Raw genomic sequence first — 105,949 nt, forward strand, 5'->3', positions numbered from 1 at the left:
CTGAGAGCACCAGGCAGATATTTCCAGCTAAAAGGCCCTGATAAACCCACTGTACACTCCCAATCCAATATCAAAGAGCTGACAGAAAAATTTGGCAACTAGCTTGAGAATATAGTGGAGCGTTTATTACCTATAGAGACACAATCTTTTCTCAAGAGCTGATAAAAAAAGACAATATTGGAGTTACATTCCTCAGGCCATCCGAGACCTGCCTCAAAATAATGATAATGTAGCTCAGTGTCTGAGATGTGAAGAGACAAAGATTTGCTAACACGCATGATATTACAGGTTTTGTAGTATGGCAAAGTTGTGTTTTCAGCTTGTCTTGCTGCCCCAAGTAGCCCAAAAATCAATTAATGCCTCTTTAAGATCCAAGTAGTGAAAATTTGGACTGAAATTTCCAGCCATTTAGAATGCATCTGCACAAGCAGTTGAACAATTTGGTGAACAGATTTGAGTAGGTAAAGTCAATAGAAATGAAGCCTGAAATGTTTTGTCTTCAATAAATAGTGCCTATTTTTTTCTGGTGTAGTGATGACTGTCCCCTGTCCTAACTGTTAACTTCTGATTTAGATACATACAGTCAATCTTATCCAGATACTACAGTCTTGTAGCTGGATATGCCACCCAAGACGGCTGCCATGGAATGTAACATAATGTTACTGGGACTCAAGAGAGATGATATTAGGCCTACCAAGGTATTGTCCCTCACTCAGTCATTGTGGTTCAATGCTGTTTGATTGACAACATATTTACTGTAGCCATGGCAAAACTGACATCTATATACATATATACAAGGCATGCAGCTTCTGTCTAAAAATATTGATATCGGTCTGAAAAACTGTATCAAATTAAGCCTTTACACAGGACAATGTTTTCGGGAAATCCCATTACCTGCCTTTCAGACAGCCATTGTCTTAAAGAAATAGTTTGGATGTTTTGATGTGGGGTTGTAAGAGGTCCTACCGCCGTCTTGTGTAGGTAGTAACACACTGACTAGGAATAAATTCCTAATACAACACCACCTCAAAACACCCAAACTATAATTAATCTCAGAATAATATAAAATAATTCAATCATTTAATAGAAATCTGCCAAAATATAAGCAGACAAGAATTTCACTCACAGGAAAAAACTAAAGTGAACGAAAATGAACGGTTACCTGGAAAAACACAAACTATTTAAAAGTCTTCATGTCCCCCTCATGTTCATTTCAATGCCAGCCATCCAAGGTGCACCACAAGAAGTTGTTCTGATCCACCAGAAAGTGTCCTTTTCTTTGTATTCCACTATTGTGCTTCTAACACCATGGGGATCTGCTGTACATGACTCATCCATATAGATATATCCTGTATAGATACAGTACGTATGTATGTTTGTATAGGAGTTATAATTGTATGCTGTTGGTTTGACCAAAACCTGGGTGTAACACCGCATGATATCGATGTTGTAAATTGAAGACACAGAAGATGCACAGACTGGTGATAATGATGGTGGTTATTCTTGTCAATAAATCACATTTACAACTGCACTTAGAATACATGTTCTTCAGTAGGAGCCAAAGGACCTTATTTTTAGAGAACAGAAGTCATTACGTTAACCACATTTTTATAAATAAATTTAAACTGGATTTTAGCCATACATGACTTTGATGGAGGGCTAAACTTGAGCTTCTACAGTTGTAGCTCACTTTTTTCAGAGATTCAAAGATTTATTTGTCACTTACTCATCAGTGGTTTAAAGTAGTTACAACAGGCCCCAGTGCATACTAATATGAAGAGCCCTGGTTACTTACTGCTGCTTTTAAGTCTAAAAGGCATGACTGCTCACTCAGTTTGCAGATGTGCTCAGCTTGTTAGTGTTGCGGCTAAACTAGTGACCGTTTGTCATATCGACTCGTCTCATGATCAAATAGAGACTTTGCATTGTATAGAACAAAAATATCAATGAAAATAAGAAATTATTAATTTAATTGACTAGTTTGTTTTATATTGTATGCGGTATAAAGATAACATTTTGTTATAGACTCTTAATGACTTTTATAAAAAATGAATAAATAAACACCATAATGGAGATGGGTTTCCCTTTTCTAGGGTTTATGTAGCATATGGCATTTCAGTGTATAAAAATGATTTCTTCGTTTGCACACGGGCATAGTCCTGGAGTGGCAGACTATAATACTTGGAAAGGCCTGTTCAGCCTTTTCTTCATCCAATACATATTTCTTAAACCCACTCTATTTCAAACTGTAGAGACTTAATTTAGAGGAAACAAGACTTGTTTAACAAGGTGCACAATAAAGCGAAAAGGCCCAAATGTGACTTGGTATATTTAGATGGTTGGGAGATGCCACGGTTTGATTGGGAATATCTCCCCTGGAGTCGAGACACGGTTGGTGGGTGTGAATAAAGTTGGATCTGAACAATGGGATGTGAAGAAGGACAGAGTACTGGTATAATGGGGACTAGAGGTGCATCTGTTCATCTACAATGGCAACTGATGCAGCAGAGAGAAGAACAGTTTTAAAGTTTGACAATAACGATATTAATGACTGAGGGACATTGTGCCAAGGTCTGATTATTGGCAGCTCTGTTGTGAGAAATGTGAAATAGCATAAACTAGGGGCCATAGTCACATGTATTTTTGGGGACAGAGCAGGCGACATTGACTCCTATTTTTAACCCCAAACCTGACCCGCATGTCATCATTCCGGCACTGGGCTATGTATATAATTAGCAAACTTTCTAGGTAAGACCTGGTCTGATTAGGAGAGACGGCATTCATCCCACTTTAGATGGAGCGGATCTAATGTCTAGAAATCTGACCCAGCTTGTTAGTGGACCTAATCCATGACAACCCAGAGTTCAGACTAGGAAGCAGAGTTGCAGTCTTACACACTTCTCTGCGCTTCCATTAGAGCAGTTTAGCACCCAAAACCCTATAGAGACTAAATTAATGAAATCAAAAGTCAATACAAGACGAATTATACAAAATAACCTAATAACAATTAATACGCAACAGTGCAACAAAACAGCAAGATTAAATGGGGACTCTTAAATATCAGACTCTGTCATCTAAGGGTGTACTTGTAAATGATTTAATATCAGATAATCATATTGATTTATTTTGTCTTACTGAAACCTGGCTGTGTCATGAAGAATATGTTAGCCTAAATGAATCAACTCCTCCAAGTCATATTAATACTCATATTCCTCGAGGCACAGGCCGAGGAGGTGGAGTAGCAGCCATCTTTGACTCAAGCCTACTAATAAACCCTAAACCTAAATTAAATTATAACTCATTTGAAAGCCTTGTTCTTAGTCTTTCACACCTAACCTGGAAAACTATACAGTCAATTATATTTGTTATAGGGTACCGCGCACCAGGTAATCTGGCGAGATAGTCTTAAAACATATAAGAAGGGCCTCAGAACCGCTATTACTCATCATCATTAAAGGCACAATGTGTAAGATTTAGTGGCATCTAGTAGTGTGTTGCAGATTGCAAACCGACTAAACCGACTAGACTTTCCCAGCGTGTAGGCGAACTCAGGTGGCCTTGAGCTAAGGAGAGTTATCTCTCCCTACCTGAGTTATCTAGTTTAGGATTTTAGTAAGACGAGGAGCTACTCTTATCAATACTCTGCTTTTCTAATTGACAAAATAATTTATTTTGAAAACATATTGAGTTTTAGAAACAATTAAACTCTGAACATTTATATTTAAAAATATATCTAAATATTGTTTATAGAGCAGCAACAGTTAGGTTTACAACAGCAAAGTCACTTTATAATGTCATTAATATCTAACTGGAGCACAAATCTAAAATGTTAATAAAATAAATACCACTTCTAATAATGTAGATGTGGGAGTGGGCATGGTCTCAGTTGCATGGTGCTCTGGTGGTTGGGGACACACACACACAAGGAAGACAGTGGGACGGGAAATACGAACCCGTCAGAGACTTGGCGCTGGACTGCGTGCGCTCCGAGAAGCCGGGCAGCGTGGGAGAGCGCACGGCAGTCCGTATTTGCTTTTGATTTAATCGAATAAAGAACCTTTGTTGCACATTACCTGCTGAAGCATTTGTTTGTGTTGAGGAGAACTCACAAGTAGCAGCAAGACGGCTACAGTAGAATACCAACATCGTCAGCATGTCATTCCTCCTGTCCTCTGCACTCCTTTCCTGTGTCCTCCTATCCTCTGTCCTCCTGTCCTCTGCCCTCCTGTCCTCTGCCCTCCTGACCTTTGTCCTCCTATCCTCTGTCTTCCTCCTGTCCTCTGTCCTCCTCCTGTCCGCTGCCCTCCTGTCCTGTGTCCTCTTGTCGTCTGCCCTCCTGTCCTCCTTTCCTGTGTCCTCTGCCCTCCTGTCCTGTGTCTTCCTGTCCTCTGCCCGCAGATGGTGAAAAAAAGTTGTTATCTGGGAGACGTACTTAGGAGGGGGTCAATATCATAGTCATGCAAGCAATGTGGCGGCAACAAGGTGGCCATGGCTTTGTTAAAAACCTCCTTCAGATCTAGGTAATCCTTGGGAATAATAGAGAGATCTGGCCTGTCAATGTGTGGATTATGTCTGCTAAACCAAGGATAGTGAGTATTTCATTGTGATTACCTTACATAGTCATTTGAAAGTGAGTCGAAGGAAGTGTGAGCCTGCAGAGGAGACATCCATCTAGAGCTGTAGCGTGGATGGGCTTCCCCAGAACCCCCCAAGCTGAGCGGCAAGAGTCATGTCCAAAAGGTTGGCATCTGCACCCGAGTCAATGAAGGCTGAGACGGTGTGATTATTCCTAGAGCAAAACAGCTGAGCAACAATCATAACCAAGAGGGCATTTCCAAGTTCATGATCTGGCTCACCAGCGCCCTCTGGATGACTGTAAGCCATGTCCTTCACTGGACATGAGGCGACAAAATGGCTGTCCTGGCTGCAGTACAAACACATGTTTTCAGGTCACTAGTACAAGCAAACTTGAACCCAAAAGTTTGAAAAAGTTCATCAAGACGCTATTAGTGAGTGAGACTATATGAATACACAGCTCAACAGAGCGGACTCTCTGTCAGCCTAGTTACAGTGCTGAAGAGAAACCTGGGGTTGTTCTTATTTTTCTCTATTTACGCTGAATAATAGGCTGCTCTGGCATCACAGAGAGCCTTCTTATTTGTTTTCAGACTATCTCGACATATTAGTCAAGATTCTTCCAGAGCGCCAATTTCTTTCAAGTTTTCTTGTTGTTAGTTAATTTACGGGTTTGACGGCCATAGCATAGCCATAGCAGTATTAATGGTAGTAGAAGTAGAAGTAGCAGGAACTGTAGTAGTAGTAGTAGTAGTAGTAAGAACATACAGTGAGTGTTTGGGACTTTTATTTACTCAAAAAGCCTCATTTTGAGGTCGCTTTGAGTACATATATGTACTAATATACAGGGTATAAAGAGGCTTCTCCAACATGACAACAAGCGAATATCAGGTAAAATTGTAAATACTTAGAAATTGAGTATAAACTGGGGTAATACTGTTGATATTCAAATTAGTTATACTACTCATCACTAGCTAAATAAATATCATTACTGCCAACCAATACAAACATTCTGTTTGGTAAGATTACAGTAAAATTCAAAACGACCTGCACGCCAGAGGAGTAGCGAGTCACATGATCACCTGCACATCATTAGGACCACGCAACACATAGAGAATAATACGTAGCATCAACAGTCAATCTAGAGTGCATGCATGGGTACTCTAATGTGGACTCATGTCACTTTTCTGGACATCAACGCTGGACATAAAGCACACGGTCGCAGGGTGGAACGTTTGCTTGCACCGCTGCGTGCCGATCCACTACATGTGTGGGTTTACAAAACAAATAAAGGCCATGAAAGTTTTGACTTGTAGCATGCAGCCACAGTGTGTTTCCAACTTAAGATGGAATAAGACGTGTCACAGACTGGTGGAAGATTAGAGGTCAGTTTTCAGAGGAGTCGGTCTCTTCCGTGGAACCATCGCTTTCCACCTCCATCTTCCTCCTGTGGTGGATGTTCCTCCTGGGGAGGCCCTCCTCTGCACCTCCTTCAGCCCCCCCACCGCACTGCCGCTGCTGTTGCTGCCGGGACTCACTGAGATCTGGGCGATTCTGGACAGCACCGGAAAAGTAACGAGTTATTAAGTGAAGAAAGGAAGGTAGGATAAGTGAGAAAAAAAATACAGCAGCAAGAGGACAGGAGGTAAAGGCCCAACAAAGGAAATGAGGACAACAAAATGAGAAAACAGCAAAAGGAATGAAAGAAAAGCATGTCTGTTATAAAATGTGAGAAAAAATAATGTAAAAAAAGCTAAAGGTGTTTACAGTCATCAGTATACAGTTTACAGTACACTGCATGTGCTCTCACAGTTTGTCCAGTTCTTGGTCCATCTCTGGATCAATGAGAAACTCTGCCATGCTGGGTAATGCTCCTGCAGAGAGAGGGATGAAAGAGAACATCCACCTTTTTAAAGCAGACAAACTAAATTAGCTGCTGGCTGGTGAACACAGTGGAGGATTTAGCATCTAAAGAGAAAGATAGTTTTTTGAGTTAGTTTTTTTCAGGAGAGACCAAAATAGAACTAAAAGAGAGTGAATACTGGACTTACAATCATGAAATCAGAACACTTTTATAATTAGGCAGAACAGTGTATGCAGGATCAGAGAAACTTTTACTAGAGAAGAAATAAGCATCACTGGAAGTCAAGCTTAACTAGGAGTTCTTGTCTGTATAAATCAACAGTTGTTGAGTGAACTTAATCTCAAGTATGTCTAGTTAAATTCAGTTCAATTGACCCACTACCATATGTTTACCATTGTAACTAATGGACTAATTGAACAAACTCACAATATTGCACTTTACAACATTCATGAGTCACCAAGTCAACTCTCCTCAGCTTTTTGCCATCAGGACAAGTCACAAACAAGTTAAGTCTTTACAGCAGTCAACATTCTACTCTGGTATGTATTAATGTACTGTGTGTAAGTCATGACATCTGTATGAGGGTGGATCTATTCCAAAAGCAAATTGTGTACTCTTACACACAAATCACACAATTGTACACTTAATAACATATGTTGTTTAAACAACATTTTGTATGTAGTGGTAGTAGCAGTTGTAATACTACTACTGTGTAATGTTAGACCTACCAATAGTTTGGTTGATGGTCTCGTGTTTAGCCAGGCTCATTAGGAAGCTGTAGTAGGAGACTTTGTTGGTCTGTGCCAGTACTTCCCTCATACAGGACCTGGGAGGATGACTTCACACAGGAACAAAGAGCCAAGTCACTGCAGGGTTAGATCGGTCTCATTATGAATGAATGCAAGCTGAAGGACTCACTATTGTAATTTGTGATTTAGAAATACAAATGACTCTGTCCACTTAAATATTGTTCAATACACAAAGAAATAATTATCCTTTTGAATAAATGAAAATAAAATCCACACATAAAAAATCTAATTCCCAAATATATATCTGATGCACATAATGCATACAATAGAAATCCAAAAATATATGTATTTAAAAGGATTTGATATTTCCATCAAAAACATATTTGCATGTTGTTTATTATAAACAGACTGTTAAACCTGCGTTTACCAACTGCTTGTCAGGTGCCAGGAAGATGGTCAGGCTTTGAAACAAATATTTTATAGTGGCCAAAAAGCGGAATTACAATGTCCGTGTCTGTCACATGATGTAGGCCCAAAAACATTTTTCCCCATAGATTTACAGCGTGAAAGAGTCTGTTACAACTCAGCAGAATATACTAACCCTTTTTTTTTGGCAAATCAACTTCCCAGTAGGAAATGTCCCTTATTTAAATCATTAGGTCCTAACAGATGTACAATGCACAAATAGTGATATTCCTTCATCCAGTCATGAATACAAACACTAACAAGGCTGGACTGAGGGCCTGTAGGTGGGGCTAAAAGCAAAAGCTACTGTGCTGGCGCTTTGGAGCCCATGGATGCAAAAGATCTCCAGAAGATCCGGGCATTTTCATCCTTATTCTATACTCAGAAGTCAAACTTGTTTTGCTAATTGTGCCACTGAGTCACTTTCATAGGAATGAACGTGGAGCCTCCTCCGACACTGTATCCAGTTCTCTTCATGCACTCTTGCAGCTAATGTTAGCTTTTAAGGTCCAAATATTTGAGTGTTAAAACAATAAAACATGGGCGGATGAGTCTGTAAAGATCCCAAACAAAGGGATACAGCCACTGGATTGAGGGTAACATCCACGATGTCAAAGAAATACACCAGCACCCGGCGTGTTACTATTTGAAATTAGCTTAGTTACGTTGGCAAGGAACTTACCTACTATAAGTTGTCTTAAGGAAACAAAGCATTGGCTTGCAGTGTCGATGTTACAGTTGTCTATTTTGATTGTTAACCTGTTGTTTACACATTCTTATTGTGTTGTCAACACGTCCAGTTTTCACATGTTACAAAATAATGAACAGGATGTTGACAACATGTTGACAACATGTGACTTAAGATATCAATTGCACATGTTTTTGGCCTCTCTGAACATCCATGTGTTATCTTGTAAATACTATGTACACTGTATCAAAGTGCCAGTTTCTAGAGGGTGTCTGGTCCCAGATAGTGAGGTCTTGGATGTGTATTTATGTTTTACCTGTGTTTGAACCTGTCACAGAGAGCATCAATACACTGAGCCAGAGTGGACGGTTCCACTCCATCATCCTGCTGCTGCTTCTCCTTGTCGTTCTCCTCTGTGGCCACAAAGGGGAGCTGCTCGATGGAGGTGGATGTGGGGACGATGACGGTGTTAGGACTCTTCCCTGCTAACAGATCCTGGTAGATCACCACCACGCTGTCCAGGAACTCTACAAACACAGGGGATTCAATTCTGTTTCATTCAGCTTTTGTATGAATGATGAATTAGATAAACATTTGATATGACATAAATCGTTCATATAATCCATATGGAGATATGGATTATATGAATAATTTATGTCATATACATTGAATGTGTTGTATCTCTGTTATGTTGTTCATTCTGTACACATGACATCTATTGCATTCTGTCCATCCTGGGAGAAGGATCCCTCCTCTGTCGTTCTCCCATAGGTTTCTTCCTTTTTTCTCCCTGTTAAAGGTTTTTGTAGGGGAGTTTTTCCTGTGCCGATGTGAGGGAAGGACAGAGGATGTCACATGTGTACAGATTGTAAAGCCCTCTGAGGCAAATTTGTAATTTGTGATTTTGGGCTATACAAAATAAACTGAACTGAATTGAATTGAATATAGCTCACACACTAATGATAGATAATGGCTAACTATTACATTACATTACATTACAGTCATTTGGCAGACGCTTTTATCCAAAGCGACTTACAATAAGTGTATTCAACATAGGTATTCAAGAGAACTACTCGTCACCAGAAGTCATAAGTGCATCTCCTTTCTTAAACAAGCATCTTAAAGCATAAACCAGAGCAAAGGTAAAGTGCAGAGGCAAATTACTACGAAAACAATAATTGCAACAGACTAATACGAATACAATAAGTGCTACAAACTACTACGAATAGGATAAGTGCAGTAAACGAATACGAATACAATAAGTGCAGCGAACTGATACGAATACAATAAGTGCAGCGAACTGATACGAATACAATAGTGCAACAACTAATACGAATGCAATAAGTGCTACGAGGAAGGCTCAGGGTAGTACTTCTTGAAGAGGTGAGTTTTCAGCCTGCGCTGAAAGATGGGTAGGAAAGATGGGAATTACTCTCATATCAGATATCTGAACTTAGAATCCTTCCAATGTACAAGAGTTTTCTCTCTGTCAGACAGTTTTACCCCATAATGGAATAAACTAAAATCAATCCATAATGAAAATATTAAACATTTATCACTTACTTTAGAGTATCAAATACAAAGGGTTTGAATTATATTCCATTGAGTGAGAATTTAAACAAAAGAAAATCATTAAAGGGACAGTCAAAACAACATATTTTCCCCTTACCTGTAGTGCTATTTATCAATCTAGATTGTTTTGGTCAAAGCTAGACGCAGGGTTTTATAATACCAAGCTGAGCCTACCAGGGGGGTTCTGGGACATGCCCCCATGAAGAATGTTAATTTCCCTTAAGTATAAATATGTGCACTTTAAGATGTTTGGAGAACAATAGCAATAGCTTCAATACCATGTCATTGGGCAGTAGAATAAATGATCTGTCTAAAATATACAGTGGTTATAAAAAGTCTACACACCCCTGTTAAAATGCCATGTTTTTGTGATGTAAATAAATGAGACCAAGTTAAATCATGTCGGAACTTTTTCCACCATTAATGTGACCTATAACGTGAACAATTCAATTGAAAAACAAACTGAAATCTTTTAGGGGAAAAAATAAAAAATAAAAAAGTAAAATAATGTGGTTGCATAAGTGTGCACACCCTCTTATAACTGGGGATGTGGATGTGTTCAGAATTAACCAATCACATTCAAACGCATGTTAAATAGTAGTCAGTACACACCTGCCATCATTTAAAGTGACTCTGATTAATCCCAAATAAAGTTCAGCTGTTCTAGTAGGATTTTCCTGACATTTTCTTAGTTGCATCTTACAGCAAAAGCCATGGTCCGCAGAGAGCTTCCAAAGCATCAGAGGTACCTCATTGTTGAAAGGTATCAGTCAGGAGAAGGGTACAAAATAATTTCCAAGGCATTAGATATACCATGGAACACAGTGAAGACAGTCATCATCAAGTGGAGAAAATATGGCACAACAGTGACATTACCAAGAACTGGACGTCCCTCCAAAATTGATGAAAAGACGAGAAGAAAACTGGTCAGGGAGGCTTCCAAGAGGCCTACAGCAACATTAAAGGAGCTGCAGGAATTTCTGGCAAGTACTGGCTGTGTACTACATGTGACAACAATCTCCCGTATTCTTCATATGTTTGGGCTATGGGGTAGGGTGGCAAGACGGAAGCCTTTTCTTACGAAGAAAAATATCCAAGCCCGGATACATTTTGCCAAAACTTACATGAAGTCTCCCAAAAGCATGTGGGAAAATGTGCTATGGTCTGATGAAACCAAGGTTGAACTTTTTGGCCATAATTCCAAAAGGTATGTTTGGCGCAAAAACAACACTGCACATCACCCAAAGAACACCATACCCACAGTGAAGCATGGTGGTGGCAGCATCATGCTTCGGGGCTGCTTTTCTTCAGCTGGAACCGGGGCCTTAGTCAGGGTGGAGGGAATTATGATCAGTTCCAAATACCAGTCAATTTTGGCACAAAACCTTCAGGCTTCCGTTAGAAAGCTGAAGATGAAGAGGAATTTCACCTTTCAGCACGACAACCAAGGAGCTCAGAGACAGAATTGTGGCAAGGCACAGATCTGGCCAAGGTTACAAAAGAATTTCTGAGCACTCAAGGTTCCTAAGAGCACAGTGGCCTCCATAATCCTTAAATGGAAGAAGTATGGGATGACCAGAACTCTTCCTAGACCTGGCCGTCCAGCCAAACTGAGCAATCGTGGGAGAAGAGCCTTGGTGAGAGAGGTAAAGAAGAACCCAAAGATCACTGTGGCTGAGCTCCAGAGATGCAGTAGGGAGATGGGAGAAAGTTCCACAAAGTCAACTATCACTGCAGCCCTCCACCAGTCGGGGCTTTATGGCAGAGTGGCCCTGACAATCGTGGGGAAGCCTCTCCTCAGTGCAAGACATATGAAAGCCCGCAGCCCTCCACCAGTCGGGGCTTTATGGCAGAGCTAGTGCAAGACATATGAAAGTTTGCCAAAAAACACATGGAGGACTCCCAAACTATGAGAAATAAGATTCTCTGGTCTGATGAGACCAAGATTGAACTTTTTGGCGTTAATTCTAAGCGGTATGTGTGGAGAAAACCAGGCACTGCTCATCACCTGCCCAATACAATCCCAACAGTGAAACATGGTGGTGGCAGCATCATGCTATGGGGGTGTTTTTCAGCTGCAGGGACAGGACGACTGGTTGCAATTGAAGGAAAGATGAATGCGGCCAAGTAGAGATATCCTGGAAGAAAACCTCCTCCAGAGTGCTCAGGACCTCAGACTGGGCCGAAGGTTCACCTTCCAACAAGACAATGACCCGAAGCACACAGCTAAAATAACAAAGGAGTGGCTTCGGAACAAGTCTGTAACCATTCTTGACTGGCCCAGCCAGAGCCCTGACCTAAACCCAATTGAGCATCTCTGGAGAGACCTGAAAATGGCTGTCCACCAACGTTCACCATCCAACCTGACAGAACTGGAGAGGATCTGCAAGGAAGAATGGCAGAGGATCCCCAAATCCAGGTGTGAGAAACTTGTTGCATCATTCCCAAGAAGACTCATGGCTGTACTAGCTCAAAAGGGTGCTTCTACTCAATACTGAGCAAAGGGTCTGAATACTTATGACCATGTGATATTTCAGTTTTTCTTTTTTAATAAATTTGCAAAAATTTCTACATTTCTGTTTTTTTCTGTCAAGATGGGTTGCTGAGTGTACATTTTTTTTAGCAAATGGCTGCAATGAAACAAAGGGTGAAAAATGTAAAGGGGTCTGAATACTTTCCGTACCCACTGTATTCTCTCTCAGCCTCTGTATTCACTGTCTGTCCCTTTCTCTGTGACTCCTCAGTTATCTCTCGTGTCAAAGTCTATTAAAATAATTTACTAAAACGATATATTGCGTCGTCATCATTTAACCTTTGTGTTTGAGTCTGTATCATTTTGGCTTTGAATAGAATAGATAGCTCGGTGTTATTTGAGCCGATAGGTTCCACTGACCAAACAATATCTCAGCAGTACCTGCTCTTCCTCTCTCATCTCCATCACCTTCTCTCAGTCTCCTCAGCTGAGCTTTGACTGACAGTGGTCTCATTGAACATTGTAAACACATGTAGGCTATACAGCCTGAAAGTAGGACCTCGTGACCTAAATGAGGGGTACGGCCATGGTTTTGGTGTGCATTGCCAAGTGTTGGAGATATCAGCCATTGAGACGTCTCCCTTCTCTCCTATATAATGGGACTACATGACCCTCGGCTGGTGGTGCTCAAAGCGCCAAAAAAATACATTTGAAAAACTCAGCAGCATGACCCAGTTACTCAAAACAATCCACTGACCTTGTTGGGAGCAGCTTCATGTAGGAACTATAGTGAACTGTTGGAGAGAGTTTGAGAGTCTGTTGGATATTGAGGAAAAGGGAGACATCTCAACAGATGATATCTCTAACACTTGGCAACTCACACCAACACTATCTAGATTGATAAAGAGCACTGCACTTATGAGGCGTAATATGTAGTTTGGATTTTGGGGTGAACTGTCCCTTTAACACTCCCACATTAGTTCCGTTTACAGCCAAACTGAATGTATAAGCCCAGAGGCATATAAAACAGTAGCTTTTATTGTACCTGGGTAGTAGAACTGCAGCTGGAGGGCATAAAGGAAATCAGAAAAAGACATCAGACAGTCCATGGCATCGTCCATCAGAATAATTCTACAGGACAAGAGAAGAAAAGCAGATGACAACCGTTTATACGTGTCTTCTGTCTAGCACATAAGTCCTGCGGTGAACTGGTCATTAAGAGCCCAAATATCCCAAAAATAAGTATGCGCATAAAGACAAAAGATCTGAGTGCTATGCAACACAATAGAATGTATAACATAGAAGAGAATATTCTGCACACAATGACTAATTCTATTTTCTTTTTAGGTCTGTTGTAATATATAGCATTGGCATGTGCTGTATACACAATATACACTGAACAAAAATATCAACACTTTTGAGTTGAAATAAAAGATCTGCGACTTTCTCTGATGGTGTTCTCTTCAGGGATGTGACTCAAAGATGCATATCTGTCTCCCCAGTCATGTAAAATCCACAACAGATGCTGTGTTAAGATTAAACTGCTCATTTTAGAGTGGCCTTTTATTGGGACCAGCCCTAGACACACCTGTGTAAAAATCATGCAGTCAAATCAGCATCTCACTAACACGGAAGTAAACTGATTTGTGCAGAAAATTTGAAAGGAACATGCCCTTCTGTGCATTGAAAAGTCTTAGATCTTTAAGTTGAACTGATACTGAAGTATTGCATTTATATTTTTGATAAGTGTAACTACATAATGACTACACTGTACTCTAATACAAAATGTAGTAGCCACCCTATTTGCTCAAAAGCATGCACCTCATACTAATTGTTATATTAAACTGAAAAAGCACATTTTCAAAGCATTAAAAGTGAATGTCGTGGTAACCAAACAAACAAGGGTGTGACCTCTTTGGTCACACCCTTGTTTGTACAGCAGTACAAAGAAATAATAAGAATGTATGTGTGCTGTCTAAGGTGTGTCTGTGTACTGACCTGGCTGCACTCTGCACCATCTCCAAAGGGAAGTCTGGACACAATAACTGCAGCAGCGACCTGTACTCCAGCATGGACAGTAAGTCTGGAATACAACTCATTATAGTTACTGAATAGACAACAGTGAAGCACTGATTTCAATAACTAGGACTTCCTTATGTTATGACATAAACATAGCCTTATATAGAGAAAGGGGCAATTATTTAATGACTATTAATTATTTCTGTCTCTCACCCACCTCCGCTCTTGCCGATCTGTCTGTAGCATCTCCAGAAGACTCTGATGAACGAGGCTCTGTTGTGGGGAGTGGCCCTGATGTAGTTATACTCTCTGAAGAGTACGTGGTTACTGTTCTTTACACTGCTGAAACTACAAACATGCACACACACAGAAAAAAAGAAAAAGAAGAAGTCCATCTTAAAATTCATGAAATCAGTTAGATAAAAAATAAAACACAAGATGCACTAAATTGTGTTTACTTCCACCCACTCTCTCAGCTAGGGTGACAGTCTTGCTAAAATGTGAATCTAGTTTTGTAAAGACTCCTCACAGTTTGGATCATATTTGCTACATTCTGTGCATTTAACAAAACAGCGGGAAAGACGAGTCTGTCAGCAACTACAATGGTAATTGAATGATTGTGATATATTGTACACCTAATAATAGATTAAAAGTATTGGGGAAACTTGCAAATTGTAGGGAGTTTCCTTATATTCTGTACTTTTCCAATATTATCTTTGAGGTGATTTGCAATTTAAAATGTTTTTTATTACCCTCCCAAACCCTACATCAGTACACTACAGCTATTAACTGTGTAATGAGTGTGACATACTATTCAGCAAAGTAGCGGATCACTCCAAACTGGGTGTATTCCTCTTTATGTTCCAGCAGCTGGGTCACTGCATCACTCAGGTAGAACATCACATTACTGTCCGCTGTGACGAAATGACACACACAATCAAACACGCGCGGATACAAAGACTTAGAATCCACTGACGATATGCTGACGAGACAGAGCCATGAATAGATAGCTCACAGAAAATGGAAGTATACACCAAAAAAAAAAGCAGTAAGCTAAAGAGCTCAGCTGTTAGCACCGCAAAGCTAACACAGAACCTACCGAGGTACTCGTCATCTGGGACGGTGGAACTAAAACGGTTCATTCTGGTCATCCTTTCAGGAGATAACGTAGAAATTAACATTAATAAACTCGAGTTGAACGTAGCGAACTATCTAGATATCTATTCATACAGTTAAATAAATGGGATTTCTGTAGCATTAGGATAGCGACACCATAGCACCCACCGTCCTAAGCATGGATGTGTTCCTAATATGGTGGGATGAGGCTACCATGGAAACAGCAGAAGGTTGTGAGTTACATTAAATACCTGCCCCGAACAACATAGCACACAAAGGTTCCATTACTATTATGCAAAGTAACAAGGTATTTATTTGTCATTGTACGACAGTGTTGCACAACAAAATTTAGTTTGTAGTCACAATTTGCTACATAGGAAAGAAAACAAACAGCAACAAAACAAAAAGGATGAGTTAAGGAGTCTCACAGCCAGAAGAAAGAAGCTGTTCTGAAGTCTGGTGGTTTGGTAGCTGATACTTCAGTTTATCTTTCCAGGCGGCAGCAGGGTGAACAGGTTGTGGCTGGGTGTGTTTTGTCTTTTCATTTCTCTTAAGCTCTTCGCAGGCTCCTCTTCTCACCAATAGATGTGTACCGATGATGTTCTGGGCGCTTTTAATCACCAGCTGTAGAGCCCTCCTGTCCCATCCCAATTTGCAATGTTTCCATTCAGGATGCTATCTATTAATCCTCTGTCAAAGTTAACAATAACTTGGCACAGGAATTTTGCCTTACTTAAGTTTTCTTAAGAAATACAGCCGTTTGATACCTTTCTTAACCAGGATGGAGATTTGTGAGGACCATGTCAGGTGTGATGCTGATTCCCAGGAACTTAAAATCTCACTTGCTCCACCTCAGCTCTATTAATGTAGACAGGGGTGTGTGTCTTTGCCTCCTTTTTTCTTAAGTCAACAATCAGAGGAGGTTTGGCTGCCAATCTGTACTCTTCAACATAAAATAAAAATAATAATAATAATAATAAATCCAAGGACGTCCCAACATCTGGTTGAAATGTCAGCCAAAATGACGCAGACATATCGAACCAGACAAAAGTAGTAAACCTACTGTGAGGGATTTATGCTGCAGGAAATCCAGTAGCATCTCCATTTTTTGGAGGGAAGCTTACTGCTAAATTACCGCAACTTCATCATCATTATCATCGCAGCATGCAGGTTTTGGTACCTAGTAACGGCAGGCGGGATGGTAGCTGATCAGCTGTCTTCTGTTCTCAGAGACATTTTCACTGGAAACAGGCCATGTACCAGCCTGCTTCAAAGCCTCCATCATAAACCCTGTCGCCAAAAAACAAGGATCTCAGGGCGTAACGACTACAGGACAGTCCCCCTGACCCCTGGGGTAATGAAGTCTTTTGAGTGCCTTTTCCTGTCCCACCTCAAATCCATCAGCGACCCACTACTGGACCCCTGCAGTTCACCTACAGAGCTAATAGGTCTGTAGATGATGCAGTCAACATGGCCCTCCACTTTGTCCTCCAGCATCTGGACTCCTCAGGAACCTACGCCAGGATCGTGATTGTGGACTTCAGCTCTGCATTCAACACGGAGAGATAGAGAAACACCTCAAGGCAGCCTTGTAACTACGTTTGAAAAATACAACTTTATTTCCATTAGAGTGTGTGTGGGGAACAAGAGAGGAAGATCTTGAGTATCAAACAAGGCCTTTTATTTTAGTAAGTACAATAAGACTCTGTTGTATTTTCTGTTACTTAGCAACAAACATTACAATCTGCTTCTCTTCACAGGCAAGCCCATGCCCAGACCGCCGTTTTAAATGAAAATGTGTTAGGACAATAATTTACACATTCCTGCACAACTGTGTACTTTAAATACAGACACTAACTAACAGACATATTTTAACATACTCTCGGAATTGGTTTATTACTTTTCATATTCTATTGATTATTGTCATATTCTTATTTTTAATTTATCTTTATACTAGTCAAATTCCATGTTTGTGTAATCATACTTGGCAATAAAAGTTTGATTATTTGTCCTTTATATACTATCCTAATACTGTGTTTGTGTTTCTATGGTTATCACTCGATAACATGCCTGTTATACAGCCTCTGTTATATCTAATATTCCCCTATACTTATTTTTTAGGCTAGTTGTTCCTGGACTTCCGAGAGGATTAGAGTAAGGTTACATTTAACAACAAGTAATTCCTCTCATAGTGATTTTGGTTTGCTTGCAAGATTTTATGTATTTCTTATATCAAATATTGCAGTAGCTTTCCTTGAAGCAAATCCGTACTTGATACTGTTTTGCAGGGAGTCCAATCATCATTAACAGTAAATCACTGTTTAATACCTCTCGATTCTTTGAGCTTTCAAAATATCTCTCTTTGGTACTGCCCTCACTTTTAGTTCTGTTCTCCTGCATGCTTACCACTCTACTTGAGTACAGTAAGAGACATTCGACGTTGAAAACACAGCAGATTAGAGTGCTAAATGCCAACGTGCTAAGTGCTAAAGTGCTTATATATGTATTGCATATTACTCACAAATGATGTAAATGAAAAGACAATGCATGACATTAGAATTTCGTAGTTACAGGAAGTGCTTTATTTCAGAGCCGCCAATCAAATCTCTGCCAAGGATAAGAACGTGTGATGGTCCAATCAGCGAAGGAATGTCATACCTTGGGGGCGAGCCGTGATTCAAATGCAACCAATCAATGGCTCTGCCCAGTGACGAATAAGAAAGCCACTTATGACTAAAATGTAAATGTGTAAGCACTGAATCCAGCATTACGTGGGGTAGACAGGGGTTTTCTATTCTGTACTTTATTCTTCATGTAGTGAGACTGTACACCAAATCTGGATTAAAGATTAAATAGAAAAGGATGTAATATTAGTCCGTCAGGGTGGTGCCCCTGTCTCCGCCCCTCTCACGTCTCTCCGCCCGTGAAGGCGTTTCAAATAGCTGCAACAAGTTGGACATAGGCAGCAGTGACAGAACCGGAAATAGGTGTTGTTTTTTATTTAAAATAAGAGCGCAAAATGTCTCAGTTGCACAGAAAGACATAATCAAATGAAACTGTTTTCCTTAATATTGATTTACTTAAGACGCTAACTACTACGAAATATATGCAAATAAATGAGGTACTTTGTATTGAGCAAGAAACGCTGTCTGTCCGTTTTATTTAGAACCGGATGTGGTCTGTCTTCTGGGTGGCACTGGCAAAGCTTGCATAAAGCTCGACTACTGGGCTTCTCTCTAGCGAAACCATTATCACCATCACTAAACTGGACAGCCAGCATCTCATTGTCCCCTAGAGACATACCAGGTATTTCAGCAATGCACAATTATTTTCTTATTTCGGTTAAAACGCGGCTTTTGCTCTGAGCTAGAATGCTAGGTTGTTGTGTCCAGCAGCTCTCGTTGTGAACTGCGTTGTTAGGCCTGGCTGTGCTGGCGGTTGTGGAAGGTTAACGTTAGCTCATAGCCTTGTTTCTAAGCAGCTACTGGAGGCTACCAACCGCTAGAAAAACAATACAGTCTCACTATGAACATCTACTAGACCTAATGCATGTATACCAAATATGCTAACAAGCTACACACTGGTCGACAATGTGCGCCGCTTGTATCCTTTTTTCTGTAGAGGCGTTATCCAGAGTGAGCGGGTTGACGCGCTAACCAACGTAGCAACTGTCACAGTCGTTGCTAATTCAATGGCGCTCATCTATCGGACTTGCTAGTAATAAACGACAGCTAGATAAGCTAGTGACCACTCCTAGGCTGAGCAAACTGAGCGTAGCATTGGTGAAAACTAGTTCATTGGTCAACTAGATACTAGCACAGGTTGCCAACGGTTGCTAACCTAATTGGTTATGACTGGCTGTATTTGATGCTACAGTCTGGCATCGGAGCGACGTCTGTTGGTTCTGGTATGCGGTTCAACATTTCAGACATAATTCTGGCGGTTTGCTGCTAACGTTATCTCCCTCGTGCACACGCTCATACCTGTCGAAGCACTTTGTTTATAGAGTATATTTTTGATATATTAGCCTAGTCATCTCTGGCAAATGGTCATCTGTGCTTTGGGTTACATTGTTATCATAAATGTGGTCTTTTTATTAGCTTTTTTTCTTTTCTTTTATAGTTCAGTTTTGAACAACTCCTGATCTCCTGACTGTGAAATATGAAATGGACGTTGAATGCTTGGACATCATATCGACATTACTAATTGGATGTCTTTGATTGTATAAACCCACCAGTGGTTTAGATTATGTATGCAAGCAACAGTACCATGTTGCTATAGCAAAATGTCACCACACTGTTGGTATCAGTGTTTATTTTTACCAGAACTTTCAGATGTGTGTTAGTGGGCCATGGGGGGTGACAATAAGAAGCATTTTTTAAAATCGATTGTTTTGAAAGGATGTGCTGTTTAGTTGTATGTGTGCAACAGTCTTTAATTGTGCCTAAATTAGTCTTGGAAGGGTATCAATTCACGTTACTTAATAGCCAATGCTCAAATTAAACTAGCACTGTTTAGTAGTGGGATTAGGTGCTCTTTCCACCCAGAGGACTGCTATAATTTTAGTGACACACATTATTAGCCATTGTTATGAGCTTTTAAGGATAACAGCTAAATATGCCCCAAAAATATTTTTGAAAAACAAATCGCTACGTTTGTGTTGGACTGGCTCGAGTTGACCGTATTTTGCCAAGGTGTTGATGTTGTCTTTGGCCTGTTTACCAGAAAGGGGTTGGATCAATATGAAATATGAACCCATAGCGCTCCCGAATGTGCATTAGACCATCACATTCTAATGCGTTTAGTGCGGAAGTTAGTGCACATCAGTAGGTGAGTGACACTGCAACTGAGGAAATTACTTTGAGTCTATTTTATTGACATGTGGATTATCTGTATTAAACTACACCCACTTGCAATTTGGAAATTGTAGTTTATGCAGAGCCAGTTGATTCTACACACGACAGTCCTAATTATTAGAGTTTAATGGCTTCTCTGCAGCCCTAGTGTTGTTGAGCATCAAGCAGAGGTGAGCGAGGCAGCTTAAAGGCCAATTTTTCTAGTGAATTTGGGTTTTTGTTTTCAAGCAGTGGTCTGCTGTCACCAAGATTGTGATGCATTTTAGGGTTCACTCCCCCCCCCCCCATCAGCAAACCACAGATGAAGTACACCAAATGTAATTTTAATTAAATAATTCTGTTGTTTTCCAGTTGAGTAACTTTGGGGAAGCCCACCCCCGAGTGGCCACCATGGGGGACGATAGCGAGTGGATAAAGCTTCCCACCGATCAGAAATGTGAACACAAGGTGACTGATTCATTGAATAATGTTTGTCCTCAGTGATATTCTCTGCAGTTGACCTCAATCTTTCTTACAGACTTGCTTGGGTTGTTTAGTTTGATCCTTATCCCCTAAAGTCTTAAATTCTGGATTAAATTACCTGTAATACACAAATCTAATCCAAGTCAGGAACTCAACCTGCAGCAAGTGCAAGACCTCTGTGACCAGAAGGGCAGTGCTTGGTGGTATATAGTTTCAGACGGTATTACGGTTATAATTTCGTTGCGATATTAATTTTCATATACCGTTTATATGAAAACTGTCTGTGAAGAGCGCTACGGCCTGGAACCCTTTTGGTGTATGGGTAACGCATTAGTGGTGAACCCATCTCACTTATGGTTAGAACTTTAAAACCCAACTAATAATGACCCACAGCTAATCTCTTTAACACTATATTTGTATAACTAAGAAGTGTACATTTACAAATTTACATTCCTGAACGGCAGTCTAGGTAATGTTCTATCTGCTAACTAGTAGCTTAACAATCTCTTAACAGCTTGGAGAGGCCCCCTCACTACTGTACATACAAGAAGGTTGATAAACTGGAGATGCACAAGAAGAAATTGTGTCCAAAAGAGTAGATGTCTGTTGTTTTGGGGTTCTAAATGTTCCAACATAGCCAACAAATCAGGTTACCAGTGCCTCGGTTTAGCATGGATGCCTTACAAGTTATAAGCAGGAGTGAGATGGGTATGTACGTCATAGTGATCCCTCCGAATGTACTCAAAACTTTTCTGGTAGCGCTCTTCACAACTATACTACGGTTGGTATATAAAAATGAATATCCTTCAAGAAATAAAAACTGTAATACCATCCAGCACTACATGCATGCATGCATGCATACATACATACAAACCAAACACTGGCTCTAGAGAGACGAACCAAACACTGGCTCTAGAGAGACGAATCAAACACTGGCTCTAAAGAGACAAACCAAACTCTTGCTTGAAGCACTGGCTATAGCGAGACAAGCCAAACACTGGCTCTGAACACTGGATCAGTACAGGCAAACAAAACACTGGGTCTAGAGAGACAAACCAAACACTGGCTCTGGTTCGTCCTCTGTGCCATAGAGCTTCTTTGTTGCCCAACAACTGTTATATGCTACACATAATTTCTAGTTTATCAAAACTAATGCAGTATCTACAATATGTACAATTCCTGATGGTTGGAATTGGAACTGAAATGATGAATTGATTGATCGACAGAAAATTATATGGCAACTATTTTGATAATTGGCTGATTGCCAAGCATTCGGAAAAAGGTAACTTCTTATGTGTGATGTCCTTAAACTGAATATTTGTAGGTTTTGGACAGTTGGTCGGATCAATGAGAAAATTGATCCAGCCTTGGTATTTAAATATAAATTTAGAAATTAAATAATATCATGTGAGGTGTATAGACTTTCGAAGTGGGAGTAACTCTTTTTTTCATTGCTGATCCTGAGGTGGAAGTCCCGGTGTGGATTAAATATTAGAAATACAATTTAACATCACCCAAGACTAAAGATTACAAAATTACCTTAAAGTTAAACACCTCTCTAAAGCAGTTTCTGTCTTTTCTACTACAAGTGTATCGAAATATTTATTTTGCCAGATGAAAAAAAAAAAAAAAAAAGTTATTCCCAGGAGGTATTGTTTTTACTGTTGATTAGCACAAGGGTTCATTTAAGACTCTTTAGTGTTGAAGCAGAGCCATAGCAAGAATAACTAGCACACTGACCACAGACTCAATTTCCTTACTGAATATTCTTCCTATGTTCCAAATAACGCCTTTTTTGGTCAGCCCATCATCACCACAACTTAACTCAATCTCATGAGGCCCCAAACTCTTTTGCCATTAAGTTCACAAATAAGCCAGGAATTAAAGCTAGCAAACAATTTGCCTACCGTACACTTGGAGGCAAAATGCAGAAGATGTGTTGTAACATGTTCGGAATCTAGGTCACAGCCCCTGTTCGTTATACTGTCCTCCATATTCCCACCAGAAAACGTAAAGATGTTTTGTTTGTTTAACCGTGCTTCTCTTTCTGCTTTTAAAGAAAGATGAACCTATTCATGTACATCTGGTTTTGCCTTGACAAATCCTGGCTGAACTTTGTATTTCTCTTTCTGTCCTTCACCTTTTCTCTGTGACTCTTGCTCTTCTTCAGGTGTGGAAAGCTCGTCTAAGTGGTTATGAAGAAGCTCTGAAGTTGTTCCAGAGGATAAAGGATGAGAAGAGTCCAGAGTGGGGGAAGTACCTGGGACTGATCAAGAAGTTTGTCACTGACTCCAATGCTGTGGCTCAGCTTAAAGGCTTGGAGGCTGCCTTGGCCTTCATTGAGAATGCCCATGTAGCTGGCAAGTAAGTGATATTTGACAGAAGGATTTTATCTGGGAGCTGTCTTGTTTAAGCTACTGGAGAGACAATCATATACAGTATGGATTTCAGACAGCAAAATACTGCAGTTTGTAACATGCCAGGCATCTAGAAAACTGAAAAGTTATCATGGCTTTAACTATTTAAACACTTGTTGTGGTGATTGTGAGGTAAATAGTAGAAATTCAGTGTTCAGGTTCCAAGCAAAGTAATCGCTCAAAATGTGCATTTGCATGTATTTGAGTGGCCGACACAGTGCCTTGATGGATAATGTTGAATTGTTGCAAAAGTTGAATTTTCCAGACAACTCTGCGTTGTTTTGCCAGTTGGGGGGGGGGGGGGGGCAGGCAGCATTTTTTCACACAGGGCTTAAGAAGGTCTGAACTTGGCCTTACAGGAAATCTCCACTGTAAGCGAGACTTAGGCAAGCAGCGTGTAAGTGTCCGTCATCCAATCCACAGTGATTGGGTCTTCTGTAAACATCTCTGCCTGTCTGTCAGCAGCAGCTCCCGGGGAGCTTAGTGGCAGCGGCTTTTTTACCTGCCTTCAACAGGCTGAATGACAGCAGACAACATGTCAGGTCCTTGGGAAGAAACCAACAGCTACATTGATTAATTGGTTTCGTTTCCCTGCCCACTGTAGCGTGTGAGGGGCATCTGCCTTGACAAATCCTGGCTGTATGTATGTTTTTTAATCTAGCAACCGAACCTTCATTTTCAGTTGATTCATCGGTTGCTTCATCAATAATGAATGAAAGTACAGTTATAACTACAGGCTCATGACTCAGGGGTTCTTGAGGTAGTTTGGGTGTTTTTGAAGTGGGGTTGTAGTAGAACAAAGTGATGTAAACGGAGGAAGCTGCAAAAAACATTTCGACACCTAAAAGAAAAAAATCATATATAGTTGTGAAAATATTATAAATATAGCTGACATTAAATAGACACTGAAAAAGATTTATAAATTATTTTTTTTATTATAGGTGGGCCTTTCTGTTAGGTGTTATATGTTTTAGATGCGGCCTCCATTCACAGCAGTACATTACTTAGATCTTGTGTCCGTACTCCTGTAGGTAATACTCTGACTATGGATAAATACCTCGTACAACACAACCTCAATACACCCAAACTATCCCTTTAACTCTTGTGCTCAAACTCTGATCTCTCTTTGAAAACCAAAAATGAGAGCTGACCATAATCTCGCAAAGTGATTGGCCATGCTAAGCAATGAGTTTATAGATTTTTTTTTTTTTTTTTTTTTTTTTTTTTTTCCACTGACATGTCCTCAAACAATCTTTCTTGTACACTTGTTCAATTCAAGTTTCATGTTTTGTAAGTCAATCAATCAACTTGCAAAGACCGAAAATTGACCAAGAATTTAAAAGATCCATCACATTGTGTCTGCTTTTGTGCCGTAAAAGCTGCCAATGTACTTTGGATTCACGTGAAAACTCTGAACCGCTCCGTTACAACCTAACTCTCTCAGACAAAGTTAGCTCTCTGTTTGTAAATTAATGGACACCAATGACTGCCTGGAATGGTTGACAGAGGTGTGATGTAAACATGTTTAATAGTAAAGATTCAACAATTCAAGGATCATTTATTGTCATTATGCAACACAGGGATGGACAACCAAATTCAACTGTAGTCCATTTGTAACACAACAAGCACATGACAAACAAACAAAAACAAACAATAGTACATTCCAGTATTGCATTTTCTCAATTAGCACCATAAGAAATGTAAACGGCAGCAACAAAAACAATTTTCTGGTCAGATAATATGGCCAACATCTTCACATTTAAAAAAAAAAAATCAACAGGCGTAAAAACATTGTCCATCAACTTTGACTGTGCTTGATCACCAAGCATCATGATGTAAACACAGAGTCCAGCTCCTCTGGTCCCATCCGAGTCCTGCTCTCTGTCCTGCTGTCTGCTCGTCAAGTGCAGCTTGATCCGAGATGAATGATGGATCCAACAGTTACCGACCTCCCGCTGCTTTCATCAATCTTATTTTCCTGCCACTGAATAGCAGACAGACAGCCAGCCGGAGCTGGGTAGTGGAGCAGCCTCAGGTCCTAGCTCAGTTAGCCTAACTTCCATCTTGGCTCTCCTCCCTCTCCTCCCTGGGGCAGTTTGGTTGTGTTTGGTCTGGCTTGTTGGTCGGCCGGGGGCATTGATTGTCACAAAGTCTGTTGCACTTAATCCAATCCCAACACTTTCTTTTCAAATTTGTTGATGAATGTATTCTTTAGCAAAATTCATGGGAGCTACCAGCCGCAGTATGTACATGTAAAAACAAACTTGCATCAGATTAGATCCAGACATATGATGCTGTTAGGCAACCTGTTCATAAGTTTGTCCAGCGTGATCTGACACTGACTTCGTATCAATGAATGGATGTCCTCTGCTACAGGACGGCGGGCGAGGTTGTGTCGGGCGTGGTGACCAAAGTGTTCAACCAGCCAAAGGCCCGTGCTAAGGAGCTGGGCTCGGAAATATGTCTGATATACATGGAGATAGAGAAGGCGGAGGTGGTTCAAGAAGAGCTGCTCAAAGGACTGGACAACAAGAACCCAAAGATAGTGGTGGCCTGCATCGAGACACTCAGGAAGGCTCTCAGGTCAGTGCTACTTTCTTAATGTCAATGCATTGAAGACGGTTTTCCTATTTAGAACACATATCTCTTTATTTAACAGTCCTAACTGTCTTTCTCATTGATAAAGGCACGCTTCTATTTATTTTGACTCGTGTTACTCATGCAATCTAATACAGATGTAAAACGAGCATCCCCAATGTTATTACCCAGGGTTCATACTGGATGCAGGAAGCACAATAATAATGAAGGGTGGGGGGAAAGAAAACCCCATAAAAATTTTAAGAAAGTTTTTTTTCTACAAAATAAACTAGATATTGCATTCAAATATGAATATAAATAAATTGGGGGGGGAAGCAGCACTACTGCAGCTGTCTGCCTCGAGTGCACTGTATAAGCTGCATGACGGGAGTCACACAACGTCACTTTCATTGATTTGAAATAACATGTAACGTTAGTTCAAGATTAACAGAATAATTCAATAACAAACGATATGATGGCGGAGAACTCTGCCGCCGTTCCTCTTGGCTGTGAGCTCCAGATCAGACTGGAGACGTAACCACTCACCAGATCAGAGTGAGGGGATTGCTATCTTTTGACATTCATACTTTTTAAACAGAAACCACGTTTAGAGTTGTGATATTACCAGAAATGACATACAATATAGTCAACAGTAGGGATTCAGTGGTTTTATTGTTACCCTGGTTATATAAGTCCCAGTTTCAAACCCTAAGAATGTAAGAAGCTATGATTGCTATCCTGTCCTGATTTCTGCATTGTTGCCCTGTGAAAACAAGTCTTGCGAGACACAATGTTTGTGCGCCACTCACCTGAAGTGATGTAAGGAAGAGCTGTTAAAATGTACTCCAGCCTTATGTCTGCAAAAAGAGAGGCTTAAATTGCAGTGTGGAATCATTTTGGACATAAAAAATGATCAGGGAGTTAAGTGAACTGCAGACTAATTAGAGTTTAACCGTCATAGTGTGAAGTTTTACTGCTGATTGTCATCAGGCTTTGTTCAAAATTATGCTATCTGGAGATCAGCAGTAATGCTTCATAGTGGCGGGTCTGATTTTGAGCTGTCAAAAGAGTGCTGGTAATTAAAATGGCAGTCTTCTATCTCTTGTCAATGACACTAACCATTTGTCCCTTCTCGGTCTCTTATCATCTTCCTCCAGTGAGTTTGGATCGAAGATAGTGACGTTGAAACCAGTAGTGAAGGTCTTATCCAAGCTGTTTGAGTCCAGAGAGAAGGCGGTGAGAGATGAAGTCAAGCTTCTTGCTGTGGAGATCTACAAATGGATCAGAGATGCTCTGAGACCACCACTGCAAAATATTAACTCCGTTCAGGTGGGACACGCTCATCATTGCACATACTTGCCTTCCTTTTATTGTTCAGCTTTGAAAATCAAGTTTAACAAATGAATGCTTGTTCGCTCTCTGTCCCTGCAGCTGAAGGATCTGGAGGAGGAGTGGGTGAAGCTGCCCTCATCTCCTCCCAAACAGACCAGGTTCCTGCGCTCACAGCAGGACCTGAAGGCAAAGTTTGAACAGCAACAAGCCCAGGGAGGAGAACAGTCTGATGGTAGGTTTAAGTAGGTAGCTAACTGCTAACAGATTTCTGCATACAAACTGTTGCTTTGATGTTGATGGGTTGTAGAGTGACGGTCTGGTGCCATTCCCTTTTTCTGTTCCTCTTTCAGAAGACGATGAAGCGGAAACAATTGCAGCAGTGGATCCCTATGAACTGCTGGAAGCAGTGGAGATTCTTTCCAAGATGCCCAAAGACTTCTATGACAAAATAGTACGTTTGTCTAACTACGTAGATTACTCAAAAATTCCTTCATAGCATGAAGTCTGTGTAAACTTTGAGTGGTCGGAAGACTAGAAAAGCGCTATACAAGTACAGTCCATTGACCATTTAGTTGATTAAGATTCTACTACTGAAACACTCTTAAATGGAAAATGATAATGACACAGTATATACTTTTTTTAATTAAGCCTTTCTATGTGATAAAACCCAACATGTTGTAATTTGTGTCCTTGCTCTGTCTGTTACTGCAGGAAGCTAAAAAGTGGCAGGAGAGGAAAGAAGCTCTGGAGGCTGTAGAGGCTCTGACAAAGAACCCCAAGCTAGAGAATGGAGACTATGGAGACCTTGTCCGAGCTCTGAAGAAGGTAAGGACGGAGTGCTTTTCATGTTTTCAGTAAGGCGGTATGGTCTTATCTGGAATTAGGTTAAAGAGAAACATTTCTTATCATAAATATGGTTTATTCTAACAAGGACTTAGGATCTGGTGACATTGTACTCTTACTTGGGTTACAGGTTGTGGGGAAAGACGCCAATGTGATGCTGGTTACAGTGGCAGCTAAATGTCTTGCTGCACTGGCCTCTGGTCTCAGGAAGAAGTTTGGAACGTATGCAGGACAAGTAAGTGAAGCAATCTCTTTCTACTATTGACAGTCTTTTTTAGTTTTTTTCCCTCCAATGGAGTGTCTCAAAATGACCAGGGAAAATGTTTTTGTTAGCACCTAAAAGATGGGGTTTGTTTTCATTCCAGTGAAACCGTTGGGTATAATTGGCACAAAGTACTCATTAGCATTGCTATTTTCATTTGACAAAAAATGGCTCCTGGCATTTTCACAACCTTTTTTTGGTTTGAACGTGGAGGTTTATTATTAAGAGGGACTAGTTATTTCCTTACATTATCAAACAAACCGTACGCAAACAGAATGCTGGTGCTGCATTCATGTGGGTGGGAAAAAATGGGTGTAGTCATTAGGTACATTTATATTGGATAATACCAATACCATTCAGGATATAAAAACTACATGGGAATTAAAGATTGGCTATTCATACAATTTTTGTCTTACCAACACATTTAACTGGTCACGTGAAAGAACAAATGACAGTTCCATTCCATGTTTCCAAATCATTAGTAACTGCTAAATTAGATCCCTGTGTGTGTTTAGGTGGTTCCAACTATTCTGGAGAAGTTCAAGGAAAAGAAGCCTCAGGTGGTCCAGGCCCTGCAGGAGGCTATTGATGCCATCTTCCTCACTGTAAGTTTAGTCCTTAATTTGACTAAATATTCTGTAAGCAGTTATTCTTGAATCATCCAATAAAATGTTGAAGAGCGTTTTAATGGAAAAATTAGGTACAATGACAAAAACAAGCTCACGAAAGGTATTCTGTGGTACACTCCACAATCTCTTTCTACAACTATGTTTAACAAGCCTGAACATTGACGTTTGAAAATCTCTACTCCTTGTTATCTGTCATTTCAAATGCGTCCATGATTTATTTTTCTCCATTTTCACTTTGGTTGGTTGTTCTTATCACTTGCATTTTCCTAGTTTGACCTATTCTCTGCATTGTCATGACTCATGACTTAGTACTCCCACATTGATCATATTGCTTTCAGGCAATCTAGTCTAGTGAAAAAAACAAACATATTTTACAGCTCTCTCTCTCTCTCTCTCGATAGATAGATAGATAGATAGATAGATATGAATATATATATATGAGAGAGAGAAATACATTATTCCTCCTTTTTGCCTTTTCTAGGGGATTTTCTCATCCTCAATTACACAGATATCGTGATGTATAATAGATGATTGTCTTGCAATGTATCACAGAGGTGCTGTATGACCATACCATCTCTATTATCACCACAAAATTGTATCATTAGTTACTTTGTGATTCACATCCCTGATGATGATACAGTGTTTAAAGATGCGATGAGTGTTGGAGCTTCTGTTGTTTTACAGCACAATTGAGCTTAAGCCTGAACATGTGCAGAGTTTGATCAGCTTAGTGATAAACTGCACTACACTGAACGGTGTCGGTGCTGCTTGGTTCTTCTTGCCAGTACAGCTGAAAAGTTAAATCCATTACTCGGATCACAAAACGCAAAAATAGTGGGCGACTGTGGCTGGGTGGTGGAGCGGGTCGTCCTTCAATCAGAGGATCGGCGTTTCAATCCCTGGCTCCGCTAGTCCATGTCCATGTGTCCTTGGGCAAGCCACACACCCCAAATTGCTCCCTTTAGCTGTGCTGCTTTTCTTTTCTTCATTTAATGCAATACTGTAATACACTGAATATTTTCAAGAGTTGGACTGTTGGTCAGAGGGATAAAAGTCATCGCCTTGAGCTTCCGGACTGTGCAATTGACATTTTTTTAAACTATTATCTGAAATTTTATAGACTAAATGACTCTCCATAGATTGGAAAAAATAGATTGTCAGACTAATCGATAATGAAAATAATCATTAGTCGCCAGTATGCTTTGGTGTTAATGTTCACTAAAGTTTAAAATGTTTTGTTCAGTTGGTTTGGCCTGACTCTACAGGTCTGCTGTAAACCTTGTGTGTTTGTTATAGAGCACTCTACTGACTCTCCAGAGTTCTCTCCAAGCTTGTAAGACTTCAGAAGACACCCTAATATAAGTTGGATTCATTGTAATTTTATATAATTTAATATTTAAGATGACTGTCTTTGTTTCCAGACCACTCTTCAGAACCTGTCGGAGGACATTCTGGGTGTGATGGACAATAAGAACCCTTCCATTAAGCAACAGGCCTCTCTGTTTCTGGCCCGCTCCTTCAGACACTGCACACAGGCCACACTGCCCAAGAGCATCCTCAAACCACTCTGTGCTGCTCTCATCAAGGTATCGTCTGCTGGGTGGAAATGACAAAATGTTTTTTTTCCTGTTGCTAATGCTCTACATGATGATGAACAGTGTTGTCCCCTTTTATAGTATGCTGTCTTAATATCAGACTGAATTGAAAATACAGTACTGCTGCCAGGGAATAGATTATACAATCATTGACAATACAAACAGTACTGGGCCATAGGAGATGATAAAAGCAGTTCAAATAAAAAAGGTGGAAAGCCACTGGGCTCTCATTTCACTTGCCGTCTTTGAAAAGCGTACCTGTGTTTTTCTCTTTGACCATCTCAGCAAGTGAACGACTCTGCTCCAGAGGTGCGTGACGCCGCCTTTGAAGCTTTGGGGACGGCCATGAAAGTGGTGGGAGAGAAAGCTGTGAACCCTTTCCTGTCTGATTTGGATAAACTCAAACTGGATAAGGTCAGGATCAGTAGAAGGGTGAATAAATTCAAACCAGGAAAAGGCTCCCATTTTAATTGTAATCAATTGCTTACCACTGTCCTTTTAACTCCGGATGTGAACAGATAAAGGAGTCTGCTGATAAAGTGGAGCTCCCAGGAGGGAAAAAGGGTGCAGGAGGGGGGGGAGAAAAGAAAGCAGCAGCTAAAGCTCCCCCTCCTGCTGGAGCTCCACCCAAATCATCTGCCCCACCCAAGAAGACCCAAACAGGTGCTGCCAGCAAGGTATGCTCAGAGTGTACATATAGAAAACTGAAATGAATGAAGAACCAATCACCTGGTTCTACCCCAATGTTGCTGTGTTATGGACATTATGACTTGAAAACGTGGTAGCATTTAGTGTCTACAGTTGTACTAGAAGTGTTTTGTGTCTCTTTTCTGCAGGCTTCAGCAGGCCCATCCAAGAAAGGCAAACCGACCTCTTCAGTTGGTGGAAAAACAAAGAAGAACCCCGACAGTAAAGAATTCATTGAGAGTGAACTCTCAGTAAGTCTGTGTGCATGCATTTTCCTTTCTGTTGAAGCTTCTGTGATGGTCAGGGTCCCCGCAGTTCCTCAAAAGTCAAAAGCCAATATTTAATGTCTAAAAATGTCTTTAGAATGTCTGGAGGTGTAGAAGGGGAAGCATTAATCTGGATCTCTAAGGTCTGTATTGTTCGCTGCCCGGTTGTCCTCCTGCCGTTCAGAATTTGAATTCAAAGATGGTTTGAATACGATTCAAAGTGTTGTTGTGTCTGTTTAAAATCTAGGTGTGATACTACGACTACATCAAGGTTTCTGGTTCAGTTTAAGAGTCCAGAATTTCATTTAGTTTGTAAAAGCAGGAAAAGCAAAGGTGAAATTGATAATAATGATGATGGCTGCATTCCTCTTAAGTCACAGGGCTCTGGTATTGTGCATGATCCCTCACTAACGTGGCCTGCTGGGATATTAATGGAATGGAGCCGTCGTTAGTGTTATTATTTACAGCTTTGTGCCTCTCCTGTGTTTTTAACATCAATGTCTGCAGTGAAAAGGGTCTATTATGATGAGCTCCAGTGCGCCTGGGGCTTAGAGGTTTTGCCGGTCCTTCAATCTAAAGATTGGCAGTTCGATCCCTGGCTCCTCCCGTCCTTGTCGATTTCATTTTTTATTTATTTAATTATTTATTTTTGCTCCTGTAGGCTGTGTCCCCGGTGTATGAATAAAATAAGATAATCCTATGGGTGTGAATGTTAGTCTGATAGGCAGATGGCACCTTTCATGGTAGCCCCTGTGATACACATTGAGACAATGGATGTTAATGGGTGAATGGCATGTAGTGTTAAAGCACTTTAAAGGTCCATTTACCACCAACTTTAAGCATTATCAGTATATTTTGGTTGGAAGTCCTAATGACTTAAATGTGTTTGTCATGTCAGATTGAGGCGTGTGAGGAGCGGGCTGCAGGTGTACTTCCTGCTTCCTGTTTACAGCTGCTGGACTCAGCCAACTGGAAGGAGAGACTTGCCAGTATGGAGGAGTTCCAGAGGGTGAGGTCTTCTCTTCCTTGACAACTGCGTTAATTTATGACCAATTATTTCATACATTTTTATCTGTTTGCATGAAAATAATGGTGCCTGTCATTCTCCATAATTCTCCTCAGATGCAAGAATCTGATGGCTTTTCTTGTCCTATTAAAGTAAACTAAATATCAATTTGAATGCACCAAAACAGACTGTCGGACATTGTAATGGGCATTTCCACAGTTTTGAGGAACTTGATAGACAAAATGATGAAGCAAGAAAATAATCTGCATATTAACAGATATTGACAATAAGCCCTATAGCATGGGTCACTAATAGGCAGACCGTGGTCCAGTTCCCGACCTTGATGCCATTGTATCCTGACCTGGACCTTTTAACTGATAGATAATTGAAAATGACTCCATTTCAACAGAGCACTTCTATTTCAACCGGCGCAGCTTTTTTAATGTTTAAGGCACTCATTCAGTGGTCCAAGAAACACACCGACCAATTACATGCATTGCTAATCATATCACGTGATCCTACTCGGCCAATCAAATATGTGTATTCCGGTAAGCGTTGCCTACGACTCGAGTGGGATAAGCACACAAGGGAGAGACAAAATAGTCTGAGAAGTATAGGAAGTCAAAGAAGTTATTTCACATGGCATTCTCCTTAAAGAGAAAATTGGACAGCCAGACCAGAGTCTTTGACCAAGAATGTACAGACTCTTATATGTTCATTCTTCCCATGGACAGTTCAAAACCAGTGTGACTCTAATTTTCAGAGACCGTGACAGCATTAAAAGCAGCAATGTGAAGCGTCACTAAGAGACAAATGACAACTCCTTTGAGTACATGTACCCACTCACATCAGAAAGGAATTCACAGAGAAATAAACCTAAGAGCCCAAAATGATCAGAATCTAAACGCATGAATTCATTGCCTAGCAATGATGTTAACAGAGAGAGAAATAGAGATGAAACAAGTGGTTTCTATAACCAAAGATAAAGTCCCTGCACACATTTTTCTCTTTTTAGAAGATGAGAATAATATAATATCGTGGCTTCTTTGGTTGAAATCAATTAACACCTGAATGATCTGAATTTAAAGCGGCTTTACAATTCAGTTATAGTTTAAGATGCCCTCTTCTTGAAAGCCTTCTGTTCTGTATTTTATTTTTTAATCCAGCCCTGATTTTACTTGAAACAAGGAAAGAACATTTATTAAGTATTGAGTATGTCTTATTTATAATCCATCCAGTTCAATTTGAAAACTAACAAATATTATTTGGATATTTTTCAATAGAACTTTCTTTGTTTGATTTTGATCAGTTGTTCATTACATACAGACGTTGATACAACTGTAAGGCTACTTCAATATGGCACTAAATCAAAGCGCAAGTTAAACATTATTGTGATGTTCCGGACCTTTGCATTCACCTTTGCTGAATTATTATTATTGAATACCCCTGCCCTACAGGGTACTAAAGTAAATATTGAAGTGCAGTTTTTAATGATATCAAAGTATCAATTGGTGAAGAAACACGCATTGATTGAAGACGTGCTACTATGAAATTGTCTGTTTTGAAATGCTTCTACGTTGCATATTGCAGTCTGTTGGAGCCGTGGAAAAGGCTGTAATGTCCCCTACCTTTTTTATACAATAATATGCAGAAATATTAATCTATGGATTGGTGTATGCTTCTAGGCTGTTGAGACCATGGATAAGGTGGAGATGCCCTGCCAGGCCTTAGTCAGGATGCTGGCCAAGAAGCCAGGCTGGAAGGAGACCAACTTCCAGGTAAGCATCTCTGTTTACAGACTGTTTTTTGCTGAACCCATGTGTATGTATTTTGGCTGGGTTTGACTGTCACTCTTATTGTGAGGGAGCACGTTTTTAGAGAAAGGAGATCCTCTCCCCTGAAGCATCATTACTTTCTGATTACGAGCTGATCAGCTATCAGATATCCTTAACATGTCTGTATGGGCAAATACTAAGTCCAAACCGTGATGCTGTAAGGCCGTCCCGTCTGGTTCATGATCATCCAACGTAAACTTATAAAAAGGTGGCCAAATAACTACATAATGACCCCCGTTTGCAAAAAGACGACGCGCAAACATGTTAAATGCTTGTTTTTTAATGTTTTGGGTCGATCAGGTTTTTGCTAACATTGTAGCTGCTCCATCATCTGAGCATAAATAGGCAGCATTGTTATTGTTTATACCATAGACTGGTTAATGCACACACATTTGTTTAGTCCGGTCTCATATTTACAAACGTTAGGTAGGGCCTGTTCTGAATTTATACTGTGTACTGTCAAACCACAGTTTATACATTCGTTTTTTTGTCTTCATAATTCTGTTTATAAATTTCTAACCTGTAAAGGCAACAAACTTTTCTTTTCAAGACTCACATTATAGTCCCTTATTGTAGGAATTTGGATTAGGCTTCCACCCTTACTGTCACCATAACACTCATTCCTCATGCATAAAGGATGATGGTAAGAGGGAACAAGAAACCTATCTAAGAACATCATAATAACATGGTGCAAAACTTGAAAATAGTATCAGTAAAACTGAAACCAACACAGCATTATTTTTTCTTAACGATTTCATCCTTTTTTGATCTATTGCCATTTAAAGATTTTCTTGAAGTGGGGATAAAATAATTTTGAGATCTATTCAGTAGTCAATGTTGTACTGTGAACCTCCACCCTGATGGCAGCAGCTGGTGCTCAGTGTGATAGTTGGAGAGGGGGGAATCCTCACTGACTTCAAGTTTCTATTAGATTACGATTCTCAGTGCATCTCAATGCTTCTCAATGTGTCGAATCCTCGATCTTCTAGACTATTGCACATGGCTACCGCTTAAAGAATTAATACAAGCGGTCAGAAACTCAACTCGCTTTTATTTATTTTTTTTTTTTTTTTGAAAAGTGCTCAAAAGGATTATAATATAAAAGGTTACAACTTTCAAATACCTAGCGGACTGCAGTGTCGTCTCAGCTCCGCACACAAGGAGTGTATCTAGGCTCCGCCCATTGGCGAAACAGGAAAGGAAACGAGCGCCACAGCAAAACGCAGTAAAGGCTCACACTTAGCTGAAATTCAGATTGTGTCACTGCAGCAATAGTTAGTTGTTCACGTCCGCTTAGCGAATGTGTCTTAGAATAGAGACATTACCACAACTCTAATGGGTTGGTTATTATCTTGTTGGCCTGCTCTTGAACTGCCTGTTTGAAGGTCGACTACAGAGATGGATGCTGGAATGATCAATTAGGGATTGGTATTAAACCAATTCTGATGCTGTCTGCCCTGTGTAGGTGATGCAGATGAAGCTGCACATCGTGGCTCTAATCGCTCAGAGAGGACAGTTTTCAAAGATGTCAGCCTCCGTTGTTATGGATGGCTTGGTGGACAAGGTCGGAGACGTCAAATGTGGTGGAAACGCCAAAGAGGGATTAAATGCTATTGGAGAGGCCTGCTCTCTGCCATGGACTGCAGAACAGGTTTGTAGACAGTTTCTCTTTACTAGAGATGGTATACTCTCAACAGAAGCAAAGTTCATTTTGCACAAATAAAACGTTCTGTGTAAAAGCCATCAATGGGACAGTAATGTTGATCATGATGGATATACTGTATTTGCTTGCATTGTATTTTTCAGGTTGTGTCTATGGCATTTGCACAGAAGAACCCCAAAAACCAGGCAGAGACTCTCAACTGGCTGGCTAATGCCATGAAGGAGTTTGGCTTTGCTGGGTAATTTACATTCCTTATTTTAGTGTTCATTATTATACTAAATCAATGTAATAAGTACAATAACTTGGTCAATTTCTTCAAAATTATTCCAACTTTTAAAGTGTTTTTGCTTAAGAAGACAGAAAAATATGTTCCAGCCCCTGAACCCCCCCTCTCTCCAGTATCAATGTGAAAGGTTTCATCAACAACGTGAAGACCGCTCTGGGAGCCACTAACCCTGCTATCCGGACAGCCGCCATCGCCCTGCTGGGAGTCATGTTCCTCTACATGGGAGCTCGCCTTCGCATGTTCTTTGAAGACGAGAAGCCTGCTCTGCTCACACAGATAGATGCTGAGTTTGAGAAGGTATGGACGAGGGATGGGCATTTCAAGCACAAAATACTATTCCCCCCCTTTGTAGCTGCTCTGTGGGAAGGATTTCTGACAAGGAACTGAAGGGAAAGAGAAACTTTTCTATCTGTATCGATCTATCGAAATGGTACATGAAAACGAAAATAAGATCCATTTGTATGTGCTTCTCCCTCACAGATGCAAGGCCAGTCTCCACCAGCACCAATCAGATTCACCAAGAAGTCAGCAGCAGAGGAAGAGGGTGATGATGGAGAGGAGCAGGAAGAAGATGGAGGAGGAGGAGCAGCACCGGACATTATGGACCTGCTGCCTAGAACAGATATCAGGTAAACAAACACTGACAGTGTGAAGTTTATATCAAACATTCAAAGTTTTGCCTTATGTTACTTGTGCAGAGAGGAGGGGCTTACCTCCATCCGAACCAACCTGTAAGCTCAGTTCTCTTTCATAGCCTACGGCGTGGCATCCTCAGAAGCTCCTATTGCATTCTGCCAACCAGGATTGACTGGAACTAAGCATGTCAGTGTCAAGGAGGGTGGAGGCCCTCCCCCTATGAAAGGGCTTGACACTACGCTGCCAGTCATTCAAAAACCTCTTCTCGCTACGAGCAGAAGTACCAACCTCAATGTCTCGAACTAACTGTGTTACCAGGACCTAGTTTAACTGTCTATCGTCACGACCGAAAACTCAGTTACCGGGTGCTTTGTTCACGGTTTGCTCAGTTACTAGAGAGTTAGCGCTCATACTAGTCTGTCACCAAACAGAAGTCTGAGCTGCTAACTGTGGAGAGTAGCAATACTTTCAGCAGCTAGTCAAACAGAGTGGCAACACTCCACAGTAGCAATACCCCACAAAAGTAGAAACACTTTCCTCAAACAGTTAGCTTCACTTGGCTAAGGTAACACAGAGTAGCAATACTCCCGCTGTATAACCCGCCTGGGAGTCGCAATGCTCCCAGTCGGCTCCCGCTATCCCCTAGCCAAGCCAGGCTAACAATAGCACACAGCATAACTTTTGCTTCACAGCTAATAATCTCTGCTTGTGACCATGGCTGACCAAGGCCCTCATTGATATCCTTAATAAAGCAAGTGAGAAAACCCAGGCACATTTCAAAAAACCATCTCTCTCTTTTGATGTTTGAGGGCCAGTCGGAAGGAGTTTTACGTCACTTCTGTAACATTATGTCCCCATAAAGTTACGAAAGTGAAGGAGATAATTCAATGGAGGTGTTTCAGGCAGCTCAGGAGCAGTGACTCTGAGGGGGAGGGTAACTCCTTTTAGGCGTTGACTTCAGGTTTTACACTCTACAGACCTTTTACATGTAAAAATATATATAACACTAAAGAAGAAGGAAAAAGTGGGAAAAGCATAATAGGGCCACTTTAAAGGAATAAAATATCAAGCTGGGATACTCACCAGATGTGTGTGATGTGTCTTGGCCTAAAACATGCCCAAGCGGCCTTTGAGTCCATGGAGGAGTGCACACACAGTGCCCGATTCTCCATCAAGGTGCTACGTCGCCGTCTGGCTCGTCAGACGAATATGTCCGGCGGAGACCCGATCATGGCTTCCACCACAGCCGCTCAAGAACTAATGGAGCTAGCTAAGTTGATCGCCCCTGAAGCTGAGACTGGACCGAGCTGGGGGGATCAACATGGCATTGCTGACCCGCTGCCCCAAGAATTAGCCAAATAGCTGGGCGCAGCCTCGCGGCATGACCGCTGGATTATTTGGTTGAAGCGGCGGATGACTCGGATGGTGTGTCGGATCTCATGACCGACTAGGATGACGATGACTACTCCGGCGGGTGATGGGGACTCATCTTTCCCCATATTGGACTTGGAGTCACCACTCTGTCTACCAAAGAGAAGGGAAGACCTCCTCGACACTCCCATAACACCACAGGGCTTCTTCGGCACAGCGTTCACATCGATTCAGAAGAGGTGCAAGGTAAGTAAGAGGGAGGGTGAAGCCCTAAAGATCTGCCTGCCTCCTGTCGCCCCTTCAAAAGTCTTTCCCTGAAGAAGGGACCCGGTCTGACCAACCTCCCCACGCCTACGCTCACGGAGGAAGATACGGCTAGTCGTTTAGCCACCCTGGATGTGATGAGCAAGTCAGCTCTCATCCGCCCTCTGGCTTCGCTCACTCCAGCGGCCCCGTTCACGAGCAGTTTCACAGAGCTCGGTTCTATTCGACGTTTGGAAGACGGGATGTTCGACAGGGACAGAGTTCAACAGTTTGGAACCCTCAGTGGTCCCAAAGCATGTCTCATAAGCACTTTTCACTCTTTAACAAAATTTAAGTTGTCCCAACTGTCACTTCCAGGCAATGGGCTGAGGGCGCAGTTAATCAAAAAAAACGTATCTTGACATAGACGAACCCTCCGTCAGCATCCCGTCTCACGCATGCCTAGTACCGAAAAAGCGGTGCTACTTCCCTATGCCACTAGAGAGCGCTCTAACTCCTTGTATGGCATGTCATTCCTCGCTGAGAACAGCGAGCTGGTCACAGACAGAGTTCGCAGAGGTCTGTTCAAGATATTTCATGGTGCCCAAGAAAGGGGGCACGGCATTCGTCCATGCAATATTAGAACTCCGAGATCAAAACAAGCACCTCAGGAAATACAAATTCAGGATGTAAACGCATGCGCCATTGCTGCGTTTTCTGCGCCCGGGCGATTGGTTCACCTAAATCGACCTCAAGGGTGCTTTTTTTTCACACAGTACAAGTATCTAGTCCTCCCCTTTGGTCTCTCACTGAGCCCGAGAGTGTTTGTGAAATGCACCGAGGCGGCTGTGGGACCGCTCAGGAGGCGGGGCGTCCGATTAGCCAAGTACATCGACAACTGGCTTATTGAGTCGTCCTCCCGCCAGGGGGCAGCAGATCACACAAAGTTACTCATGGAACATTTGGTGAATCTAGGCTTCAAAATAAACCAAGAAAAGAGTTTTCTTTTTCCTTGTCAGACCATCTTCTTTATAGGCCCATTTATAGACTCAGCTCTAGAGACTGTTTAATTATTTTTCACTGGGGCAAATTTGTGTCTCCCAGGCTTTACCAAAGTTTGTTGGGGCTGATGGCATCAGCTCTAGTAGTGGTTCCGATGGGACTTGTGCACATGAAGGGAATGCAGCGTTGGGTGGCTTCTCACAGGCTAGACCCAAGTAGTCATGGCTCTCACAAGGTGAGAGTCAACGTGGCTTCATCAGCAGCACTAATCCCATGGAGGAGCGAGGGCTTCCTGACTCAGGGAGTGCCTATGGGGGTTATGCTGAACTGTGGAGCAGATCATCTGTCCACTTCTATCCATTATGTAGAATGGAGACTTCACCCAGGCATAGTGAGCCAGGTTTGGGATCGTTAGGGGCAACCGATCGTGGACCTTTTTTGCAACGAAGAACAATCAACTACTTTGCTCTCCACTACGCCACAGCCGCCCATACACTCACTCATTCTACTCAGGTTACTTAGGTAACCCCGGTTCAGGTTACTTAGGTAACCCCGGTTCTCTAACGCTTTTGTACCTTGGTATTTCTTAAAACCTGCGTACACCGATGGCTAAAAAACGTGCACTGGCCCTTTGTAAGTAAATGGGACAGATTCCAACGACGCAATCCAACAAACCACACCTCAGGACCTCTAAGTCATTATTAATAATGATTTTAAAAATCTGATTTTTTTTTTCCTGCTCCATTTTATCGGCCTTTTGAAATGCATCGGCCAACCTCTGGTAGATAAATATCTAGATGATATAATGTGACATCACTGTTGCTAAAGTTGCATTGACTAAAATATTGTGCCTATTTCCTCTTCCTATTGTGCATCTCTCTTTTCCCTCCCGTCTCACAGTGACAAGATAACATCTGATCTGCTGTCTAAAATTGGGGATAAGAACTGGAAGATCAGGAAGGAGGGTCTGGACGAGACGGCAGCCATCATCTTAGAGGCCAAGTTCATCACAGCCAACCTCGGAGACCTTCCTCTGGCCCTGAAAGCACGACTCTGCGATTCCAACAAGATCCTGGTTAGTAAGAGAGCAGACCGTCACCACAGCAGCACAGCTCTGTTGAGAATGAAACAACATCAAATGTAGATGTTATGAAAGGCATTAATTCATCATACTGTCCCCAGTCTTATTTGATTTTTTATCAATTAATCTGTGCAGATAGAGTTCCAAGGTTATTTTATTGTCATTGTACAACAGGGTTTCCTAACCTCTAGTGGTTAAGAGGGACTCTTTTTGTGTCAGTCTATACACAGCTTTTTCATCAAAATTATGCAGATATTTACCTTTTTTTGATAACTGCTTTTCACAGTAATGGGAAGTTAAAATGACAATGATGTTTGTGGTCTCCAGGTCCAGCAGACTCTTATCATCCTGCAGCAGGTGTCTACAGCCATGGGACCTGCACTCAAGCAGCATGTTAAAGCACTGGGATTCCCTGTTATCACCGTACTGGGAGACAGCAAGGTAAAGCAGTGTTTTCACGTTCAACAACAATGGCAATGTGGTGTTTGCATTCAAATGGACCTCACAGGGTTTATTGGTTATTTGCGTCATACATTTCATGAAGTAACAGGAAAGTTTAAAGTTTTCACTGAAACGATAAGATCCATCAAAACAGAATATAATGTTAATGTAAATACGAGACAAACAAAGTGGAGGGCATCAAATATAGAGTTCAATATTAAATTAAAGAAGTTTACAATGTAGCACTAAAGATGAGAAATATCCAGCAAAGGTAGAGCATACTGATATGAAATAAACAGATGGAAGATGTCTACTTTAGAATGATGTATGATTAAAAAGAGAAAATAAATCTGAAGGGGCTTGTCGATCTTCGGACTGTTGCATCCTGACTGTGGTGATGATGGACATGTCCTCTGTTTCTCTGCAGTCTAATGTAAGGGCAGCTGCCATGACCACCCTGCAGGCCTGGGTGGAGCAGACGGGGATGAAGGAGTGGCTGGAAGGAGAAGATATGTCAGAGGAGCTAAAAAGGGAGAATCCCTCCCTACGACAGGAGGTATACATTCTTTCATTCATTCATTCATTTTCCGTAACCTGCTTATCCAGTCAAGGGTCGCAGGGAGGAGGTATACAGTGAAACATAGTCTTAACTGGCTTGTCTGTGAAGGAAATCCTGCATTCCACTTATTCTGAGAAGAGAAATTCCATTTTCTTGTACCTTCTGGACTAGTAGTGTAACGGACCACTGTCAATCGGTGATCCATACTGATCTCCCCTCTGGGTTCTTTACACATGTGAACCGCGTATTAATAACAGAGTTTAGTGTTAACCATCACAGTGTGAAATAAAGTTTTACTGATGATCGTTATCTGCCAGTATTGAGTAAAATATGTGATAAGGACATCACAAACAAGATTTGTTTTAACCCATGAGAATACAATCTTTAATTTCCTTATCATTTGAATTGTGTGTTTTTATGAAGAAAAAAACACCATAGATGACTATATAAAAGGATAACATTTAGAATTTTGATGGTTTACTGATTTCAGAGCAGTTGAATTGATTTTTGGGACAGTGACAAAAAATGACATCTTTGTAGACCAGCTGCTATAATCAAACAACAAAGAGATCTGTATCTGCCAATATGGATTATCATGATCGGCAATTGGTAAAAAAAACGTTATCAGGGATCTCTTAACGTTCTATTTGATCCCTTATTTCTGTTGTGTTGATCACATCTGTGATCTGATTGTGATACGATCCGAACTGTGAGTTTTATGATCCGTTCCACCACTATTCTGGACCCTAAATGAAATTTCAGGCACACATTTTTCCAGAGAAACTTCCACACAACGCAGATGAGAAACTGATTTGCCATGAACCTGTCTTCATTACCCAGGTGCTAGGCTGGTTAGCAGAGAAGCTGCCGACCCTGAGGACGGTACCCGGGGACCTGATGCTGTGTGTCCCTCAGCTCTATGCCTGCCTGGAGGACAGAAATGGAGACGTGAGGAAGAAGGCTCAGGACGCCCTGCCTACCTTCATGATGCACCTCGGCTATGAAAAAATGGACAAGGCTGCTGGGAAACTCAAAGTAATCAACACATGTATTGTGGTGTGGCTAGCAAATGCAATTTTAGAGCCTGACCCAAGGAAGTGAATCAGATCCATCTTGTCTGCAATAATGAATGTCTCCCACCTCATCTGCCTGCAGACTGCCTCCAAAGATCAGGTGCTAGGCATGTTGGAGAAGGCCAGAGCGGTGATGCCAGCTAAACTTGCCGCCCCTGCCAAAGCTGTAGGGGGAAGAGGCTCTGCAGAGCCAAGCAGAGCTGCTTCAGGTTTGTGTCACATTACAGCGAATCATTAACACAACTCGGGCTCACAGTGAGCACACATTCTCAATTTCAAACCAAATCTATGCTACTGTGTGGTAGTATACACAGAATGTGAAGTAGGGTTGGGTTTGATAGCTAATACATTTGGGGTCTGGTTTCCATTTGGAAGAATAAACTACAAACAAGGTGTGGAAGGTATAAAAGCTAAAGGAAGTATAGCAGTATGGATTTGCCCTACAGTATTTTGACCATACCGTGCTGACCGGTAGAACCAGAGATTCACCGATCGGCTGCTGATCGAAACAGGCCGGTTTCATATTTCTATTTTTTTTTGCTCCTCACATTTACACATCTGTGTCACCGCATGCTAGTTTGACATCGGTATGCAGCGGCACAGAGACGTCATAGCCACACACACGCACAACATGTGTCGGTGAGTAAAGAAGACAGAAAGTTCTCAATTTGTCACAACTGTAAGTCCAAAATAAGGCATAGAGGAACAACATATCTGGAACAACTAACTCAATCGGACACTATTTTTATTGCTATTAATTAATATCAAACTGTCCAGAGTATCGCAGAGACAGAGTCTCTGTCTCTGTCTCATTCTCTCTCTCTATCTCTCTGTCTCCTTCTCCATCTCTGTCTCTCTCTCTCTCTCTGTCTGTCTGTCTCTCTCTGTCTCCCTCGCTCTGTCTGACTCTCCATCTCTCTCTCTTTCTCTCTCTCTCTCTCTCTCTCTCTCTCTCTCTCTCTCTCTCTCTCTCTCTCTGTATATCTCTCTCTCTGTCTCTCTTGGTCTCCCCCTCTCTGTCTCCATCTCTCTCTCTCTATGTCTCCGTCTGTCTCTCCATCTCTCTGTCTCTCTCACTGTCTTGGTCTGTCTCAGTTGTTTGAAATTTTTAATAGCAATATAAAATAGATATTACAGAGTGCATGGTGAGCTGTTAAACTTCCTAACACTAGCTCTAAGCAGCTTATCAAAACCTCATCAAAACTGAAAAAAATAAAAATGTTATCTTTTAAAAAATATTCCGATTAATATTCGTGAGTCCATGATATTTTCTCTGACTATAATTGTTCTATCCAAATTTCCTACGGTGAAATCCCTCGTTCTCAACTCTCCAATCATCTAGGCTTTGTGGTTGAGGAATGATTTTCTTTTTGTTATGAAAGCACCATATGAAAGCAGCCCATTTACGATGCAAAATGGGTAGAAAATTGCAAACACAGTAAGTGTCTTAATGGTCTGCTTAATATTTGTTTGATTGCATTGTATTCACTAACTTGTTCCTCTTCTTCAGCTTCCGGGCAGCCAGCCAGTGAGGACTTTGTGGACAGTAAACCTGAAGTCAAGAAGGTCCGAGGAGGAGTTGCCGGGAAGAAGGTTCGGTTTTAGATTTTTCAGTGTGCACATAGGAACAGATGAATGTAGAATTGGTTTCAGGGGGATTTCTGACCAGATTTTGTCCTCCCATTTATATCAATACTGAAAGAAGAGATATGTTCTTTTCAAGTCCAGTCCGACCCTTCCAATTGTATGGTTTTACTTTTTTAGAGATGATCTGTACCTTTTTTGTAAATATTCACACATTGATATCTCTCCTGTTAGTGGTTGTGCATTTCACGCATGAACATTTGACATGATTTAATTTTTGTTGAAGCGCACCATTTCATTTAATGACAGCGAAGTGTAAATATGATGTGGTTTCTCTACTCACCCAGCCTCCCTCCCCTCCAGAGGAACCTGTCCCTCCTCCTTCCAAGGACAAGGACAGTAATGCTAGTAAAAAGCCACCCAGCAAAGGGAAGGCTGCTGCTAGCAGTCAACAGGTAGTCCTTGTGATGAAATGTTTTTAACACTTCATCTACCTGCTGCTCTGTATTAAAGCCGCGTAGAAGACGTGGGCCCAGTTTTTACAGTGGACAGATGTTAACCCCTGTCTTCTCTCTGCCTTGATCAGTGGATGGATCATACTAACCCTGTGTCTCTCTAATCACTAATACTGCCAGGGAATACACACATCTGTATAATCAGAAGCACATGGACACACAGTTGTCAGGTGGAATGAGCTCAACACACATGTGTATTAACCTTTTAACATGTAAAAATCTGCTGACATGAGATGAATCGAACAGTGCAGCGCGTCAGACACAGTGCAGCGCGTCAGACACAGTGCAGCGCATGCATGCTTACAGAAATGAGGCACAAACCGGGAGAGCTCACTTTTCAGGTTTCAGGTCACCCCACTGCATGAGTGTGTGTTTCAAAACATTTTGGAATAGTATCACATCAGTGTATCTGCACTTCTCTTTATGTGTTAACCTGCACTGAGATCTGTTTGGGATAACATTTTGTCTCCTGTTTTTACTGTTTGCCACCTACACACACCTCCGTCATCCACATCAAAACATGATTACGCACTCACTGCAAAGAACAGTTCCACAGGCGGAGCACATTGGTCCACTCGCTGTCCCTCACTCTGTGATGCTGCCTCTCCTCTCAGGGTGCAGCTGGCAAGAAGCCTGCGGCCAAAAACCAGAAGGATGACGAAGATAGGTCCGGGCCAATCTTCATCCTCATCCCCAACGCTAAGGAGCAGAGGATCAAGGAAGAGAAACAACTAAAGGTATCTGATTAGCTGAAAAACACGCCCTGATCCCAGTGGGAGATCAGTCCTATTCTATGTCTGAGAGTGGAAGTGTCAGCTGATCGATAGTAAGCAGAGCAAAGCTCATTGCAGCACTAAGCAGTGAAATATAGATCAAATCAAAAGAAGCGGCTTGTATTACTAAACTTGCACATACAAGGCACTGTCATACACATTACACATTATTTCATTATTGTGCTCCTGATTAAAATCACAGTAATGTATACACTCAGTTGCCGGTGTATTAGGTCTACTCACCATACCAAGTACAACAGTCCCATCATCATGAAGTTGTTTGTTGAATCCGTTTGAGATCTGATGCTCATTTTGGAGGCTGTGGTGCTGCTGAATGTTATGTGCAGTGAGAGTTGTTCCTACTATTTAGTTTACCTTAGTGAAGGGACATTTTGTGCATTTTTTTTTATGCACATTGGCTACAATGCCAATATGCGTAGAACATTTAAGTCGAGACACCCCCCTATAGATGGGAGTGAAAGTAGAATGTTTTAACCTGAAATCTCCACTATAGTAGCAGTTACATTAACCAGAGTCAGAGAACTAACACATTTGGAGAAAACGGCCTGTATTGTAAAATTCAATGCATTTAGCCACTCACTATGGGTGAAAAGGGTAAAAAAATGTAACTAGTAGACTAACAACCTCCCAAGTTGATTGCTTACATTAAGACTATTATTTATATTGTATTACAAGTTTTCTAAGTGTCATGTTATGCATTTCTGACTTTGGGTGTATTTCGGAGAATTCTACAGATGCAAATAGACAAAGTAGTAAAATAAACACCTAAATGTGTATTTTGGGCTAGCCTACTGAAAGTCAGCTTTAGTGAGAGGCATCTGCTCTGCAGGTGGATGGACTGTAACTGGGATGGGATTCCATGAATAATGCATTGACTATAAATGTTGGTGAGATATATTGAAGTCCAACAGGCGGCCTAAAGTGGCGACTCAGCGTTTTTTCCAAATAACTGAAATATTGCTAACAAAATGTTTCCCTTGTAGATTTTGAAATGGAACTTCACCACTCCCCGAGATGAATATTTGGAACAGCTGAAAACGCAGATGTCTACCTGCTTTGCCAGGTGGCTACAGGACGAGCTCTTTCACTTAGACTTCCAGAGACACGTCAAGGCTATAGGAGTCATGATTGAGGTAGTGGTTGGTCTTAATCTACAAATCGCACATTAGGAGTAGGCTAGTTTTGGTAATAAAGTCCGCATGTGTGTTTGTGTATGCCAGAGGTTGGAAAATGAGAGCGAAGCCACAATCGGCTGTCTGGACCTGATCCTGAAGTGGTTCACCCTGCGGTTCTTTGACACCAACACCACAGTCCTAATGAAGGTGCTGGAGTATCTGAAGCTGTTGTTTGCCATGCTGAACAGCGAGAACTACCACCTGACTGAGTACGAGGCCAACTCCTTCATCCCCTACCTCATACTCAAGGTGAGCACACGTCACGTTCGGATCGATAGAAGCCAACGCAGAGCTTTTTCTGCTCACACGTTCTCCTCTTCTTCAGGTGGGAGAGTCAAAGGATGTCGTTCGCAAAGATGTTCGGGCCATACTGGGCATGCTGTGTAAGGTCTACCCAGCATCCAAGGTCTTCCTTTCCTCATGGATGGAACAAAGTCCAAGAACTCCAAACAGAGAGCTGGTGAGTTTCAACAGACAGAAGTAACTGTCCAAACCTGTTACTGTTCCATTATAGGCCTCTTTAATGGCGACCTAGGGGGGAAACATATTGAAGAGATGTATTCTAACAACATTGTTTCTGTGGTTTCTTCCCCGTCCTCAGAATGTCTGGAGGAGTTGGGTTGTTTGATAGAGGGCTACGGGATGAATGTATGCCAGCCGACACCAGCAAAGTCTCTAAAGGAGATAGCCGTGCACATAGGCGACCGAGACACATCTGTTCGCAACGCTGCCCTGAACACTGTGGTGGCCGTCTACAACGTCTGTGGGGACCAAGTCTACAAACTAATAGGAAATGTAAGATAGAGGTTACCATTGTCGTAGGTTCGATCCTAAAACATACTCCGTACAATTACACATGACTCTTTTCCCCATCCTTTCCAGTTATCAGAGAAAGACCTGAGCATGCTGGAAGAGAGAATCAAGCGTTCAGCCAAGAAGACGCAGGCAGCTCCCGCCAAGCCGAATGCGACGGAGAGGTCTCAGAGAGAGCACCCTACCAACCCCAATGCCACCTTCCTCCGCAAGCCTGCACAAGAAGACCCCAACAAACTAAAGTAGGTCCCCTCTGGCTCAGGGCTGTGTGTTAAAGTTAGCCGAATGAAAACCATCAAAGTAAATGGACTGTATTTGTACAGCACTTTTCTAGTCTTCAGACAACTCAAAGCGCTTCAACACTACATGTTATCATTCACCCAGTCACACCATTCATACACTGATGACAGGGGCTATCGGGACTACCTAACATTCATACAACATTCAAACACCATAGGCAAAGCTATGGGAGCTACTAGGGGACTCACTCGCTTTGCAGGGGATTATTGTTGGTAAAAGGCAATTAACAAGAACATTGAGAGTTTGTGGATTATACGGTAAACTATAGTCTGACTTGGAAATTGAAATGGTAACATTGACTTAATAGGAATTTGGAAGGCCCTGGAAGGCTTCTTGGTTACCACTAGATGATGAACTTGAAGCAGCTGCACTTGGAAGAGAAAGTGACCAAATCTTTTTCCAAACAATCATTCTGAACAGCCATCCCTGGTGCTAAAGTGCCTATATATTAAAAGCTATTCACTTAGTTTGTTATACAACTATTCAATCACAGTGGGCATAAGTAGGCTTTTAGACAATGATCAAGATTCCACAAAGGGCAAAGCAGTTTGTTAGATTCAGCTGTTTAAAGTTAGCTGCTCTCTGAACAGAATTGTATAAATAAATCCTTTAATATATTTTAGGGCTTTAATGCTTAACAGTTACCTTCTTGCCCATGTAAAACAAGACATCAAATCAATACTGATATTTCCAGAAGTGGTTTAAGTTTTAACTTTCATAATACAAGACTCTAAAGCGATCGAGAAGACTACATTTCGCTACAATTTATTTTATATAGCCCAAAATCACAAATTAGCCCCAGAGGGCTTTACAATCTGTACACATGCGACATCCTCTGTGTCGCATGTGGAAAACTCCCCTAAAAAAACCTTTAACAGGGAGAAAAAAGGAAGAAACCTATGGGAGAGCGACAGAGGAGGGATCCTTCTCCCAGGATGGACAGAATGCAATAGATGTCATGTGTACAGAATGAACAACATAACAGAGTTACAACACATTAAATGTATATGACATACATTATTTATATAATCACAGTAGTAAGCAGAGTAACAAAGGAAAAAATTAAGACTACTAACAATGACTATAAGGAATAGTATTAGTAATGTGACTAATAATAACAATCGAATTAGCAGAGGGTGTCAGCCGGGTCATGGCAGGAGGCACAACCAAGATTGTGGCAGGAGTAAGGCTAAATACAAAGCCTTACTGTTGATCAAATGTTACAAACATCAAATGGTATAAAGCAGGTAGAATTCTGGATTTTCTGTCTTGAATAATTTGATGTAACTATCTATGCCTTTTGACACACACACACACACACACACACACACACACACACACACACACACACACACACACACACACACACACACACACACACACACACACACACACACACAACGTCTGTTTCAACATTACCACTGATGTTGGTCAGTAAAGGAAACTTTCATTCAATCATTTGACAGGTAGAAGACAAAAGGCATGCTTTTAAATTAGTGCAGTTAGAAAGTCTCGCCTTTGGACATGAATTGTCTTGAACCACTAAAACCCAACTCTTACAGCTGATTTTCATAGGCATGTCCTCCATTCTGTCAGAAACATAACATCAATCTAAAAGCTGAGGACTGTGGTTAGATGCATGCTCTAAATCTTTTGAATGTTTGTGTTTTGCTCGCAACTAATCTCTCCTCTTCTTGTCGTGTTTTAGTCATTGCATGTTGGGTTGCTCTCACAGATACTTGTTTTAAAGGAAAATTGGCACATAAAATCCTATCCACTGTGTCTGTGAAAGCGGCCTGCTGTCTTCTTCCCGTCTGTCTCTTAACCCTTCATTATTTCTTCCTGTGTGATTTCCTCCTTTTTCTGCTCCGCTTACGTTCTCTTCTGGAGCAGAATAATGTATCGCACGTATAGGATGTGAGTACCTCTTTCTCCTCGCCCCTCTTTTCTACATGTTATCATTGTAGGAACCCTCCCCTGAATGCAATCATCTAACTCATCTAACTGTAATTTCTCATTGTTCAAAAGACTAATGAACTAAAATGCATGCTGTGACGTTGATGTTTAGTCATGCTTCTTCACATGGTAGGTAAAGCAGCAGACTAATGGTCATGATGTCCAGCTGTCACTTCCACTTCCCTCTTCATCCCTTCGTCCCTTATGTATGTTTATACCGTACCAGGAAATGAGACCTACTGTCCTTTGCTTTTGCTGCCAGCTAGCAATATAGGGACACTTTGTATTCTCAAACATTTGCTTTTTGACATTTGCAAAAAAAAACATTGAAGGCACCCATTGAAGGCCACTTCTTATTTTTATGTTTTTTACCTTTTTTATAATTAACAACAATTTTGGTTGGTTCTTTAGTTTTGAAAGCTGAATTTATGAAACGCAACAACTATACGTAACGACACTGATAATGAGATTGTTTTTATGTGGTTGTCATAGTGTATTGTTGTGCTCCAAATTTGATGTGTTGTGAACAAAAAACACCTAGTTGTGTGTGCACAATTTTTAAGTAAGGTCCATGGTAGAGATGTGCCTGTATACTTACTATAGTGTATAAACTAGTGCAGCATTTTAATGGTAACAACACCTGACACACTGTCACTTTAGGACCAGAAGACTATGATCATTGTCTGTCTAGCTCTATAAACCTTGGCCATGACTTGCTATGCTAACGTTAGCTAATTAACCCACTGAAGCATGGCTAGTTTATCTGTGTCGGCAGAGAGCAGGCATTTATTAACAAACTGCGTTTAAATTGCACACATTCACGTTCTTCCTCAGGGTCAGCCTCAACCCTGGCTATGGTATTTGTTGGCAGCCCCAGATTTAGGAGTCACTGTTCGTTTCCTACACAGGTTCAGGAGGAACGGTTCAGCTCGTACCCAGGGTTAGGAGTCACTGTTCGATGCACTTCTTGTGTGAACAGCAAGGCTTTTTCCTCATCCTGGGTGATGCTGATAGCAGTGGGATGGATTTTTATTCATAACAGCAAGTAGCAACAATTGTATTCATTAATGGGGCAAAGAATCATTGAAACAAAATGCTTTTGTTTATTACAAATCTAAAGTTAGTTTTTCAGTGTTTTCCCCTCATTTTTAAAGGATACAGATGCTTAATGTTGGTTTTAGATCAGTTCTGATCAGCTCCAGTCCTGAAAGTCCAACTATAATTTGGAAAAGATTAGGCCAGTCACTCGGGCCCTGTAATATTGGGTCTTTTTAAACAGATTATTTTTATGCAAAGAGCAGGGATGCACTGGAGGGTAAAGCCACAAAAGCTATTAACTCATTTAAACATTTGACTATTGTCTGACTGTTAAAGGCTGTTAAACGCATTGGAATTGGATATTGATGGTTTTCGAAGCCAAAAAGGGGAAATTATGCTTCTTAAAAATGGAATTGATTCTCAATAAAAGTATTATGCAATATGAGGATCCAAAACTTTTTATCCTTGTTTTTAACTGACCTCCTTGCACTGAATACACTGACATTAGACTGAGAGCTGTCGGATAAACCCTCATACTGTCATAGATTCTCAAACTAATATGTAAAAGCTTGTGTCAGTCAGGACTGAAGCTTAAAGGCACTGATCGATAATAGACTGGACTAAATATACTGTCCCTCCCATCTACACATCTATCCTATCCATCTAGCCAAGCCCGTCAGAACGCCCAGCACAGTGAGTCCTCCCACCCCTCCATCCCTAAGGAGTTCCAGCTAGACCTGGACATGATTGAGATGGACCAGAGCAGAGTGTGTGAGCTGCCGGACCTCGTCCAACACAAGCTGGACGAGCTGCTGGAGCCCATCATGATCCCTGAACCCAAGTAAGCGCACCCTGAAACACAACCTGACTGACAGACACTGAAGCAAATACGCAGATCAGATAGAAAGTAAAGCTACAGTGGAAAAAAAAAAACTTGATTAATATTGTAAGTGTTCATGTGTTCAAAGGATGCGTTCAGTCTCTCCACACTTTGATGACCTCCACAACAGCACAGCCTCCACCATCAACTTTGTCATCTCTCAGGTGGCCAGCGGTGACATTAACAACAGCATACAAGCACTGGCACAGGTATGAAAATATGAAGATGGCATTTTTGGCATCACTGATGAAGGGATGTTTTGAAGCTTGGGTTTGTGTTTGATGTCTGCTGCCATTATTGCAATTACTAGAGCTAGAAAACATCCAACGGTCCTGTAGAGCAGCTGTAGCTTCATCTGTCCACACTTTAACAGATTTTTTCTGATGGTTGGCCCATTTAATCAGCTGGGCTTATGTAGGCAGCAGGAGCAGGGAAAGATGATCTAATGGTCAGCGTATTGTTTCCCCTGGTGGAGATGTACACATCCTGGCCGAAATTAGGTAAAACAGATCTGAGGTTTGTTTGATTACAATCATCAGCTAAAACAAAAATACCATCCGGTTGTTGAATTTGCATCGGGGGGGAATGTAAAGGGCGTCAGAATGCTGCCAAATGCTCCACTTTGTTCACCAGTTACTTATTGTGTCTGTTTGGTGCTGAACCGGTAATGTCCACTATGTTTTTAGAGCCTTTTTTGGTTTTCTGAAAACAGCTGCCTGCTGCTACTGTAAAGCTGTAGGCCAGATGGCTAAACAATGAGCTGAAAATCCGCTCCATAAAGCAGAGGGACCCCTTTGATATTGTCACATGATGCATTGTTGCATTTGAAATATCCATCACAGATGCTTCGAGGTGGCATCAAAAGTGTGGTTTGTCCCCGTAGATCGACGAGGTGTTGCGGCAGGAGGACAAAGCAGAAGTCATGTCGGGACACATTGATCAGTTCCTTATTGCGACCTTCATGCAGTTGAGGCTCATCTACAGCACACACATGGCTGATGAGCGGCTGGACAAGAAGGACATCATCAAACTGTACAGCTGCATCATAGGAAACATGCTCTCTGTGAGTCAATATGCTAACGTGATGCGTCAGTAACTGCATGGGTGAGGTTGTATGATGATGCCGATGCTGAGGAGACATTCTCTTTGTATTAGTTGTTCTCTATGGAGTCCTTGGCCCGAGAGGCATCTATGGGTGTGTTGAAGGACCTGATGCACGGTGTGATAACGCTGATGCTGGATGGCAGAGTGGAGGACATAGAAGATGGACAGCAGGTCATCAGATCAGTCAACCTGCTGGTGACTCGGGTTCTGGAGAAGTCTGACCAGACCAACATGATCAGGTTAGTGTGAAGAAACAGAAACATTATTCCAAACCACCCAGTACTTCATTCATTCATTCATTAAATAAATACACAAGTAATAGACCTCTGAGTCTTACCTGACTCAGTGAGGGAAGAGAGAATTCGTCTGAACTAAATCCTTGCTTTCCTGTGTCTCTGCAGTGCTCTGCTGGTTTTGCTTCAGGACAGTTTGGTCACGACAGCCCCTCCTATGTTCTCTGAGCTGGTCATGAAGGTAAGGAGTGTCTCCACGTCCCCATACTGACCCCGCTGTCCGTTTACTGACTGCTCGGTTTGTGTCTGTTCAGTGTCTGTGGAGGATTATCCGCTTTCTCCCAGAGACCATCAACAACATCAACCTGGACCGGATCTTACTGGACGTTCACAACTTCATGAAGATTTTCCCCAAAGAGAAACTCAAGCAGCTCAAGAGTGACGTTCCACACAGAACCCTCAAGACTCTGTTACACACACTCTGCAAGCTCACAGGGGCCAAGGTAACGCACGCAAAATCTATCCCATCATATTATTAGAGTTATTGTTCTGCTATGATAACTATATCTATTTCTGAACAGATCCTGGACCACCTCTCAATGATAGAGAATCGTAATGAGTCGGAGTTGGAGGCCCATCTGAGGCGGGTGGTCAAACACTCTGGAAACCTCTCAGGACTCAAGAGTGACCGTGGCAACGAGAAGACTGGTCTGCGTACGGTGAGCAACACATACAAAATACACAACACACACTTTAGTGGCCGTTGTTTTGGTCAAGAATTTACACAAACTCTGTATTGTCGTTTTTGGGATGACAGTGTTTCCAAATGAATTCTGATGTAACGGGAATCTGTCCTTTTGTGTTTTCCCCCCAGGAGGATCGGATGTCAAAGGCAAAGGTCAGCGACATTCTGTCTGAAATCTTCAAGAAGATCGGCTCCAAGGAGAACACCAAAGAGGTCAGCTCCGCTCCATTCTTCAAATCATTCCAAGTGTACTAGTTGTTGCAATTTCAAGCTTAAAGGCAATGTTTTCTATTACAGTTATCTTTTTAAAAACTTCACAGAGAAAACAAATGATTATTATGACGGATGGATTGGAGAACATTCAGTAATGTATCCGATCTTCTTCTCAGGGTTTGACGGAGTTGTACGAGTACAAACAGAAGTACTCGGACGCAGACCTGGAGCCCTTCCTTAAAAACACTTCCCAGTTCTTCCAGAGCTACGTGGAGCGAGGCCTCCGTATGATCGAGTCTGAGAGGGAGGGTAAGACTCGCATCCAGACCTCAGCAGGTAAAACTGTGAGCTGGCACCGGTTCTTTGGTCACACTGAAGCCGGCACTGTATAGTAACGCGTCCGTGTCTCTGCAGTGATCCCTCAGCATGGCGTGGACTTCAGTCTGAGCAGCAACAATGAAGAGCTGAAACCAGCCGTTTACTATGAGAGACTCAAGATCCTCAGACAGAGACAAGGACTGGAAAACAACTCCAAGGTACTCGCACCCGTCCCAGTACCTCTGTCTTCATGAGGACACTCATTGACGTTATGCGTTCCCTGGTCTCTTACCCTGAACCATCACAACTAAACACCTGAACCATAACCTAAACCATCACAACTAACTTTTAGGGGGGTGCCGCATGAACTCCGCTTACCGGAGAAATAAAAATGTAAAGGATCTCCTGGTCCACACAAATTTAAAAAAATAAAAAGGGAGTGCTTCGAGATTCGGAAATTGAGTTAATTCATCACCCCCAAATTTTTAATCCTTACACAAGGACTGGTTTTAACTTGAACACTAATTTTAAACCCACAACTAGAAATCTGGTATATGCGGTGAAATGTGGAGCTTGCCAGAAGCTATACATGGGGGAGACGAAGAATGAACTAAACAGCAGAATAAAACGACACATTTATATCATGAACAGCGGTAATGGTATTTTAAATAGATGGTCCCTGTGTGCCCGTGCCCCTCGTGGTATTCAATCCGAATGCCACGTTTTAACCCAAAACCTAACCCATCACAACTAAACACCTGAACCATCACAACTAAACACCTGAACCATCACAACTAAACACCTGAACCATCACAACTAAACACCTGAACCATCACAACTAAACACCTGAACCATCACAATTAAACACCTGAACCATCACAACCAAACACCTGACCCTAACCTGAACCATCACACCAGAGAGCACTGACTAACTTCCTGTTTTCAGTTTTGATGGTTTTTAAAACTGTAACACGTGAAGCTGGTTTATTGTGAACTTACTGGTGAAACATCAGTATCAGTCCAATGTCAGTACACAGTTGGAGCATAACTCTGTTAGCTTTTTGGATTAAACCATGTGAATCCGTGAATCAATAAATGCAGTGTAACAGCACTTTGGAATGTGATGGTTAAGTTGACTGTATATTCCTAATAGAAGCTGACTCATGTCTCCGTGTCTCTACCTGCAGCAGGGTGTTGGTGGCAGCGAGGACGAGCCTCAGCAGCGACCTCCCATGTCCTCCCTGCTGTCCTCCAAGCCGCCGGTGGCCTCGTCCACCGACATGCTCCACAGTAAGCTGTCTCAGCTCAAGGAGTCCCGAGAGCTGTACCAGCAGGAACATAACACACACTCGCCGACGCACACACACACCCGCTCTGCTTCACCGGCAGCCAACCTGGACGACCTGAAGAAACGTCTGGAGAGGATAAAGAGCAACCGGCAGTAATGAGCACCACATCGCCTCCTCGTCTCATCTCAGAGCCGGCGGGGTTCAGCTGGTGGTAGAAAATCTGCTCTGTGTTCATGTTCATGTTTTGGTGGATGGAAATAGGAAGCAGTTCAGCAAACCAGGTAGTAGCAGACAAAACACGCCCTCAAGTTTGAACCTGACTCCACCCACTGTGCCTGTAAGTTATTAGACATCAAACGCACCCTAATCTGATATGTATGATGTAGATGATTACATTCAGATTGAGACTTTCAGCCTCGACACACACTTCAGACACCATGGACGTGTTTTTATGTGCTATTCAAACTTCCCAGAGTCTAGCAATGAGCTTTGATGTTGTGTACAGGATCGCATAGTCAGCTGTAATTCTCAGTCTGTACAGTTTCATCTCCATAAACAAACTGTCCCATCCTCTCCTGTCCCGTCCCATCCAGCCCCAGCTTTCTCTTTCAGGGTGCTCCCACCCTCTACTCTCTCATGTACAATTTTCACTCTGATAATTAAATGGTAAACTTCCCCTCCTCTGTTTCTGTATCACTGCACATATGTTTGTACATATTTAAAGGTTGTAACCACTTAACTGTTATGAAGTGCTTCTCATGTGGTTTCAGGACAAAAACAAATATCAGGTAATGTTGTTTCTTCCGGATTCACCATGATGTGCAACATTGCTGCTGCTGGATTTAGATGGAGAGATGCTAATACAGAACTCAACCTGTAGCTGTGTAAATGCAGCATGTGACCGCCCCCTTGTGGCTGAACACTGTCAAAGTATCCGTTTGTAATTCTCAGCACCGGAAGCATCTGATCATCAGTCTAATTATCATTGTTTGGTGGCTAAGAGCACAGTGCATATAGGGCTTGAAACTCCAGCACCAACCTTAATCAGTAAAGGTGTCTGATTTCTATCAACTTCAGATATTTTTGCTGCCTCAAAGTGGTTGAGCTGCATTTCCACAGTGACATGAAGCCGTGCGATGGAGTTAAAATAACTAAAAGCCACAGGTGTATGCTGGTGCTGGTTGTTATTAACAGTATTAGAACAGGGTTACATAGGTAGTCTGTCCACTTTCATTCTGAAAGCGTTTTTAGGCCCTCTAGTACGCATTAGTTTAAAGTTAATGGTTTTAAATCCTCCTCAGATTTAAAAGGGCCAAACGTTTTCTGATTTTTCATCATAACCGTACTCTAATAGATCAACTGTAGTGTTTGGATGGGATTTAAACCTGCAGACTTGTCTGTTCAGGGTTAAAGAATGCTGCTTTTTACTTGGAGAGCGACCCACTGTTGCTTTGGAGCAAATTGGGACTGAGAATGTGTCCTCTCTTCATTCAGGCGGACCAAGCAGAGCTGTATACAGGTGTGCTGTAAATACTGTACGTACTGTCCTCCACTAACTTCCCTTCACTTATTTAACAGCAGCCATTATGTTGTGTGTGTGTGTAGGCTTAAACAGTACGGCATGAAGTCACTGATTGTTTTTATTTTCTCATGTAAATAAAGTTTCCATTAACAAACCTGCTGTGTAATTAAATCATTGTTTTTATGATGATGATGGCCTTGTCAGTTATCTGAAAGAAGGAAAAAAAACCACAATAACATTGTTTTTGTGTTTAATTTGAATGTCAGTTCTGGTTTAACATTGTTGCTTTCCTTGTATAATCCATAGTGGAAAATGGCAATAAAGTTTTTTGTTTTTTTTTAACAATCCATCTTTGAGTTTGCGGTTTTCATTTTTTTCAGCTGTATTTTACTGTGGTTCAGTGTTGGTGCGGGTCTGACCTCAATCAGAAGAACGGCTGTCTGATCCCCCGCTAGTCCATGTCTGTGTCCTTCGACAAGATTCTTCACCCCAAATTGCTCCGCAGGGCTGTGCCATCAGTGTATGAATGTGTGTTGATTTTTACAATCAACACTTGAAATGATGAAGGCACTTGCAAATGACAAGGTAGTACAAAATGTAAACCACGCTTTCGATTTTTCTTTTCCTTTTACAGAACAAAAAAACTCCTGCACATTTCATCTTCATCAGGGGACTTTACAAAACAACGACGGAGCATGTCTTAAATAAGTTGGTAGACCTATGAGGACCAATCAGGTCGCACTACTATAATGACATCACTCAGTCAATCAAGAATAATTTACATCACATTATGGCACCAAAGGCCTACAATATCAACATGAAAACATGTTAATAATTTCATGTAGAAAAAGTGTCTTAAACAGGACCTATTATGCTATTTTCTGGGTGCATATTTTTATCTCAAGTTACAGTTGTACATGTTTACATGCGTTAATGCTCATAATCCTCCTTGTTTTTCCTCATCCTGGCTGTCCTGCAGCACCTCTTCTCACCCTCTCTCTGAAACGCTCCGTTGTAGCGCTTGCTCCTCCCTCCAGAAAGCAGGTTGTTTGAAGGCGGGCCAAACTAGCCGGAAGGAGTTTTATGTCACACAGGTTCTGCACTTTTGCTATGCATTCATTAAAACATGGTTATGCCTTCAGTCTGTCGGATGATTAGTAGACCTCTCCCTGCAGTCGTAACAATACCGACACCTTTTAATCTGGATTTATGATTACAACGGTTGACATTTTGATAGGGTTTCCATCATAAGACCATGAGCAAAACTTTTTTTTAAAATGATTCAACGATATGAGCTATAGAAATATATGCCTGTATTGAACTCTATGATCTTAAACATTAATGTGCAGTAAATTAAAGTTCATCTGACCTCTGGTGGCATTTAGGTGGACAAAGCATCATCTCCTCTGAGGACAAGAGATGACACGAGTTCTAGCTGTCTTCAACCTTAAACCAGAGCTAAGCTAGTAGCTAACAGCCTGTAATGTCTAGTTTAAAATAAGACACTATCATGTAGAACAGAGTTCATGAAGCAGAATACTAAACATCAACACAAAATGAGACTTCGTCAAGATTTATTTGAGAAAATATAAACCATACAAATATGTATGGAAGGAACTCTTTGAATATTTAAGAGTTTTAGACATTTCAATCTACAAATATCTAAAATAACTCAGTATACTTTATTTAATGTATATCAATACACTGGACTACATATACAAGTCATATAAACAACACTGTACAGACGTATGGCACAGAGGGTAAAGGCTGAGTAAATAGAGCTATGTACAGAGCAGATTCAAGCACTTGTGGTATTCACCTCCATTCACCAGTTTTTGTCGAGTCATCCTTCACAGCTGACGGGGTCTTTTTCAGAGTCTAACCAGAAGTCTGAAACTTATGACACAGTGATTTCTTCGCTGTCTGACTCTGAGAGCTCCGACTGTTTGGCGGACTCTGACGGAGAGGAAAGATGGTGGTGGTGGTGATGATGATGATGCTGTTGGTTAAGACGTGACTCATGGCTGTCCAGCCTGTGGCAGTGGGTGCTGCCTACATCAGTGAGGTCTGGGTGTGGGTTGGTTTTGGTGGGGAGGGTCTGCTGGCGACAACCACCTGTGGACAGCAGCTCCCTCTCTTTGGAGTTCCTCCATTTCATCCTGCGGTTCTGAAACCAGATCTTCACCTTCACAGGAAAAAAAACAGTGTGTGAATGTCACTGACCTCATCGACTACTAACCTCGTTCACAGCTGCTTTGGGGTCCCAAATGACCAGTTTTTACATACACAATATGAGAGCAAAGGGGCATGAAATACTTATCAGTGTCTCATTATATGAAGTACATTTGGCAAGATCAAATAGTCCTTGATGAGTAACTTACCTGGGAATCTTTGAGTCCCAGTTTACTGGCGAGTTTCTTCCTGTCTGGTTTGCTGATGTATTTCTGCCTCTGAAAAGTTCTCTCCAGGGCCTTCCTCTGCAGATCTGAGAACACCGCCCGCCGCAGCATGCCCCTCCTGGGTTTCCCTCTGGGGGCCAGGGGCCATGAAAAGGTTCCCGGGACAGGAACTACAGAGGATGAGGCTGAAGGGACAAAAATGATTCTTAGGCCATCCTCTATATGATCTGATTTTGTCCTGTGGAAACATTAGATAATAGCTGTCATTGTGCATTCTGCAATTGGCTAGCTGGACCTCGCTGAATTATAATTGAATACCTCTGATCTACAGTAATAGCAAACCATCAAAATGAGGTTCAAGGTTCCTACATTGTCATTACACAACAGTACTCTGAAGTCTGGTGGTTGACAACTTTATTCATCACACATCTTAAACAATAAATAGGTGAGACGTTCATAACTCCCAATCATGACTTCTGTAGGAAGTCACTGGCAATGGTTTAGTGAGGACTGTACCTGTCCATGTGCAGAGGATAATGGCTTTATGAACTATACTGTGGTATTTACATTACATTTATGATTTATGTTTATCCTTACTGCATACATCAACAATCAATCGTATCTCACAGAAAGCACACTGATAGTTTTTTTTTGTTTTTTTTCAATGTGTCATTCTGGATTTATTACAGCCATTATGATGCCAACAGCTATTGGGATGATTGGAGTGATTAGTGAGTGATTAGTATCCCCAGCAAAAGATGAAATAGTTCCATTCAACAATTCATTGTACAATTAATAAATTACCATTTATTTGCATCAATTTGTTTAATTATACTTATTTACTTGTTTTGAGAAGTTCTGCTAAACTTCTACATTCCTCAGTGACCTCAGAAAAGAGTCATCCCTTCTTGTTTCTGTCATCAGCACAGAAGCTCCCTGATGCTAAACGTGATATACTTGTTCTGCCTGAAATCTGGCGTTAAAAAGCCCCAATTTGTCCAGCGGTGGAAACAGAGGCTATGCTAATGAGACGGGCTCTCCAAAGCTCAGCCCACACTGCCTCTAATGAGGCATGAAGGAGGATTGTATGGGCTGCAAATGCACAGAGAAAAGGGATTGTGTTGTAATGAACAGAGTGGAAAAGGCCGTGGACAGGCCAGTATATTACAGGCCCATTAAAGACAGGTCAGTATAACGACACAGCTGAGGGCTCCTCACTGTGGATCTCATCAAGCCTACTCTCTCTACGTCTTGATGTTTGTACTATTTATTAATATGATAGACAATATTTGATAATAAATCAAATCAAGATGTGTGTGTGTGAGAGAGTGTGTGTATGTGTGTGTTTGTGTGTGTGTGTGTGTGTGTGTGTGTGTGTGTGTGTGTGTGTGTGTGTGTGTGTGTGTGGTTTGGGCTCCCATTGGTCACGGTTAAGGATCTTTGTGGGGTTGCAGAGGGGCTTGGTGGGAAAACGAAGGCGCTTGAAGAGGCGCTGAGTTCCTGAGCTGGGAAGAAACCCGCCTCACATTTATAGCGTGACAAACAGCACTGATATGTTTAGAGCGTGACAAACCGGACTAATTTGTAGATTGGGACAACTGGTGCTAATGTCAGCAGTCAGTGCGTCGCCTAAATAGACCTTCAAATTGGCGGAGCTGATTCCAAGCTGTCCGGGGAATTCCCATGCTAAAAGGCTGACAACGGCTGGAACCACGTCATTATCATCATCATCAGCAGCATCAGCATCCACATCAGCATCCACATCAGCTGGTAAAATGTGGAGCTCATACCCTTTCACAAGCTGTCAAATCATTCAGTTAAAGCTTTTTCTAATGTTTTCTGCCACATAAGTGTGATCTGTGTGTACAGGTGTCACTTTGGTTAGAGATAACCATTCATTGTATTAAAGCCGAGTATGAATCAGGTATATCCATGGAATAATTCCTTAATATACTAATCAATATCAGTCTGAAATGTTCCTCGGTTCAGTGCCAATCATGTGTATTATTAGTTCTAATATGAGTATTAGTGTTTAGTGTTAGGACTGTGAAAGATAGGGTTTTTAAGTGCTGGTTGTGTATTCTCTCTGCTCTCTATCTCTGCTTTCTCTCCCCAGTGTGGCTTCAGGTTCCTCTTTTTCCCTCCCTACTAGCTGCAGAGTGTGAGCGTACGCGGCTGGGCTCAATCACCGATCAGGGCCATGGTGGTTAAGAGGCTGGGTGATGCAGACAGACAACCAGTGGGCCAAGTGGCAGTGGACAAGCTGTGTGTGTGTGTGTGTGTGTGTGTGTGTGTGTGTGTGTGTGTGTGTGTGTGTGTGTGTGTGTGTGTGTGTGTGTGTGTTGTAGATTTGGTGATCTCCTTTGCTCGAGCCCTGTGGGCTGGTGTTAGTAGCGTGCAAGTTAGATTGTTTCATATTGTGATCTTTTGAGGTTAATGTTACTATTGTTAGTAAGTGTCACTTTCCTTTTTTTAAGAAAGTAGTTTTCAGTTGTTGTATTGTAAGCATTTCAGATTAACATCAATAAATTATTATTTTGTTGATTCATCCGTTGCCCATGACGTTTGTTACTCCTCTCATCCCCTAGACCTTTATCGGGGAACTTAACAATTGGGGGCTTGTCCAACAACGTAACACTTGTAAAATAGATCTTAATCTCGAAGAGATCAGAATGACACTCTCAGTCCACCAACCTGTGAAAAAGGAAGCTCTGATGAAAGGATGAAGGCCTCCATCAAAGAAAGGCAGAGGAAAGGACTTGGTCTGAAGACTCTGGACTGAGGAGAGAGTGGAAAAAAGCAAACACATTGACTGTGCTGATATTTCATAACATGAACAGGAAAAAAACACAGACAACAGAAATATATCACAATGATAGGGAACATAAGGAACATTTAAATATCCCCTTATTTTAATAACTTGGCCATGGGAGACAGAATTGATTGGGAAAAAAATGATAACATAACATTTAAAAATTGTTTCTGATGCACCTCAGCAGTCAATTTATTGGCCTACTTTTTTACTGGGCCTGAACTCTGTCTATGTAGTCGAGGCGCTTCCTAAATAAAATGTATTATTATTGTTATCGAAATTATTTTGTCAATCTGTCAGCAATAGTGTGAGAGGAGCCGGAGTTTGCAGAGCTGTCCTCTGTGGAGTTGACATTGCATAGGCTATTGTGAGATTTTGAAAATACTACTACTACTATTGTTAATACTACTTGTAAAAAAGAATAGTTATAAAAAAAAAAATATCAACGACAATAATAATGATAAAAATACATATTTTGTCATATTTTAGTGGCTACTAACAGCAGCAGCAACCCTAATACGAATAATACGAATAGGCTATTTATCTATCATCTCCATCATCATCATCATCATGGTCCAGTATAATGGCCTCATGCTCACCGCTCCGTGTCGACGGTGCCAGTATCGCACTAACGCCGAACTTCAGGTAGCCGGAGTCCGGGCAGGCAGTCTGCGGAGAGCCGGGGCTGCTGCGGTTCGGCTGCCCGGAGCTCTGCAGCACAGAGCGCTCTGCGCCGGGTTCTAACGCCCGGGGAGGGCCGCCCGGTCCCACGCTGAGCGGGAAAACGTCCCCGGGACTTCTGGAAGAGAAAGTCCTATGTATGCAGCTGACCGGCTGGCTCAGTCGGAGGAGATCCTCTACCAGGAAGCCAGAGTGGTAAGAGCGGTTGAGGGACGAGGAGAGAGCCGCAGCGGGACGCAGTAAGCCAGGGTACAGAGGAGGCGGCAGAGCGCTGCAGGGAAACATCATGGTTGTCCGATCTGGAAAAGTTTCCAACTTTTTGTTTTGTTTGTTTTCAGAGATGCTTTGAGGGAAAAAATAAAGAGGGACCTAAAGACACGATCACTCTGCGCACTGTGCGTCTCTGCGCCCTCTTGGAGAGATTTTATACAAGGGAGTCACTTCTACGCACTAACACACACACACACACACACTCAGGCACGTGCACGTGTGCACGCGGACAAGTTCAGCCCTCAGCCTCGGCCTGATTTCTCTTTGAACAGTAAAGCCGGCCGAGGGGGTTGGTCAACGGTCCTCTGATTCTTTTGGGATTGGACATCAGTCGATAACAATGACATCACCCTCCTGGTTTGATCTCTTTGATTTATTGGCTCCATACATAAATGTCATTATTGCACTAATGATATATTAGATGCATCACGTGAACAGGAGGACTCCTTTAGTTTTTGTCCAAGGTGTTTTACTTCTGAGCCAGTGGATTATTTGTGATAGTTGTAAAACTGTGTTCTTACTGTTGAAGAATTCTCTGAAAAACTAGACCCCATTGACTAACGTATGAATGCAGCATTTATCCTTGCACGAAATGTTCGGTCCAGACAGGAATACACAGAACTAGTATTTTTTTTCACAGGCCTGTATTCAGACAATGACATCCCAGGTTTCAAATATTTTGAACAACTGAATAATAATAATACAAAAAAGGAGCTTTAAGGAGGACCATTTGGTTGGATTTACCCAAAAATCACAGCACCTATTTTTCCACATGAATACAGCTTTGTTGTGTCGCCATTGCGTCATCATCATCATCATCATCATCATCATCATCATCATCATCATTCCTCATCAAATAGTCTACAAGTTGGAGACAGGCTTTTTTCCACTTAAAACGATTGAAGGGGGGGAGACTTAAAGTCAGCTCTGTTCTGGTGGCCTTTGATCATGTGATCGTCTGAATGTCCCCCTGTGTAAAATGAGTCAAAGTTCAGAATGACAGAACACCCACTGCCCCTGAATGTCCACTGACTCGCTTAGGCTAAATGGAGGAAATCGTCACCCAAATCATGGCAGTAGGCAAAATGTTTTTGACCTTTGACATTGATGTCTTCTTATGGATTGGGTTTACCGTTGTGGAAAACGTTTGTGATTCTGAAATAAACAGCTCATCACTGTGGTGGTGGTGTTTGGAGAGAGGAACAAAGACTTTAGGAGAAGATCTGGTCTGTGGCTGCAGGACCAAGGGCTCGTGATAAGACCTGTGACTAATGGCATTTGAGCGCGTGCTGCTCTCCTCTACGTTCACCCTCCATGAGCCGATACTGCTCTGAGACCAGCATCATTTCTCACTCTCTTTCACCAATGTCGCCGGCGTTAAGTCCCAGTGAGCAGTGAAGCTCAGCAGGCGGAACTGAGTGAGCCCTTACACTTGGGTTCTTGTCCCTGCAGCACTCTGTCTTTACATCCGTCGACAGTGGAAGCTGACTCCTCCAATGTTTTCTGACCAACTTTTGTGGTCACAAGTCCATTCTGTGTTTTACTGTTGAGGAGGGTACAACCAGAGGACAGTCATGTGTGGTCTCATAGGCCTAAAATATGATACAAAACCAACTAACCATCTATGCCTTTATTTCTTTTGGCCTCTGCAGCAACTTCAAACTCTGTACCTTCCCATACGTTCTGTTACTATATCAAAAACATCTGTTACCAACTATACTGTAATATCACCCTGGTATAGCATATCAATTACTTAATAAGACAATATGACAGGCCAAGGCATTTCCACTGCCAGTCTTAACAGGTTTACATAAGGAATCAGTATCGTCGTTGAAGGCTCATTTCACCCAAAGTACAAAATGCACATATAGTATGTATACATAAATTGTTTTTCTTTTATTTGTCCAGCTTTGAAGATATTGGTCTTTGAGATTTCTGCTTCCAATCTGATACAATAACACAGAGTTGGAGATGCTGTTTCTGGAAAGAGGTGTTGCTGTGGAAACTGCACGCATTTTCAATCCAAAACAATTGGAGAAAAGTCTTTTAAACTGAAATTGGCAATGTACAAATGTGAAGAACAACAATCACTGATATAAAGAAAATAAATTAGTGTTTTTTATATCTGTGCATTAAAGTGTCCTTTTTGGTATAATATTTTGTAAAATTCTGAAAGCTTCATGATGAAATGATCCACTCCTCAATAAAAAGAACCAATCATTAAATGTGCAGCAGATTTCAGATTGGCCGTCCTGCTGGGAAATACGACACCTTAACCAAGACCAGGGAGAGGAAGAGGGAGAGAGAGAGAAATAGTTGCGTTCAAAGCATTTTATTCCTTCAGAAAATCCCTCTATTGTATTGAAGTGGAGCAGATGGTTCCCTGGGAGGGAATACGGGCATCAGCAGAACTAATGTCTGCTCCTGGTCCGACAGACAGACCAGCCTGCTGCTAGATTCTTAACCAGCACAACAGCTGTCGGTGAATTAAACACCAGTTAAGACTCATTTTTAAGCTATTAGCCTCTTGAAGTCTTACAACAGGAACCCTCCCCACCTTACTGGCCCAATTGGTTACACATGCAAAGAGTAGAAAAACAGCTATGGCTGTGTTATGGTGAAGGAACTAGTTAATCTCTAAGCGTCCGAGTTTTAACAAAAATGGAGCAAACAAAGCTGACAAAATAACGACATGTGAAAAAAATATTTTCAAATGAAGTGATAAGAGACGATGCTGACTAGCTTTTAAAGTACTGGGCAGGGGATGTATGTTTCACAAGAAGCTTGTTGTAGTTGTGTCCATCTGTTTGTCATAAAGGCAACAGAGCTTAACTTGCATGCTACATGAAACTTATATAAATCGATAGACACCTGTATGACTGCTGTTATTTTACTCACAAGAGGCAAAAGGATTTTTGGGGTATAACTGCTAATTACGAAGCGTGGCAGGTGTCGTGATGAAACCCCCCTCCCAACGATGCTTGTCCAAAAAAAATCATGCTCAGTGGTGAAAGATAGTTTCGGTCTACAACGGGCCCAGTTTCTTACTGACTCTTTTATGACTGAAGGGCATGAATGCTCGCTCAGCTTGCAAACGTGCTCAGCTCGGCAGTCTTGGCAGATTTTGTGCATAAGCTAGCTACTGTACACCATATCATATAATCACATGAACCACTAGAGATGTGACATTTGACAACATCAACAAACATATTACCCAGCATTCATCATTGCATGTCTGCATGTGACAAAAATACAAAAGAACATAAGAAAATATTATTATAATTTTTCATGGTTTATTAATACTTTTACAGTTCATGTATAATAAGCATTTACATTTATAAAATGCTAAATGGACTGTACTTGTATAGTTTCAAAGGAAATACAGCAAATGGTCACCAACTTTTGTTCCCAGGTGACAGTGAATATCATTTGCAAATATGTTTTCTCCGTTTAAACCATTGTGCATGATGCAAAATCTACTAATGCAAACAGGCTCCTTCTTAAGTGGCTTGTACATGTGTTGGATGCCATATTGCCTCAGGCCCTTGGAGAAGAGCGTTTCTTTGACCGCATCCTGATATCAGAAGAGACAGATGGACGGTTCTTTACTTGCACGTTTATGCAAGCCGCTGTCCTGCGGAACGTCTTTTGCCCATCTCGGTGGCACACTGGTACGAGCCCACTGTACAAATAAGTAAGAAGAAGCTAAGGGCCCACTCTCTTTACCACACTGCCTTCACTGTCTATATTTACTTCCCTGATCATGCTTCAATGAATGCTCTGTGCTCATATCAACACGTATAGTCATCAAACTAACACCTTTCAAGCACAAATTAGTGATTACTGCTTTTGAAGCTTTTAAAATGTGTATTTGTTCTCTTGAATTTACCATTTCTGTGCATGACCAGAATAATAATGTTATAATGTTAAAGAACATTTTACAATGTTTTAGGCATCACAAAGACAGCAAAATGTTGTGCAACAAACAATCAGGCTAAATCTGAAATATATCCACATATCAACATCAAATATCATACCAAAATTGTGTTAAATCCAAGTATCAAGTATGACAACTTTAGTTTTTTGTTGTTTTTTTGCACCGTTTCAGGCTACATATGCAGCTAACTGATAGCAACCAAAGCTGCCCAGCATTGCTAAAAACATGAAGCATCACAACAGTATACTAGAAATCTGAAGAGAGGACAAGGACCAATAGATTAGTTCATTTTATTAATAACATTAAGTCGTATTTGTAGGCACATCAACACACAACCCTCTGTCCCATGATTTAAAGAGACAGAGGGTTACATATCCACACACATTGTCTTTGTTGTCCTTGAAAAGGAAGTGACCTTTGTGGCATGTACAGTACGTACATTTTGGCTCGCTTCAACACTAATGTGTTGATGTGATCTGCATGTGAGTGGAGCATGAGGAACTGCAACATTGGTAGGTTTGTGCCTTGGTCACAAATAGAAATGTCCCATTTTCAAAATGCACGCCAGAGAGTTAGACTATTAGAGTGACACAAATGTAATTGTAGGAAAATTGTATACTGTTTCAATACAATAGCCAATAGCATCGTCTCTCCACTCTCTCTCACTCCTCTTGGAGCCCACTCCCTCACTCCCTCACTCTCTCTGTCTCTCTGCCTGTCCCTCAGCCAGAGCATCTGTTTCCAGGCGGTGTGGAACAGAGTGGATTAGTGGGGCCTTCAGTGTCGAAGTGCGACGACAAGCATTAAAGCCATATTAACTTTCCATTAAACATCACCTCGCTCTGTCGAGGGAGAGAAAGACACAAGCCCTGGGATAAAGCCCCTTAGAGAGAGAGAGAGTGCGTGTGTGTGTGTGTGTGTGTGTGTGTGTGTGTGTGTGTGTGTGTGTGTGTGTGTGTGTGTGTGTGTGTGTGTGTGTGTGTCCCTCAATGCACCTGTTCCCTCAGTGTACTTTTTTTGCACTGCAAAAAACAATGCAAAACAATACTGAATGACACTCTGAAAAATGTTTCATTTAGACTTTTTATGGATGTCAGTGACATCATCAAACCGTGAATATCAGTTTTTGAAGCATGGCAAGAAGAAACTTCATGAGAATGAATATTAAATATATTTTCTCTACATATCATATGTCTATGATATGTAAATATCATGGATGTTAAACTGATAGTTATAATTATATAATGATAAAATTATAAATCCGAAGTTAAGAAAATAATGTAGACTAATGGAATAAAGTTTTGTTGGTTTCAAGAAGTCAGATTAGTCGTTCCAAGGCTTTATATTGCCTATAAGCTAAACTGACGTGAATTCCATGTTTAAAACAGATGTAACTCATTTTTATATAAAAAAAGAATCAAATGACTACATGCTATGTGAAAGGTGTATCACCATCTCTGCAGAGAGAGTATCACCATCTCTGCAGTTCCCCTCAGCGTTTTAGTGTCTTTCAAATCATTGTTTTGGTTTTAGTTTGAACTTTTAATAGGCTGTAATTGCACGAAAATGAATAATCAGGATACCTGTGCATCTTCATATCCTGTCTAATACTTAATGAATACTGCAGGAATTACCATAGAAGCCAAACTTGCACAAACCGCACAAACCTGACAGTAAAGCAGATACAGAGAGGGACGTATAACCTTAGCATAGTGAAACACAGAGAGGTCTAGTGTATTGGGATGCTGTGTTTAGGCTCCGAAGGCTATCCAATGCCGGCTTGGAAGCGGTCTTGAGCTACGGGACTTATGCACAGTGATACTGGAGCTGCCATGTTGGAATGTTCCAGCAGACGGTCCAGAAATAAAGGGATGGTGTCCGCTCAGGTGCTCTGTGGTTGTGTTCGTCCTGACAGAACTGTTTGGGTGTGCTCGTGCACCAGCAAGAGAGCCTTTCGTCATGTGCAGACCAGATTTTTCTGGGCATGTGCTGTGCCAAAATGCCATTAAGCATGACACCCCCTCTGTTAACTCTTCCTGACTGTCTAATGAAATGTGATTGTCTAATGAAATGTGAGCAACTGCATCAGCAATAGCAACAAAATCAGCAGTGTGACATTTTTAAACTTATTTTGCCCTCAGAGGGCTTTACAATCTGTACACATGCGACATCCTCTCACATCGGCATAGGAAACACTCCCCTAAAAAAACCCTTTAACAGGGAGAAAAAAGGAAGAAACCTATGGGAGAGCGACAGAGGAGGGATCCTTCTCCCAGGATGGACAGCATAATGTAGGTGGACCATGTTCCTATTTATGCAGACAGCAACCTCCAGGTCTGAAAAATGAAGGCAATGCTTCATGTCTTAAACCTCATTCTCTCTACTGTCCATCAGGGGGCGACTCCTCAGATTGTATAGAAGCCTATGAGAAAATGACTCTACTTCTCTCTTGATTTATTCCCTCAGTAAACATTGTAAACATGAGTTTATGGTCTCAATCTCTAGTTTCAAGTCTTCTTCAATACAGCATGATGTTCATTTAGTAAATTATGGTCCATTTAGAGTCAAATAGACCATAAAGCAGAGAATATTTTAGGGCAGGACTACCTTGTGATTGACAGGTCTCTATCACCACATTGTCTGGTGTTGGAGTTGTCCGTGTTTTTGTCCTAAAACTTAAACCCTTTCACAAGTTATTTGTTACATTTTTGGTACCTAAAGTGTCTTATTCAGTGTTCCGATGTACTTAGCTCCACCATTCAGTCACTTCTGGGGGCAAAAAACAAGATGGTGACGGCCAAAAAACAAGATGGCGCCATTGCTTTTGGCAATGTCATTTCCACCCTAATATCACAACAGAAAAAATGAAAGAACACATTTAGATAGTAGTTACTCACCCATTTGGTCATGTCTCCAGTCTGATCCACGTTAAATGCACCTCACATAACAGAAGTGCATTTAACGGACTCAGAGTGGACAGGGAGTATCCAATGTTATTATAATGGCGATATTATTCATTATAACAATACATCATATGTTCTGCGTTATTATAAAAAATACAGCACTATGACATCCTTTGAATTACCTGCTTAACATGATCATGTCAATAATGATATTGTGGGCATGTTATGTTAGCATGCTGACGTTAACATTTAGCTCAAGCTCGGCCTCACAGTGATGCTAGCATGGCTGCAGACTCTTAGTTTTTTTCTCTTCATCATGATGGTTTTGCTAATTCAAAATACCCACTTCTGTTAACTGCATAAAACCAAATAATCTCTGATGCATCACTTGTGTGCCTATAAAGACCGACACTGGCTGGAAGTGGAAATTCAGTTGTATTATAGAGTGTTCTAGCAAAAGTTTGTGTACAGTAAAACGTTGAATCTTATAGTAACTGTAGTACAACAGCAAGGCCTTGATGTAGAATATATTTTGTGTTTTTAACGTCATGAGAACCAGAATATCAAAACTCTGGATGCTTAAATCTCAATATAAAATACTCACTTGTCAGTGACCAGCCCTATGAATTTTCATCAAGCAGAGTGTGAGAACGTCCTCAGCATATTGAATTTGTACAATACAAGTAAAACTTGACCGAAGCGATAAGCCCATGTTGCTGACAAATATGAGAAATTGCTCGCCTCGGTGTCCCCATCGTAGCCTCGGGACACTTGTGACATAGAGCATGCTCACTGAATGCTCATTAGTTGTAGATTGGTCATGGGAGCTCAGAGCAACACATCGCTGTGCTAACAATCTATCCCATTATAAGAGCTTCAATTCTTCTATTCACTGCCCATTCTGCTCTAATCTTATTGGAGTCTCCTAACGTTCTGCGGCCCATCAGCGGGAGGCTTAAAGCACCTGGCAGGTTGTTTAGAGGGGAGCTTGTAAATGCCTGTGGTTAAAATGAGCTCTGGGGCCCAAACACAAGCCAAGCACTGCCGGAGAAGAGGGGAGGGGGACCGATTTGGTTGTCAAGTCCACTTTACATTTCAGTTTTGTCACTGGATAGGGAAAAAAGAAAGTGACCCAGTGCTCACACCAACTTGTTGCTTACTTACTTCTGTTTTTTTTCTTGGAATCGTCGTCCCAGAACCAGAGGAAGCCCTGTCATACTGTGGACCATGGGTAATCACTGCAGAAATGTATTCAAGCCAAATTACTTTATATGCTTTAACAGCAGTCATACAAAGGATGCTGTTTGTTTGTTACAGAAAACAAAATTTTGCTTTACAGCATCTGTAATCCATATTTGTATAGCATGTATCAAATGAAAACAATGTGACAATGTGAAAGGATCAGCTGGGACGGACTGGAAACAAACGGGAATTTGCTGTTAAGCGGCCCCAGGTTGATATACCAAATTCAAACTGACATGTTTGTTGAACAATGAGTCACTAACAACAAAAACAGCAACAAAACTTTCTGTTAATTTTAACGTTTGTGTTTGTAAAACAATGAAACAATGAAACTAATTTTCCAATGTTTTCTTCCCCATATTTGTGTTTACAGAATGCAAAAGTTAAATTAATATAATGATCACGTAACATCTACTTTGCCAGTTTGTATTATCAAAATTATTTAAAACTAACCCCCTTCTAGAAACTAACAGGCTGTAGTGTCCTAAAACACAGTTCATTTAAACAAAAAAAGGAGGTGATGAATTTAGGCAATCGGCTCAAAGTCATCATATAACATCATATGTTATACAATCTTGCCAAAAATTGAATTACATTCATAAACACAAACAGTGAGCAAACTTTTCTCCTCTCACTTCCCTGAGGTTTCTTACCTTTTTCTCAAATTTACAGTTTCTGGGGGGGATTTTTTCCTGTATCCATGTGAGGGTCTAAGGACAGTGGATGTCGTATGTTGTATAGATTGTAAAGCCCTCTGAGGCAAATTTGTGATTTTGGGCTATGCAAATTAAATTAATTTAATTGAACTTTGGCTGCAAAAAAGAAGCTGGCAGTATAAAACAGGTAATTAAAGGTGCTTTGAGAAAGTGTGAGTCTCTGCAACCACAAGAGGTCCTGGAGCATGCAGCCATAACTGGACACCCAAAATATGCGTATGGATGCTGTGCAGAATGAGATATTAGTTGACAGACAAAGAGGTGCACACTAACTCACAGACACATTCGAGCGAATGCATGATTTTCTCCTTTATTCTTCCCTCCTGGATTCTTCTCCTGAGAAAATAATAAAGGGGATTACTAAAATCTAGCCTTGGAACACATACTCAAAAGTATCTTTAGTGATTTAACATATGCTATCTAATTTTGTCAACAAAGAAATCGGTGTTAAGTGGTTTATGAAGAATGCACTTATACTTTGTATCATCATCATTATATTGGAGCCATGGTCTTCCTGTGTTAACTGTTGTTTTATTTTAACTTTTATTATGAAGAACCGTGTTGATTTGTTTTCTTTCTAACTTGTACTTGTAGAGCACTTTTCTAGTCTTTTGACCACTCAAGGCGCTTTAACACTACATGTCATCATTCACCCATTCACACCCATTCACACACTGATGACAGGGGCTACCATATAAGGTTCCACCTGACCATCAGGACTTTACAGGTGGAGTAGTGGTGTGTATAGTAATAATGGAATAGACATATATCTTGGTCCAAATGTAGTAGGACTTATTCCAGTTCAAAATTATCCAAAAGTAAATTATATGATTCCTGTGTTCAATTGCAGCACTTTTCCTAAATTCAACATAAATTTTTCTACATAGTGCAAAGCAATATCATCAAAAACTATGATTGTCCCCTATGGGCTTAAACTTGATTTAATTGGGGTTCTTCTTGTGTATTGACTAGGTAAAAACTTCAGTCACTCACCAAAACATCACCCAGAATCTCTTTACACTTAGACCTCCTGTCTTTGTGTTGTGTATATTACATCAATAGCTATTCATTTCCAGTGCTAGCTTGGGGCCTTTGGATAGTTCAGAGGGGATTTTGTTTTAGCCCGGGGGTATTTAAAGAGCCTGGGGAAGCACCTTGTCCAAAGGCCTGTATTAAACCAGGCTGATGGGTTGAGCGTAGGGTTGAGGGCAGAGTCTCAGAGCTAGCTGAGGTGAAGAGACCAAGGTTAGCGCTAGGCTTAAAGATGAATACAGCCAGTCTTATTTCTGAAGCGGGCTGAATACAAGGACGCCAGCACAGCACTGCATGGCTAGCAGGTATTGAGGCGGGCCACGCCACATAATTGGATTGAACGCCGGCCACGGTATTTATGTCACTTCTCGTCTTGTCAATCCCATAACAGGCATGGCAACGGCGTGGGGATCTCCCATGGTGACGGGACTTTGCCTTATTCAGATAGAATGGAAAGAAAGGAGCCAAGCCTCATTTAATTCACGTTTAATTCTCACTCAAACCGTTTTAAGGGCTGATGTTATTTGCATAACTGGGGAAAAAGGGACTCTGCCTTTTCAATGTCCCTGTGTGTGTGTGTGTGTGTGTGTGTGTGTGTGTGTGTGTGTGTGTGTGTGTGTGTGTGTGTGTGTGTGTGTGTGTGTGTGTGTGAGAGAGAGAGAGTGTGTGGGATTGTGTGCGGGAAAGAGAGAGAACAGGAACAGTGTTGTAATTGAAAGTGTATTGTTGGCTTATATATGCATATGCTGAGGGACAAGCGTTCTCACACGGATCAGCAGACAGAGAGATTCTGTTGCAGCACACTCATGCGTACTGCTGTTTGTATACAGATTCAAATCATTTATGTGATGGTATTTCTACACAGCATGACATGGTAACATCTCCCCATTGTTCGACCTTCACGCTGTATACAAATACAAAACTATTTTGCCACAAAAACACACCTTATAAATAATATGATATTTAATGAAAATAATCCCATTCACATTCACAAATTTAGCAACAAATTTGCAAGTTCCAATAACAAGTTCTCAGTTCATCGGCTATCATTGGAAACGCATGAACTTAAAATGTGGTTTCAGAGACCGTTTTTTTGATACACAGAAAACAACATCAAAATGAAATATAAGAATAAATAGGTACCTCAAAAAAATTGTGAAGACATCAAATGTGAGACAAAGGCTGATTTATGTGTTACGACAGGCCTAAAACATTGAAACTATTAAGATAAATATAATACAAAACCTCTCTGTTTGCAACAAAGAGTTCCAGTACAAATCAATTATCTGTCAGTCATATAGCTAATAGTTTTTCCTGTATAGAGCAGCTATCTGATAAAACCTTTTATCCCAAGTACCAGCTAGAACTGCAGCTAGATAAAGAAATGGTCATACTTAAATATTATTCATAATAATTGAACCAATTTAAAAAGAGTTATGAATACTTATTGGATTTAGAAAAATAATGTACAAAAATGTGTACAAATAAAGGAACACGCAACACACAGTTTACTGACCAATGTAATCTACATAACACATATAGCTTGATCATATATATTTTTTAAGGAGGTAATAGCGGCAGTTTCTGTACAGACCACACTAAGATTAGCATTTAACTAGCCCCCTTTGGCTATTTCTCATGCACTAGGTGGGCGACACTCCTGGCTCGTTCTCATAGAAAAGCTTAGGGAAGCGGATGTGCATTGCACTTCCATTCCAATACCATTCACCTCCATTGTATCTGTAAAATTGAAAAAGGTTTGTGTGTTGAAATTATGTTTCATGAAACTGTGAAATTCCTGTTCATGCGTAAAAAATATACACACCTCTGCACTGATACAACTACTGTATCTAGTCATGTACAGGTTTAGAACAATAAATCGTGTTTTCAGTATTGGGCCTACAATCTGTTACCTTTTCTTCTATTTACTTAAGTGATTAGTCCCAATAAGTCCCATGCTTGCAGTGATATCACTACTGCAAATATTGTTAAAAAGTAAGCAGTACAACTGATGTTTAATGTCATGGCGGACTATTTAGATTTCGACCATATGGATAAGGTCTTTGAATCTGATGGCTGCCATTATTAATTTGAGCCTGATGTGGCACATGTTGCTCATCAGGTTGTTGGCTGTTTGTTGGGCAGGTTCCCCCCCCAAAACTGTGCTTCTTTCCATTTCTAGGTAAAACAAGAAGTGAGGAAGACATTCTAAATGTCAGTTTTTTCCCCCAAAAAAACAGAGTTGGTCAAGTGGCAGTGTGTGAACAGATGGTGCCCCAAGCCTGCAGAACTTGGGGCACCATAAATCTTTAGGTATAAATCCGTATGCATGTACTTGTGGGAGCTGAACATCAGCTCCATTATTAAAAAGTCTCAGCAGAGGATGTACTTCCTGCGGCAGCTGAAGAAGTTCAGCATGCCAAAGACAATGATGGTGCACTTCTACACTGGCATCATTGAGTCCATCCTCTCCTCCTCCATCACAGTCTGGTACGCTGCAGCTGCTCTTTCTTTTTTTTAGGGGAGTTTTTCCTGTGCCGATGTGAGGATGCTTTATGTGTACAGATTGTAAAGCCCTCTGAGGCAAATTTGTAATTTGTGATTTTGGGCTATACAAAATAAATTGAATTGAATTGAATTGAATTGAATGTATTAAGCAGAAACTGCAAGTTTTTTTCAAAAGACACTTTGCACGTTATGAAGGGAACACATGCATAACTGACGCTAGATGGGTACCTAGAGCATCACTGCCATTGACCAAGTGGCGGTATTCAACGATTTGGGAGTGAGAATGTGTCACAACCGAGGTGCTTCAAACAAGTCACAGGTATCAAAACCTGATGATGAAACCAAAAACATGATGCAAAGCGTTGTACATGTGAAGGATTTTATTGAAGGGAACCTCACTTCCTCGAAAAGGATTATACCTTCTACTCAGCCCCACATTTAGTTTACAGAAATTCACTTTTTTATATGAATAAAGGTTAAAAGTAGAATACAAGATAGGAGTTGATGATTTATCAGACCACTTTGCCCTTAACCTAACATAAAACTTAAGAAAAAATTACAGCCAAGCGAATGAATGTTATCGTGCTAGATGATACAAGATTTGTTGAGTTGATTAAAAGGACATTATCACTTATAAAGAAAATGATTGAGATTAAGCAGATTCTATTATTTTCTGGGATGCTAAGAAGGCAGTTAGAAAGCTAAAATTTAAAACTGCTATTGAAAAAATACTCAAGGGGTCCTGAAGCAAGGTACAAGGAAGAAACAGCAGCTTAACGCTACAGTTTGTTACTTTAATAAAAACAAGAGTTTATGATGCATGCTGTCTGTGTTTTTTCATTTTTGATTTCATTATTTGCACACTGGCTGCTACGTCTGCTGCAAATCAAGGCATATCATCATCTAATATCATCGCCCTCCCTCCTCTATAGCCCAACATCTCAAATCACAAATTTGCATCAGAGAGCTTTACAATTTGAACAACTGTACTATGTACTGTACTGTACTATATACTGTAGATCTTTGCTCACTTCACTCAACAGACGTTTTTTTCTGTCCTGGTTGATATATTTGAGGAAAAAAAATATCCCAACTGTTCCTCGTTGATGGCATAATGTATGATGACTCATGATGATTCATGATGCAACTGGAATACTGGAATAGCCCGAAACAAAATTAAACATACTAATTAATAGCAGCTTTATTACTGGCTTAACAGACTGTAGAAGGTTAACACATAAAGCTAGTACATTAAAAATACAATAAATATAATATAAATACAAAAGTCCAGGTTTTGTGTATCATGTTTTCTTCTTATTTATATTTTAAAAAATGTAAATTTTGGATTGCATTATTTGTTTATAACTGTTCACTGTTTTGGAAAAAAATGATATTCAATAAAACCCTACCACTTTGTGGAAGACATAATCCTCAAAGATTATTTTATCTTGCTGCCACAAGAAACTTCTGTAATATAAACCCATTTCACAAGGCATTTCTCTTTTCCTTGACCCAGAGTAATAATAAAAAAAGAAAAATGGACAATAGGTTTGAACTTTAGAACATATATATAACACAACAACTTGAATATAGAAATAAAAAACATCCAGAAGACCAACCTAGAGCTGAACAGAGGGTAATGGTTACGTGCTTCTGGAGACAATCTGATAATTAAAATGATCCCCTCTGCTTCTATGGCTCTCTTTAAACCTGAACTGTCCTCTACATATCCCACACCCTCTACACCCAGGAATAATCCCTGGTTCAACCTTTGATTTTAACTTCAGCTTTCTCCCTTGATCCCGCTGCCTGCCTAAGCAGGGGGGGGGGATAAAGTGACTAGTCAGCTTCCTGCTGCTTCTCTCTTCTTGTTCTTTGTTGGCTTTCGGCCCTTTAGCCTGGCTCTTTGCTCCTTGCAGGCACACACACAACTACACACATGCACATGTGATATGCACACTCTACATATGTATATGCTTGTGTGTGGTTTGATCTGGTTTCCTGATGGACTCTATTGTGTTGAGGCAGGAAACAGCTAATCCAGTCAGATGCAACCCAGTCAGGGATCTGCTGCTCATATAATGTGACTGGCAGGTGCTCCGCTATAGTAATAAAAATAAATAATAATCCAACTATCACATCACCAGATGCTAGGTTTCTGTTGAGGGTAAAATAGATGTCCTTCCCATTTTTAAAGTTGAGAATAAAGAAAGGTTTTTATGTGAAGTAAGTGGAGTGAAAATGAATAGTTCTTAGGTCTAGTGAGGTTGTCAGTAAAAGTGTATTCAGGTGAATTATTAATGCTGTACACTGGATAGAAAATACTATATAGTTAGTATTAGTGATACATTCCATAGCCTTTGTCAGTTTGAGTGCAGCCTTGTTAACTCATACTGTTGTATAATTCATATTTCAACCATTTAAAGAATAAGTGAAAGGTCATAGTTATTATTTCATAGCATTTTCCTTTACAAAGAAATCTCCTCTCATTTCAGATTATTTCCCTTCCTGCCTTTGTGTGTTTTCCGGCCGTTGTGATTGTCTGCCCGATTGAATCCACCTGTGTGTATTCACCGACACCTCCCCAGTGTATTTAAACAGCGTGTTCCCTTGTCTCTGGGTCAGTTTGCCTTCGTCCTCTGTGTCAAGTGTTCCAGCGATTTCCTCGTCTTCATGTTCCTGTTTGTGATATATGTCTGTTTTTCCTCGACCACGTTCTTTTCCTAAATCCCTCCCTGATTTGTTTGCCTGTTCTGACTGCCTTTCTGTGTACTGAACCTTTTCTGCCTACACCTTGATCTGTCTTCTTTGTCGTGCGTTTGAGTCCAGTTTTTCCTGTGTTTTCACGAGGGGTAACAGAACGAACCGGCCATTTATGGACTGAGCTGACAAATATGGATGTATTGTTTGAGGAGGAGATTTACAAACTGAATTATTCCCTCATCTGTGCGTTTAAGGATTTGAAGAGAGGTGATGTGGTGTCTGGGTCGTGCCTTTGACTCCTGTTTCTCTTGTGGTTCCATATGTTGTAACACCTAGGTACATTCTCCCATACTGTACATATTAACTCAAAGAGGATCAAGTTACTTTACAAATATTATCTATAAAATGATCTATAAAGGAACGATGATGATACTACTTGCAATATAGGCAACCATCAAAATGAGCCTCCTTTCCTGCAAAATGGACCAATAGGCCTTTTCACAACAAACATTTCGACTTGTCATTGCTGGGAAAGCAGGGATTCCAGCAGTCTCTCACCCAGGCGGCCCGGGTATGAATTCCATTGTGAACTGTCGTTCATTTGTAATGCTCCGGAGTGAGAGTTTTTTGAAATGTGAAACGTTGACCAATCACAACATGCGGGCTAGCTGACCAATCAGGGCAGACTTTGCTTTCTGGAGGGAGGAGCACCTTTGACTGGAAATGAAACTAGTAAGCAGGGAAGATATCCATTGAGTCAACCCGCCACCACCAGTTATATGTATCGATAATGTGGGCAGGCATAATTACGGAAGAATTGAGAGGCTTAACGATGCAATAATAGCAGATTATGATAGCGAGCAACAAAAAGAAAGCAGTAGCAGCTGCAAATGCTCCAACGCCAGTTAATACATGACTTACAAGGGATTTAAGCCGCATTTAAAGAAGTATGGACAGAGCCTGGACAATCAATTTGTCTAAACTTATTGTGTTGAGCAGATCAAGACAGAACTCTATATCGACCCAACTTTAGGTTCCCCTACAAAGCTGCTGCTGCAATAAATGCAATTCCACTTAACAGATCACCCAATGGTGCTGCGTTGTAGCGGTGAAACACACCGCTACAACGCCAAATCAAGCCGGGCTGTAAAGTGAGCTGGGCTAAGGACCTATTTACTACCTCTTACCTTACCCACCTACTCCTGATGGCCGTGCACAGACTGCTCACGTCTTTGATTTCTGCCCATTTGTTTTTTTTGCCATTAAGAGGAGACAGCGGAGAATGAAACAGTGGAGGGGAATGAGGAGAGAAAGAGGTGATGACATGCAGCGAGGGGCCCGATTGGATATAAACAAGGGCTGCTGAGGTAAGACTCAGCATTGATGCATGGGGTGCATGGGGTGCTCTACCATTATTTTATTTTTTATTGGTGATCCTACAATACACCTGAAAAGATTTGTGACTGAATCTATTGTTACACTATTATTGCGACAAGTCGGACCACAGGCCGACAAGCAACTGGCAAAGTACTAAAGACCGCTTCTGTGGAGGTTCTGCTACGGAAGTTGCCTCCAGAACAACTTTTTTCCATGATGACGCACAAGGTGAAACAACACCAGCCACACACTAAAGCGACTGGTAATGAGTACTGAGCCTAAATATAAAGGAAGATAATATTTTTAAAAATTATTTCGATGATCTGAATGATTGTGACCAGATAGACCTGAATATAATGTTATGGTCAGCTATGTTCAGAAAAACAGGTTATCGGAGAGGATAGTGAGCAGCGACGTAGCTGTGAAGAAAAAATCTCCACCACATATGCATATGTATGTGGAATCTGAGCTAGGCACATTTACAGAGCGAGCACTTTCACTGCCACGTGAGGTTGCGATGATGACTTGTGTGGCAGCTAAATGCGTGATGCTATAGTATAAATCGTGAAGAGGGAATGCTGACATTGAGGACTACTGACTTAGGTATGAGAGTGATATTATTGTTTCCGATGCTGGCCCCAGATATGAGAGCTTCCTCGGTCAGGTATCTAACACAATGCAGATTATATCAATCTGGAGTAGAGGGAGACCAGAGTCTGATAACCACTGACTGTTATATCCTTCAAAAGCCCATGGATGGTCATATTGTCACAATTTCAGAGTCAAAAGAAATAGACTGGCACACCATGAGAGAGAGTTGACATAAAGCTCAGAAGCGGTTGTGGCACATGAGGTAGAGCGCTTGTCCCGTAACCACAAGGTTGGTGGTTCAAGCCCCTCTACCGGCAACATGCCGAGGTGTCCTTGAGCGAGACACCTAACCCCAAGTTGCTCCCCGGGCGCTTCATTGCAGCCCACTGCTCCTCCGGGATGGGTTAAATGCAGAGAAATAATTTCCCCATTGTGGGACTAATAAAGGATTGATTATTATTATTATTATTATTAGAACAGATTACAAATCTCCCTGCAGGGCCCAAGAGCCAAAGACTCTGTCAAGACTTTATCATCTGTAAATAATAAACAATTATCTTTTCTTCATATGACTTGTCTCTCCTGATTGAAATGAAGCTCTAGCACAAGTTTTAATCTCTTGTATGCTTAGACTTAGACCAGGGGTGTCAAACTCATTTTAGTTAAGGGGCCACATACTGCCCACTTTGATCTCAAGTGGGCCAGACCAGTAAAATCATAGCATAATAACGCATACATAACGACAATATTTCTCTATGTTTAAATCATTGGTGAAGGTTTTTGGATGATAAACCCTAGTTTAAGGTCTTTCTACAATAAACTAGAAACATAAAGACCAAAAACTCAGACATCAGCCAAATAAACTTCTCAAGATCTAAAAAATATTTTAAATGTACTAACTAACATTTCTACATCTGTGTAATTATCTGTACACCTGAACTGACTCACCACAAAATACAAACAAACGTGGGAGCTATTAAGTAAGGAGGTTAAGTTACCCCTCTTGCCTTGAAAATATAGAATTTATACATTGAAAAACAGTTGGGGCAGTGCATGAGCCACAGTGTTCCATCAAACCAAACTCTTTTGTACTGAAGCTGCTGATTGACATTATATTGCACAATGTTCAGTGTCAAATATTTCAACAGTACGTTTTCATTTTCACAGAACTGTGTTCTTCAGGATGCAAAAGTGTCTGAAGCCTTGTCTTACATGAAGTAGGTCAACTCACCGATTAATTTTCTCCTGAAACTTGGCATCTTTTAGTCCTCACAAGTGCATCAATATCAGGCTTAAAATCCTGAGTAGCAGCCAATTTAAGAATATCATTCAAGTGCTTGTGTGTGAGTCTTGAGCGAAGCTTTGTTTTTGTCATGTTCATTACAGAGAACACTTGTTCACACAGGTAGGTGGTCCCAAACATGCTCAAAACTTTTGCTGCCAGGGCTGTCAATTTGGGGTATCCTGGCAAAAGATACCGATAAAAAAGTCCAACGAGGCAAATTTGTCCTTTAAATCCTGATCACATTGTAAGTCAATTATCTCAAGCTGTATGTCGACGGGCAGATCCGCAGCCTTAACTGTAAATGGCGAGCGAAAAACTGCAAACTCGGTCTCAAGCTCACCAAAGACCTGAAACCGCTGCTCAAACTCCCGCAGCAATTCCGTAATTTTGTTTTTGTAGCGACTCATGTCAGCAGTAACTCCGGTCATTTGCACATTTCTTAGATGAGGGAAATGAGCAGCGGCACCACTTGACAGCTGTGTCTCCCACAAAGTCAGCTTCAACTTAAATGCGCGTATGCTGTCATAATATTGTGTGACAACTTTCTTACGGCCTTGCAGCATCTTGTTCAGGTTATTCAAGTGCTCTGTAATATCCACCATAAATGCAAGGTCCTGCAGCCATTCTGGGTTTTTTAATTCATGCACTGGTTTGCCCTTTTTCTCCATGAACTGTCCAATTTCCTCTCGTAGATCAAAAAACGCTTCAGCATGGCACCTCGGCTTAACCACCTTACTTCAGTGTGGTATGGTAGGCCACAGGTGATGTCTTTATCACTGAGGAGGCTGTCAAACTGACGGTGATTCAGCCCTCTGGCTCGGATGAAGTTAACAGTTTGGACAACCACTTTCATGACGTGATCCATTTTTAACGACTTGCAACACAATGCCTCCTGGTGCAAAATACAGTGAAATGTCCAAAAACTTTGTCCTCCATTTGCAGCTTGTACTTTCTCCCTGAATTTCATCACAACGCCTGTTTTTCTCCCAATCATTGATGGTGCGCCGTCTGTAGCCACACTGACAGCACGGGTCCAGTCCACTCCGACCCGGTCCAGCGCTTCAACGAGAGCGCTAAAAATGTCATTCGCTGTAGTGGTGTCTGTCATAGTTACCAACTCAAGGAACTCCTTGGTGACCGCCAAAGTCTCATCAACACCACGAATGAATATGGCCAGTTGAGCAACATCTGTAATGTCAGTGCTCTCATCGATTGCAACTGAAAATGCTACAAATGACTTGACTTTATGCTTCTTTTGGCTATCCAAATCTGCTGAAAGATCAGCAATCCTATCCGTCACAGTATTCCTCGTTAGGCTAATGTTGGCAAAAGCCTGTCGCTTCTCGGGGCACACGATTTCTGCAGCCTTCAGCATGCATGTTTTCACGAACTCACCCTCACAGTATGGCTTTGAGGCTGATGCTATTTCGTTAGCAATAAGGTAGCTAGCTTTCACTGCTGCATCACTTATCTCTCGGCTCCGGGTAAAAACGGACTGTTGTTTCTTTAGACTTGCTAGCAGGTCATTTATCTTCTCTTTTCTCAGTTGTCCTTGCAAGCGGTCGTATTTTTCGCCATGTTGAGTCTCATAGTGGCGCCGAATATTATATTCTTTGAGCACAGAAACTTGCTGCGAACACAACAAACACACAGGTTTTCCAGTTACCTGTGTAAAAAAATAGGATGTGGTCCATTTTTCTTGGAAAACTCTGCACTCTGTGTCCACTTTTCTCTTTTTTGACAGAGACATTTGGGGGTGAGGGTGTCACGCTTTTGACAGCAAAAGACCAGACGCATTAAAAAAGGCGGGTTGATGCCATCTGCTGTTTAGTTCTGGTTCTCAGTGTAAATCGCTACTCTTACTCTTTACTTGTTTTGCCATAGATTCTATGGCATGCTCTTACTGATACAGTGCGACCCCCAGTGGACTGATTAGGAATAGCAGCTACTTTTATAGAAATGCAATTTATGTCTTTCTATAATTTTTACACTTGGCAAAGTCATCCGGCGGGCCGAGCTGGACCCCCTGGTGGGCCGGATCCGGCCCGTGGGCCGTATGTTTGACACCCCTGACTTAGACTATTGTTCAGGGGTGTCAATCATGATATCAGCTGTTTAGATCAGCCGTTCTCCTCTATCCAATAGCACAGCGACACAATTACATAGCCTATCATCTTGCTGCTGTCTCTTTAAATATGATTGTCTTTCCACCTTCAGTACATTCATGCTGCTGTAACGCGCCCCTCCACCTCCCCATCACCGCCCAATCTTCGCAGATCCATCAGCGACTATTCATTCTATCAGCCTCATCAGCCACCTTCACCACCCTTGTCTAGACTCCATGGTGGTATTTATCTTTCTGCTGCTCAGGGCAGTCCCAGCGGCAAAGACTCTGTCAAGACTTTATCATCACATATCATCTGTTAATAAAAAACAATTATATTTTCCTCATCTCAGTTGTCTCCCCTGATTGAACCGAAGTTTTTTTCTATGCTCCAACCAAAGCCACCAAACTCCATTGAAAGAAAGCAAGCAAACAGTAATTTTGGGGTTGATGATGGGGGTTATAATGTAGACAACATAGATGGACATAACGGCTTCAGTTCCTTGTCGGAAATGGCTGTCTTATGGCAAGGTAAAGCTGTGAAAATATTCTAAATATAGCATACACTTACACTGATATTGAGATTTTTGTTCATAAAGAACAAATGTTTTTTTTACTGGAGTGGCATTAGAATGTGAGAAGATTAAGGGTTGAGTTTGCTTGGATGGTAAGTAGAGGGTCCTGTTTGGTGGGATGATGTGGTGAGGGTCCTGTTTGGTGGGATGGGGGGCGGTTGCAAGAATATGAGCGGGAGCCGAAGGTTGATTTGAGTCGTGTACAGTGGGATGGTGGGGGTTGAGAAGGGATGAAAGGGGGCCTTCGTGTTGTGGCTGGAGTATCGAGTATCCCGGGGGTCGAGACTCAGAGTAGGGGCATGTCCCGATGGTATCATCCCCCAAAAGCTTTGCTGAACTAAGTGAGCGAGGGTTCTTCAGATGTCACAGAGGTGGTTGTGAATGTTATTATGATAGGCTTGGGAGGACTTGTGGATACACATGTTTGGCTAATCTATAGTTCCCATATGTTAGAAGAGGGCTCAGATAAGAATTTGGAGGGAAAAGGAAAGTTGGGTGTGAGAGACCAAACTAGTTGGTTTAGCCTTTTTTTGAGTTTAGATTTGAAGGTGTCTGGGGAATGGATGAAATATCGGAAAGGCTTGCTTGCCCTGATGGGTCGGCAGTGGTTGAGGTGGAGGTGAATTCGGAGCTTCGTAAAAAAAAAGAAGAAGAATACTAGGAGGAACATGGATTAAGGGTTATGGTGTAGAAGGATAAAAAAGGTAGGTTGTGATAGGTATGTAAGTATGTATTTTAAATTGCGCCATCAAGAGTCGTCCGATGAATGGTCACTGAAAACAGAGGTATTGATGTTGTATGGGGTCCGAATCTGCTGCTCTGGCTGCCTGGAACGGGTACGCCAGGATAGCATTTTGGTGTTAAAGTGATTGGAGGATGAAAATTACTTTTTGGATCACTCCTGCTCCTAACGAACAAAGTACAATTCGTAAAGGACGGAAGATGAATCAGAATAAGAATCAGAATCAGAATCAGAATCAGAAGAATCAGCTTTATTTGCCAAGTATGCTTACGCATACAAGGAATTTGACTTTCGGTTTTCCGTCGCTCTCAGCATATGAACAGAGCGTATGAACAGAGCAAGGATAGGTCCACAGGCCAAGTGAAGGCGCACCTGTTCTGCTGTATCTGAATCTGGTGGAGGGTGCTGCATCTGGTAGAGTAAAATGTCTTCGGGCTGGGTTATGTGGATCATGCGATGGAGGAGGACAGTGTGACATTGAGGTAGTGGACCGGAAGGTGAATGACATATTAAGATTGTGGTTGTTAAGTGGGATCTGGCAGAGTTATTTGGAAGGGGGCTAAAGAGTAAAATGTGTTATGATGTATTCATAGATCTTGGATTTTTTGATGAGTGAGAACAATGTCAATTTTCTTTTTTACTTTTTTATGGTAGAAAAACTGTGCTGGACACATTGCTATTCAAAGCAGAGTATTTATATGTCCTAAAACATGTTTGGAAGGGTTCTTTAGGAATGTATTAAAAACAGCATGTATTACAGCAATTAAGCTAGCTTTCCCATCCATAGTAATCAGTAACCTGATGAATGTACCGAAACATTGTCAATAAATATCTCTGAAAGCAAGTGAAGAAGACAGTGTGCAGGACTTTTTTTGTTCTATATTAGCTTTCCAACCATAAAAAAATGGGGGCTTTAAAGTAAATATCCATAACATTGTATTTATTGTTACTAAAAAACTATGATATCAAGATTTAATTACCTGTTTGGGTTCATTTCATGGAATGCCGAAAGACAGATTTATTCTAACCCAGTGTCATTTTCATTGTCATTATAAAAACCTTTTTAATGCAGGATATGAAAATCTTGTCCAAGCACACAGTCAATTCAGGCAAGCATTGGCCCTAATCGGTGGGTAAAAAATCAAAATGCACGATGAACAAGATAGTGGATATAGGAAAGACCCTTTTCTATCTATCAAGAAGTCACATACTTTACTTAAAAGTATGTGGGACCCTAGGGTTTGTGGTCTTGACTTCTAAAGTGTATTTTCTAAGTCAAGAAGTCACATACTTTACTTAAAAGAAAAGGACCCTAGGGTTTGTGGTCTTGACTTCTAAAGTGTATTTTCTAAGTGAAAATATTAAATAGCTAAAATCGCTCACTTAAATATTCATTCTGAGAAAAACAAACACTCTTCATGTTCCAAGCAGACTGACAGTCTCACAGAAAATCACCTTTCATAGTACAAGCAGAGGACCATGTATCATTGAAGAACTATTCAAAAGGCTGAATTCAAAATTGCTCATATAGAAAAGGATAATAACATTTCCTGTTTGAAAGCTGTGTCAAGCCATTCTTTCTCATACAGCTCACATGCACACACTGTGTGTGTGTGCATGTGAGCTGTATGCACACACACACACACACACACACACACACACACACACACACACACACACACACACACACACACACACACACACACACACACACACACACCAGATTATGGTCATGGTGCCCAGCGTGAGTGCTATTCACTCTACTTCCTATTTCAGCTTTGTTTGATAATTTCACATGGACTGAAGTCAGCAGCCCACGCAACACACACACACACACCACACAACACACACACACACACACACACACACACACACACACACACACACACACACACACACACACACACACACACACACACACACACACACACACACAGACACACATTATAATAAAGGAACAGCCAGGAGGATATCCCCATTTCTTCCATATCAAGGCCCCTTTGAAAGCTTTGACTCTGAGCTCAATGAGAGGTTTCACTGCAGACATTCACCTCAATGATCTGCTCTGATCTACTCACAATCAACCATATCTGTCATACATGGCTAGGTCTGAAACACAGGAGAGTTGGGTGGTGGTAGTGATGGTGGGACGGGGGAGAGTGACATAGTAGAAAGAAAAAGTCTAAAAATACCGAAAGAAAGAAAAAGATGTGTCATCTCATGCAAAACAATATTGTGTCAGATATACTCAATATCTTTAGTTCCGCCTTTTTTCACAACCAGACAGTAATGATTTCAATTTACCACGGGCATACCAGCATGAACAAACACACACACACACACACACACACACACACACACACACACACACACACACACACACACACACACACACACACACACACACACACACACACACACACACACACACACACACACACACACACACACACACAGTGAGTGATCCCTAAATTAAAGGGTAATTTCATGGGGGTCTGTATTGAAAAAGGAGAGGAAAGCCAGTGTGAAAATCTGCCTCTCAGATCCAGGTGCTTCTATGCTCTAATGATTGTCAAAGTCAAGTGCAACAGGTCAGTGCATGTTTAACTTTACTATTATTTGTTAGGCTACATGCATTTTATGATGGCCTGTCACTGTGATTGTGGGTTCTTCTGTATCAGTCCGTGTTGCAATACTGGGGCATGGTTGCTCCAGTCTGTGACTCACTGCTAACTTCAACACAAAAATAGAGATAGCAGTTTAAATGTATATAATACATTCTGCCAGCTGAAATTAGGCAAAAGTCAGATAAATATTTGATGTTGTTAATTTATGGGGAAACTGCACGTTGTGGGTCGCACCATCAGTGAAAAAGAGCATTCACACCTGCAGTCTTTTGACTTGGAATGCCTGATTTGCTGGATGTCTCAGTCCATTAAATTTTTACGAAATCTACCCCATAATATTATTCTTATACACAAACAGGCTCTATTTTTGTAGATTTAATCGATTTGAGTGGACGTAGTTGGGCAGTAGTACCCAACTCATCAAACCCAAAACCAGAATCATGTAGGGATGTATCCCTGTGTTCCACAATAGTCCATCAGTGCGATCCTCACAGTTATTGACATTGAGTCCCCACAAGGCAGGCACCCTCACTTAAATCCACAATTGTGGGCTGATGCTGAATACTGAAATATTTTTTTTACGATTTTTCTTTATAACAAAGAAAAATAGATGCAAATGTTTATTAACCTTTCAACTTACTTCAATAATTATAGTCCGCACCCACAATTAATGAAATTAAAATGCATGCATGCAGAATCCAGGCCTGGAAAGAATATTTCAAGAATCAAAATCACTCCCACGGTAGTTACTTAAAAGTTTACTGATTTGCTACTGCAAATCTTTCAATCCAGACACGGTCTAACAAAATCAGCATAAAAATCATAGTGACAACATGTGTGTGATCTGCTCTCTCTTTTCTTTTTCAACAGTTTATTCATTGAATATATACAACCACAGAGCTGTTTAGTTTAAACAAACAGTAACTAACCATGGATCCCGAACTGCAGATTAACCCATCAAATTCAGGCGACTATCTATTCGGCAGCAATTCTCCATCAGTTACGCCAACCCCACATCAGTCCGACCACAGCCAAACTCTCCAACAAAGCCGCTTGCGCTCCGCAGTTCACATTCCCCGGCCTCGCCGGCTCCTGCATCCAAACCCACCGAACGAGATCCCTCCAACTCCGACCCGATCTCGGGCATCCTCTCAACCATCGACGAGGCCCAGGACCCGCAGCCACCACAGCCCCCTAGAGGGGGCCAGGTCGTATTTCCCCCCGTGCCTGCTCCCTCTGTGTCTGATCTCTCCAGGGTAATCACATCCTTCTTTTCATCCTTGTGTTCACAGGCTGCACTAAATCCCCATGCACATACATCCTTTCATCCCATCATCCATTCCTCTACCATTCCTTCAGCTGTAAACCATTACACAGCTTCTGCTAACAGATCAGCAAACAACGCTTTTCCGGAGCTTCAACCAGCACCTCAAGGACCTCCACCGCAGGCAACACAATCCAGATCTTTCCAACCTCCTCCATTTCCTACTGGTCTATACTTTAACCCATTACAGTTATATTACAGTCATTTAGCAGACACTTTTATCCAAAGCGACTTACAATAAGTGTATTCAACATAGACTTCACCATTACATTACATTACAGTCATTTAGCAGACGCTTTTATCCAAAGCGACTTACAATCAGTAGTATATTACATATCATTCACCCATTCACACACTGATGACAGGGCTACCATGCAAGGTGCCACCATCAGACTCTAACTAACATTCATGCAACATCCAGTCCACACCGATGGCAAGCCTTCGGGAGCAACTTGGGGTTAAGTGTCTTGCCCAAGGACACATCGACTGCCGAAGCCGGGTATCGAACCACCGACCCTCTGATTGGAGAACTACCTTACTCTCCACTACGCCACAGCCACCAAAAGTCATAAGTGCATCTCCTTTCTTAAACAAGCATCTAAGAGCATAAACCAGAGCAAAAGTACAGTGCAGAAACAAACTAATACGAATACAATAAGTGCAACAAACTAATACGAATACAATAAGTGCTAAGTGGAAGGCTCAGGGTAGTACTTCATGAAGAGGTGAGTTTTCAGCCTGCGCCGAAAGATGGGCAGCGACTCAGCTGTCCTGACGTCAGTGGGGAGTTCATTCCACCACTGTAGGGCCAGGACAGAAAAAAGCTGTGACCGGGTCGATCGGCCGCAGGGACCTCTGAGCGATGGGGCAACCAATCGCCCCGAGGCAGCAGAGCGAAGTGGTCGGGCGGGGGTGTAGGCCTTGACCATGGCCTAGAGATAGGAAGGAGCTGTAGGCTAGCACCAGAATCTTAAACTGGATGCGAGCTCTTACAGGGAGCCAGTGTAGAGAACGGAGAAGGGAAGTTGTGTGGGAGAACTTGGGGCGATTGAACACCAGACGAGCTGCAGCTTTCTGGACAAGCTCCAGAGGTCTGATGGCCGACGCCGGGGCTCCGGCAAGTATAGAGTTGCAGTAGTCCAGGGGGGAGATGACAAGAGCCTGGATGAGCACCTGGGCCGTCTTGTCAGTGAGGAAGGGGCGAATCCTCCTGATGTTGTAGAGCAGGAATCTGCAGGAGCGTGTAACCGATGCAATGTTTGCTGAGGACGACAGTTGGTTGTTCAGGTTCACACCCAGATTCCTTGCAGTCCGAGTTGGCGTCACCACGGTATCATCAATGGTGATGGACAGGTCTCGGTGCGAGCAACCCTTCCCCGGGAGGAACAGTAGCTCGGTTTTGTCCAGGTTGAGCTTCAGGTTGTGTGTCGCCATCCACTTCGAGATGTCAGCCAAGCACACAGCAATTAGTGCCTCCACTTGAGTGTCACCGGGGGAAATGACAAGACCAGCTGGGTGTCATCGGCATTACAATGGTAAGAGAAGTCATGCGAGCGCATAACAGAACCCAGAGATGTTGTGTAGAACGAGAAGAGAAGGGGGCCCAGAACTGAACCTTGTGGAACCCCCGTAGTCAGCATGCGTGGTTCCGACACGGCCCCCCTTCATGTCACCTGGTAGGATCGACCTGTCAGGTAGGATGCAAACAGGGAGAGTGCAGAGCCTGAGATGCGGAGGATCTGGTGGTTCCCTTACCCCAACCCCTCCCCACTACAATACCCAAATGTTTATCCAACCTGTACTAACACTTATACCCTAGCCACAGCAGCACTAGCCCCCAGGCCAGCTTCATCAATCAATCGGCCTTCCCCAGTTTCCCCAGCTTTACGTCAGCAAATCCTCTCCGGTAATTACATAGACCTGGCCCAGCTCCTTCAGCCATCCCTCATCAATACCGGACAGCCTAGGGAAATAATGACTAGCCAAGGTGTAATGCAGCTCAGCCATCCAGTTCCTTCCCGGTCAAAAAATCTCACTCCAACTGAATTCGCTCTAGCTCTCTCCCTCTACCGTGATGCATCTGTTCTATCCATCCAGATCGAAGACCAGAGCTGGATGACTACCTCTCAATTATCCTCGACATGGCTTAATGTTTCGGGGGGACAGGCTTCTACAGCTACCATGTCCTCTTCACTACCCAGGCAGCAGGGCGCTTACAACAGTTCAATCAGGGGACTTAATGGGGCACCCTCGACTCAGAGCTTTACTGCCGCATTTTCGCAGCCCGTACATCTCTCTCCTGCGAGCTATGTGGGGCTCCCTCACACCCAGCCTCAGCCTGCACTACCTTAGCTCCTCTCAGCTCACGCCCCTCCTCCTCACGCAGCAACCCTGCATTCAACCGCTTATCTTCCGCAGCACCACCTCCTTCCATCATCCCTAAACCCATCGACATACGCCCGTCCCCAAGGGCGTTGACAAATGAGGGTGGCCGATCCTATACCAGGGAGGCCAGATGGTGTGCAACACCTTTAACCATCTCAGCTGCTCTCTCTCCAACTGCAGACTCCTGCACATCTGCTCCTTCTGCGGCGGTGCTCACACAAGAAACACCTGCCCCATAATCCAACCACACCGGCACCTCAGCACACCAGTCAAGGTAAAGGCTCTGGCCCATGCGCTGCAAAACCACCCCGATAGGTAGTTCGTTGACATTCTGCTCAACGGGTTCACCCACGGTTTCCACCCGGGCATAGAAATCATTCCAGACACTTCTCACATCTGTCATAATCTTCAGCCTGCTCTTTCCGAACCCGACACCGTTGACACCTTAACAGCCAAAGAGGTCAAAAATGGGTTCATGATAGGCCCATTCACCAAACCACCTTTTCCAGTAGTCCGCATCAGTCCAATCGGTATCGCCACTCGAAAATACTCTAGTAAAAAGAGATTGGTCATAGACCTGTCTTCCCCCCACGGCACAAACATCCCAAGCATCAATAGCATTATCCCAGCTCCAGACTTCTCCATGCAATACGCAACCATCGACCACGCCATCAACCTCATCCGTTTGGCAGGTCGCGGAGCATGGCTCTCCAAGGCAGACATCACAAGCGCTTTCAAAGTCTTGCCCATTCACCCAGACTTCTGTCGTTTCTTCTGAGTTTCCTGGAAGGGAGCCTATTACTTCGCCGTACGCCTCACCTTCGGCTGCAGAAGCAGCCCTAAGATCTTCGACTCACTTTCAGAAGCCTTATGCTGGATCCTTATTAACAATCACAGGCTCCCTTACGTTCTCCATCTTCTCGATGACTTCCTTATCGTCACCCCCCCATCGTCACCTCCACGCCTCGGGGTTTCCACCCTTATCACAACCTTTTCAGAACTCGGCATCCCACTTGCAATCTTTCAATCACCTAGACGCACAGTCAGATTCCCCTTCATCTGCACTTTACGAGCTGTATCCAATCATCATAGCAGCCTTTCTTTGGGGGCACAAATGGTCAAGGAAGTCCATACTCATTCATTCAGACAACACTGCAGTAGTAGAAATTATAAATAAAGCCAGATCCCGCTCTCCAGCAATCATGCAATGTAACTTCATCAACCACGCCCACTCCACTCTCAAAATCCGCTCCTCCACCATCCAGACCTACCTATCAGGAATCAACTTCATCTTCAAATTAGCCAGCGGCAGCCATTGCCACTCTATCTCCCATGCTCACGTGTCCATGCTGCTCAAAGGCCTAAGAAAACACGAACCTATCCCATCTGTTAAACGCTTGCCACTAACATCCGACCTACTCAGCCTCTGCATCCTCTCACTTTGATCAGGCTACTCATCCCCCTCAGTTGACCTAACTTTGGAATCCATATTCCTGCTTGCCTTCTTTGGCTTCCTCCGGTGCTCAGAATTCGCTCCAACTTCATCCATCTACAAGCCATCCCTCCATCCAAGTCTGTCCGACATCACCATTCACACCCCAGACTATCATATATTCACACTCCGGAGAAGTAAAAACGACCAACTAGGAACGTCATTTCCCATCTAAATCTTCCGTCTAAACTCTCTCCTCAGCCCGTATGAGCCACTATCAAAATACATCCAGGCCAGGTATGCAGCACACGCCTCTCCTCAAGACCCACTCTTCATCACCAAAACCGGGAAAATAGCCACCCAGTTCTGGTTCAACAAACATTTCCGTCGAATTCTTGACATCTCCGGCATATCTCTCGAACACTACTCAATACATTCCTTCCGCATAGGAGCAGCTTCCACGGCAGCCAGACTAGGCATCTCCGACCAGACAATTCGAGTCCTAAGGTGCTGGTCATCCCAGGCCTCCCAAGCCCACGCTCACCTCAGTTCTACCCAACCTTTTGGGGGTCCGTAGCTGGCTCGACCTACTTCAACCCGAGACGGAACCCCCATCCTGAGTTTCACACCCGGACTCGCCTGATCACAGGACCTCTAACATCATCTTCCCCTTCTCTACCATTATTTATTTACATTATTCAATAATTCTTCTCATAATAAAATCACCTAACTAGCATTATTGTGGTGTGGTCCCTGCCTGTGAATAGGGGCATAACAAAGCAACGGTATCAGAGGAGTCGAGAGAAAAAAGAAAAGGGGATACATTCAGTAAAATAAACACTAAATGTACACACATTAATACATGAAAACTACTTATTTCTACACAAATGTAAATGTGCATATGTCAAACATACAGTATCTCATAGACCCACAAAAGACTGTGCCACATTGGCTCCTAAAACCAGACAAGCATTTATCAAAAAGATGGGGTTTTATTTTGATATTTGTTTCTGATGCCATGTTCGAGAAAATTCCTTTAAGCCAAATGGAGACAGGCTGAAGATCTTCACCTTTCCATAATAAAGCAAAACATTTATTACCAGCAATCATCGGCAGTCTGATAAACCGTACCTTGTTTCTTTTGGCAAGAGGGATGTCAGATGAGTCACCTGATGAGACTAGTTTTGGTGAACAGGGGATCTGAGTCTCAAAAATGTTTTAATTAATAACTTTTTCAGAACATGTGAATAAGGTTACCAATCTCTGTTTTGCATCTAGGGCAAATATCTAATTGATTCATTTATCCAAGAAGTCTTTCTGGAGTTAAGTTCTGTGGATAATTTTAAACTAATACTTTCCCAAGTAAAAGGAACACTAATAGCCTTTCTAACCTTAGATTTATAGCCTTGACGTTGCACTTAGCGAAATGTTTTGAAAGGGTTGTCCTGAGTAGCTAGGTCTCAGTCTTCTAAGATCCCTTGCAGTTTGCATACAGGACCGCCAGCTCTGATAGGATCATGATTTTCATCTTTTCTAGTGCTTTTTAATATAATTCAACCACACCTTTTAGCTAAAAAAACAAATGACTTATAAACAACAATTGCTTAGGTTTTCAGATGTCACTGCCCCAGTTGGTCTACTTACCCAAGGCAGTGACCTGACCTGGCCTTATTGCGGGACTAATAAAGGATTATCTTATCTTAGGTCTCCTCAGTGGTCACCATATATGACATTAAGGGTCACCATATAGAACTTGTCCAGTCATATAAAATATCTTTGGTTCTACTTGGACAGTAAAGTGGAAAAATAACACTGATTCAGGAAGGCTCAGTTGAGACTATTCTTCTTGAGGAAGCTGAGACCTTTGATATCAGCAAAAAGCTACTTCATGTTCATTTTAGGGAACCTAGCGTCGTCTTCTATGCTGTGCTCTGCTGGGGGGGCTGCATTGCTGCGGATGATAAAAACAGGATCAGTAAGATGATCAAAAAGGCTGGCCAGTGATTGGCCTTCCCCAGACTCACTTGAGGTCATTGTAGAAAGCAGAACAAGGGCTAAGTTAAAAATGATTATGCATTTTGAAGGCCATCCATCACAGACTTTTTAACAGACTCAGAAGCTCATTCAATGAGCTCATTCAAGACGCTTTTATCCAAAGCGACTTACAATCAGTAGTATATTGCATATCATTCACCCATTCACACACTGATGACAGGGCTACCATGCAAGGTGCCACCATCTAACTCTAACTAACATTCATGTAACATCCAGTCCACACCGATGGCAAGCCTTTGGGAGCAACTTGGGGTTAAGTGTCTTGCCCAAGGACACATCGACTGCCGAAGCCGGGTATCGAACCACCGACCGTCTGATTGGAGAACTACCTTGCTCTCCACTACGCCACAGCTGCCAACATGTCTCGCTACTGAACCACTGAGAAGGTATTTTGTTCCAGCAGCAGCCATATTTGTTTTTGGACACTTAAAGGTGTGGTATTTAGACGAAGTATCTTTCTGCTGTTTATCGTGTCACTAATGGCTTTTTATGGTGTTTTTTCTTTTTAGTGTGCTGTTGTCTATTGTTTGTTGTCTTTATGAGTTGATTTGGTCGCATAAAAGTTTCAAACACAAGTCAATCGTCAAATGCATACAGTTACATAGATGACATTTGACGTCTGCATTTAACCCTTCCTAAGCATTTGGAGCAATGTGTTGCTGGGAAGCACCCAAGGAACAACTCGTGGGGTTCAGTGTCTCACTGAAGGACACTTGAACATGTGGACTGTAGGAGCTGGAGATCGAACCAACTACTATTATGGTTAAAGAACGACCTGCCTGTAAAGGTTCCCCTTAAATTACTTTTTCTTTAGAATGAGTATTTTATGTTCAGCTGTGTAGCATGTCCGTGCATATGTTTATGTTTGTATGAGGTAGAAAGGATTTTATAAAGATTTTATCCGTGTGTGTGATCGTGTTTGTGAAAGAGAGGGACAGTGAGAGAAAATAGTGTGTGTATTGTGTGTGTGGCCTGCCCTCCCTACATTTCTAATCCCTGTGATAGAGTGCAGATCATGAAAAGCCTCTTGCTGGACCAGCCTGCTCCACTTCACCATATGTCTGATAGTGCAACATTCTCCTCAAATTATCATTTCCATCATTTATGTAAGAACCCTTGCTCTTCTATACTTCTCTCTCTCCCATCCATCTACTCGTCCATGTTTTTGAGTTGAGATAATTGATGCTTTTCTCATGGTAAGAAAGGAATGAAGAGGAATCCTACGTGACTAATTCCATTTGGACATAATTATCTCATCTCCTTTTCCCCAGAGAGGGAGGAGAACATAAACACTGTGTTTTGTTAAACATCTAAAGTCTAATCCAAAACACTTTTCTGCAAAGCCCAGTTCAAAACTCATTTGTCAGTCACTTAACACAACCTTTCAGTAAGATTTTTTACTATAAAGCATCCACTTTGTATCCAACGAAGTAGTTGACATGTGAAATAGCATAAACTTCAAATAGGCTGCATTAGCCGATTTTTATAAAATGTAACTTATTTCTCGCCTACTTTGAAAAAATAAAACTTAGACTTTAATATAAATCATAGCATAGTTCAATTATCCAGGAGACTCGCCTTTACGCATTCACAAAGGAAAATAAGAAGAACATTTGGAGGCCCTATCTCAAGATCGATAATTTTCTATTAAAATCATGCCTCTAATAATGAAAAAAATCCGGACCTTGTAATGAGGAGACAAGGTTAATATGGTTATGAATCATCCTTAACTGAGAAGACACGATGGTGCTACCTGATGTAATTTGCTTTTATTTCCTTCTTGGTACGAGACAGTAAGATATATTATTGTCATTGAGTAATGGGGATAGAATGGTAATTAATATGTCAACATTGAAAATAATGCCACCATGTTTGCTAACAACTATCAAAATAAAGCATGAAAAATAGTATGATAAAAACATAGGCAATATAGCTGAAATTTCAAATTGGCTTACAGAATCTGATCTATGATAGACTATGATGTAACACAATTATTTCATAATTCATTCTTACTGCCAGAGTATAGCCATTAGGCAGTAGTTTCTACACTGGATGTCTGTCTGATTGTGCTGTAAATAAATTTAAAGCACTAATTCCATCTGCATTTATTTCCGTCAGGACTGCTATGTTAACTTTAGTCCCTTGGCATGGTCTACCATGTTATCAGGGATCAAACTGCCGATCCTCTGTCCGCCATAGTCTTCCCAGTGTGCTCTGTACCAGGATGTAATCACACCAACAATGGGTCATGTTCGTTCCTACACTTTACCCCAGATAAAGAGAGTCGCTGGATAGGCGATAGCGTAAGATAATGTTACATTTGTGCGTGGATCATAGCTAAGTTACCTAACTAGCTAGCAAGCTAAGGTGATGCACATTTTAAATTGACAAGCATAATAAATGTTACACCTATCCAGCTGTATATATGTATATGCTGTTTGTATACATTTTCCAAAAGTTCCAAAATACATTTGCAGGGGCAAATGTATTAGTATTGGTAATGCCTTTTACAGGCTTGATTTTAGTTTTATTCTTATGCTTTTTAGTTATCTATTATGTATCTGCATTTATAGCTTGTTTGTTTACTAGTCTGTATCTAAGTAGTTTTTAATTTTTGGAAGAAAAAAAAACATGTGGTCAAATATTCACACAGAATTTATATGATCTTGTATAAGTGAAGTAGCACACTTTTAAATGTATTCTGAAACTAGCATATACAGTGTTCATCATGTCCATTTCCATACAATAATAGTGGGATTTCTATCGCATCCTCTTCCCCAGCTACATCCGCCTTTGCAAGTTGAGGCAACTCAAGGCAAACCAACTCAAAGCTGTTCGACTTCAAGCTTTTTGAGACTTCCCCCTGCTGCAGTCGGCTACTTTCGTGTACTTTTGAAGCCGCAGCTCATCTCAAACAAGCCTAGAAGCCGAGTAACAACTGACCAAGCTGCGTAGTTACATGAAAATGGGGTGAGTTTGATGAAAGATTTTATATTAGGCCACAGATGCCCTGCTAAGCCACGCAGAGCTCTACACATACAAGCCACCAGCGTGCCTGGCTGATTATTCCCCTCAAGTGCTGCCGCTGCTGGGGGACTTTGAAGTCCCACATTCATCCTTCTCTTTCTCTTCCCACCCTTCTCTATAAGTATCTAATGCCATAATGACGTAAAGAGGTAGAGGAGGAGGGGATTTAAATTAGAGCACCGTCTTTCTTTCTCATTGTATTTAATGGCTCTTATTGTGAGAGCTGACAGGCCACAAGGGATCCCTGAAGGAGGGATAGGGCCATTCCTTCTGCCACTCTGAAGAAAGGATGATGGGAGAAGTGGATCAGGAGGAGTACAGCCGGTGTAAGGGGAACAACCAAAGTAGAGTGATGTGAAAGGTGGAAAAAGAGTGCCAGCGATAAGTACCCAGGCTCCTTTCTTGGGTTTTAATTAAAACACCCTGAGAAATTCTAAACAAGCCTCGCCTTTCTTTCTCTGAGTTCAGAGCTTAATGTGTTGGAAAACTTGTCTGGACTATAATGTGAGAGGGATGACAGAAGGAGTGAAGATGAGGGTACTGAAAGCAAATGAGAGGCTGTTTACAGAAAAAGCCATTAACATGTCTCGTTAGTCAATTAAGTCATTCATGGAAAATGAAAAGGCTAATTAACTCCTGGTTAAAAGGCATGGGAGTCTGGGGAAGGAGAGATGGTTGCAGAATGAAACAATATTTATTGAATCAATCTTTTACAATTAGACATAAAGTAGTATAATGCATTGCTTTAATATGAAAGGTAAGTAAAAACATTTGAACTGTTATCTTATTGCACTTCTTTCTCATCCAAACTAAAATCCTGTCTCTTTCCCTTCCTTTTGTCTCCATTCCTTTTTTTCCTTATTTTCTACAGTTTAATGAGAAAGATAGTTTGTTGGGCTTGCTAACATACTCTTGATTATCTAAAAATGAGTGACGAGTCGTGACATGCAGTAAATAGTAGCATTTAATTATCTAAGTCTATGCTTATATTTCAATCTCCAAACCACAATACTATTGCCACAAACTCTTTCTACACTACATCTGCCTGTCTCATCACCAACTGAAATAGTGTCCACGGTTTGGGCATGTGCTTCAAATGACATCACTTCCCTCTTTCTCATTTAAAACCCCAGAAACTATGAATACACAAATATTGTTCAATTAAAAAGTTTTAACAGCTGGACACGATATGTCTCTTACTTCTTTCTTCTCTCTAAGATTTGGCTATATCATCTATATCCGTTCTGGGCTACTGTGGAAAACCTGGCTCTGCAACATGGCTGACTCCATGAAGAAGACCCACTCCCTATGTAGGTATGCAGCGTATCCTCATAGAACGGTTCGTACGATATCTTCCGAAGAGTTACTCCTCATTTTTGTGTGTGTTCCGACAAAAGCCAGCAACTCGTGTCAATATCGGCTTGTTACAGCCATATGGTCTTTTCCAAATAAACATGTTCACAGCAAACAACAATTAGTTTTAGGCAACAAAACGACTTGGTTAGGTTTAGGTATTGATAGTGAAATACTAATTTAGGTTAAAGCAACAAAATCACTTAGTGAGGAAAAGTTCATTGCTTGGTTTAAAATAACTATTAAATTATTTCTACCGAAGTACGCAAGTAACATGACAAATAAATCATCATTGACTTCTTGTTTTCCATGGGGAACGAACAAACATGGGTCTTCCAGTTGAAAGATTGCTTATTGTTTGTGCAGAGCAACTGATGTTGTTTTAAGTGTGAGATCCACACAGGGCAGGTAGGAAAGTGCAGGTTAACATTTTGGCATATCAGTCGTTAATGTCAACCACGTTCATTTCTTAAACCTAACTAAGTGGTTTTGTTGAGTAAACCTAACTTCCTGTGAGGACAGACTGGTAAATATATTCAAAGCAAGTGAACACCAAACAATACTTGTTTAACTTCCCAACAATACTAAAATGGAACAAATTTGGATGAGGTTGAGTATGAATTTCCATTTTGTCAGTGTATATTACTGCAGGTACTTTGAAGCTATTGTATTTGTTATCTTCATTATGTTTACCTTTTTGTATTGCAATCAGCTGTAATATTTATCCCAATTACCCGACTGATATTTAGAGTTTCATTAAATCTTGATCTTTTATTGCACACTCTTCTTTTCTTTCTTTTTTTCTTTCCAGTATCTCCAAGTCACTCTCTGTGTGACTGTGCTGCTCACTTCCCTGGAAAATGTGGTGAGAAGGGAAGTTAGTGGGAGAGGGTAGCATTTGGATTTAAGTATCCAGGCTCCTTTCAGTCAGAGAGGGAGACTCTATAAAAGAGGCAGTGAGGCATGCAGGGCCTGATCTGCTGACTTCTTCTACCTGAGAGGAAACACAGGACAGACACACCAAACACACACACACCAATGGGCTGTCAAGTGCAGCTGAGAGAGGCTATGAGCGGGGCAATGACAATGGGTCCCTGGGGACACAGGGTGACCCCTAGGAGTCTATAATTCCGAAAGGGGTTAGTCTATCATTCACAAACTCTCTGGACAGATTCACAGGGGCAAGACAGGCAGTTCATTATCGCTGAAGAAAGAGGGAGGAGGGGAGGGTAGGAGGCTGGCTGAAGGGAGGGGAAGAAGAGGAAAGAAAAAGGAAAATAGATTTCCATAGTGAATTAAAACAGCAAAATATCTTCAAAGTAAAACCAAAGAGGTGATGGTTGATTTTAGTGCACAGGTCACGTCTATAAGGACTATAGATCCCTGGTTAATTGTAGAATAGAAAAAGAATAAAGGAAACAAACTGGAAATTTTTCATGGTACATGCAAAATTAAAGATTTTAAACACTAACATATGGCATTTAACCTGTGAAGGTTAGTGGTTACTAGTAGTGCAACACCCCTACAGTAGTTAAGGGGGTTCGGTGTCTGAGGAATGGATTTTTTGTACAACAGTATCCTAATGGTCCAACTGGATACACAAATACTACAGTACATGTAGTGCTTTAAGCAAAATGCTAGTGGCAGCATACAATTGCAGTAACATGCTGATATTTATCACGTAAAATGTTCACCATGTTCACCATCTTAGTCTAGCGTGTACTTGACATAAACTGTGGCTGAGGCATATGGTATGGCATTTATTGTTTGGTAAACATTTGGATATTTCTATCTCTTTCTACATACATATAAATATATACAGTATATACGTATATATATGGGATCATCACGACCCAGCTCAGATCCTAGCCAATCTGATCAGATTTGAAAATATATCCAATATAAGTATTCAATATCCTATAATACTAAAGGGTTTGTATGAAACAGTTGACTTCACTACATTTTATTAGTTCACTATTTGGGTCTGTTCCGGTTGGCTGTAACAAGCCAATATTGACACGAATCAACACAAGCTTGTGGACGTTATTATCATTTTTCATCATTATTCTAACATGTTTATATGAACTACTTGTCATGGTTCACATCCTTTTAAATTTGTGTTTGTAAGACTTGCTGTCTTTGTGGTTTTCCCTACATTTTTGTTTAAACTACCGGTGCATTATTGGTCTCGTCAGGTCATTCTTTCATGTAATCATTTTACTGCACAAGTGTGCCTGTCTGCATTTGGGTCATTCCGCTGCTGCCTGCTCTCCAGTGTGGTCCCGAAAAACATTCTCTGCTGAGCCTTCTAGGCCTCGCAGGTTCTCAGGAATCAGAGTTATATTTGGACTGTCATCGTGCCACCTGCTGACGCCCTGCTGACACCCACTGCTACTCCCACTATCATTATTAGTCACATTATTATTATTATTATTCCCTGTACTATTACGCTCATTGACTTTGCTTCTACCCTGGAGTCTTTGTGCTTTCTCGCTTCGCAGGCTTCTATAAATTGTGGCTGTACCTGGACTGTGGTCGTGCCTCCTGCTATGGCCCTGCTGACACCAACTGCTACTACCATTATTATTATTAGTCACATTGCTATTACTATTACCTGTACCATTACGCATATTAGCTTTGCTACCACCCTGAAGCCCTTTCGCTTTCTCGCTTCGCAGGTTTCCATGAGTCGTTGTGGTACCTGGACTGTGGTCGTGCCTCCTGCTGTGAGCCGACTGACACCCACTGCTACTTCGATTATTAGTCACATTACTATTACTATTCCCTATTTCATAATTATAATTCTACTATAATAATTACTGCTGTTATTATAAGTAGTCTTCATTTTTTCCTTTGTTACTCTGCTTACTACTCTTATTATATGAATAATTTATGTCATATACATTGAATGCGTTGTATCTCTGTTATGCTGTTCATTCTGTACACATGACATCTATTGCATTCTGTCCATCCTGGGAGAAGGATCCCTCCTCTGTCGCTCTCCCATAGGTTTCTTCCTTTTTTCTCCCTGTTAAAGTTTTTTTTAGGAGAGTTTTTCCCGTGCCGATGTGAGGGTTCCGGGACAGAGGATGTCGCATGTGTACAGATTGTAAAGCCCTCTGAGGAAAATTTGTAATTTGTGATTCTGGGCTAAACAAAATAAACTGAATTGAATTGAATTGAATTGATGGAGCTGATGTTCAGCTCCCACCTGTAGGCGGACTCCCCACCAGAGATGAGTCCTATGATGGTGGTGTCAGGGCAACTGGCCTGTAGTCATTAAGTCCTGTGATCCGTGTTTTGGGGGGGAATGAGGATGATAGTGGAGGTCTTGAAGCAGACTGGTGGCATGTATCATTGAGATGTTGAAAAATGTCTGTGAACACTGGAGACAGCTAATTAACACAGTGCTTCAAGGTGGAGAGATACGTCTAGAGAGGCTGCTTTACGGGTTCTGACTTTTAACAGTCTGTTAACGTCCCTCTCAAGAATAGTGCGAGTCGTCATTGTGGTGGGGGATGTGGGGGGCCCCGGGGATGAATGGACTGGTGTTCTGGAGCTAGGGGATGGGGTCATTCGGGATGGGGTGAGGACTGTCCCATTGTCTTTCAAAGTTACAGTAAAACTCGTTCAAGTTGATGCACCTCTGTATTTTCTGTAACTTGGCAATCATGCTACTGTCACAAATAGTTCACTGATAAAATAACTATTTACATCTCGGGATGTCTAGGGATTAAAAGAAGGCCGTTTTTTTCTTGCTAAAATCTTGATTTGGGTATATATTTTGCCAGCCAAATCAAATTGTTTACAGGATATTTAACCTTTGTTTCTTTAAGATGCATGTAATACTTTACTTGTTTCTTTGAAGGGCTTGTACAAAGGCAATGAAGTAGTGGATGAATATGAGACATGATTTAAGAGATTATTACAATCCCGTTTTTTTGAAGGCTTTTTGACAGTTACATCTCCAATCTATGGGTTACACTCGCTGTCTTTTTGATTCTTCAAAGTTCAATTGAATTTAAATTTAATTCAATTCAATTTATTTTGTATAGCCCAAATCACAAATTTGCCTCAGAGGTCTTCAAAATCTGTACAGATACGACATCCTCTGTCCCAAAAGCCTTGCATCGGTACAGGAAAAACTCCCCTAAAAAAACTTTAACAGGGACAAAAAAGGAAGGAAGACAGAGCCATAGAGGAGGGATCCTCCACCCGGGATGGACAGAAGTGAACAACATACCAGAGTTACAAAATATTCAATGCATATGACATAAATTATTAATATAAGAAGAGGAGTAAGCATAATAATGATGGAAAACTAAGACTACTAATAATAACAGCAGCAGTGGATATAATATAATAATATTGCAAATAAAAGCATTAATGATGTTGGTAATGGTAATACAAATAATAATAATAATAACAATAATAACAATAATAATAATAATAATAATAATAATAATAATAATAATAATAATAATAATAATAATAATAATAATAATAGCAGTGGTTGTCAGAAGGGCCACGGCAGGAGGCACGACTCGGTCTAGACATAACCACGATACTTGGAAACCTGCAAGGTGAGAGAGCAAAAAGGAAGGTCTTAAGACTACTCTTAAAAGTGGTGAGTGTGTCTGCCCCACAGACTGAAACTGGTTCCACAAAAGAGTTACTTTTTGAGACTTTAGGAACCACAAGTAACCCTCGTGTTCAGGGAGTGCAGCGCTCTAGTTGGGCAATATGGAACTATAATCTCTTTAAGATAAGACGGTGCCTGGCCAGTTAGGGCTTTGTAGGCGAAGAAAAGGATTTTGAATTCTATTCTTGATTTAATAGGGAGCCAATGCAGAGAAGCTAATACAGGAGTAATATGATCTCTTTTAGTTTTTGTTAGTACACGTGCTGCAGCATTCTGGATCAACTGGAGAGATTAGAGTAGCCTGAATTGAAGTAATCTAGTCTAGAAGTAACGCATGAACTATTTTCTTTGCATTGCATTGCCTGATTTTTGCAATGTTACATTGCTAAAAAAAAAGGCAGTCCTTGAAATTTGTTTTATGTTAGAGTTAAAGGACAGATCCTGATCAAAGATAACTCAGAGATTCTCTACAATGATGGTGAATGCCAGGGCAATGGCATCTAGATAAACTATATCATTAGATAATTGGGTGACTGTTGCTCAGTGGTAGAGCGGGGTTATCCTTTAATCAGAGGATCAGTGGTTCGATACCCTGCTCTGCTAGTCAAAGTCAATGTGTCCTTGGGCAAGACACTAAACCCCAAATTGCAGGCTGTTCCTACAGTGAATGAATGGGTGTGAATGATTAGATAGATCTTGATGGGCAGGTGGCACCTTGCATTGTAGCCATACACTGATGGCAGGGGCTACTATTCAAGGTGCCACCTGCCATCAGTATGTGCATGGGTGGGATGACTTGTAGTGTTAATCGCTTTGAGTGGTTGAAAGACTAGAAAAGTACTGGTTGGTACTTGTTAAGGGCAGGAGATTATTAATTAAAGTTACATGCACATACACACAATCACTTGTGTCTTCTCCTGCTTCGCCACATCCCTATCACATGACCCTTTTTCGGAATCATACAAACGACATAAACTGAGATTACTGTGAGACTACCTATGGTTAAATCAACATGGATAACGAATTACCGGCATGGCTGATTTTGTTGTCTATGCTAGCAGATTGAAGTCATGGTTTGCAACTTTGAGGAGGGTGATGGACATAAAACGTAGGACTTACCTTTTGCAATCTATGCTTATTTTGTTCTGTACAACTATTGTGAAGATAACAACAAAACTGTAAATGAACAACACACTCTACAGTACATAAAATACTTTAAGCCACCCGACAGTGATAGGAGTTTGAGAATAGACAACAACAAAACCGAAGAATTAGAATAAGAATACTTTATTTATCCCCCAGGCTAAACAAGTACGTTAGAATTGCTCTTATTAAGAAATATGAAAGTAATATAGAAATAAAGAACTATGTAAAATATATATAAAAGAGTGTAAATAAATAAAAAAGAATGTGTACAAAATGCTACAATATATAACACCAGTATCAATAAAAAACTTTAAATTCAGTATTAATGGAAGTATTTTGCTGTTGGATTATTGTAGTAGTTTTGTACAGTTCAAACATTATTTCACAAAGAGCAGTCAGAAATGATGGGGTGAAAGAAGTGCGAGGGCCGGTCTTTTGACTCAAAGTCAGTGACAGGATTTTAAAAGTTTGAAGGCCACAGGCAGGAATTACTTCCTGTGGCGCTCTGTGGTGCATCTTGGTGGAATTATTCTAGCACTGCATGTGCTCCTGTGTTTAACCAGTAGACATGGAGTGTGTTGGAGACATTATCCAAGATGACACGTAGCTTTGACAGCAGCCTTCTATTTGAAACCGCCGTCAATGAGTCCAGATCCACGACTTTAATGTGGCTGGACTTGCGGATCAGTTGGTTGAGTCTGGTGGTCCACTTCCCTCAACCAGCTTCCTTAGCACACAACGGCAATCAGGACAGCACTGGCCACCGCTGACTCATACAACATCCTCAGCATTGTCCTGCAGATGTTGAAGAATCCTGCCTCCTAGATAGAGACAGCTCTGGGCCTCCTTGTAGAGGGCTTCAGTGTTCTTAGCACATCTCACCTGTCTCTCACTGAGACAGGTGAGATGTGTGTTGACCAAATTTCTGTCCAATAATGTAGGAAAACTTTGATTTGCAA

General features: G+C 41.4%; 3 protein-coding genes across 3 annotated transcripts; 1 reads left to right on the plus strand and 2 right to left on the minus strand.

Annotated features, from left to right (window-relative positions):
* Positions 1-5,358: 5,358 nt before the first annotated feature.
* cstpp1 (centriolar satellite-associated tubulin polyglutamylase complex regulator 1) lies at positions 5,359-15,688 on the minus strand. The gene is given in 10 exon segments (XM_054620611.1): positions 5,359-6,047; positions 6,050-6,129; positions 6,386-6,449; positions 7,168-7,277; positions 8,658-8,868; positions 13,432-13,517; positions 14,385-14,469; positions 14,623-14,753; positions 15,217-15,319; positions 15,505-15,688. Coding segments are annotated over 10 exon segments (1,038 nt in total). The 5' UTR covers positions 15,587-15,688; the 3' UTR covers positions 5,359-5,961.
* A 3,032-nt stretch (positions 15,689-18,720) lies between these two features.
* Positions 18,721-57,469, plus strand: ckap5 (cytoskeleton associated protein 5). The gene is given in 45 exon segments (XM_054619305.1): positions 18,721-18,827; positions 20,729-20,824; positions 23,010-23,203; positions 25,633-25,839; positions 26,991-27,162; positions 27,265-27,397; positions 27,516-27,616; positions 27,877-27,990; positions 28,139-28,243; positions 28,786-28,875; positions 30,321-30,485; positions 30,780-30,908; positions 31,013-31,171; positions 31,331-31,432; positions 32,346-32,456; positions 34,139-34,231; positions 35,754-35,939; positions 36,095-36,189; positions 36,351-36,534; positions 36,718-36,866; positions 40,390-40,564; positions 40,898-41,011; positions 41,439-41,567; positions 42,411-42,605; positions 42,726-42,852; positions 44,154-44,236; positions 44,575-44,682; positions 45,357-45,479; positions 46,520-46,669; positions 46,757-46,960; positions 47,037-47,118; positions 47,121-47,171; positions 47,313-47,506; positions 47,594-47,766; positions 51,486-51,659; positions 51,787-51,907; positions 52,582-52,761; positions 52,854-53,041; positions 53,204-53,276; positions 53,350-53,538; positions 53,617-53,754; positions 53,910-53,993; positions 54,170-54,329; positions 54,408-54,529; positions 55,499-57,469. Coding segments are annotated over 44 exon segments (6,141 nt in total). The 5' UTR covers positions 18,721-18,827; positions 20,729-20,767; the 3' UTR covers positions 55,757-57,469.
* A 1,550-nt stretch (positions 57,470-59,019) lies between these two features.
* Positions 59,020-63,302, minus strand: LOC129108866 (homeobox protein DBX1-B-like). The gene is made up of 4 exons (XM_054620789.1): positions 62,933-63,302; positions 62,216-62,299; positions 59,504-59,691; positions 59,020-59,307 (listed from the first exon to the last, which is right to left on the minus strand). The coding sequence occupies exons 1-4, from the start codon at positions 63,300-63,302 to the stop codon at positions 59,020-59,022; spliced, it is 930 nt and encodes a 309-aa protein (XP_054476764.1).
* Between the last annotated feature and the right edge of the window lie 42,647 nt (positions 63,303-105,949).

This window comes from Anoplopoma fimbria, chromosome 19 (genome assembly GCF_027596085.1).
Source record: "Anoplopoma fimbria isolate UVic2021 breed Golden Eagle Sablefish chromosome 19, Afim_UVic_2022, whole genome shotgun sequence".
Taxonomy (NCBI): Eukaryota; Metazoa; Chordata; class Actinopteri; order Perciformes; family Anoplopomatidae; genus Anoplopoma; species Anoplopoma fimbria.

Excerpts from the sequence above, each read along its gene's own strand:
- LOC129108866 (XM_054620789.1), bottom strand. The coding sequence starts at position 63,302 with ATGATGTTTCCCTGCAGCGCTCTGCCGCCTCCTCTGTACCCTGGCTTA. Across the intron at positions 62,300-62,932 it reads GGCACCGTCGACACGGAGCG|TCCAGAGTCTTCAGACCAAG; the intron begins GTGAGCATGAGG and ends CTCTCTCCTCAG. Across the intron at positions 59,308-59,503 it reads TGGGACTCAAAGATTCCCAG|GTGAAGATCTGGTTTCAGAA; the intron begins GTAAGTTACTCA and ends TTTCCTGTGAAG.